Below are 144179 nucleotides of genomic sequence, written 5' to 3'. Positions count from 1 at the left end.
TACGTCACCAACCTAAACACGGATTTCTACACCTTTTCCCCTCCGCCAGTGTGCCCCAAGGCTCCGTCCTCTCCCCCCTTCTGTACCTTTTGTACACGGCGGACATGCCGCCGTCACCCCCCATCCACCTCCTCCAGTTTGCCGATGACACCGCCTTCCTTGCTCTTGCCCCCAGCCTGCAGTGCTCCCACCACCTTCTCCAATCCCATCTTGACCAGTTCACCACTTGGTGCAACCAGTGGTTGCTCAAGGTCAATCCTTCCAAAACCCAGGCGATCATTGTAGGCAAAACCACCCCTTCCTTTCACCTCCTTGATTTCTATGTCACCATCTATGGCTGTCCTATCGCGCCGGATGGGCGTAACAAAGGATAGGGTGGATGAGGGATTTATAGGTGTGGAGGATGGTGGAGGGGTCCAGACCCCACGTACGGCCGGAAAGGAGCTTGAGGAGATGGAGTTGGGAGCATGCCTTGGCTTGGATTGTCCGGAGATGGGGAGTCCAGGAGAGGCGACGGTCGAGGGTGACGCCAAGGTACTTGAGGTCGAAGAATTGAACCACTGCCGCCTATGATATAGGTGGATGATTCAGTCCCATCCATGCAGTTTCTACCCCTCTCCAGGTGTGCCCCAGGGCTCTGCCCTCTCCTCTACATCCTGTACACAGCATATTCCCCAACCCCCCCTCCAGTATACCTCCTGTAGTATGCCAATGATCCCTCATCTCCACTCCATCCAATCCAAAGCCCACAACCACCTCCGACTCCTCAAACTCCTCTCTGGCTGGACATGGGAGTTGAACTCCTCTTCCATCCTCCTGTCCCAACCTCTGCTCTCCAACCCCCGCCCTCTGCCGCACCTTCACTGCTGTGTCCCCCTTACCCTCCATCTCTACACCCTTCATCTCCTTTCCCAAGGTGGCTTCCATCAACTTCCCCTCCTGGAAGATGCCCTCTCTCTCTTCATTTATCCCTCCTATCAACTCTGATCCTTACCTCATGCTCCTTTCATCTGTCCTTTCCCCAGGCTCCCTCTTGCCCCCCCTTCCATCCTGTTTATTTCCCTACCTAACCTCTCTCTCCCTCCCTTCTCCCCCCGCCTGAGTCCTTTTGCATTCCGCTCTTCTGCCTTTCCCCACTCCCTATCGCGTCTGCCCAGCCCCACCCCCCTTATGAGTCCTAGTCCTCTGTCGGCTCCTTGCCCCCTGCCCCCACTTCGTTTTTCCTCTGCTTCCTCCCTTTTTCTTTCCCATCATCTGTCCAGGTCCCCCCGTCCCCCATCTGCCATCGGCTGTGGAATGTCATATTTGTGTCAACTTTTTAGTGCAGTGTTCAAGTGAGTGTTCCGTGTTGTGCATCTTTCAAAGTGTTGCGAAAAGAATCATGCTGTCGCTGGGTGTGAATTTTTTATCTCTTGTGAACAGAAACCAGACTGTCGCCGTGTTTTTTAATTGTCTATTATTTTACCTGTCTGCTTCCTGTGTATTTCATTAGCATCATCAACCCTTTGTTTTATGTTTTAAGTTCCACAATTTCCTGCTGTTGTACCATTTGAGTCACCGATTTTATCCCCTGCTTTTATTATTTATTTTCTTCATATTTTTAAAACAAATTCTGTAGGCTGAAGAGCGGCGTAATAAGCTGCTGCCAGCCCGCTCCCCTCGGAGGGAATCGAAACTCAATAAAGTAAAAAAAAAAAGATCCCATCCGTTTGTCCTACATCACTGGGATTATCCCCGTCTAGTTGAAAATTCCCAGAGTGGGGACAGGATTTCCAGTATTTCTTGATTTTCTTCCATTTCGTCTCTGGTCATTCAAGGGTTTACTACTTGTTTCTGCCAAGATGAAGCGATCACAGAGGAGTGAATTGTGGAATCATTTCACTATTATTGATCAAGAGTATGCGAAATGTGGTTTATGCGGCAAAAAGCTGTCATACACAACCAGCATGACGAACTTGAAGAAACATATCGAAAGGTCGCATATGATGGTGAACTTTGCGACAAATTCTTCAAGATCTGTCGACCCTGTGCTGCCAGAGCCAGGTATGTTGCAACAACTGATTGTTTTATGGGATGCTTAGTTATTTTTTGTCTGCAGACTTGTTTTAAAACAGCGCTGTTAATACTAAGAAAACAACATGTTAGGCTGTGTGATATTTTAAGTAGATCATTTAGAAAATGTACTGTTGGGGCCAGGATCGTACTTTAAATTTTCTCCCTATGGTATCTGAGTTTGTAAGTGTAATAATCCCCATCGAGCTTAACTGAAATTTGAACAAGGGATTCTCGCTGTAAATGGCACTTGAAATGTGCGCTATTGTGCTGCGGTGTTGGAAATGCCACGTGGTAGCCATAGCCAATAAGAATTCGACATAAACGCTTGACGCAGCCGTTGCCAACATGCGTGTACAACATTTACTCAGGGAAACACTTATGATTTCTTCCAACACAATAATTTCCTGTGGAAATTGCGCAGTTGTTGCTAGAATACTTACATGACATTAACTGTCCGAATTATGGTGAAGATCTCAGCTTTTGATTTCATCGAGTTAAAAATATATAGCATTGTGTAACAGGCTGCAGAGCAACCCACAAGCCTGTTCTATTTGAACTAGAATGTGGATGTTCGCTTCCCTGAAATTTATGTTCTACGTCAGACACTAATTAGAAATCAGTTTACATTTTCTAGTTACACTTTTGTTGCTGTGTAGTGTAACTCAAGGCTGCGATTTGATTTTGATTGTACCAAATTAACATCGAGTGAAGTGCGATGTTATTCAAAATCTGAATGGTGAATTGTTGTATTGTATTGTATTGTATTTCACGTACCTTGTAATTACTGCTTTATAAGATTTCAAACTTGAAGTGGTGTGAGGAAAGATTTACATTGCATGTATAATTAATAGAACAGAGCAGAATCTTTATTTGCCTTTCGGTGTGTTATCCATACAGTTGGCGTCGTCAGTGTGTTGAATACATGAAAGCAAAATATAATTATGCAAGTATTCATGTGCAGGACAAATAGATAAATATGCTAAGATAATGGTAATAATAGAATAATAGTAACTACGTGGTCTACACAGTGTTAACATAACATCAGTAGTAGTAGTTAATTACATTTATCACATATCATACAAAAGTATCTATATAATTATGTGTTATCTTAAGTATCCTATAGGAAAAAGTGTGAATGCTTATGCATTACTGTCACACACCTATAGACATACTTCATTATGTAGTTACCAGCTGCTTACTGCTACTGCATATTTCATGTGTGTCACTGTATAGAAACTCATCAGTTGAGTAGCATAGCATACATTTGAACCACACTATGGGATGCTTCAGACTATTCATCGGTAGAATGCTTTCTGTTCTTATGGGTTAATGTCAGTCTTGAGTCTGAAGATCTAGATTACTATTATTTTGAATGTTATGGGCATGGACTTGGGATCTTAAATTAAAATTCTTAATGTTTCCTTTAGCATGTATTAAACAGTTGTAGGTACACATACTAGCCAGAGTCATTATCTTGACTTCTTTAAAGTGTTTTTCGCAGCTTTGTCTTAGTGCTAGACGCAATATACATCTGCTTTCTTCTACCACTTCAAGATGGTACTTGAACTCACTGAGTTACCCCAAAACAGTATTCCATACAGCAATTGTGAATGAAAGAAAGAAAAATATGCAGAAATTAATAAACGTTTACTAATAATGCATCTCATGTTGTGGAGTAGGAAGAGACTACTAGCAAGTTTGCCACTCAGATGATTTATATGCTTATCCCATGTGAGTTTTTTATGTAAATGCAATTCTAGTCATTTAACACATTTTGTGTCTTGTTTAAATGTCTTCAGGGTGAAGCAAACTACATCCGTTTTTATTTTATTTGTTGATAATTGATTGGCACTGCACCAGTCACTGTTCATTTCAGTTACAATTTTGTTGTATTCTAAGACATCTTTCTGATTTTCTCCATCAGTGATGAGTGTCATGTCATCAGCATATAGTACCTGGAAACTAAATTGTACTCTAAATGTATATCCTGCCTCTGTTGCTGACACAATCTGTATGTTGATGTTAAACTTATCGTTTTATGGGTGAAGCCTCTCTTGCAGTGGAGTTGCCAGAAGAAGGCACCACTGTGGGCAACCAGTTCCCTCCACATCACAGCATCACATAGCCATCATGGAATAAGTCCACAAAAAGATGGAACTGATTCAAAGGAAGAAGGTGGATAGCAAATTAATGGGTCTGTTCACAAAAGACTATCAACCTTTCTCTATTGTAAATGACTCAGGATTTCCTAGTTTTGTACATGCACTGCATCCCGCTTATGAAATCCCAAGTAGAAGGACTAACGAATATAATGTTGCCAGCAGCATATGCAGAAGCAAATGAGAAAGTTCAACAAAAGCTGCAAGGTATAAAGACAATCTGTTTAACAACAGATTTCTGGAGATCAGCTTCTAATTAAAGTTATATGGCTGTGACTGGACACTTCATAAATGAACACTTCAAATTAAAGTCTGTACTGCTGGAATGCAGTCATTTCAGTGGTGCCCATACCAGCTCAAATTTGTCCACAGCTTTGATTAAAATTACAGAAAAATTTAGTCTTGGTGACAAAATTTTAATGGTGGTCATGGACAATGCACCAAATATGAATAATGCAGTTTTCACCATACTCAAGTGGAAACATTTTGGTTGTTATGCCCATACACTTAATTTAGTTGTGCATAATGCACTTTAAAACGTTCAGGAAGTCCACCAGAAAGTCAAGACAATTGTAGATTTTTTTAAAGGAGCAGCAGTGTGGCAGAACGGCTCTTAACATACCAACAGAACAGTGGCAAAGTAAACATCAAGAAAGTGATACAGGACTTGCCCACAAGGTGGAATTCCACCCCGTTTATGTTGGAATCTATTGTTGAATTATCAGAGGCGGTAAAAATTACAGTTGCCCTTTGTAACAGGTCCACAGAACTTCCATCACTGTCAAATGATGAGTGGGAAATCTGCTCCAAACTCTGTTCTATTTTGAAACCATTTGAGCAGGTTTCAAGGCAGCTCAGTGCAGAAGAGTACCCAACTGGCAGCTTGGTAAGTTAATAATTTACTTTATTTGTCTCATGTAAGTTCAATGTCATTTTATTATATACTTTTCTTATATGTTGTGTAGTTTTTCGCATATTTGTCTCAATTTTCAAGTTATAGTACTGACACGTCACCTTCTGGCAGTGTCTGATGGAATAGCCAAAATGCGGTTACAAGAAGTTTCAATGAAAGTTGTTGATGCATCGAAAGAGGGGCTTACTAACTAGTTTTTGAATCTTCAGCAGAGAAAATCCATTGGCCTTGCTACTCTGCTGGATCAGTGATTCAAATCACTGGCATTTCAGAAGCAGACACCAGCAGACAACACGAAAAAACAGTTAATGAATATTGTTGCCCAGAAACTGGAAAGAAGTAGGCCTGAAGGTAATCAGCCTTCACAACAACCTGTTGAGCCAAATAAATTGGCAACTGAGTCATTCTCTGTGTGGGGCATATTTGATAAGTCAGTAAAACACGCACAGCCACAGGGGACAGTACAGTCATGTGCTATCGTAGAGGTCCAAAGGTATGTTGACTGCTTACAGTCATCAGCAGAAATGAGGATCCCTGGCATGGTGGAGACAAAATCAGTTCATTTACCCAACCATTGCTAAAGTAGTGCAAGAGAGATTCAATGTTGTAGCAACTTCTGTGCCTTGTGAGAGGGTGTTCTCGAAAACTGGACATTTAATAAATGACAGAAGAACCCGCCTCAAGCCATCGAATATAGAAAAACTAATATTTCCGAATGCCAATGGTACTTGTGATTAGACACTGTTGCTGGTAAGTAATACATCAATAAGGCACACTACATTGTTAAACTGCTCATAATCAGAATAGTTGTTTATGAAGAAGAATAATTTTCATTTTCAATAAGTTTCTTACAAGCATACACTCTGTTGCAGAAAATTGTGGACCCATGTGAGGTTTGGAAAATGTAGCGTCATTGATATAGGCAAATTGGACAGATGCCAGCATACCAAACACGGAATGCATCTAAATTATGGAGGAAAAAACTTTGTATGTAAAATGATAAATGAAATCATTGCGAACAGAGAGAGAGCGAACAGAAAAATTCCATGTACCGGTATGGGACCAGTCTCAGCAAAAGAAAAAGAAGCATCCTCAAAAGCAGCAGAATCGTCAGTGGCGGAACCAACAGCTAAAACAACATATTCAGCGGTAACTATTGCCCGTCCTACATGCATCAGAAAACAAACTCAGCGATTTTTATGGTGAGTAACACGAGAGATGAGGATTCAAAGTTGTATGAAGCATCTCTCTCGTGTGTTCAATATGAGTTTTCCACACTCCAAGCAATACTATCAACTAATGTACTGAAAAAAAGCCACTCCTAGCAAACATCACGCAAATGCAGAGGTGAGAAAAAATCAAACTTTGTCTTTATTCCACCAAAATATATGTAGCCTCAAGAATAAAATAGACCAGTTGCTAATAAATTTAGAAGACGAGTGTGAAAGTGAGCCTGATATACTGTGTTTCTCAGAACATCACGTTATGAGTGGGATCCACATGATACAGACTGAGAACTTTAGTTTAGCTACTCATTACTGTAGATCTGTTATGGAAAAAGGTGGCGTTGCAATATTTATAAAAAATAATATAGTGTAGATTTAAGCAAATACTGTGATGAACAACATTTTGAGATGTGTAGCAGTAAGTACTGGGAGATGAAGAATCTTGCACAGGATAGGGTAGTATGGAGAGCTGCATCAAACCAGTCTCAGGATTGAAGACCAAAACAACAATGTACTTTTACAATTTAGTATCATTGGTGGACACTCCAACTACACTAACTGCCAGCTCTAGCACTTTAATAGATAATGTATTTGTAGATAAGGATATTTGCAATAATTTAACCATGAAAAATATTGTAAATAGTCTCTCTGATCATGAAGGGTAATTTCTCACTCTAAACCAAATGAATGCACAAAGAAAAGAAAATTTCATTTGGAAAACATTTATGATTATGAACAGACAATCCACTAAAACCTTTAATCAGCAATTACGGCTTGTGGACTGGTCTCCTGTATATGCTACAGTTGATGTTAACTCAAAATTTAATATATTTATCAATGAAGTTACAACCCTTTTTGAAGAAGTATTTCCTAAAAAGTCAGTGAGGGAAAACCTGTTCAAATCTGGAAACAAGCCTTGGATTACTAAAGGCATCAAAATCTCTAGTAAAACAAGAAAACTATATGCTGCAGCCAGGAGTTCAAATGATAAGAGTAGGATTACACACTATAAAATCTACAATAAAGTTCTGAATAAGACAATTCAGGCAGCAAAGCACATGTGCTTGAAGGCAGAAATTGACAACTCGAGCAATAAAGTAAAAACGAGCTGGAAATTTGTAAAGAAGGAAATGGGGAAAAATGCAGTTTGTAGTGAAAATATCCAAATCAAAAGTGAGGGTGATCTTGTTAGCGATCCAAAAACAGTTGCACACATATTCAACAACAATTTTTTAACAGTAACAGAAAAAATAGGTTTACAAGGGTCCATGAAGCAAGTCATCAATCTTTTGAAAGCTAGAGTACCTGGTTCAGTACAACACATGAAGGTAAAAACAGTAACTGTTCAAGAAATTGAAAGAGTTATTAAATCCCTGAAAAGTAAAAACTTTGCTGGAATTGACAACATTCCTAACAAATTATTAAAATACTGCTCCAGCCATGTGAGTAAAGTCCTTAACCACATTTTTGATGTGTTATTTAAGCAAGGAATAGTTCCTGAGAAGCTTAAGTATGCAGTTGTAAAACCGCTGTATAAGAAGGGGGATAAGATGGATACTGCTAACTACAGGCCAATATCACTACTGACAAGCTTTTCAAAGGTTTTAGAGAAACTAATGCATGCCAGGACAGTTAAGCAACTCAGTGAACACAATAGCTTCAGCAAAAGTCAGTTTGGATTTCAGAAAGGTTTGTCAACAGAAGATGCAATATTTGCATTTACTGGCAAACTCTTGGAATCTATCAACAAAAAACTGAAAGTGATTGGCATATTTTGTGACCTAACAAAAGCAATTGAATGTGTAAATCACGAAATTCTTTTACAAAAAGCTGTACATCTCGGTATAAGTGGTGCAGCAGGGAAATGGCTTGACTCATGTCTGCCAAATAGGAAACAAAAAGTAGTAGTAGATAGTCAAGATGGTGTCCCAGTATCTTCAGAATGGGGTACCATCACATGTGGAGTGCCGCAGGGCTCAGTTCTGGGCCCCCTGCTTTTTATTATATTTATAAATGATCTTCCTCTCTCTATGGAATATTGTAGATTCACCATTTTCGCGGATGACACTACACTACGTATTGATAATTCAGTAGATAAGCTTGAGGTAACGGAAAATAAGGTTTTAAATGAAATGGTGAACTGGTTCAACATTAATGGTTTTATTTTAAATTACTGTAAAACAAACTACATTCAGTTCAACAAAACATCCAGAGATGAGGAAATATTTGTAAAGGTAGGAGGAGACAATAACCAGGGTAGATTCCTCAAAATACCTAGGCTTGCATATTAATAGCAAACTGAATTGGTCAAACCACATCGCTGATCTGTGCAAAAGACTTAAGTTCAGCAACATACGCATTGTGCACTGTTTCTTCTTATAGAAATATAGAAACCATGAAGTCAGCGTATTATGATTACTTTCATGCAGTTATGGCATTTGGAATTATATTTTGGGGAAATCAGCCACTAGCTAAAAAAGTAATGTGTGTACAAAAAAGAGCCATAAGGATCATGTGTGGAGTCCATCCTAGAGCCACATGCAGGAATCTTTTTAAGAAACTTGAAATACTTACATCCACTGCGCAATATATATTCTCGTTGATGTGCTTCATAAGGAAAGAAAAATCCATCTTTAAGCTGAATAGTGCATATCACAGTCACAATACTAGAAGGAAACATGATATCCACTATGAACAGCCAAATCTAAGTATGGTGGAGAAAGGAGTTCATTTCAGTGGCTGTAAGATTTTTAATGCCCTCTCTTCAAGAATTAAGTGTTTGGTAGATGAGGATCTCTTGTTTAAAAAAACCTTAAGGCAGTTCCTATTGCAAGGATCATTTTATACATTAGAAGAGTTCCTGAACTACAGTGTTTAACATCTCTTGTATTATAAATTGCAAATGTATGCCCAAATTTGTATTTGTAATACCGAATATTTTTATTTAAAACATATATTTTGCAATATTTATTTCTCTGTAACACTTATTATTTTGTAACCTTTATCTCTCTCTAAATTTTTTTTGTAGTGGGACCTAAGTTACTGTTTACTGTTTTTTGTCTTGTAATCTCTATCTATATCTAAAATGTATTTTTTTGTAGTGGGACCTAAGTTACTGTTTACTGTTTTTGTTTTGTTTTATATACTACCATAAATTCTGGCCAAAAGCTTGTAAAATTGACACGTTCCATATCCTGTGATACTGTCACAACATGGATCACCGGAACAAGAGATAAATAAATAAATATAATAAAATAAATAGAAATTTAACCGACAGGAAGAAGATGCTGTGATATGCAAATGATTAGCTTTTCAGAGCATTCACACAAGGTTGGCGCCAGTGGCGACACCTAAAACGTGCTGACATGAGGAAACTTTCCAACCGATTTCTCATACACAAACAGCAGTTGACCGGCGTTGCCTGGTGAAACGTTGTTGTGATGCCTAGTGTAAGGAGGAGAAATGCGTGCCAGCAGGTTTCCGACTTTGATAAAGGTCGGATTGTAGCCTATCGCGATTGCGGTTTATCGTATCGCGACATTGCTGCTCGCGTTGGTCGAGATCCAATGACCGTTAGCAGAATATGGAATAGGTGGGTTCAGGAGGGTAATACGGAACGCCGTGCTGGATCCCAACGGCCTCGTATCACTAGCAGTCGAGATGAAAGGCATATTCTCTGCATGGCTGTATCGGATCGTGCAGCCACGTCTCGATCCCTAAGTCAACATATGGGGACGTTTGCAAGACAAAAGCCATCTGCACGAACAGTTCGACGACGTTTGCCGCAGCACGGACTATCAGCTCGGAGACCGTGGCTGCGATTACCCTTGACGCTGCATCACAGACAGGAGCGCCTGTAATGGTGTACTCGACGACGAACCTGGGTGCACGAATGGCAAAACGTCATTTTTTCGGACGAATCCAGGTTCTGTTTACAGCATCATGATGGTCGCATCTGTGTTTGGCGACATCGCGGCGAATGCACACTGGAAGCGTGTATTCGTCATCGCCATACTGGCGTATCACCCGGAGTGACGGTGTGGGGTGTCATCGGTTACACGTCTTGGTCACCTCTTGTTCGCATTGACGGCACTTTGAACAGTGGACGTTACATTTCACATGTGTTACGACCCATGGCTCTACCCTTCATTCGATTCCTGTGAAACCCTACATTTCAGCAGGATAGCGCAGGACCGCATGTTGCAGGCCCTGTACGGGCCTTTCTGGATACAGGAAATGTTCCACTGCTGCCCCGGCCAGCATATCCTCCAGACCTGTCACTAATTGAAAGCGTCTGGTGAATGGTGTCCGAGCAACTGGCTCGTCACAATATGCCAGTCACTACTCTTGATGAACTGTGGTATTGTGTTGAAGCTGTACGGGCAGCTGTACCTGTACACGCCATCCAAGCTGTGTTTGACTCAATGCCCAGGCCCATCAAGGCCGTTATTACGGCCAGAGGTGGTTGTTCTAGCTACTGATTTCTCAGGATCTAGGCACCCAAATTGCGTGAAAATGTAATCATATGTCAGTTCTAGAATAATATATTTGTCCAATGAATAGCCGTTCATCATCAGCATTTCTTCTTGGTGTAGCAACTTTAATGGCCAGTAGTGTATTATTATTACTATTGTGAATAAATAATTGTATTATCAATATTACTTTAGTATGCGTATCTGTGTGCCCTGCACAGGCACAATTATGTACAATAATAATTATTGTAATTTTAAAAAAATGTATTGAACACACTGATGATGTCAATTGTATGGAAAACATACTGAAGGGCAAGTAAAGATTGTATTGTATCGTATTGTATTCTATTCTATTCAAGAAAAGCGTCCAAAAGTGACCTTCAAATGCAGCCCCACCCTCACACTGACCCCACACAGGTCTGGATTTCGTGTGTGTTGTTCATAGCGCTCCCCTATACCACTGTACAAAAATTTGCTACCGCACGAATTATTTTCTGAATTCGATATTTCTCGCCTTATTACACCATCGGCTTAATCGAGCACTTAAAAATTTGAAAACTGACTTTTATGTAAATTTTGGCTAACAATTTTATGAATTTTCACAGCACAAAATAAACGATTACACCGTCGCACTCGTCTGTTCTTCCGATTACAGAACTACTGTAAGGATTATGTTTGGATCGAACTGTCAACGTATCGATTTTGGCGTAACGTTTACAAGTCATTTTTCGTTCATCACCTTTAGTGGCACATTCAAATTAATAATGAAAATGAAATGACGTGTGGTGAGGGCCCCGCGGTGGGTACACCCGATTGCCTGGTGTGAGTCTTTTGAGATGACACTACTTCGGCGACTGGCGTGTCGATGAGGATGAAATGATGATGATGAAGACGACACAAACACACAGTCTCTGAGCGGAGAAAATCTCCAACCCAGCCGGGAATCGATCCGAGGTTCCCCGGCATGACAAGCCGGAGCGCCATCCACTCAGCTACGGTGGCGGACGAATTAATAACGTTAACGAAACAGCCGACGATGCTGGTGGTGTAATAGCCCAGTCAAGAAAGAGCAAAAACGATCGAATAATGGGAAAAGTTCGCGTCGGTCGGAAATTTTTATACAGTGATAGGAGGGAGTGTCGTGAGCAGCACACGAGAAATACCGACCGATGGGGGCTGAGTGTGGGGTGGAGTTGCGTTTGAAGCTCACTTTTGTATACTGTCGTAGAATAATTCTAAAGCTACGGCCCCTAGCGAAAACGTATCCCAGCACAAAATTTAACTCCGTTAAATCTGCTACAAAAAAGTGTCCTGTGGATGTACCCTTTACCCTGTGGCTCCTGCAAGATGAAATTTCCACCCCCACACCACTACAGAAGTCAGACAGACGCTCCTAACGTTCTAAAGAGAAATGCCTGAAAAACTTTCAGCAATAAATATCTTCTGGAGTCGTCCGCTGTAAGGAAATGACACAAAAATTCACAATATTTCTTATGTAACTAGTGGGATACTTGGGTACTGGAGTAGTGCTAGTTAGTGTAAGAAAAACATGAAACTAACGAAAATTATTATTTATTTTGCAAAAATTCTGAGAAATCACAATGGCACTTTTAGTTATGAACTGAACAAGTTATTTCCAGGTTCTTTCCAGAATGTGAAGTTACCTGTTAAGGATAGGATTCACTAATGAAATTTCTTATTGACTTGGCAGAATAGCTGAGAGCCGCACCTACTCAACTTGAATAATTATCCGTTAGAATGTTGCTAGGTGTAGTTGAGGCTGTCGCATGTGAAATGCAGTGAAGTATACTGTTGTGGAGGAAATATGGGGCTCGCAAGAGCTGTAGCGCACAATACCATAAGCTGCGATGACTGCAGTATGCGCTGCTTGTTGCTGACAAATAAGATAACTCTCATTCTATCTGGATTGACCTGCACCGATCAAACTCTCCCTACGCCTTGATGAAGTCGAGGACTCCTATTCGCCCCTAGTCTAACTATTGGCGTGGTACACCGTTCAGGTAACCAGTCCACCGTGATGCCACTCAAAAATTCGCTCGCAGGCGTTTAACTATAACTCTGTCCGTTCACACCGCACAATAAGTGTGTCGGCCAACACAGTGAGCAACGTTTAATCGCAAGCACTCAATATAGAGTCACACTCCGATTCGCTTTCGACAGAGGTGCTCTCCCGGTGAAGTACTGAGGAGAGACTTGTTCCTCGCTCTTTGAGTACACGTATGAGCGCGCACACTCTTGTTACATGTTCTCATTCCAAGAGCAACAACGGAACGGCCCCTCTCCACACCAGACGTGAAGGGGTATATCTTTCAGTCTCTTCCATTACTCCTTCAGCTCAAGGCGTCAGGAATACCGACTGCCAATCAGCATTGCTCTTCTAAAATGGGAGAATGACGTTTCGTTTAAGGCGACCAATGCGGAAATCTGTAGCATCGGCATTTGGCGTTTGCTGTCTCCTGTGAAAACCACTGAAACTGCCTGCTATGTTTGTAAAGAACGTGTAGCCTAGGTGCTCCCACACAATGTAGCGGAATTTGCTTTTAAGCCGAACACGGGGTCGTTCTCCCTTTCCCTCGGGAAAACGCTGTCTGCTCTATGGGTGGTCACCGGCCGACGTAGATAGGCTGAGTCGTCCTCTGAAGGGACCGGCCCACCGGCGTGTGGTTTGCCTCTCCCGAACTAAAAGCCCCTGCGACCGTCGAGTCTGGAATGTATGTGTGTACGCCAGCCTCGAGTATTTCAGCCACAGTGCGCACTTGCGATTTATTAGTTATTTGCATATGGTTTACATGAATTCATACAACATTGACTTTATCTTATCGAGTTTGAGTTCGAATGAAGCGTCTTGATGTGTGGAATATGATTGTGAGGGCGGAATATGTAAACAATGAAGGTCAGGAGACAACATCGTCTTACACAGGAAATGGGCTGTGATGTTATCCATGTGGCTGGGTAAGATTATTCATGGTCCATCAGGAGTTAGAAAGTGGACGAAAGCGATCGAAGGGTAGCAGTTGTAAGGACAGAGGAAACAAAAGTGCCAAAGCAAGCACCAAGGGAAAATAAACTCTGCGACAGGACGGGTAGTAAAGGCAGTAGCGACTTGCTAGCTGCGACAGTGAATGCAAGATGTGGTTATGTTAGTGTGAGGTATCGTGCATCGTTACCTTTGTCATTGAGGATGCTCGTTGTAGGGCTTGCTGCTGCTGCTGCATCCCTGTAACAGTTCAAGGTCGTCATACATAAGTGGGCGATCGGTCAAAGATCGGCTCACAGTGTAGGGAGGGGGGGTGGGGGGGGGGGTGGCTGGTTTGCGTGCTGTGTACGGCTTCCCTGCGATTGCCTGTTTTCCGGCGGGTCGAGCATCTGGGCTCACCAGTAGTGTAGCTGTGTTGCAAGGGCTCGCCAGTACTATCGTGTTAGCGTGCTATGGACCATAGATATTTAGTTCCTTGCCAGTAGTGTTTTTGGGTTGTATGAGTGTCTCGTGTTATTGTACAGTCGTGTGGAGTTTTTGGAATACCTGCAAGAGGGTTGTTATTGTTGTTGTGGTCTTTAGTCCTGAGAAAGGTTTGATGCAGCTCTTCATGCTACTCTATCCTGTGCAAGCTTCTTCATCTCCCAGTACCTACTGCAACCTACTCTGAACTTTTCTTTTGTTTCCTTTACTGCTTGCTCAATATACAGATTGAATAACATAGGGAAGAGGCTACAACCCTGTCTCACTCCCGTCCCAACCACTGCTTCCCTTTCATGCCCCTCAACTCTTATAACTGCCATCTGGTTTCTGTACAAATTGTAAATAGCCTGTCGCTCCCTGTATTTTACCCCTGCCACCTTTAGAATTTGAAAGAGAGTATCCAGTCAACATTGTCAAAAGCTTTCTCTAACTCTACAAATGCTAGAAACATAGGTTTGCCTTTTCTTAATCTTTCTTCTAAGATAAGTCGTAGGGTGAGTATTGCCTCACGTGTTCCAACATTTCTATGGAATCCAAACTGATTTTCCCCAAGGTCGGCTTCAACCAGTTTTTCCATTCGCCTGAAAAGAGGGTATGTAGGCGATATTCCCGGTGGAGATCCAAGTTGCGTGTGTAGCACGGAGCGTTGCTTATGATTCTGAGTACGATGTTCTGTATGAACTGCAGACGGTGCAGGCGTTGGGCGCAGCGTATCCCCAGATGGGCTGCAAACGTCATCAGGGGTCGAATAACTCTCATGTACATGGACCTGGACATCCTCCTATTTAGTGTGCTACGCCTGTTAAGCACAGGGTAGAGTTGTTTGAGCCTCGTGTTTGCTTTGTTGGTCACGTGAGGAATGTGGTCCCCCCAGAGTAATTTCCGGTCCACCAGACACCGAAGTATTTGACCTTCTTGCGGAAACGTATTGGGCGTGCATGTAGTGTTACTGGGTTGCAGTGCTGATGTTTGCGCAGTAGTTTCGGTCTTCTAGTGAACAGAACGGCTTCGAACTTGTCGACGTTTGCTCTAAGACGCCATTTCACCAGCCAAGGCTCTGCCGTTCTGAGTGCAGTCTGTAGTCGTGAGTTAATGTTAGACGGCTTCCACTCTTGCGCAAGGATGGCAGTGTCGTCCACGCAGATTGCCACCGTCGTGTTGTGTGTAGCTGGGAGGTCGTTAATGTAGAGGTTAAACAGTAAGGGCCCTAGGATGCTTCCTTGGGACACTCCTGCCTGGATACCGTGTCGTGTCGTTTGTTTGCCCTGCACGTCGGTGTTGAAACTCCTGTCCGTGAGACATGAGTGTATGAGACGTGCGAGCACATCGGGGAACCCTGTGTCGCTGAGTTTGCGTATGAGGCCGTTGTGTCACAGACGATCGAATGCCTTTCCGATGTTCAGGTAGACCGCCCCAGTTGCTTCGTTTGTGTTGTATCCGTGTCTTATGTAATCAACGACGCGGAGGAGTTGTTGTGTTGTCGAGTGGTGATTCCTGAAACCGAATTGCTCCGGTCTCAGGGTATCGTTTGTGATGCAGTGCCTGGTGAGTCGTTTTAATATTACCTTCTCAACGATCTTGCTGAGTGCGCTCAGCAGAGTGATGGCTCGGTAATTTGTGGGAGGGAGTGGTCTTTCCCCGGCTTCCTGAACATCAGGACCTTGGCCATCTTCCAAAAGGTGGCGAAGTGTTGATGTTTGAGGATGGCATTTGTGATGTGTGTCAGGTAGTCTACTGCTTTATCCGTGAACTCCTGGAGGACACGGTTTTGCATGCCATCGTGACCAGAGGCCTTCCAAGCGGTGGTATGCCTGATGGCCCACTTGACATCAGCTGTACTAGATAGTCGGATGATGTTGCGCGGCTGGCTGGTGTGGCCGTGCGGTTCTAGGCGCTTCTGTCTGGAATCGCGTGACCGCTACGGTCGCAGGTTCGAATCCTGCCTCGGGCATGGATGTGTGTGATGTCCTTAGGTTAGTTAGGTTTAAGTAGTTATACGTTCCAGGGGACTGATGACCTCAGACGTTGAGTCCCATAGTGCTCAGAGCCATCTGAACCATTTTGATGTTGCCCGCTGGTTGGGCCAGGATGCGTGTCACCTCCTGGTCCGTAGCAAGTGTGGACGCCGGGTCTGAGGGATCCAGGTTCGGTGAGAATGACGCTGCGAGTGTGAGGGCCATCAGTTCCGCTTTTTCTTCCGCAGAATATGCAGGTCCGTCGGGCGCTTGTAGCGTGGGTGTGTACAGTTTCTCCCTGGTGAAGTGTCGGGCCATCTGCCACACTCCAGGTCGAGTGGTGTCCAGCCCTTCGAGTTTCTAGTTCCAGTGTTGTGTTTTAAACGTCTGTCATTCGAAAGTAATGTTCTATGTACTGACTTGGCAGAAAATCCTAAGAAATTTTGAGAGTAGGCATTAGGAGTGATTTAAAATGGAATTATCATATAAAGTTGATCGTCGGTAAAGCAGATGCCAGACTGAGATTCATTGGAAGAATCGTAAGGAAATGCTATCCGAAAACAAAGGAAGTAGGTTACAGTACGCTTGTTCGCCCACTGCTCGAATACTGCTCACCAGTGTGGGATCCGTACCAGATAGGGTTGATAGAAGAGATAGAGAAGATTCAACGGAGAGTAGCGCGCTTCGTTACAGGATCATTTAGTAATCGCGAAAGCGTTACGGAGATGATAGATAAACTCCAGTGGAAGACTCTGCAGGAGAGACGCTCAGTAGCTCGGTACGGGCTTTTGTTGAAGTTTGGAGAACATACCTTCACCGAGGAGTCGAGCAGTATATTGCTCCCTCCTACGTATATCTGGCGAAGAGACCGTGAGGATAAAATCAGAGAGATTAGATAGAGCCCACACAGAGGCATACCGACAATCCTTCTTTCCACGAACAATACGAGACTGGAATAGAAGGGAGAACCAATAGAGGTACTCAAGGTACCCTCCGCCAGACACCGTCAGGTGGCTTGTGGAGTATGGATGTAGATGTAGATGTATTTTGTCCCGGATTGTTCCCTAAAGGCTGTTCATGTGCTGTTTGGAGTGCTGGCGCCTGGTACGTTGCCAATGTCTCCTGAGACGGTTCCTCATTGAGATTAGGCCCAGGATCTCCTGGGGCAGAGCAGCACTGTGTTGTTGTGGTGTGCGCATTGGTGTGGTGTCGACCGCCTGACAGCGAGTATGGGAGTCCAGCAGCGGCGGCAGTGCGCTCTGCCGGAACACTGCTGCCCCCCTTCTATAGTTCAATTCTTTTATCTTGGCGGCTCGCGCATGCCCGCCCAGACGCTGGAGATTGCTGCGTTGCCAGTTGCACACGACGCACGCGCCAATAGAAGCAGCGCCATAGTATAGCATAGTTCGCAAGCTTACGTGTAGGGGGGGGAGGGGGGGGGGGAGCGCGCAGTTCATGAAGTAAAGCCACCACGGCCGCATTAACCCTTTCGCAGCTACAAAGACGTGCTCCCTGCATTCCGCGCTGTGGGCGATTTTGTCACTGCACTGCTCGCCTGTGCAGACACATTGTGTTCCGACTGCTTTGACACTCTTTATCATTCGATTCCACAAAAACTATTTGGCTCAAAAATTAGATTTTTACCTATCTTCTTGAGTGATACCTTCCCCCCCCCCCCCCCCATAAATGACTTAATTTTGTTTCCATGTTCAACGCAGTTATTATGCAGCATTAAATATAGTAAACCTTTGCACGAAATTTTGAAGAGTTTGCAGAGGTAAAAGTCCATAGAGTATACTTTCCGTATGGTCGATTTTAGTTGCCACAATGTTGAGAATGAAATGTGGACAAGATACCTATATATTTCATTTAATTTAAGTACCACATAAGTGTCGTATGTAATGTTGAGAAATATTCCACCTTTCGCGACTGTAACAAAAGTTTTACTTACACTGGGCACGTTTGGCTTTATTTTAAAGCACTTCAATCAATCAAAAGGAAGTAGACAAAATACATTAAACAAAACTGTGGACTTACAAAAACATTAGGACTTGAATATACCGTCTGTCAGTGAAGTGCTCAGAGCTATGTCAATATAATTTTGTGTGTGGCACACACAAACAGCATTTATTTGCTAAAACACTGATGAGCCAACACAAACGTTGAATATTGTGCTACCGCAGCACAAAACTACGAAAGGTGACTTGGCAATGGAGGACACAAAATACAGTCCTCTTATGATGCTTCAAAAGAGAGAAACGCGTCTGGTCTAAATAAGTCGCTTATTACAGTTGCAGAAGAGGGATATATTTCAATACCATTGGTAAAACTGCGACTGTGGAACAAAAACAAGAAATAGAACATGAATACCATTGTGTATGTGCCATACCTTTCACCGATGGAAGTGCTTTAAAATAAAGCCAAACGCGCCGTGTGTATATAAAACTTTTATTACAGTCGCGAAAGACGGAATATTTCTCAATATTACATACGACACCTATGTGGTACTTAAATTAAATGAGATATTGTTATACAGTAAATATTATATGAAATTTAGGTATCTTGTTCACATTTCATTCTCAACATTGTGGCAACTAAAATCGACCATACGGAAAGAATACGCTATGGACTTTTACCTCTGCAAACTCTTCAAAATTTCGTGCAATGGTTTACTACATTTAATGCTGCACATCAAAACAAAATTAAGTCATTTATGGAGGGAAGGTATCAGGCAAGAAGACGTGTAAAAATCAAATTTTTTGGCCAAATAGCTTTTGTGAAATCGAATGATAAGTGTGTCAAAGCAGTGGGAACACCATGTGTCTGCACAGGCGAGAAGTGCAGTGATGACAAAATTGCGCACAGCGCGGAATGCGGGGAGCACGTGTCTGCAGCAGCGAAAAAGTTAATGAAGAGGCAAAGCACTGGAAATTTCATTCAAACGAATAAAATTCGTGAAGTAAGGCACGCCAATATTGTTTTTAAATAAAGAAAATATTAAGCACCACACAGGGTTTGAACTCATAACCTTTCATTTGGCAGCCCAACACCTTAACCGTTCCGCTACCTCAGCTCATCAAACAGTGTGACCCCATAACGACTCTAACATCTCACGCAACTACGTATAAACACTGTTGGTATGACTATGAATTACTCACGCTTCGTCGAAGTACAATAGGAAATAAACAATCACCGCTGTTCTTTATTGCGAAAAAGCAGTTCGTGAGATTGAAACAAACACCTTTCCTTGCTATCGCCTGAATTAGGAGTCTTATGTTTGTTTGGTTTAATTAATTAATAGAATATGAAGCAATTGGTATAAAGAATGCTTTTTCCAAACTTTCTGTAAAAGAAAGTCTGCTATCAAGACATTGCTTTTGTTCTATTACTTTATTTATGACTGAACGTTTCTAAAACTGAAGACACTCGTCCGTGCTCTGCACTGCTGTCGAGATCTGGCAACGTCGTTCTCTGTTCATTGGCTGACTGTGTTTTGTGACGTCAGATGCGCAGAACGAACCTAAACTCGGCCGCCAAGATATATGACGCGCACTTTAACAGCCGTGTACCGCAAGTCTCTAGAGGAACGGAAGGTTCCAAATGATTGGAAAAGAGCACAGGTAGTCCCAGTCTTCAAGAAGGGTCGTCGAGCAGATGCGCAAAACTATACGCCTATATCTCTGACATCGACCTGTTGTAGAATTTTAGAAAATGTTTTTTGCTCGTGTATCATGTCGTTTCTGGAAACCCAGTATCTACTCTGTAGGAATTAACACGGATTCTGGAAACAGCGATCGTGTGAGACCCAACTCGCTTTATTTGTTCATGAGGCCAGAAAACATTAGATACCGGCTCCCAGGTAGATGCTATTTTCGTTGACTTCCAGAAGGCGTTCGATACAGTTGCACACTGTCGCCTGATAAACAAAGTAAGAGCCTACGGAATATCAGACCAGCTGTGTGGCTGGATTGAAGAGTTTTTAGCATACAGAACACAGCATGTTGTTCTCAATGGAGAGACGTCTACAGACGTTAAAGTAACAGCTGGCGTGTCACAGGGCAGTGTTATGGGACCATTGCTTTTCACAATATATATAAATGGCCTAGTAGATAGTGTCGGAAGTTCCGTGCGGGTTTTCACGGATGATGCTGTAGTATACAGAGAAGTTGCAGCATTAGAAAATTGCAGCGAAATGCCGGAAGATCTGCAGCGGATAGGCACTTGGTGCAGGGAGTGGCAACTGACCCTTAACATAGATAAATGTAATGTATTGAGAATACATAGAAAGAAGGATCCTTTATTGTACGATTATATGATAGCGGAACAAACACTGGTAGCAGTTACTTCTGTAAAATATCTGGGAGTATGAGTGCGGAGCGATTTGAAGTAGAATGATCATATAAGATTAAATGTTGGTAAGGCGGGTACAAGGTTGAGATTCATTGGCAGAGTACTTAGAAAATGTAGTCCTTCAACGAAGGAGGTGGCTTACAAAACACCCGTTCGACCTATACTCGAGTATTGATCATCAGTGTGGGATCCGTACCAGGTCGGGTTGACGGAGGAGATAGAGAAGATCCAAAGAAGAGCGGCGCGTTTCGTCACAGGGTTATTTGGTAAGCGTGATAGCGTTACGGAGATGTTTAGCAAACTCGAGTGGCTGACTCTGCAAGAGAGGCGCTCTGCATCGCGGTGTAGCTTGGTCGCTAGGTTTCGAGGGAAAGCGTTTCTAGATCAGGTATCGATTATATTGCTTCCCCCTACTTATACCTCCAGAGGAGATCACGAATGTAAAATTAGAGAGAATAGAGCGCGCACGGAGGCTTTCCGGCAGTCGTTCTTCCCGCGAACCGTACGCGACTGGAATAGGAAACGGAGATAATGACGGTGGCACGTAAAGTGCCCTCCGCCACACACCGTTGGGTGGCTTGCGGAGTATAAATGTAGATGTAGATGTAGAACATAGCTGCCACTCACACAGCTGCCGCTATCTTAGCACTGCTGCAAACAGTCTCATTGGATCACGTCAGGCAATACTGATCTTACGACTTATCTTAGAAGAAATATTAAGGAAAGGCAAACTTACGATTCTAGCATTTGTAGACTTAGAGAATGCTTTTGACAATGTTGACTGGAATACTCTCTTTCAAATTCTAAAGGTGGCAGGGGTAAAATACAGGGAGCGAAAGGCTATTTACAATTTGCACAGAAACCAAATGGCAGTTATAAGAGTCGAGGGGCATGAAAGGGAAGCAGTGCTTGAGAAGGGAGTGAGGCAGGGTTGTAGCCTCTCCCCGATGTTATTCAATCTGTATATTGAGCAAGCAGTAAAGGAAACGAAAGAAAAATTCGGAGTAGGAATTAAAATCCACGGAGAAGAAATAAAAACTTTGAGGTTCGCCGATGACATTGTAATTCTGTCAGAGACAGCAAAGGACTTGGAAGAGCAGTTGAACGGAATGGACAGTGTCTTGAAAGGAGGCTATAAGATGAACATCAACAAAGGCAAAACGAGGATAATGGAATGTATTCGAATTAAGTCAGGTGATGCTGACGGAATTAGATTAGGAAATGAGACACTTAAAGTAGTAAACGAGTTTTCCTATTTGGGGAGCAAAATGACTGATGATGGTCGAAGTAGGAAGGATGTAAAATGTCGACTGGCAATGGCAAGGAAAGCGTTTCTGAAGAAGAGAAATTTGTTAACATCGAGTATAGATTTAAGTGTCAGGAAGTCGTTTCTGGAAGTATTTGTCTGGAGTGTAGCCGTGTATGGAAGTGCAACATGGACGATAAATAGTTTGGACAAAAAGAGAATAGAAGCTTTCGAAATGTGGTGCTACAGAAGAATGCTGAAGATTAGATGGGTAGATCACATAACTAATGATGAAGTATTGAATAGAATTGGGAAGAGGAGGAGTTTGTGGCACAACTTGACAAAAAGAAGGGATCGGTTGGTAGGGCATGTTCTGAGTCATCAAGGGATCACAAATTTAGCATTGGAGGGCAGCGTGGAGGGCAAAAATCGTAGAGGGAGACCAAGAGATGAATACACTAAGCAAATTCAGAAGGATGTAGGCTGTAGTAGGTACTGGGAGATGAAGAAGCTTGCACAGGATAGAGTAGCATGGAGAACTGCATGAAACCAGTCTCAGGACTGAAGACCACAACAACAACGACAACAACAACAAACAGTCTCAGGTCAACGCAAGTCTCCCTACCTTTTGACTTCCGGTCAGTCAATAAAGACGAGAAAACGCTCTCTAATTCTGTATTTCCGCTACCGAGCGCAAGGTAGGGCAGTGCAAAAACATTTTGCTATGCTTGGGCTCCATCGGAAGTCGCATCCACTAGAGCAGAAAAGCAATCATTACTATTTATCTCTGTTTGAAAGAGTTTGGCGGTCAGTTTCCAGCTATGTCAGTGACTTTTCTTTCTGACCACCGTGTGACAGATAATGAACCATGAGTTTTCCTTCGTAGTTATAACGAATCAACTTTTCTTACAGGCTCTGTCATAGCTCGATGAAACTTGGCCAAAACTGTAAGAGGTCCTGGAAACTTCTATTTTGATGATCGCGAATAAGTCAGTATGACCTCTCAAAGTGGGCCAGTGTGGCCGAGCGGTTCTAGGCGCTTCAGTCTGGAACCGTGCGACCGCTACGGTCGCAGGTTGGAATCCTGCCTCGGGCATGGATGTGTGTGAAGTCCTTCGGTTAGTTAGGTGTAAGTAGTTCTAAGTTCTAGGCGACTGATGACCTCAGATGTTAAGTCCCATAGTGCTCAGAGCCATTTTTGACTTCTCAAAGAGGTTTTCCGCGAGAAAAAGAGTATCGCTTCGGTCACGTGACGCAACAGTTCGTTCCAGTACTGCTCTTCTCTTACTCTGTTTCAGTCTAAAAGGTTTCGTACTATCGAACTTCTATGTAGCGCATTTTCTAATCTGCGCCGTTTTAAGTACGACATTTCGTGATCAGTGCTGCTTCCGTGACCACCCGCTTCTCGTTTTAGCTTTTTCCGGCCTCTGGATAATCCACACTCGGAGCCTGGAGCCAAATCAGACTTCGAGAGATCCGTGCATAGCGAAAGCACTCGGCAAGCAAAACAGTTGCGCGCTTGTTTTTTGTTTGTTCCAAACAGGCAAGCCCCTTTTCGAGGTATCCCCCATCTTTAAGTTGCGCTTGGACACATCTGGATGCAGAGTCTGTTCACGTTTTCGCTCCCACGGCTGTCTTTTTGATATTTGCTCAGGTTGTGGCCTGAGGGCTTCTTCTACCTCTAAACTGCCGAATGGCTTTTTTTCCCATACCGAAATCTAAAAGCTCTTCATTCCCTATCGATATAGCCATTAAACCATGTTCAGTTTCTGGAATGAGTTCGTCGCGGTCACTCGTTTGCTCATTTCTGTGTAAAAAAAATTCGTTTTTCAAAAATATGTTCATTTCTTTCTGAACAGTTTGATATACAAAACATAATGTTCGAGGATTTGTAAGACATGTTAATCGATCTTAAGTTTACCAAAGTGCAGTGGCACGCCTCTTTACACAGCATTCTTCTGTCGCACGTCACTGTATTTCCCTCTGTGGCATTCAAAGGTGTGTATTTGTAATGGAAGCCATCAAAATATTCCGGACGGCGGAAATTAAAGTGTCCTGTGCTGCCTCTCCTACTCTCAGTCGGCCGGTTTGACATTCTACACCACCCATTTAAAAAAAAAAAAAAAAAAAAAAAAAAACCTCTCAACTAGGTGGGATTATTTGTGAGTGGGAGAGTAAGAACTTTACAGAAAATTTTTGCAGTCTTCCTTGCCGATTAGCTGATAGCTTTCTCTTTTGTTGACATAAAATTAAATACAGGGAACATAAAACCAGTGAAGACAAGAGGCAAGCAAGTCAGTACACATTTCTTCAATCCTTAGGTCCCAATAATTTTCTCTCTCTAATCTTGCTACAGCTTTACACAGCGTGCTTTTCCTTCTGCGGAAGAATCTGTTACCTCATCAAAGTTCGTCAAACGTTGTTCTACATGAAAAATCAAAATATCGTTGTCTAATGCTGAAGAAGCTCTTAATACGAATTGTACCCAAGAGAGGTGTGGTTTCTCGATTTGATTATGACCACTTTGTCACTGTCTGCTAGACAAAACGAAGTAGGCCTTTCTAATATTTCAGCAGTTGTAGCACACTCCGCACAAGAGAGACTGTTTTAGCGCAAATGGTCGGTTCTGTCTACCTCATTTACATAAATAACACGACAGAATATACACTACTGGCTATTAAAATTGCTACACCAAGAAGAAATGCAGATAATAGACGGGTATTCATTGGACAAATATATTATACTAGAACTGACATGTGATTACATTTTCACGCAATTTCGGTGCACAGATCCTGAGAAATCAGCACCCAGAACAACCACCTCTGGCCGTAATAACGCCGGCCGCGGTGGCTGTGCGGTTCTAGGCGCTCCAGTCCGGAGCCGCGCTGCTGCTACGGTCGCAGGTTCGACTCCTGCTTCGGGCATGGGTGTATGCGATGTCCTTAGGTTAGTTAGGTTTTAATAGTTCTAAGTTCTAGGGGACTGATGACCACAGCAGTTGAGTCCCATAGTGCTCAGAGCCATTTGAACCATTTTGAACCGTAATAACGGCCTTGATACGCCTCGGCATTGAGTCAAACAGAGCTTGGATGGCGTGTACAGGTACAGCTGCCCATGCAGCTTCAACACGATACCACACTTCACCAAGAGTAGTTGTTTGGTTGGTTGTTTCGGGGAAGGAGACCAGACAGCGAGGTCATCGGTGTCATCGGATTGGGAAGGACGGGGAAGGAAATCGGCCGTGCCCTTGGAAAGGAACCATCCCGGCATTTGCCTGGAGCGATTTAGGGAAATCACGGAAAACCTAAATCAGGATGGCCGGACGCGGGATTGAACCGTCGTCCTCCCGAATGCGAGTCCAGTGTCTAACCACTGCGCCACCTCGTTCGGTCATCAAGAGTAGTGACTGGCGTATTGTGACGAGCCAGCTGCTCGGCCACCATTGACCAGACGTTTTCCATTGGCGAGAGGTCTGGAGAATGCGCTGGCCAGGCCAGCAGTCGAACATTTACTGTATCCAGAAAGGTTCGTACAGGACCTGCAACATGCGGTCGTGCATTATCCTGCTGAAATGTAGGATTTCCCAGGGATCGAATGAAGGATAGAGCCACGGGTCGTAACACATCTGAAATGTAACGTCCACTGTCCAAAGAGCCGTCAATGCGAACAAGAGGTGACCGAGACGTGTAACCGATGGTACCCCATACCATCACGCCGGGTGACACGCCAGTATAGCGATGACGAATACACCCTTGCAACGTGCGTTCACCGCGATGTCGCCGAACACGGATGCGACCGTCGTGATGCTGTAAACAGAACCCGGATTCATCCGAAAAAATGACGTTTTCCCATTCGTGCGCCCAGGTTCGTCGTCGAGTACATCATCGCAGGCGCTCCTGTCTGTGATGCAGCGTCAAAGGTAACCGCAGCCACGGTCTCCTAGCTGATAGTCCGTGCTGCTGCAAACGTCGTCGAACTGTTCGTGCAGATGGTTGTTGTCTTGCAAACGTCCCCATCTGTTGACTTAAGGATCGAGACGTGGCTGCACGATCCGTTACAGCCGTGCGGATAAGATGCCTGTCATCTCGACTGCTAGTGATACGAGGCCGTTGGGATCCAGCACGGCGTTCCGTATTACCCTCCTGAACCCACCGATTCCATATTCTGCTAACAGTCATTGGATCTCGACCAAAGCGACCAGCAATGTCGTGATACGATAACCCGCAATCACAATAGGCTGCAATCCGACCTTTATCAAATTTGGAAACGTGGTGGTACGCATTTCTCCTCCTTACACGAGGCATCACAACAACGTTTCACCAGGCAAAGCCGGTCAACTGCTGTTTGCTTATGAGAAATCGGTTGGAAACTTTCCTCATGTCAGCACGTTGTAGGTGTCGCCACCGGCGCCGACCTTGTGTGAATGCTCTGAAAAACTAATCATTTGCATATCACAGCATCTTCTTCCTGTCGGTTAAGTTTCGCGTCTGTAGCACGTCATCTTCGTGGTGTAGCAATTTTAATGGCCAGTAGTGTAATTCATGAAGTACCAATATCAAATGCGTATTAGGCCTATTACATGCGAAAAGTTTTATGTTGGGAAATAGTTTCACATTTCATTCATATGCTTCGTATTCTCAAGCATGATATCCAAAAGTACTCTTAGTACGAAATTTTTATATAAATTATAAATCATTGCGTTCTTCCACGTATTTTGTGTGATGTCCTCGTTTCTTCTTCTACCTTGTTCTAAGAAACTGTCATCAATAAGTCCGTAACTATCCCTGGCACTATCAAAACTTATGCTCCAGTTAACTTCACTAACCCTGGCACCATCACCGGTTCTGTTAACCAACGTTTAATCTCCGGTTAGGCGCTATTGCTTGCTCATACAGCTCGTTTTTCGCACTGTTCCGAGAATAGAACTTAAGCGGCTACTAACCGGGACCGTACGTCTGGTGTTTAGTAGTGTAACGATCTGGCAAAAATTTTCTTTCAAAATATCACTTTCAAGATAATACGTAATCTTGCTTACCTGTTTTTACTGTTAGTCGTATATCTCCACTCTGGCAGCCTGAATCTAGGGATTTCGCTAGTAATTATGACAAAGCTTGTCACTCCTATGCCCAATCAACCACATAAACAATTAGCGATTAGTATTCAACCGTTCGACTTTATTGGGTTCAGCTCTTATAGCGTCGTCCCCTTTTGTCTGCGGCAAAGTTTTTTTATTTCTTGATGCGACGGGGATTCCCCAGGCAGAGACCTCACGTGCGCTATGCACGAATTCAAAAAGCAACTTTCGATTCGTTCAGAAATCAACTTATAATGTGTTCAAAAATGTTCAGAAACCAACAGGGATGCGTTTGAAAATCACATGAATAATAAGGATGTAGAGGCTTATCTCACTAGTGGTAAGATAGACACTGCCTACAGGAAAATTAAAAAGACCTTTGGAGAAAAGAGAACCACTTGTATGAATATCAAGGGCTCAGATGGAAACCCAGTTCTAAGCAAAGAAAGGAAAGCAAAAAGGTGGAAGGAGTATATAGAGGGCTATACCAGGGCGATGTACTTGAGGACAATATTATGGAAATGGAAGAGGATGTAGATGAAGATGAAATGGGAGATACGATACTGCGTGAAAAGTTTGACAGAGCACTGAAAGACCTGAGTCGAAACAAGGCCCCGGGAGTAGACAACATTCCATTAGAACAACTGACAGCCTTGGGAGCGCCAGTCCTGACAAAACTCTACCACCTGGCGAGCAAGATGTATGAGACAGGCGAAATACCCTCAGACTTCAAGAAGAATATAATAATTCCAATCCCAAGGAAAGCAGATGTTGACAGATGTGAAAATTACCGAACTATGTTTAATAAGTCATGGCTGCAAAATACTAACACGAATTTTTTACAGACAAATGGAAAAACTGGTAGAAGCTGACCTAGGGGAAAATCTGGTTGGATTCCGTAGAAATATTGGAACACGTGAGGCAATACTGACCCTACGACTTATCTTAGAAGAAAGATTAAGAAAAAGCAAACCTACGTTTCTAGCATTTGTAGACTTAGAGAAAGCTTTTGACAATGTTAACTAGAATACTCTCTTTCAAATTCTGAAGGCGGCAGGGGTAAAATGCAGGGAGCCAAAGGCTATTTACAATTTGTACAGAAACCAGATGGCAATTATTAGAGTCGAGGGGGATGAAAGGGCAGAAGTGGTTGGGAAGGGAGTGAGACAGGGTTGTAGCCTCTCCCCGATGTTATTCAATCTGTATATTGAGCAAGTAGTAAATGAGTTTTGATATTTGGGGAGCAAAATAACTGATTATGTTCGAAGTAGCGAGGATAGAAAATGTTGACTGGCAATGACAAGGAAAGCGTTTCTGAAGAAGATAAATTTGTTAACATCGAGTATTGATTTAAGCGCCAGGAAGTCGTTTCTGAAAGTATTTGTATGGAGTGTAGCCATGTATGGAAGTGAAACGTGCACGATAAATAGTTTGAACAAAAAGAGAATAGAAGCTTTCGAAATGTGGTGCTACAGAAGAATGCTGAAGATTAGATGGATAGATCACATAACTAATGAGGAGGTATTGAATAGAATTTGGGTGGAATTTGTGACACAACTTGAGTAGAAGAAGGGATCGGTTGGTAGGACATCTAAAGCATCAAGGGATCACCAATTTAGTATTGGAGGGCAGCGTGGAGGGTAAAAATCGTAGAGGGAGACCAAGAGATGAATACACTAAGCAGATTCAGAAGGATGTAGGTTGCAGTAGATACTGAGATATGAAGAAGCTTGCACAGGATAGAGTAGCATAGAGAACTGCATCAAACCAGTCTCAGGACTGAAAACAACAAAAACAACAACAACAACCATGAATAATCGATCGACCAACGTGCACTGGATACTAGGCGCCTTGTGAAAGAAGTTTTTTTTTTTCCTTCAAAAATATGAATTTGGCGCCCCCTGAAATGGCAGCTCGAGGCAAATACCCCGACTTGGCATCCCCGCCCCCCTCTATCCCCCGCCCCCTCCCTCGGCACAAATACGGGCCTGAACCCACGAGGATGACATATCGGGGTGATGCAAAGCTTATGTTGATGAGTGTATTAGTGAAAATCGCATCGAAAACGCTTCAACAGTTTGTGAGACGAGCGTCGACATACCGACAGACAAACGCGGCCGGGGACATCTTAATACGAGTGTATAGCGATAAGGACCCAGCTGACGTCACGCGGCCTACGTCACGCCTCGATCACGTGGGACGTCGTCGGCGGCGTGGCTGACTGGCCGTATCAATAGCCAGAGGGCGCCAGCAGAGGTCGGACGTTGCGCGTGAGAAAGGGGACCTCCGTCAGCTTGCGTCTCTCAAAGCCGGCACGCATTCGACTGCGGTGAGTACAGTCCGTACAGTTGAGCCAGACCTCGTAACACACACACCAACCGCAAGACAAATTCGACGTGTGTAGGGGCTTGTGCCGGCCGGTGTGGCCGAGCGGTTCTAGGCGCTTCAGTCCGGAACCGCGTGACTGCTACGGTCGCGGGTTCGAATCCTGCCTCGGGCATGGATGTGTGTGATGTCCTTAGGTTAGGTTTGAGTAGTTCTAAGTTCTAGGGGACTGATGACCTCAGAAGTAAAGTCCCGTAGTGCTCAGAGTCATTTGAACCATTTTTGTAGGGGCTTTTGCCAACCGACCGACCAACTTTTCTTGTCGGTATGTCGGACGGAGAGAACCACGCGACAGCGGACCCTCTCCTCCCCCTCCCCTCTCCACCACCAAAACACCACCCGACAAACTGTGCCGTTTGAATCGCTGTGGTGCCAAACGCCTGATACGAGCTGTTCTTTTGTCACTATGTACGGAATTAAAGGTTCAAATTGTTCAAATGGCTCTGAGCACTATGGGACTTAACATCTATGGTCACGAGTCCCCTAGAACTTAGAACTACTTAAACCTAACTAACCTAAGGACATCACACAACACCCAGTCATCACGAGGCAGAGAAAATCCCTGACCCTCCAGGAATCGAACCCGGGCGCGGGAAGCGAGAACGCTACCGCACGACCACGAGGTGCGGACTCGGAATTAAAGGCTGTTCTACACTGAAGAGCCAAAGAAACTGGCACACGTGCATAATATATCATGTAGAGCCTCCTCCCCCCCCCCCCCCCACCCCCCGCGGCGCAGAACTGCCACAAAACAAGACGTAATATGGACTCTAATAATGTCTGAAGTAGTGTTGGAGGGAACTGAAACCATAAGTCCTGTAGGTCTGTCCATAAATCCGTGAAACTACAAGGGGGTGGAAATCTCTTCTGACAGCATGTTGCAAGGCTTCCCAGATATGCTCAATAATGTTCATGTCTGGGAAGGTTGAAACTTCCTGGCAGATTAAAAGTGTGTGCCGAACCGAGACTCGAACTCGGGACCTTTGCCTTTCGCGGGCAAGTGCTCTACCTACTGAGCTATCCAAGCACGAATCACGCCCCATCCTCACAGCTTCACTTCTGCCAGTATCTCGTCTCCTACCTTCCAAACTATAGAAGCTCTCCTGCGAACCCTGTAGAACTAGCACTCCTGAAAGAAAGGATATTCCGGAGACATGCCTTAGCCACAGCCTGGGGGATGTTTGCAGAATGAGATTTTCACTCTGCAGCGGAGTGTGCGCTGATATGAAACTTCCTGGCAGATTAATACTGTGTGCAGGACCGAGACTCCAACTCGGGACCTTTGCCTTTCACGGGCAAGTGCCCTACCTTTCTTTCAGGAGTGCTAGTTCTGCAGGGTTCCCAGGAGAGCTTCTGTAAAGTTTGGAAGGTAGGAGACGAGATACTGGCAGCTGTGAGAACGGGGCGTGAGTCGTGCTTGGGTAGCTCAGTTGGTAGAGCACTTGCCCGCGAAAGGCAAAGGTCCCGAGTTCAAGTCTCGGTCCAGCACACAGTTTTAATCTGCCAGGAAGTTTCATATCAGCGCACACTCTGCTGCAGAGTGAAAATCTCATTCTGAGAAGGTTGGTTGCCAGCGGAAGTGTTTAAACTCAGGAGAGTGTTCCTGGTGTCACTCTCTAGCAATTCTGGACGTGTGGGGTGTCGCATTGTCCTGTTGGAATTTCCCAAGTGCGCTGCAATGCACAATGGACACGAATGGATGCAGGTGATCAGACAGGATGCTTCCGTACGTGTCACCTGTCAGAGTCGTATCTAGACGCATCAGGGGTCCCACATCACTCCAACTGCACCCGCCCCACACCATTACAGAGCCTCCACCAGCTTGAACAGTCCCCTGCTGACATACAGGGTTCATGGATTCGTGAGGTTCTACCCATACCAGTACACGTCCATCCATCCGTTCGACAGAATTTGAAATGAGACTCGTCCGACTAGGCAACATGTTTCCAGTCGCCGGCCGGAGTGGCCGAGCGGTTCTAGGCGCTACAGTCTCGAACCGCGCCACCGCTACGGTCGCAGGTTCGAATCCTGCCTTGGGCATGTATGTGTGTGATGTCGTTAGGTTTAAGTAGTTCTACGTCCTAGGGGACTGACGACCTCAGAAGTTAAGTCCCATAGTGCTCAGAGCCATTTGAACCATTTTGTTTCCAGTCATCAACACTCCAATGTTGGTGTTGAGGGGCCCAGGCGAGGCGTAAAGCTCTGTATCGTGCATTCATCAAAGGTACACGAGTGGGCCTTCGTCTCCGAGAGCCTATATTGATGATTGTTCGTTGAATGATTCGCATGCATGACACTTATTGGTGGCCCAGCATTGAAATCTGCAGCATTTTGCGTAAGGTTTGCGCTTCTGTCACGTTGAACGATTCTCTTTCAGTCGTCGTTGGTCACATTCTTGCACGATCTTTCTCCGGACGCAGCGATGTGGGAGATTCGATGTTTTACCAGATTCCTGATATTCACGGTACACTCGTGAAATGATCGTACGGGAAAATCCCCACTTCATCGCTATCTCGGAGATGCTGTGTCGTATCCCTAATGCGCCGACTGTAGCATCACTTAAATCTTGATAACCTGGCATTGTAGCAGCAGTAACCGATGCAGCAACTGCGGCAGACACTTATTGTCTCATATAGGCAGTGTCGACCGCAGCGCCGTATTCTGCCTGTTTACATATCTCTGTATTTGAATACGCATGCCTACATCAGTTTCTTTGGCGCTTCAGTGTAATATGCACGACAGAGTGCCAGGCGGACGAAACTTTAATGACAGATTTTCGGGGAAATTTGAAGATATTTAAAGATTGAATTTCTTTGTGGGACTTGTCGTGCAAGGAGTACAGCAACAGAGATGCAAGAAATGAGGCACAAGCTCCATTTCTTAACGATTCCATAATGGTTTCATGTCGCACACAGAGACAGCAGATGATACATGTTTTCTGAATAAATCCCCGTCGAGCATCTACATTTCGGATTTTAGATTTCTTTTCCGCTGCTTGTCAGAAATTGAATCTAAAAACCGTAATACAGACAAATTAGATCTTAAATTACGTTTGCAGTACATATTGGAAGCAAAACCTAAAAACCGAAAAACAGAATGCCAGTGGACACTTACGTATAAAATACACTTGCTTGCTGCTTTTTTTAAAAGAAAAAAATTATATCTTCTCCTATAAAGAGCAAAGTGAGCAAATTGTTGACTTTTTTTTTACAGTTCTCATAGTTGCCAAATACTTTATTTCCTATGTTGCTGTTGCCGTATTTATTAGACGATGTTCACCACTGTCATTTTCTGTCTTTCTTCTTCTAACCTGAAATGTATACCTTAAAATTACAGAGGCATCTTTGATGCTTCATACACAAATAAATCAATGAAGTTTACTTGAACGTCCTTTGTTCTATTTATTTTGCTTCATCATGATATGTTTCCTCGGGCAACTGCAAATCACGTTGCAGGTTTCATTGATCATTTTAGATAGTAATTATGTGGATAGAACAGCACTGAATTGGTGGCCCTCTTAATTTCTGCCAGTGGCTATAAACTGTAATGTAGCTAACAGTCTCTTCTCGCAGCTTACAGCGTCTCTCAGGATTGTATTCTTTTTAGTTAAGAATGGTCTGATGATGTTCAACAGCTTCGAAACGCACGATTCATCCAGTATAAGACAATTACGAAAATCATCGGCTCCTAGATCCCTATGTAACAGGCATTTCTTTGGCCACAGCTCTCTCTCGGCTTTTTTTTATCTTTGCATCCTCTAAAACAAACAAGGCAAGCCCCTGTTCTTTCTGTGTAAAATCAAGCGGGTTCTCCTAGGAGACAATCTCATCGTACATACGATACGCCGTGCGGGATTAGCCGAGCGGTCTCAGGCGCTGCAGTCGTGGACTGTGCGGCTGATCCCGGCGGAGGTTCGAGTCCTCCCTCGGGCATGGGTGTGTGTGTGTTTGTCCTTAGGATAATTTAGGTTAAGTAGTGTGTAACCTTAGGGACTGATGACCTTAGCAGTTAAGTCCCATAACAGTCACACACATTTGAACTTACGATACAACAGCGCAGCTCTGTAGTCGCTGAATGCAATCAAATCTAGGCTGACACGAAATTTGTCGGTCGGTCGGTCTGTCGGTCGGTCGGTTGGTCGGTCGGTCTGTCGGTTGCTCGGTTGGTCAGACTGTCTGTCGATCGGTCGGTTGGTCGGTCTGTCTGTCGGTTGGTTGGTCGGTCTGTCTGTCGGTTGCTCGGTCGGTCGGTCGGTCTGTCTGTCTGTCTGTTGGTCTGTCAGTCAGTCGGTCGGTCGGTCAGCAGCTGAACTGATGTGTGTGTAGCCGCAGAAGACATCAAAGAGGTGCAGAGACAGCCAACTTGGTTTAAATGTGTAGAAATATTAAACTGTCCGCTTCACAAAGCAAAGTATCCTACGACCACAATACGAGTGAAGCAGTTGGAATCAGACTTCGGATTATTAGTATTGTACTAGGGAAACGTGATTAGTCTAAAAAACTAGACTGTTACAAATCACTCGCATGACTCATCTCAGCGTATTGCTCAAGTGTGTGATATCCATACCACATAGCACTGAAGGAGGATGTTGAACGTATACAGAGAAGGGCAGCACTAATGGTCGCAGGTTTGTTTAACTCATGGGAGAGAGTCACGGAGATGCTGAAAGAACTCTTGAAAATACACGCAAAGAATCCAGCGTAAAGCTACTCAGGAAGTTTGAAGAACAGACTAAGGTGATGAATGTCAAGGTATACTACAACCCCTTACGTATCTCTCCCATAGCGATCCCGAGGACAATAGTGCAGTAATTACGCTTTGCACAGAAGCGCTTAAGGAGAGGTTTACCATATCCGGCACGAAAAAAGCATGTACCTTTGATAATTTTTTTTCTCCGGATGTGTTACAGATATAAATGTCAAATTTGGTCAAAATGTTTATTGATGTTTCCTCTACAAACTAGCATTTTATCGACCGGAAATGCCGAAGAGCAGAGGCGGAAGTGCCGTCGGAACGAAACAAAATTTCGCTGTAGACCTTCACGCGCGGTATGGCACAGGTCAGCCGACACGTCTGAAATCAAAATTGAGTCGACGTTAGCGAAGTATATAAGATTCTTTAGGAGTTGTACCTCGCTTAAGTTATTTGGGCCATAGGAAACGAAATGGCGGCCATTTGAAGAAAAGGGTTTTTTTCATCGATATTTCGACTTCGTCGGCCAAGTAAAAATATTTATAGTTGGTGGACCGGAATAAAAGAGGTACAACTCCTAGACAATTTAGTTAGCTTCGTCGGAAACAAAGAATCATGCCAAAAGGTTCAGTAGATTTGAAGTTACCATACCGCGCGATAAAAAGAAAGTCATTTCGAGAAAAATGCGTTTGAAGTTTTGACTACATATTAATGCAATATTATGCAACTTACGTTCAATAGGCTATTCCGGGTCCAGAAATTACCCCTTCCTCTTCCTCACAGAGGGCGTTCTGCTCGACCTGGGCCATCCTGCGCTGCTCCAGAGCCGCTCGTACGGCCGGTGACAGGCGGTTCTCGGCCGCTCGAATCCGGTGGTCGTCGAATGCTTGGTTAATGGAGTCCCAGTGTGACGTCCACCGTTGTCACGGTCTTCAGAATTGCTGAATACTCTTCGTTGAAGCTGCTCACTGCCAGGAAAGTCGCAATCTCCACAGTCTTCGCACCAGAATGCAAATCCTTGGGGGCTAAATTCCAAACGCACGCGTTCAAACTTTCATTTGAATATTGCATGTTTCCTCCGAAGGAAAAAAACTGGTGCGTGAAATAGGCTGATTTCAGGTAGGTGCATTTTTTGTTCAACCGCGAATAACAAACATTTCCGTTCCGTTTTCGGAAAAACCGTTTCAGGGGTGGATTCTAAACACTTTTATGGGTCCAAAATGCAATTTAAAAAAATCGATTTTGTGAACCAAAAGATAGTAAACTTCCCCTTAAGCACTCTTTTGGCTTTCCATGAATGTAGAGGGAATAAGTGGTAGAATAGTAAGCACCACTCTCCCTGCCATGCACTTCACAAAGGTTTGGTGACTATAGATGTAGATTGGTTGGTGGATTAGGGGGAGGGGACCAAACTGCCTGATCATCGGCCCAATCAGATTAGGGAAGGATGGGGAAAAATGTTCGCTGTGCCCCTTCAAAGGACCATCCCGGCATTTGTCTGAAGCGATTTAGCGAAATCAAGGAAAACCTAAATCAAGATCGCCGGACGCGGGATAGAACCGTCGTCCTTCCGAATGCGAGTCCAGTGTGCTAACAACTGCGCCACCTCGCTCGGTAGGTGTAGATGTGAATGTTATTTCATAAAAGTTCAGAGGAACAAATTATATTCTTTAAGATGTGACGCACGAGAAAGGCGTCGGATTGTATCGCTGTCTAAGGAGCTATATGAGACCCCCAGAGTTCCGGGGCCTATCTCTTTGACACCATATCTGAAATTAAAAAAAAGTGTTAATAAACACTGGAACAGCTATCCAACCCGTTCTCTTCCCAGCTCAGAATAATGAAGCAAGTTTTTCGAAATCAGTGGGGAAGATAAAAGCAACGACGAAAATATTGACCTGATCGTTCCCACAATATTCCGAAGCGGAAACTTGGTGGGCAGTTGCATCGGTAAATAAGAAATGTCGTTCGTATTATCTATAGAATCAAAAGGTAGCTTTTTCTCAGTTTCTTCTCACACTACGTACAGCCCTAGTCAGATCAGACATAACAGCCCTTTTAGACTACTGGCCATTAAAACTGCTACACCAGGAAGAAATGCAGATGATAAACGGGTATTCATTGGACAAATATATTATACTAGAACTGACATGTGATTACATTTTCACGCAATTTCGGTGCATATATCCTGAGAAATCAGTACCCACAACAACCACCTCAGGCCGCAATAACGGCCTCGATACGCCTGGGCACTGAGTCAAACAGAGCTTGGATGGCGTGAACAGGTACAGCTGCCCATGCAGCTTCAACACGATACCACAGTTCATCAAGAGTAGTGGCTGGCGTATTGTGATGAGCCAGTTGTTCGGCCACCATTGACCAGATGGTTGTCTCTCAAACTTTGTTTCAACTTTCTCAACCTGGTTCCCATCCTCTTCTGAACATGACCTTTATAGCACAGCAATCCGCAGCCTTCTATATAAAAAATTACCGATATATTAGATTTGTAGATTATGTTTAAAAAAGTAAAATAAAATACTTCCCATGTGTGTTTATAAGTGATATATACATCATTTTACTCGGAAAATTGCAAATTTGATAATGAGATAAAAATCTGAAAATACGCTCCTGGAAATGGAAAAAAGAACACATTGACACCGGTGTGTCAGACCCACCATACTTGCTCCGGACACTGCGAGAGGGCTGTACAAGCAATGATCACACGCACGGCACAGCGGACACACCAGGAACCGCGGTGTTGGCCGTCGAATGGCGCCAGCTGCGCAGCATTTGTGCACCGCCGCCGTCAGTGTCAGCCAGTTTGCCGTGGCATACGGAGCTCCATCGCAGTCTTTAACACTGGTAGCATGCCGCGACAGCGTGGACGTGAACCGTATGTGCAGTTGACGGACTTTGAGCGAGGGCGTATAGTGGGCATGCGGGAGGCCGGGTGGACGTACCGCCGAATTGCTCAACACGTGGAGCGTGAGGTCTCCACAGTAGATCGATGTTGTCGCCAGTGGTCGGCGGAAGATGCACGTGCCCGTCGACCTGGGACCGGACCGCAGCGACGCACGGATGCACGCCAAGACCGTAGGATCCTACGCAGTGCCGTAGGGGACCGCACCGCCACTTCCCAGCAAATTAGGGACACTGTTGCTCCTGGGGTATCGGCGAGGACCATTCGCAACCGTCTCCATGAAGCTGGGCTACGGTCCTGCACACCGTTAGGCCGTCTTCCGCTCACGCCCCAACATCGTGCAGCCCGCCTCCAGTGGTGTCGCGACAGGCGTGAATGGAGGGACGAATGGAGACGTGTCGTCTTCAGCGATGAGAGTCGCTTCTGCCTTGGTGCCAATGATGGTCGTATGCGTGTTTGGCGCCGTGCAGGTGAGCGCCACAATCAGGACTGCATACGACCGAGGCACACAGGGCCAACACCCGGCATCATGGTGTGGGGAGCGATCTCCTACACTGGCCGTACACCAATGGTGATCGTCGAGGGGACACTGAATAGTGCACGGTACATCCAAACCGTCATCGAATCCATCGTTCTACCATTCCTAGACCGGCTAGGGAACTTGCTGTTTCAACAGGACAATGCACGTCCGCATGTATCCCGTGCCACCCAACGTGCTCTAGAAGGTGTAAGTCAACTACCCTGGCCAGCAAGATCTCCGGATCTGTCCCCCATTGAGCATGTTTGGGACTGGATGAAGCGTCGTCTCACGCGGTCTGCACGTCCAGCACGAACGCTGGTCCAACTGAGGCGCCAGGTGGAAATGGCATGGCAAGCCGTTCCACAGGACTACATCCAGCATCTCTACGATCGTCTCCATGGGAGAATAGCAGCCTGCATTGCTGCGAACGGTGTATATACACTGTACTAGTGCCGACATTGTGCATGCTCTGTTGCCTGTGTCTATGTGCCTGTGGTTCTGTCAGTGTGATCATGTGATGTATCTGACCCCAGGAAAAGTTTCCCCTTCCTGGGACAATGAATTCACGGTGTTCTTATTTCAATTTCCAGGAGTGTATGAAAAAAAATTTTCCTTTCTAACTCCCCTTAAGGTGGTAGGACGTCAAACGGGCCGACTTGGAGCAGGAGAGGCACCACAGGACATTTTAATTTCCACTGCCTGTACTTTCACAAATAAATTCATAAAAAATTGTCAGCATGACCAGGAAAGATTCAGGATTCACACTCAAAGCAGTGAAAGTTCAAAAACATAACAAAATAATTTTTTTAGATGTGAAATTTAATCATTTTCTTCTCTTACTATTGGATGCATTTGTTGCTATAGGTACACTTTTCTTCATAAGTAAGAGAGATTCTTCGACGAATGTGACACAGCATACAAACCATACTTACAGGTGTATGAAATTCTAGAATTTTCCATATCTATTAGAAAATGTGGTAAAAATTAAGATAATTAACATGAAGTTTAAAATGTTACAGCTCATTCATTTTTTTCATCAATTAAATAATTTCTAGAGTTTCATACACCTGCAAGTATGGTTTATGTGCTGTGCAAAATTCATCGAAGAATCTCTCTTGCTTATGAAGAAAAGTGTACCTACAGCAATAAATGCAGCCAATAGTAAGTAAAAAAATACTGAAATTTCACGTCTAAAAAAAATATTTTGTTATGTTTTTGAACTTCCACTGCGATGAGTGTGAATCTTTCCAGGTCATGTTGACAAAGTGCTATGACCAGCATCAACACGTCACTTCCAGTCTCAAAGGCAACTAACGCTCACGACTGCTATAGCGTGTATTTATAGTAAACGTGATACACAACTCCTAGTGGCGCCACTAGCAACCACTCTTATGTGACTGGCGCAAAATTTGAATACACGCCATCTTTCGGACGTACAAACACGCCTACCAGTTTTCGTTTACCTCGCACAACTTTTTGTTGATGTGGGGATTTGTTTCCCGTCAGTGTATTTGACTGTGAGCATGTAAGCGAAAAAAATTGTAGGACAGGTCTCAAATTATGCCTAAAATTTCTTGAAAGTCACAAAATCCTCTCATCACTCAACATTGGATGAATGTAGCCTAGGAAAGTCGCGCTTCAGCGAAAGCCAATTTATGACGCTTCTAACTGTCCGTGGCGTCATATCTCTTGAACGCCGGCGTAGTTTTCCAGGTGCGTTCAGTGCTGTAGTTGGATGCTGTCTGGAAGCTGTTCTGAGAATAGTGGCGCCACTAGCAACGAAAAAAGTAACAAAATAAAAAGTCGTGCCAGGTGCCGCCGTTTTGCTGCAGGAACAGGGAAAAAGTGGGAACCGATTGACTTTTTTTGTTTTCCTCATTTACTTGGAAATGCCGACGAGAAAATGTTTCGCAAAGGTTTGAAATTACATGTAGTGATTGGGGCGAAGTCGCTAAGTGGCGTCATTCCCAGAAATGTTAGGCATAATTTGAAACCTGTCCTACAATTTTTCTCACTTACATACTGACAGTCAAATACCAAGGGTTTGTGTGCCGTCAGTTAAGCTGCCCGAAGAAATACACACAGTTTCCAGCTGTAATAGTTAACTTATTGTAATAAGTGTCGAACAGTCTTCCCACAAACACCTCAAAAACTTCACGGCCTGATGTTTCCTGCACAACCATAACTGCAGCACTAAAGTGGACTACATCTGTCAGTACAGACTGACCGTCTTATCTTTATATCAATGCATCCACAACTCAACAACTGAGCTGCTCTCCATGGTAAAATAAGCATTCATGGCTTGCTCTGCCACATGCCCTTGGATGTACTAATGGACCCGAAAATGTATGACTTGTAATAGCTACAATTATTAGTCTTCACATGATGTAAATATTGATGAAATTTTGTTCAGTACACTGCCCTCATTCAGCAACAGAAATATCTGCACTTATACCTGTCGGACCGTTTATATTAAAATACACTAATGTTTAGAAAAAACAGAACACCTTGAATGACTAGATATAGGACGTTCATACTCACAGAACAGATACAGTGGTATGTTCTGCAGAAATGATTACTATTTCAGTCACCTCAGTTCAGCACATGTCCTGCTGCCTAGTAGGCACAGGGTCTGCCATCGGTCCTGATAACTTGTTCCATGCACGATGGCATCGACGCGTATAAGGCGCAAATGGACTCGATGCTGCACTCACCTGACTGCAAAGTTCGTCTGCAGTGGTTGGCACTAAATCACAACACAGCACCCGTCGTTTCACCATATGTCACAGATTTTCGATTGGCCACAAGGCTGGTGATCTGACGGGCCGGGTCAAAAGACCGACGTCCTGTGGTACCAGGAAGGCACGTGTCTGTGCAGCAAGATGTGGCCATGCATTGTCTTGCTGAAAAATGGCGTCTGGGCTGTTGTGCAGAAAGGGTGTGGCTGCAGGTCATAGGATGTCATTCACGTAGGTCACAATGGTGATACTCCCCTGGACACACACCGACTGTGATTTGTGGTTGTACCCAGTAGCACCTCACACCATAAGGGCTCGAATTGGAGATGATTGTTTTGTGTGAATGCAGTCACTGTGATGCCACTCCCCCTGTTTGCGGCGAACCAAAATGCGGCCACCATTTTCAAACAAACAGAATAGGGATTCATCCGAAAACACTGTCTGATGGCAATCCTGTCCACAGTGACGTCGTTCCAAACACCATTACCGTCTACCATGTTAGCCGGCCAGTGTGGCTGTGCTGTTCTAGGCGCTTCAGTCTTGAACTGCGTGACCGCTACGGTCGCACGTTCGAATCCTGCCTCGGACATGGATGTGTGTGATGTCCTTAGGTTAGTTAGGTTTAAGTAGTTCTAAATTCTAGGGGACTAATGACCACAGATGTTAAGTCTCATAGTGCTCAGAGCCATTTGCACAATTTTTTTCGTCTACCATGTTACTGCACATTTGTCAAAGGTAGGTGGAGAAGTGGGCGACGCATACGTAACCCTTGCTGTAATGACCGGCGACGGACTGTCACTCCTGGTAGTGTAAAATGCGTTCCACTGTTCCACTGCTGCGCCAGAGCTGAGGAGGACGCTGGTCCATCCTGCAATGCCATTCGGATGAGGTGTCGATTTTATTGGCGGTGATCCGTTTGGTGCAACCTGACCCATCCTGTTCTGTTCTTCAGCCTTCCATGAAACATTATACACACTCCCCTTGAGCAACCAAAACACTTTGTCTCACATGATCAGCGATTCCCCAGATGGATGCATCAAATTCTCTCATGCCAATAATACGTCCTCTTGCAAACTCAATGATCTGATGATACAGTTCGTGCATACATCTGTCAGGCATCCTCCACTTCCGCGGTAGTCACACTGATCCATTACCTGCGGTTTATAGCGTCAACGAGATCCGTAGGCACATTTTACAGGTACGTAGTGTTGTGCAGTGATATTGGTCTTGACTTTGCACTCACAAGGGGGCTATGTTCAAATGGTAATCATTTCTGCAGAATATACTAATGTATATGTCCTGTCAATATGAACGTTCTATGTCTAGTCATTAAAGATGTTTTTTTTTCTGAATATGACTGTATTATATATATATATATATATATATATATATATATATATATATATATATATATCACTAAAAATATGACCTATGTCTGTCTAAGCTGTTTTATTGGACTGCTGTGTAAGACTTGGAGTATATCTGTGAACAAGTTTTCAAGATTTTTGGTAACAGTATATATCACATTTATATTCATATTAGAAAATCTATAGCCTATCTCCAATCGGATGTTCACTAGAGTATTGTGTAAAAATTGGAAGTAAATAGGTCAAATACTTTTCGAGATTTTCGTTACAACATTAAACAATAACTTGTTATTTACACTATGCGATCAAAAGCATCCGGACACACGGCTGAAAATGACTTCGTGGTGCCCTCCATCGGTAATGCTGGAATTCAATATGGTGTTGGCCCACTCTTAGCCTTGACGACAGCTTCTACTCTCAATCAGGTGCTAGAAGACTTCTTTGGCACTGGCAGCCCATTCTTCATGGAGTGCCGTACTGAGGAGAGGTATCGATGTCAGTCAGTGAGTCCTGGCACGATCGGCATTACAAAATATGCCATACGTCTTCTGTAGGTCAGCACTCTGTGCAGGCCAGTCCATTACAGGGATGTTACTGTCGTGTAACCATTCCGCCACAGGCCGTGCATTATGAACAGGTGCTCGATCGTGTTGAAAGATGCAATCGCCATCCTCGAATTGCTCTTCAACAGTGGGAAGCAAGAATGTGCTTAAAACATCAATGTAGGCCGCTGTTGTGATAGTACCACGCAAAACAACATGGGGTGCAAGCCCCTTCCATGATAAACACGATCACACCATAACACCAACGAATCCTAATGTTACTGTTGGCACTACAGACGCTGGCAGATGACGTTCACCAGGCATTCGCCATACCCACACCCTGCCATCCCGATTCGTCACTCCACACAACATTTTTCCACCGTTCAATCGTCCAATGTTTACACTCCTTACACCAAGCGACGCATGATGTGTGTCTTATGAGCCGCCGCTCGACTGTGAAATCCAAGTATTTCCACCTCCAGCCTAGCTGCCATAGTACTTGCAGTGGATCCTGATGCAGTTTGGAATTCCTGTGTGATGGTCTGGGCAGATGTCTGTCTACACTCCTGGAAATGGAAAAAAGAACACATTGACACTGGTGTGTCAGACCCACCATACTTGCTCCGGACACTGTGAGAGGGCTGTACAAGCAATGATCACACGCACGGCACAGCGGACACACCAGGAACCGCGGTGTTGGCCGTCGAATGGCGCTAGCTGCGCAGCATTTGTGCACCGCCGCCGTCAGTGTCAGCCAGTTTGCCGTGGCATACGGAGCTCCATCGCAGTCTTTAACACTGGTAGCATGCCGCGACAGCGTGGACGTGAACCGTATGTGCAGTTGACGGACTTTGAGCGAGGGCGTATAGTGGGCATGCGGGAGGCCGGGTGGACGTACCGCCGAATTACTCAACACGTGGGGCGTGAGGTCTCCACAGTACATCGATGTTGTCGCCAGTGGTCGGCGGAAGGTGCACGTGCCCGTCGACCTGGGACCGGACTGCAGCGACGCACGGATGCACGCCAAGACCGTAGGATCCTACGCAGTGCCGTAGGGGACCGCACCGCCACTTCCCAGCAAATTAGGGACACTGTTGCTCCTGGGGTATCGGCGAGGACCATTCGCAACCGTCTCCATGAAGCTGGGCTACGGTCCCGCACACCGTTAGGCCGTCTTCCGCTCACGCTCCAACATCGTGCAGCCCGCCTCCAGTGGTGTCGCGACAGGCGTGAATGGAGGGACGAATGGAGACGTGTCGTCTTCAGCGATGAGAGTCGCTTCTGCCTTGGTGCCAATGATGGTCGTATGCGTGTTTGGCGCCGTGCAGGTGAGCGCCACAATCAGGACTGCATACAACCAGGGCCAACACCCGGCATCATGGTGTGGGGAGCGATCTCCTACACCGGCCGTACACCACTGGTGATCGTCGAGGGGACACTGAATAGTGCACGGTACATCCAAACCGTCATCGAACCCATCGTTCTACCATTCCTAGACCGGCAAGGGAACTTGCTGTTCCAACAGGACAATGCACGTCCGCATGTATCCTGTGCCACCCAACGTGCTCTAGAGGGTGTAAGTCAACTACCCTGGCCAGCAAGATCTCCGGATCTGTCCCCCATTGAGCATGTTTGGGACTGGCTGAAGCGTCGTCTCACGCGGTCTGCACGTCCAGCACGAACGCTGGTCCAACTGAGGCGCCAGGTGGAAATGGCATGGCAAGCCGTTCCACAGGACTACATCCAGCATCTCTACGATCGTCTCCATGGGAGAATAGCAGCCTGCATTGCTGCGAAAGGTGGATATACACTGTACTAGTGCCGACATTGTGCATGCTCTGTTGCCTGTGTCTATGTGCCTGTGGTTCTGCCAGTGTGATCATGTGATGTATCTGACCCCAGGAATGTGTCAATAAAGTTTCCCCTTCCTGGGACAATGAATTCACGGTGTTCTTATTTCAATTTCCAGGAGTGTATTACACATCTTGACCCCCTTCAACTGTCGGCAGTCACTTCACTATCACATCGGAAACAGTGGAACTAGGGATGTTTAGGAGTGTGGAAATGTCACGTACAAACGCATGACACAAGTGACACCCAATCACCTGATGAAGTTCGAAATCTGTGAGTTCCACGGAGTTGCTCTCTCATGATATCTAATGATTACTGAGGTCACAGATGTGGAGCACCTGGCAGTAGGTGGCAACACAATTCACCTAATATGAAAAACATATGAATTTATGGGTGTCTGGATACTTTTGATGATATAGTGTAGTAGTATAGCTATGCCTTGTGCGGAGTGAGAAGGAATATACATACTTTAGGAGCAAAACTGTAACAACTGTCTGGATACTTTTGATCATATAGTGTAGTAGTCTAGCTATACTGTGTGTGAAGAGAGAAAAAATATATGTACTTTAGGAGCAGAACTGTAACAAGAGGAGGTATCCTATGTTGTAGCAACTGCATTCGTGCCAATGTTTCCAGGATGGCGCGTAGCTCTCTGCTGCAGACTGACTGCGACGCACGACCCCCCTTACCCCCTGCACGCCTCGCTGCCCTCCAGCTCAGCAGCAACTCAGCAGCTGACAGGCAGGCATGTCGCCCCCTAGTTCACCCCCCACCGGCCTACCCCCCACCTTCATGCCCGGCTTCCACGACGAGGCGGCGGTGCGCGCCATGTGCTACAACCCACTGGGCGAGACCAGCCTCTACACGTGTCTCACCTCGGCTGTGGCGGCGGCGCCCTCAGCAGCCTATATGGGTATGTCCTACCTGACACTCTGACCGCCATTTTTCATTATAAGAATAAATCAGATGTAAACAAACAGAAACGTGACGATTAGGCAGCAGCAGTATAAGAATAAATCAGATGTAAACAAACACATATTCGACGACTGGGCAGCAGCAGTAGCACATGTATGCTGGTGTTGTTTCTCTCTTTGAAGTACGTCTTATTTACGTATTGTACACCTTATTACTATGTTATGCTAAATGACGCCTTAAGATACTGTGGAGGTAAAATAGTCCCCCATTTGGATATCCGGGTGGGAACTACTCAGGAGGATGTCGTTACCAGGAGAAACAAAATTAGCATTCTGCAGAGCAGAGCGTGTAATGTCAGATCCCTTAATCGGGCAGGTAGTTTAGAAAATTTAAAATGGGAAATGGATAGGTTAAAGTTAGATATAGTGGGAATTAGTGATGTTCAGTGATAGGAGGAGTGGGACCTGTCATCAGGTGAATACAAGGCTGTAAATAAAATATCAAATAGGGGTAATGCAGGAGTATGCTTAGTAATGAATAACAAAATAGGAACATGATTTATTGATCCATTTTCATCTACAGCTGCACAATGCACAAGATATATTCTGATTTTTATGTTAATATTAACAGTTTCACATATAATATACCTTTGTACATAATAACACACATTAATATATCGATTAATGATGAATACTTAAATAAATGTTGTTTTGCTATATACGGAGAGATAAAATACAAATGTTCTTCTGAATGAGACTACATTGGGTTAACACAGAAAAATTTAGTTTTGTAGGTATTCATTTACTGTGTAAAAGCAGTGACCAACCAAGTACAACTTCAGCTTATATTTTAAGTGATCAATGTTTTGTATGTGTTTAATGGTATCTGGTAAGGTATTGTAGAGTTTGATACTAGGATGGATAAGGCCGTTTTGAAATAACTATGTGTTGGCGCTTTGAACATGTACATCCATTTTTTGTGCTTTATCATAGTTCAAAAATGGTTCAAATGGCTCTGAGCACTATGGGACTCAACATCTGTGGTCAGAAGTCCCCTAGAACTTAGAACTAATTAAACCTAACTAACCTAAGGACATCACACACATCCACGCCCGAGGCAGGATTCGAACCTGCGACCGTAGCAGTCGAGCGGTTCCTGACTGAGCGCCTAGAACTGCTAGACCACCGTGGCCGGCCATAGTTGTGTATTGTGTGATTTTGAGTGATGAGTGATCTTTTTGTATGTAAGTTTTGCCTTAAATAATTATATTTTCAAGTATATATATATGCAAGGAAGTGGCAGAATCATCCTTTTTTGAAACAATGGTCTACATGATTTGCGATTATCTACCCTTCCATTATTCTTATAATTTTTTTTTAATTTAGGATGTTTTGATGGCATCTCCAGAATTTTCCCAGAACATAATACCATACCAGAGGTGAGAGTGTACAACTGCATAATATACACACTGAGGGTGTTATAGCTGGTATAATTTTTTAATGTATTTTTTGTTCATTTGCTCAATATGTGCTTTCCATTTCAAGTTGCCTTATAGATGGAGTCAAAGAAATTTGGTACAGGCTGTTTTGGCAATTGTCTGTCCATATAGCTCTAGACTGGGTGACATCAGATTTTTTTGTTTGTGCTGTGTGTATTTCTGCTTCTGAATGTAAACTAGCTTCCCATTGGGCGAATAGTCCGCATTTATAACGCTACGTGTCGAAGGTTCTCTTTACAAGAAAACAGTAGAATATTCGCTACTTTTTTCGAACAATTGCCAGACAGAATAACGTATCGAGATCACTAGAATGGCAGCGACTTTTCTCGTAGGTATGTGTTAGCTATCTACGAGGGTATTTCGGAAAGTAAAGATAGACCATATGCCAGAGGAACGGAAGAGTTTTGGCGAGCAAGTTGGCAACACTGGTGTTAACTTTGAACCGTTAGCTTTCCCTTCACGGTCGTTTGGCAGTTGAACGTTGCTTCTGGTTGGCGTATGTCGTGTTTAAAATGGCTGCGCCGATTCAGAATCCCGCCAAATGCGAAGTGCGCTCCGACATACGTTTTCTTCACGCAAAAGGTCAGCGACCAGCGGATATTCACAAAGAAATTGTTTCTGTTTATGGGAACGTTATGAATCGACAAAATGTAACGAAATGGTGTTGTCATTTCTCTGAAGGTAGGACCAATGTTCATGACGAACAAAGAACAGGTTGGCCATCTGTGATCTCTGGTGCCTTTCTTCGGAGAATGGAGGAAACAATTCGTGCAAATAGACGTCTCACATTGAACGAATTGCATCGGATAATACCGGATGTGTCAGTGACAACTCTTTATGACGTTGTGACTGTCAAGTTAGGGTACAGGAAATTGTGTGCATGCTGGGTTCCAAACCTGTTAACGGAAGAACACAAAAAGAAAAGGATGGTCTTTGCACTTGACTGCCTCATACGCTATGCTGAAGCAGGTGATGAGTTCCTTGATCGCATTGTGACAGGTGCCGAGACGTGGGTTTATCACCATACACTCGAATCCGAGCAACAATCGATGCAATGGCGCCATTCGAATTCACCAAAAGCCAAGAAATGCAAAACGTCGAGTTCAGCGAAGAAAATCGTGGCTTCTGTTGGAATGTATGCCTCCTGAAACGACAATTAATGCTGCTGCACATTGCCAGACTTTGAAATGTCTTTGAAGGACAATTCAAAACAAATGCAGGGGAATGCTGACAAGTGGAGTCCGCTTGCTTCGTGACAACGCTCGGCCTCACACAGCGCTCGTCACCAAAGCACCACTCAGACAATTCAAATGGGACATATTGGATCATCCGCCATACAGCCCGGCCCTTGCGCCCACCGACTTCCATGTCTTCTGTTACCTGAAGTCACATCTCGGTGGAAAATCATTCCACGACGATGAAGAGATCAAAGGTGAAGTTGATATGTGGTTCCAACAACAGGCAGCAACCTTCTATGACTGTGGGATACAAAACTTGTGCAGCGACTTAACAAATGTTTGGATAACGGGGTTGATTATGTCGAAAAATAACAAATAATTCAGCTAATAAGATGTAACTGACGTTTTCTAAATAAATGTTCTATTTAAGGACTGTGAGTCATTGTATCTTTACTTTTCGAAATGCTCCCGTATGTGCCAGACAGATGACGCGGACCTGCGTGCTACGAGGGCAGTTCAATAAGTAATGCAACACATTTTTTTTTTCTGAAACAGTGGTTGTTTTATTCAGCATTGAAATACACCAGGTTATTCCCCAATCTTTTAGCTACACAACACTATTTTTCAACGTAATCTCCATTCAATGCTACGGCCTGACGCCACCTCGAAATGAGGGCCTGTATGCCTGCACGGTACCATTCCACTGGTCGATGTCGGAGCCAACGTCGTACTGCATCAATAACTTCTTCATCATCCGCGTAGTCCCTCCCACGGATTGCGCCCTTCATTGGGCCAAACATATGGAAATCCGATGGTGCGAGATCGGGGCTGTAGGATGCATGAGGAAGAACAGTCCACTGAAGTTTTGTGAGCTCCTCTCGGGTGCGAAGACTTGTGTGAGGTCTTGCATTGTCATGAAGAAGGAGAAGTTCATTCAGATTTTTGTGCCTACGAACACGCTGAAGTCGTTTCTTCAATTTCTAAAGAGTAGCGCAATACACTTCAGAGTTGATCGTTTGACCACGGGGAAGGACATTGAACAGAATAACCCCTTCAGCGTCCCAGAAGACTGTAACCATGACTTTACTGGCTGAGGGTATGGCTTTAAACTTTTTCTTGGTAGGGGAATGGGTGTGGCGCCACTCCATTGATTGCCGTTTTGTTTCAGGTTCGAAGTGATGAACCCATGTTTCATCGCCTGTAACAATCTTTGACAAGAAATTGTCACCCTCAGCCACAGGACGAGCAAGCAATTCCGCACAGATGGTTCTCCTTTGCTCTTTATGGTGTTCGGTTAGACAACGAGGGACCCAGCGGGAACAAACCTTTGAATATCCCAACTGGTGAACAATTGTGACAGCACTACCAACAGAGATGTCAAGTTGAGCACTGAGTTGTTTGATCATGATCCGTCGATCATCTCGAACGAGTGTTTTCGCACGCTCCGCCATTGCAGGAGTCACAGCTGTGCACGGCCGGCCCGCACGCGGGAGATCAGACAGTCTTGCTTGACCTTGCGGCGATGATGACACACGCTTTGGCCAACGACTCACCGTGCTTTTGTCCACTGCGAGATCACCGTCGACATTCTGCAAGCGCCTATGAATATCTGAGATGCCCTGATTTTCCGCCAAAAGAAACTCGATCACTGCCTGTTGTTTGCAACACACATCCGTTACAGACGCCATTTTAACAGCTCCGTACAGCGCTGCCACCTGTCGGAAGTCAATGAAACTATACGAGACGAAGTGGGAATGTTTGAAAATATTCCACAAGAAATTTCCGGTTTTTTCAGCCAAAATTGGCCGAGAAAAAAATGTGTTGCATTACTTATTGAACTGCCCTCGTGCACAGTAAAGTACAGCTACTCCATAACTCGATTCAGTCGAGTCGACTGACGAAAGAAACGAACGAATAGCGTGTGGGCTGACTGGAGGGGGCTGCCCGGCTGACAATGGCCCCGCAAGGGGGGGGGGGGGGGGTTCAAGGGGGGGGCGCCCCGCGCTCACCACCCATTATGTAACCGCCACCGGTTCAGCGTGCAGCTTGATAGCTCAACATGCGCCCGATGTCCGTCTGGTGTGTGCTGCGTTGACGTTTACATGTGAAACCGTACAATGTTCAGCCACTGCTATTCGTAAAGGTGACAAACAACGACGTGTGGAGTTGTGTAATTTCGTTCTTGGCAAGTTGGAGGATGACAGTTTTCTTCTATACTTAGTGTTTAGCGACGAGGCAACATTCCATTTAAATGGAAAGGTGAACCGTCTTAATGTGAGAATATGGGGTACGCAACAACCACATGAAGTTGTGCAACATGAGAGGGACTCTCCAAAATTTAATATGTTTTGTGCAGTTTCACGGGAAAAAGTGTACGGCCCATTTCTCTCTGCGGAGAACATTGTTACAGGAAGCAAATATCTCGATATGCTTGAGAACCTGCGTTTACCACAATTGGAGACTGATTCGAACGTCAGCATTTACCAATAGGATGGGGCACCGTCACATTGGCATCTGGAAAAGCAGGAATTTTTAAATGAAAGGATTACTGAAGATTCAGCCTTACATTACTGGCCCCCAAGGTCACCGGACTTGGCCTTATATGATTATTTGTTATGGGTCAAATGGCTCTGAGCATTATGGGACTTAACATCTGAATTCATCAGACTTAGATCTACTTAAACCTAACTAACCTTAGGACATCACACACATCCACGCCCGAGGCAGGATTCGAACCTGCGACCCTAGCGGTAATGCGGTTCCAGACTGAAGTGCCTAGAACCCCACAGCCACACCGGCCGGCGATTATTTGTTTTGGAGGTTTATAAAAGGCTCTGTTTATATTCATCCGTTACCAACAGCAATGAATGAACTGAAACATCGCATAACAGCAGCTGTGGAAGCTGTAGCTCAAGACATGCCCGCTGCAGTGAGGGAACAATCTGAATATCGCATTACACACGCCGTGCATCTCAAGGGGTGCAAATTGAACACCTATGAAAAGGTATGAAAAAGAAAGCTTTATGAGTTTCCCATTCATCAAAAATAAAATTTCTTGTCTATGTTTATTAGTTTCAGAAATGTAGATGTGCCAATCGGATGATGTTTTTTGATAGACCCTGTATTACCAAAATGAAAAATGGTCCTATCGTATCACAAAGGAGGCGAATGTGTCCTGGGTAGCGTTATTGATGTAGAAAAAGGGAACTAGTTTTTCGACTTGTCGTTTAACATTACACACATCTTCGAATGTGGCATCTGTTAGGTCGTGCATTATGACACAGATGCATGCATCCCACGCTGGGACACTTCCTGAGCAACAGGTAGAACACAAAACTCTCTCTGTTGTACCGACACTACTTCTACTAGAACTCAAGTGGGCGCACACTGCTGCTACCTAGCGGGAACCGTGAAAAAGTATATGTTCACGCACATGCCTCAAATAACCAAATAGTTATGATTTTTTACATCAGGTAATTCTTTTCGATACACTATATGTTGATTGAATCTGGTCGAAAGGAGAGTGCTGAGCTACAAACATGGAAAAGTGAAAAACACTAGAAAAATGTCAAACGGATATGAAACAGAATTTTGTGCTGGTGTACATAAAATGATTCACTTTCGTTAGAGGATTAAGAAACTGCAATTGGACTTTGTCTAGGCAAAGTATTTCAAGAGTTATCGACGTATCTCTATTGCTGTTTTTAATTAATTAGCAGTAATTAAGTGAAATTGAGATATTTTTGGACTCCTGCTCCGAATGAAATATAATTGCTTCAAATACTTTTCTAAAAACTGGTCAAAAGTATGGTGAGCAGTGTTCCCTTATCAGGCTTTGCAGGACTGGTTGATGTAGGCCATAACCCACATTACCAGCTGTGACGTTGCGAGTAGCAGGTGGCTCTGACTTCCAATACATGTTGCTCTGTGCATCATTTCTAAAGGACAAACCAAATACCAAAACTTCAAACACATGAAGAAAGCTGCTGAAGTGAAAAGATGGTTATTTACAGAGATAGATAACTTCAAGCAATTTATGTACTGCCCAAAAGTCTCGCCTAAGTTACATTAAAACCAACATCTATTATTTATTTATTTATTTATTTACACGTCAAGTTCGGTAGGACCAAATTGAGGAGCAAATATCCAAGGTCATGGAACATGTCAGTACATGAAATTACAACATAAAAGTAATAACAGCTCAAAATAAAATGTTTATGAATCCGAAAAAAGTCAATCCATAAGTTTAATTAAACACAATAAACAATACAACAATAATCAGCTTAATTTTTCAAGAAACTCCTCGCCAGAATAGAAAGAGTGACCCATGAGGAAAATCTTGAGTTTGGATTGAAAGCTCATGGATTACTGCTAAGATTTTTGAATTCTTGTGGTAGCTTAGTGAAAATGGATGCAGCAGTATACTGTACACCTTTCTGCACAAGAGTTCAGGAACTCCGATCCAAGTGAAGGTTTGATTTCTACCAAGTATTAACTGAGTGAAAGCTGCTTATTCTTGGGAATAAGCTAATCTTGTTAACAAGAAATGACAGTAAGGAATATACAGGGTGATTCAAAAATGCATGTAAATATTTCAAGGGTGTATTTGTGAGGTAAATATAAGACAAAAATGTTCTATACAATTTTTTCCATACTTGGCTTATTACAGAGTTATGAACAAAACAGGATAATACATTCAATACAACGTAAGGTATTTAATTCCCAGAGTTCACAGTTTAATTACAGTGCATTTGGACTAACAACGCAAACTGATAAATAAACGTGACGTAACAAACTGAAACAATTCCTCGCGAACACTGTATTAATTTAGGTCCTGTTGATTGAACTACAGCAATGCACAATAACTAAGGAAAATTGAAGCATTTTACAGACTGTACTGTACTGTACTGTACTGTATTTGCACAAATCTTAATGCAATGCATGTTCAAAATGCTGTCCCTGAACTTGCAGACAGACCCGTGCTCGTCGCATCAATGATCTCTGCACATTACACAGTCCGTTCAACTCTCCACGAATAATTTCACAACCACCTTCAATTCTTTGTTGTAGCACTTCTCTGTTCGGTACTGCAGAAGAATACACCAATGTCTTTAGTCGGCCCCATAAATAAAAGGCTAAAGGGTTCAGGTCAGGTGATCTGGCTGGCCAAGCAATTGGTCCTCCGCGACCTATCCATCGATGTGGATACGCAGAATTGAGGTACGCCCTTACGTTGCGGCTGTAATGGGCGGGAGCACCATCGTGCATAAACCACATGGTGGCTCGTGTTGCAAGAGGGACATCCTGTAACAATCCAGGCAATTCTCCCTCCAAAAATTCGCAGTACGCGTGCCCATTCAGCCTTGGAGGCAGAACATGAGGTCCGAGTAAGTAATTCCCCACAATACCACACCAAATGTTTATGGAGAATTGATGTTGATATCCACGCACAATTCTCGCGCCAGGATTCTCGACAGCCCACTGGTGCATATTATGCGAATTGATTACACCCGCACGAGTAAACATGGCCTCATCTGTGAATAATATCCGCCGAATGAACATTGGATCATTCAAATGACGCTCTTGTAACCACTGGCAGAATAGCTGACGGCGAGGATAGTCTTCAGGTGTCAATTCGTGCACTTTTTGCAGGTGAAATGGATGCAACTGTTGTCTCCGAAGCAGCCGCCATACAGTAGATTGTGGAAGTCGTACAGCTGCACTAATTTGTCTCGTACTGATAGATGGATCTTGGTCTACCAGGTCCAAAACATGTTCCTCGACGTTCACTGCATGCTCAAGTGGTCGACCTGAATGTGGCCCAGGACGAATGCCATACTCCCGCATACGTCTGTCCACAGATACAAACGTCTGATGACTTGGTAACCGTCTTCCTGGAAACAGCTCACTGTACCTTCGTCTTGCTGCAAGTGCATTTCCATCTGCTGCACCATACACAAAGTGCATATCAGCATACTCACTGTTTGAGTACATCATGTGCACGAAACCTTTAGCCTTCCGACGATGAATGAACGACAGGACGTACTTTTCCGTTACCAACAACATCAGCGCCATCTTCCGTACAGTAGGAGTAAACATCACGTGCAAACAAAAACAAACACTATTCATGCAGTTTCGAATCAACTGTTGGGAGATACGTATGTGAATTACGTACCAGAATATGGCATCCTGCTGCTTGCACTGCCGTCGTTTTGATACGGACATGACTTTCGTATTTAACGATAACTCTGGAATTAAACGTTTATGGAAAAACATTTATAGAACATTTTTGTCTTATATTTACCTCACAAATACACCCTTAAAATATTTACATGCATTTTTGAATCACCCTGTATATATTGAGAGGCCAATGTCGAAATACCCGGACTAGTGAACATGGGTCGACAAGAGGTTCGCGAACTTACACCAGTTTGCCCCAGCTGCCTGTTTCTGAGCCAAAAATATCCTTTTAGAATGGGAATAGTTACCTCAAAATACAATACCACATTACATAAGCGATTGAAAATAAGCAAAGTAGACTAATTTTCGTGTCGAACGATCATTCACTTCAGATGCCATTCGAATTGTAAAAGTGACAGCATCAAGTCTTTGAACAAAATCCTGAACATAGCCTTTCCACGACAGTTTACTATCTATCTGAACATCTAGAAATTTGAACTGTTCAGTTTCACTAATCATATGCCCAATCTGTGAAATCAAAACGTCAGGTTTTGTTGAATTGTGTGTTAGAAACTGTAAAAACTGAGTCTTACCATCATTTAGCATTAGTTTTCTTTTTTTTTTTTTTCTTTTTTTGCAAGCTATGAACTTAGGTCATAAACTGCACTGTTTGAAACCAAGCCAATGTTGCACACAGCATCCCTTACTACCAAGCTAGTGTCATCAGCAAACAAAAATATTTTAGAGTTACCCATAATACTAGAGGGCATATCATTTATATAAATAAGGAACAAGAGTGACCCCAACACTGATCCCTGGGGCACCTCCCACTTGACAGTACCCCACTCACACCCCACATCACAGTCATTCTCAACATTGTGAATAATGACCTTCTGCTGTCTGTTGCTAAAGTAAGAGGTGAACCAATTGTGAGCTACACCCCATATTTTGTAATGGTCCATCTTCTGGAGGAATATTTTGTGATCAACACAGTCTATCGCCTTAATTAAATCAAAAAATATGCCTAACGTTCGAAACCTTTTGTTTAACCCATGCAGTAGCTCTCAGAGAAAAGAGAATATAGCATATTCACTTGTTAAACGACTTCTAAAGCTGAAATGTACATTTGATAGCAAAACGTGTGAAATAAAATGATCAATTATCCTTACATACACAGCCTTTTCAATAACTCTAGCAAACACTGATGGCATATAAATGTGTCTAAAACTGTATACTTTATCCCTTTCTCCCTTTTTATAAAGCGGCCTTACTACTGAGTACTTTATTCGTTCAGGAAACTGGCCATTCCTAAAGAAAAAATTACAAATATGGGTAAATACACGGCAAACGCGCAGCACAGTACTTTAATATTCTGCTAGGCACTGCATCATATCCATGAGAGTCCTTATTCTTCAGTGATTTAATTATTGACTCAATCTCCCCCTTGTCTGTAGAATTTTTAGTCATGCCTAACAAAGGAGTTTTCATCTGAAGCAATCGTTTGGAGAAGATCGAGTTGTTGCAATCTGTCTCGGATTTATTGATGGAGCGGCGAGTTCAGTAGAATTTCAACACAATATGAGGAGTAAAATGTGGACTTTCACGGCCGGAAATGTCACAGTTATTAAAGCATTGCTGTCTGTTATACCGTGACAGAACAATAGTTCATGTACATGTACATCTATATTCCACAAGTCACGTTCTGGTGTGTGGCAGGGAGTACTTTGTGCACCAGTGTCCCTTCCCCCCTTTCCTGTTCCAGTTGCAGACGGTCCACAGGAAGAACGGTTGCTGGCGATCCTCTGTGTGAACTCGAATCTCTCTGATTTTGCCTTCACTGTCTTTTCGGGAGATGTACGTCGGACGAAGCAATGATTCACTCCTTTAAGGACATGTGGTCACAGAATTGTCCAGCAACCCTTTGCGGGCGCATTATGCTTGACTGAGTGTAGAATTTGCTGTACCTGCGATGAGTTTTACATGGTCGTTCTACACCGGTGTCCAAAATTAAAGCCACAATCTGCTATTTCCCCGTCATGTGTCTAATTCACGATATAGTCATACAAACTGTCAACAGGTGTCGTTACGATCGTGTGCTGCACAGAAGATGGCATAGATGGCATTTCAATCAACGGACAACCCCGCCAGCAATGACGTCAGGGCACCTACCAAGCTGGTAGTGTTTGCAGGGTAGTCCCACATCCACAGACACTGTGTGTACTATCGCAGACAGTGCAATATGGCACAGAGAAGACGCCTACCAGACTTTCTGCCATTGAGGGCCATATGAAGAAAGGAAAGAAGACAGTCGCAAACTGATAATATGGCCCCATGGCTTAACGTGAATCCTTCTTGGATGAGGCGACAGTTTATAGAGACTGAAACCGTATCCCGAAGACCAGGGCAGGGCCGCCTACGTGTGATATCGAAAACAGAGCTCCGTTTTTTGGCCCTAAGAGCACGACGATACCGCCTTAGTACTGCACGACAACTGGCACCTGACCTCACAGCACCCCCTGGACGTGTTGTAAAGGCAGATGGGGTACAGAAGGCTTTGGTCGAGTGCCCTTTATTGTTGGAGACCTTCTGTACATGTACTTCTGTACACAGAACTTAATGTCTAGAGTGGAGCTGTCAATGTGCCACGTGGCTGGTCGAACAGGGGGCCAATGATCTTTTCACAGATGAATCCCGATTTGATCTGCAGAATGATTCTCGACGGATTCGCGTCTGGAGGGCACGTGGAACACAATTCCGGGACCTGAACATTGTGGAAAGAGACAGATATCCAGGAGGATCCCTAATGGGCAGGGATTATGTTGACCATTCAAACAGCTCTTCATGAAATTGTAAGGGTGAATCACCAAGATTTAACTGCTGTTAGGAGCGAGAGACACTTACAAAACCACTGTAATTGATGGAGCATACACAAAGAATGAAAACCGCTGGTAGGGACCTGCCAAGGGACAGGAGGTCTGAGATGAGGGAAAAAGAGGGGAGTGGGAGGGGCAGTGGTGGTGGGGGGGCTGGAAGGGGGTGTGAGAAAAGAAAAAAAGGGGGCAGAGGCGCAGCAAGAGCGAGGAGACAGGAGGGGTGGGACATGAAGATTGACGCCAAGGCAGGAGGCAGTGTAGATACATAGAAGAGGGTCACAGGAAAGGGGGGGCATAGGAGGGAGGAAAACCACTCAGGGAAGGGAAGAGGAGAGGAGAGGGAGCCCTGAGAAGGAGGAAGGGGAAGGTGGGGTTAGAGTTGGTAGGAGGGGTAGATTGTCAGGGCAAAGCTCATCATCTGGGAGGGGTAGGTGCTCGAAGTTTTGTTGGGAAAGGAGGTGGAGGGTGTGGAGATGGAGAGAGGTCGGTAGACAATGGTAAAGGCACGGCAACTGGCTGTGGGGTGGGAGAAAGGGGGATACCAGGGTGTGGGGGGATGCAGTCAGCAGACAATGTACTGGGTGGGGATGTGTAGGAGGAAAAGGAGAAGGTGGGGGAAGGGGATGAGGTCAAACGATGCATGTGGTGGATGGAAGGCGGCAATGGAAGGTGAGGTAGAATGCATGGCGTTCTAGGATTTGAACGGCTTTATAAAATCTGGGAAGGTGGAAATCCAAGTGACACTGGCATAACAAAGGGTGGAGTGTATCAAGAATTTGTGGGTGTGAAGGATGGTGGAAGGACGCAGTCCCCATGTGTCTTCATTGCTGCTGTGGTGGCCTTATATAGCCCGTGGACAGCTTCTGATTGGTCAGCTTGTGATCGGTCAGCGATTACGTACTGCTGTTGCAGAAGGTGTCAATATCTGCGCTGGTGGTGCGACCACTTCCGTGGTAACGTTAACACTGCAAGGAATGTCTCTGCTGCTTCTCTGCATCGAGCGCTCGTATCCGTCCATCGCTCACATACTATCTGCTATGACGGTTAAAACTCTTCTCACTCATTCGCATTTCAACAGCCTCCTTAACAACAGAATCCCAGTGTGTGGAGGTATGGGACAAAATTTTTGTTTTATCAGACAGTATTTTATGTTTGTCAGCGAGGCTGTGCTCTGCAATTGCCAGTTTCTCTACTTCTCTATTTTTAATATGTCATTGGAGTTCTGCACAGTGGTCGCAAATGCTACGAATGGTCTGATCTATATAATTGCTTCTACACCCACACGGGGTACTATAAATTCCAGGGACTCTGAGGCTGAGACTGTCCTTAACAGGGCGCATCATCTCCTTTTATCCCGAATTGACGCGGCAAGAAAACCCAGAATGTTTTACATATGAGTGTTGTCAAGAAAGACTTCGTTCTCAACGTAAATCTGAATGGATGGGCGCGCGTTTGTACTGTCATCTTCCCAAATGCGAGTCCAGTGTGTTAATCACTGCACAACCTCGCACGGTGCTGTCGTCGGCTAATCCTGTAAAGCCTGATGTGATGGTTCTCCTCATCTCACTCTCCCAGACTAGCCATCACTACATTTATTAACTTACATACTTACGCCTGTGGTTATCCTACATCTTTTGCCCTTCGTAGTCAGACTGCCTCTCTCTTGATTTTCCACTCCTGTAGGAGCTGTGCGTGGCTCGTGATCCCGCCAGCATGTGTTTTACAGCCTGTTTTTAATGTACTTCCACCTCACTACGCTAATTTAAATAACTACTGTCACTAAGTTGCTGCTTTCCCAGACCATGACCGGCGCTACCAGCGCTATCGATATGTCCCCTCTCATAGTATCTTTGCTCGACTGCTATTACACTACTGCCCAGTAAAATTGCTACACCAAGAAGAAATGCAGATGAGAAACGGGTATTCATCGGACAATGTGATTACATTTTCACGCAATTTGGGTGCATAGATCCTGAGAAATCAGTACCCAGAACAACCACCTCTGGCCGTAATAATGGCCTCGATACACCTGGGCATTCAGTCAAACGGAGCTTGGATGGTGTGTACAGGTACAGCTGCCCATACAGCTTCAACACGATACCACAGTTCATCAGGAGTAGTGACTGGCGTATTGTGACAAGCCACTTGCTCGGCCACCATTGACCAGACGTGTTCAGTTGGTGAGAGATCTGGAGAAAGTGCTGGTCAGGGCAGCAGTCGAACATCTTCTGTATCCAGAAAGGCCCGTGCAAGACCTGCACCCTGCGGTCGTGCATTATCCTGCTGAAATGTAGGGTTTCGCAGGGATCGAATGAAGGGTAGAGCCACGGGTCATAACACATCTATAATGTAACGTCCACTGTTCAAAGTGCCGTCAGTGCGAACAACAGGTGACCGAGACATGTAACCAATGGCACCCCATACCATCACGCCGGGTGATATGCCAGTATGGCGATGACGAATGCATGCTTCCAATGTGGGTTGACTGTGATGTCACCAAACATGGATGCGACCATCATGATGCTGTAAACAGAACCTGGATTCATCCGAAAAAATGACATTTTGCCATTCGTGCACCCACGTTCGTCGCTGAGGACACCATCGCAGGCGCTCCTGTCTGTGATGCAGCATCAAAGGTAACCACAGCCACGGTCTCCGAGCTGATAGTCCGTGCTGCTGCAAATGTCGTCGAACTGTTCGTGCAGATGGTTGTCGTCTTGCAAACGCCCCCATCTGTTGCCTTGTTGCCTAAGGGATCGAGACGTGGCTGCACGATCCGTTACAGCCATGCGGATAAGATGCCTGTCATCTCGACTGCTAGTGATATGAGGCCGCTGGGATCCAGCACGGCGTTCCCTATTACCCTCCTGAACCCACCGACTCTGTATTCTGCTAACAGTCATTGGATCGCGACCAACACGAGCAGCAATGTCGCGGTACGATAAACCTCAATCGCGATACGCTACAATCCGACCTTTATCAAAGTCGGAAACGTGATGGTTCGCATTTCTCCTCCTTGCAGGAGGCATCACAACAAAGTTTCACCAGGCAACGCCGGTCAACTTCTGTTTGCTGCTGAGAAATCGGTTTGAAAATTTCGCTCATGTCAGCACGTTGTAGGTGTCGCCACCGGCTCCAACCTTGTGTGAATGCTCTGAAAAGCTAATCATTTGCATATCACAGCATCTTCCTCCTGTCGGTTAAATTTCGCCTATGTAGCATGTCATCTTTGTGCTGTAGCAATTTTAATGGCCAGTAGTGTACTTCCCAGTCGTCGTCTGCCGTAAGCGACTTCGAGTGGCGATTTTGTGTCGCGAGTTCGGCCTGCCAGTCAGTTGGAACGTGTCTGGAGCGCAGTCTGGACTTGCAATGCGGTACTGGTGCAGTCGGGTTGGAGCAGTGGGGTCTGCATCGACATGGCTCACCCAACCATTGCAGCCACGCATCTCTTGAGCCGGGCCACAGTCCTGGTGGATCCTCGGTCGGTCTTCCTACCGGATGGTGCGTTTTGGCTCGCCAATCGTTCATGAGTCGGCTGTGTGTGTGTGTGTGTGTGTGTGTGTGTGTGTGTGTGTGTGTGTGTGTGTGTGTGTGCGCATTGACTCCCGAATTGTCTTCGTGCATGCTTAGTTACTACGTTGTCGGCAATCTGAGAGGAGTCAGTCGGTTGCCGCAGACCAGGGATTTATCTCTGCATGGTGCAGTCGGGTGGGTCCGTTGGCCAGTTTGGTTTAAAGGTGTTATTAAATTACAATAAATTACAATTTTGAGTGCACCTGACCGACACCTTATTTGACCCTTTGCACAATCCTAATCACCTGTTCTGTGCAGTGGAATTAGCGGGCGTGTGACTGTAGTTACTTCTCCTCCAGTACATTCGGAAGAAATATTGTAACGAAGTACTCCGCTGTTTGCAGGAGCATCACAGAGGAGGAGTGCATCGCCACCATCAGAGAGGCCATCCGCCAGGGAGTCAACTACATCGACACGGCCCCCTGGTACAGACAGGGCCACTCCGAAGACATCCTGGGTAAGGTAAGCCACCGGCCAACAGTCCAGGCTGGCCCAGCCTAGCCTAGCTAAAAAAGAACAAAACATGCTAACCGAACAAGTTGTTGTTTGCAGAAGGTTGTCTGTGGAAGGCAACATTACATACACTGCCACGGTAAATTCTATATCTAAATCTAACACATAGCCCACAAACCATCTTACAGTGCACGGTGGAGGGTACCACTCAGCACCACTAGTCTTTTGCTGTTCCACTCGCAAATGATGTGGGGGAAAGACGCCTGTCTGTAAGCCTCTGTCTTTTTTGTTTTTTTTTTTTGAGGTCATCAGTCTTCTGACTGGTTTGATCTGGCCCACCACGACTTCCTCTCCCGTGCCAACCTCTTCATCTCAGAGTAGCACTTGCAACCTACATTCTTAATTATTTGCTGGATGTATCCCAATCTCTATCTTCCTGTACATACCAACTGAAATCGGGGCTCACCTGACGAGGCTACAGTTTTCCAGTAATCTAGGGTGCAACGCTGTGGTCACGAGACCAGCAGAGGCGCTGCAGGAGACGTCGTGCTGTTAGCAAAGGCACTCTTGTCGGTCGCCTGCTGCCACAGCCACATTTCGCCGCTCTGTGCTAACAGATACGTTCGTTGTTCGTCTCACATACATTTCTGCTATTATTTCATGCTGTGTTACTTGTCTGCTAGCACTGACAACTCTAAGTAAACGCCATTACTCTCAGCCGTTAAGCCTCTGTGTTGTCTGTGATGAGAGGTAATGCCTGCAATTTGTACTTACTGCTATGTACACTGTTATTAAGTAGACTACAAACAATACGTATGTCAAGTCACACAACTACACTACTGGCCATTAAAACTGCTACACGACGAAGATGACGTGCTACAGAGGCGAAATTTAACCGACAGGAAGAAGATGCTGTGATATGCAAATGATTAGCTTTTCAGAGCATTCACACAAGGATGGCGTCGGTGGCGACGCCTACAACGAGCTGAAATGAGGAAAGATTCCAACCGATTTCTCATACACAAACAGCAGTTGACCGGCGTTGCCTGGTGAAACGTTGTTGTGATGCCTCGTGTAAGGAGGAGAAATGCGTACCATCACGTTTCAGACTTTGATAGAGATCAGATTGTAGCCTATCGCGATTACGTACCGCGACATTGCTGCTCGTGTTGGTCGCGATCCAATGACTGTTAGCACAATATGGAATCGGTGGGTTCAGGAGGGTAATACGTAACGCCGTCCTGGATACCGACGGCCTCGTATCAGTAGCAGTCGAGATGACAGGCATCTTACCGCATGGCTGTAAGGGATCGTGCAGCCACGTCTCGATCCCTGAGTCAACAGATGGGGACGTTTGCAATACAACAACCATCTGCACGAACAGTTCCACGACGTTTGCAGAGCATGGACTATCAGCTCGGAGACCATGGCTGTGGTTACCCTTGACGCTGCATTACAGACAGGAGCGCCTGCGATGGTGTACTCGACGACGAACCTGGGTGCACGAGTGGCAAAACGTCATTTTTTTCGGATGAATCCAGGTTCTGTTTACAGCATCACGATGGTCGCATCCGTGTTTGGTGACATCACGGTGAACGCACATTGGAAGCGTGTATTTGTCATCGCCATACTGGTGTATCAGCTGGCGTGACGGTATGGGGTGCATTTGGTTACACGTCTCGGTCACCCCTTGTTCACATTGACGGCACTTTGAACAGTGGACGTTACATTTCAGATGTGTTGCTACCCGTGGCTCTACCCTTCATTCGATGCCTGCGAAACCCTACATTTCAGCAGGATAATGCACGACCGCATGTTGCAGGTCCTGTACGGGCCTTTCTGGATACAGAAAATATTCGACTGCTGCCCTGGACAGCACATTCTCCAGATCTCTCACCAATTGAAAACGTCTGGTCAATGGTGGCCGAGCAACTGGCTCGTTACAATACGCCAGTTACTACTCTCGATGAACTGTGGTATCATGTTGAAGTTGCATGGGCAGCTGTACCTGTACACGTCATCCGAGTTCTGTTTGAGTCAATGCCCAGACGTATCAAGACCGTTATTACGGCCATAGGTGGTTGTTCTGGGTACTGATTTCTCAGGATCTATGCACCCAAATTGCGTGAAAATGTAATCACATGTCAGTTCTAGTATGATATATTTGTCCAATAACTACCCGTTTCTCATCTGCATTTCTTCTTGATGTAGCAATTATAATGGCCAGTAGTGTACATACTACTACCATCTACCACTCTGTTAGGTCCTTGGTCAGCCATTAATTATGTTTACTCTGGCCCATGATATTCGTTTGTTTATTACTGTCATGTCCATGCTAGTACTTTAGTAAAGATCAAAAAACACGAACGAGGAAACCCTTTTCTTATTTTTTAGTGTATGTGGCTGGCCATCCCTATTATTTTCAGTCTACTTAATAATATAATAAATAACAATAAGTACTGCGTTTGTTGCATCGTAGTACGCCGTCACATCGCTATTAGAGCAACGTCGGCTTGACGCTTGCATCTCGGGATCTGTAGTAGCGCCGTGTTTCGTTTATTTCAAGCGTCAGCTTCGCATTTCAATCTCCAGAAATGTCATTAACGTATGCGAAGGAACGAATGTCATTATTTTTGTGATTTTTCATGTTATTGAAGGCACGACAAATAATACAGGTACCCCTTTTCAGAAGAAAACACAAGTTTGCGTTGAAAATAATGCTTGCTCGCGTTTTAGAATATCATATAGTATTTACTTCCATGAACCCCTGCCTTACATTCACACCTGTAGAAGTGTTTGTCTATATCTGTAGTTGTTCCAGTTGCATTTGCGCCGAAATGTTTAAGTGGTCCATCCTGTATACCGCGAGAAGAGATTCACAGAGCACTAAAGGACCTAACTCCAAACAAGGCCCATGGAGCACTACCGATATCCATGGGAGAGGCAGCCTTGACGAAAGTATGCCACCTAGTGTTCAAGACGTATGAGACAGGCACAATACCTTCAGACGTCAAGAAGAGTATAATAACTCCAGTTACAAAGGAAGCAGGTGCTCGCCGGAGTCAATATTACCTTGCTACCTGTTTAATAACAAATGGTTGCAAAATAAGAGGTGAATCAAATGAAAACCTTAAATTTGTAATAACAAATCGAAATTTCGCGCCGTTATCCTGTAAGTTGGTAAGCGTGCTACAAGCAGCGTGCAGAATGGCCTGTAGGTGGCAGCATAGTGCAGATGCACACATACCGTCGCAGTATCAGTATAAAGATGGCCGCCCCACTTGCGACTTGCACCAGGGAAGAACAGCATTCTGTTATTCGGTTTCTGCGTAGTGAAGGTGTGAAACCAATTGAAATTCATGGACGAATGAAGGTTCAGTACGGTGTCGCATGTTTGTCACAGCAGCAAGTCTACGAATGGAGTAGGAAGTTTGAAAATGGTGTGACTTCAGTGGAAGATGCTCCTCGTCCAGGTCAGGCACAAAGAGTTGTGGCTCCACAGGACATTGCAGCAGTTGAAGCCGTAGTGAAGGAAAACCGCCGAGTGACACTGAATGACATTGCAGCATGTTTACAGATTAGTCACGGGTCAGCACACCACACTGTGCACGATGTGCTCCAGTTTCACAAAGCGTCTGCAAGATGGGTGCCACGGCAGCTGACTCCTGAAATGAGAGAACGACGTGTTGATGCTTGTGAAGAACTTCTTCGAAGCTTTGAACGAGAAAGTGATGGATTCCTCGCAAGAATCGTTACTGGGGACGAAAGCTGGGTTGACTTCCACCAACCGGAAACGAAGAGAGCGAGCAAGGAATGGCGCCATTCTTCATCATCAAAACCAAAGAAGTTTCAAACAGAACCATCAGCAGGGAAAGTTATGCTGACTCTCTTTTGGGACGAAAAAGGCGTCATTTTGGATCATTACGTGCCTAGAGGGACCACTGTCACCAGTGCATCATACACAGATCTCCTAAAAAATCATCTGCGGCCTGCAATCAAATCAAAGCGACGTGGACTGCTGTCAGCAGGCGTCCTTTTGCAACATGACAATGCAAGGCCCCACACTGCCCGTACAACAGTTGCAACAATCACAGACCTGCATTTTGAGTGTCATCCTCATCCACCATACTCACCAGACCTTGCCCCAAGTGATTTCCATATGTCTGGACCACTCAAAGACGCAATGGGAGGAGAGAAGTTCCGTTCTGATGAAGAGGTACGCCACGCGGTGCTTGAGTGGTTGCGCGGACTACCAAAAGAATATTTTTCTAAGGGAATTTATGCACTTTGTAAGCGCTGGAGGACTTGCATTGAGCGTGGGGGAGATTATGTTGAAAAGTGATACAGCTTTGTATCACTTCTGCACAATAAATAATATTTAAAAAATATTTAAGTTTTTCATTTGACTCACCCTCGTACTAACACCGATTTTTGCAGAACAATGGAAAAAGTCGTAGAAGTCGATCTCAGGGAAGATCAGTTTAGATTCTGGGAAATTGTGTAGGAATACCTGAGGCAGTACTAATCCTACAACTTAAATCAGAAGCTAGGTTAAGGAAAGCAAAACCTGCACCTATAGATTTTGTAGATTTGGAGAAATTTTGGCAATGTTGACTGGAAAAGTCTGGAATTCTGAAGACAGCAGGAGCAAAATACATCGAGAGGAAGATTATGTGCGATTGTGCAGTATCCAGACTACAGTTATAAGAGTCGGGGACAATGAAAAGGGAGCAGTGGTTGGGAAGGGAGTGAGGCAGGGTTGTACACTATCCCCCATGTTATTCAATCTGTATCTTGAGCAAGCAGTAAAGGGAACAAAAGAAATATTTGGTGAAGGAGTTAGAGTTCAGGGAGAAAGTTTGCCAGTGCCGTTAAATTTCCGTCAGAGTCTGAAAAGAACTTGAAAAACAGTTTTGAATGGACTAGGTAGTGTCTTGAAAAGAGAAAACAAGATGAGTACCGACAAACGTAAAACGAGGGTAATGGAAAGTATTCAGCCGATACTGAGGGAAATAGACTAGGAAATGATACATTAAAAGTGGTAGATTAGTTCTGCTCCCTGGGCAGTAAAGTAACTGATGGTGGACGAAGCAGGAAGGATGTAAAATATAGACTGACAATAGCACTAAAAGCGTTTCTGAAGAAGACAAATTTGTTAACACCGAATATAAATTTAAGCGTTATGATGTCCTTTCTGAACATGTTCCTCTGCAGTGTAGCCTAGAATGGAAGAGATACCTGAACAATAAAGGTTCACACAAGAAGGGAGTACAAGCTTTAGGATGTGGTGCTACAGAAGAATGCTGAAGATGAGATAGGTAGATAGAGTAACTATTGAGGAGACACTGAACAAAATTGAGGGAAAGGAAAGTTGTAGCATAAATTGGCTAAAACAATGGATCAATCGATACGACACATTCTTAGATGTCAAGGGATTATAAATTTATAGTAGTCTTGGAGGGAAGTTTGGGAAATAAAAGTTGTAGAGGGGGACCAAGAGACAAATACCATAAGCAGATTCAAAAGGATGAGGTTGCAGTAGTTATTTAGAGATGAAGGCACTTGCACAGGATAAAGTAGCGCGTAGAGCAGCAGCAAAGCAATCTTCGGACTGAAAACCACAACAACAACAACAAATTTCTCTTATCATGAAACGTTTCTTTTTTGCTATTGCCAATCTGCCCTCTTTACTTCGCACATCGTGAACTATTCTGCTCCCCAAAAAGCGAAAGTCGTCTACTTGTTTTAGTGACTCATTTTCTAATGTAACGCTCTCAGCATCACTTAATTTTACTTTACTCCGTTGTCTTTATATTTATTTTGTTGATGTTCATCTTATAACCCCTTTTCAACACACAAATCATTCTGACTAACTCCCCTTCCAAATCATTTACCGTCGTTTTCAGAACTTAAATGTCGTCTGTAACCTCAAGGCTTTTTTTCTTCCCCCTGAATTTTTAATTCCTTCTCCAAATTTTTCTTTGGGCTCCTTCACAGCCTTCTCAACATAGAGACTGAATAACACCAGGGATAGGCTACAATCTTGTCTCGCTCCCTTCTTAACTACTATTTCCCTAACATGTGCTTTTACACCTATAACTGCCATTGATTATTGTAGAAGTTGTATTTTATTTGTATCTCTTACCTTCAGAATCTCGAACATTGTGCTCATCTTAAATTTTTAAAAACGTTCTCTAATAGTACAAATTTTGTAAAGATAGGTTTGCCTTTTTTTAACCCTTCTTCTAAGATGAGTCGTAGGGTCAGTACTGCGTTGCATGTTCCTACATTTCTCTGTAACCCAAATCAATCTTCCCTGAGGTCGATTTCTGCATTTTACCTGTGAATTATTCGTATCAGTAGTTTGCAGAAGTGAGTTCCCAAACTGATGGCTCGGTAATACATACACCTATCAGAAGGTGGCTGCTTTGGATTCCGGTTTCTGAAATTCATGTTTAAGTCTGAAGGTATTTCTCTTGTCTGATATGTTTTGCATACAGACATAGATATAGATGTCATTACATGTATATAAATGTAGATGTAAATGTAAATAGAGATGTAGATGTTGGTGAAGGGTCAGGTGCAGGTGTAGATGTGGATGTAGACACAGACATGGGTATAGATATAGATCCAGAAGTCTCATGTTATGCCATTAAGTTTTGCATCATTTCCATGTGGTACATTCCATGTGGTATGTTTTTGTATCCTTCGTTGCTGACTCCCTGACTGAGTGGTGCCTTTTCAGGCCCTGAAGGAAGTCCCTCGCCAGGCATACTACATAGGGACCAAGGTGGGCCGCTATGAACTGGATCCTCGCCATATGTTCGACTTTTCAGCGAGTAAGACCCGGCAGAGCATCGAGAAGAGCCTCAAGCTGTTGCAGCTGGACTATGTCGACATTTTGCAGGTGAGCGACCTTTCTGTACAATTCCTACATGTTATCAGATGAATGGATGAATGAATAGATTAGGGTGGGTGGACGGGCAGGGGATGGGTTGGCAGATGGATGTATGTATGCCTGGGATGGATGGATGGACTGATCAATGAATGGATCAGTGTGTGGTTGGGTGGGTGTGTGGATTAGTGGATATTTTTGGAAAATTGTGGTAAGTTCCCATGGGACCAAACTGCTGAGCTCATCAGTCCCTAACTTACACTAAGGACAACACACACACACCCATGCCTGAGGGAGGATTCGAACGACCGACATGGGGAGCCACGCGAACTGTGGCAAGGCGCCTCAGACAGTGAGGCTACCCCACACTGCGATTGGTGGCTGTATGGATGCATATATGGGTGGTGCATGGATGGATGGATGGATAGGTGGGATGTATGGGCAGATGGCTGGGTGCATGATATCTGTGTCATTTATGCCCTTACTGTTCTTCCATCAAGCGAGTAGCATTGAATATGAAAGGACTACTTGTTCAAACAACTTATGGGAATGTGGCCTGGAAGCGATTACCAAGGCAGCCGATATTCCGACATGTGGAAACCCAGTCATTTTCAAGGAAGAAAAAGCGAGAGAGAGAGAGCTGTGCAAAGCAATTTAAAACCTCAGTGGGAGGGCCAACAGCCAGGAAACAAGAGACAACACACGGAGAAAATACACACAATAACATGACCAAAGACAGCCAACGGCAGCCGTTATAGATAATAACACATCAACAGGGCAGTAAGTAGCACTAACCTGATCCTCTTTTGTCTGACCAAGTATAGAACAAGATTCCACACAGAATTAAAACAAAAAAACCTCTGTCTTCATTTATAAAGTCATTGGGTAATTTAATCTCAGCTGTGTCCTTTATCACATTATACCAATAAATGAAAGGCCACCCTAGTAGCTGATATGAACTTTGTTAATTCCACGACCTGTTTTGGCATGTTAAGTTACAGGAAATGAAAAACGAAGCTTACATATGTACAGTAGAAGTACAGCTAGAATATACAACTTAAATAGAGATACTGAGAAGCAACGCCCAATGACAAAAAAAAGTAAGAAAGTTGGGTAGACTTAAAAAGTAATGTATCATTGATAATGAAAGAAAAATGGGTGCATCATGATCATAAAAACTGTGGACAATAGAGAGAAGTGAGTCTGATAACCCATATGGGTACGTCATTCCCCACACCTTCGTCTCAGTGACAGAGTCCACCAGTCGTAGTGGCTGCCGAGTGGTGGCGGGCCAGTCTCTCAGCAACCTGTGACTGGATATCATCTCTGGGTGAGCAATCCGGCGTGTTGGCCAGGGCAACCGTCGAACGCTCACTGTGTTTTAATCTACCACGAAGTTTCATACCAGTGCACACTCTGCTGCAGAGGAAAACCTCATACTGGAAACATCCCCCAGGCTGTGGCTAAGCCATGTCTCCGCAACAGCCCTTCTTCCATGAGCGCTATTTCTGCAAGATTCGCAAAGAGCTTCTGTGAAGTTTGGAACGTAGGAGACGAGGTACTGGGAGAACTGAAGCTGTGAGGACGGGTCGTGAGTCGTCCTTGGATAGGTAAGTTCGTAGAGCACTTGGCCGCGAAAGATCCTGAGATCGATTATCTGGCTGGCACACAGTTTTAGTCTGCCAGGAAGTTTCATGTCAGCGCACACTCCGCTGCAGAGTGAAAATCGAATTCTGGCCATCAAAAATGTTGCAAATTGGCCAAAAACACTCTCAACAGGTCAGTATGTGCTTGAAGATGTTTCTCCTTTTTTGATGAGACATAAGAGTATCTTCTCGCAAACAAACGAAGATTTACCAATGAGAAATCCCGCTGTTAATCTCTCGTTATATACAAAACTAGTGACCCACCCTGGCTTCACAAGAGGACAGCTATAGTAAGTACCTACAACTAGATAACTTGTCTGTGATAGCGGTGATTTATTCAGCTACAAAGAAAATTCTGTGAACATTGTTGTGTAACTGAATATCTTCACTTTAACATAAGTAAGCACTACATGGCACGAACATTCTCAGGAGGTAAAAATGTTTTCTGTTCAATGTTTGATTGGTGTTTTGCATGATATCTCATGAGAGTTCTGGCTGACTGCAGTGGCAGTCTGGTGCGAGCTACTACACTTTCTATTTAAACTTTCTCCACATTTCCCTTCACACCACGTAAACATTCGCTCTACACTATGCAATTTCTTCTTGTCAGTTTAATATCCAATACGTCCTGAATCCAAGGTCATTTAGGAAGTTGGCGGTAGCCTTGTTACAGAGGTAGCTCGCGCCAGTGTGGTGCTACTGTGAGGCAGCCATACACCTATCACCACTAGATGGCAACAGAGTCATTTTCATGGCGGCTGGGTACTTGAATGAACCACACTGCAGCCAGCACGAAATGTTTATAAATCATACACATAAACCTTCCTCATGAATCAGTCTATTTGGTAGAGAAAACCACATCAAAAACCCTACAGCAGTTCCTGAGATTAACTTGAATGTACAGCCAGAAACTAAGGTGTCAAACTTTAATTTATACACTATGTTATCAAAAGTATCCAGTCATCTCCGGCGGTACTCCGCAAGGATACCACCCTTCGATTGTGCCATTCCAGCGCTAATCGAAGTGCTAGGTGTTTCAGGAGCCAGCCAGCCAGCCAGCCGAGCAACAGCGGTCCAGCCGAGCAGCAGCAGTCCAGCCGAGCAGCAGCAGCAGCAGCAGCAACGGTCCCGGCCAGCAGCAGCGATCCAGCAGCAGCAGCGGTCCAGCCAGCCAGCCCTCCAGCAGCAGCGGCGGCGGCGGCCCCGGCCGCGGCCCCGTCCGCGGCAGCAGCAGCAGCAGCAGCGCCGTTCCTGCCACCCGTCGTCGAGTCAGCGCCAGCGCCAGCAGTGTGGGACTCTGGTCTTCGTCCGTCTTCGTCTTCACCCGTCTTCGTCTTCATCTGTCCCCAGTTTTTGTCCTTTCTTTTTCGTTCTGTGCGTTTTTGTTTCTCCCTGTCGTCATGTCCACCCCCACCACCACTACCACCACTACTACCACAGCCATCGTTTATACTTCCCCCCCCGCCGCCACCACAACATGGTGTGCCCAGTCTCACCCCCCTCTTTCCCTCCCGCCTCTTCTCTCTCTCCCTTCCCCCTCGCTCTTTGTCGCCCCCTCTCCAGTTTCTTCCTCCCGCTCCTCTCCCTCTGATCCTTTCCGCCCACTCCCCCAGCCTGTTTCTGCATGTTTCGCTCCTCAGCGATTCTGCAAAGAACCTCTCACTTCTTACCGTATCAGTCTACTTAATTTTCAACATCCTTCTGTAGTACCTCATGCCGAACGCTTCGATTCAATTCTGTTCCGTTATTACCACAGTCCATGATCTGCTTCCACACAATGCTGTGTTCAGATGCACATTCCCCGAAATTTTTTCCCCAAGATAAGGTCGATGTTTGATACCAGTAAGCTTCTTTCGATCAGGAATGCCTTTATCAGCTGTGCTAGTCTGTTATTTATGCCCTCCCTGTCTCGTCCATTTTGTCTTATTTTCCGTCCAAACTAGCAGAACTCCTTTACTTCATCTGCTTCATGGCACAAAATTTTCATATTAAGTATCCCTAAGCTCATTCCTGGTACTCCTTATCACTTTTGTCGGTCTAATTCCATTACTTGGTACTCATGAGACTGTTGATTCCTTTCAAAAAGTGTTGTCATTCTTCCTCACTTCCAGTAAGGATATTATTATCATTAGCGAAAATTATCGTTGGTATCCTTTCACCCTAAATTTTAATCCCACTCCTCAAACTTCTGTATGTTTTCGTCATTGTTTGCTTCATGTATAGATGAATGGTAGTCCAAATACTACTTACCTGTATAAAACTCTTTCTAATCCAAATAGTTCTTTCTTGATCTTCCATTCTTATACCATCCCATCGAGCGAGGTGGTGCAGTGGTTAGCACACTGGACTCGCATTCAGGAGGACATCAGTTCAAACCCCCATCTGGCCATCCTGATTTACGCTTCCCACTATTTCCGTACATCACTTCAGGCAAATGCCGAGGTGGTTCCTTTGAAAGGCCACAGCCGACTTCCTTCCTCGCCCTTCCCTGATGGGACCATAGACCTCACTCTTTGAGACATGAGCCACAAGGGCATGAAGGTCCTCCTGTATTCACTCTGGGCTGGAAGTCTACAACCACTCAATGTCATCTTGAGAAATTTCTAGCCATGGCTGAAGCAGATACTGTTTCAGTTGATGAAGGATGCTGGATGGAATATGGAGTGTAAGCATATGTCTTTCTGCTGCATCCCAGACATTTTCTAAGGGACACAAAATAGGGGACCGGACAGACCAGTCTAGGTCCACTACAACCATAAAGGTGTCAATGGGCTGAGCTGCAGCGCAATGGCGTGCATTATCCTGCTGGAATATGTTGTTTGGTATGCTGTGTAAGATAGGTGTGGCAGCTGGGTTTCCCATTCATGCCAGATTCTGGCAAGTATTCAACTTCCTTACTTGCTTTCAGTGATTACCAAATCTGTCCTGTTGTATTATCCAGTAGTTCCCCATGTGAGGAGACAGTTAATTCAAGACATAAATATTCATTTAAGACACTGACTTGCTAAATATAATGCTGTAGTAACATTTTTCCTTCTTTCATTTGTCATTTTGATTTAATAAGTCAATGAGTTGGATCATTATATGATTCCTCTAGGTCAAGTTTGATTTGTGTGACCTGTGGTGTTGTTGGCTTATCTCCTTGTATGTATGTCAGAATTCTGTTGGTGATTACTGATGATGTGTCCATAGCATTTTGATCTTGTTTGTCTGAAATCTGCTGATAGGTTTGACATCTCCTTTACGATTTTCCTAGAGACTTATCTGTACATCTCCTCTGTCGGCTTTGGGTTGGGGATTTTTCTCACTATTTTGCTTTATTCCTTCAGCATTTCTGTATCACTTTTTCATATGAACTGTTAATGTCTCGTTTGCATACAGTATTTAAGGCCTAGTTACTGTGTTGTAGTGTCTAACGATTGAGTTAATGGGCATGAATTTCTTATTATATGTGTCCTGTATCTAGGCAATGACCTTGCAGCAGTGGATAGACCGGTTCCCGTTAGATCACGGAAGTTAAGCGCTGTCGGGCGTAGCCTGCACTTGGATGGGTGACCATCCAGCCGCTATGCGCTGTTGCTATTTTTCGGGGTGCACTCAGCTTCGTGATGCCAATTGAGGAGCTACTCGACCAAATAGTAGCGGCTCTGCTCAAAAAAAACCATCATAACGATCGGGAGACCAGTGTGCTGACCACACTCCCCTCCTATCCGCATCCTCAGTTGAGGATGATACGGCGGTCGGATGGTCCCGATGGGCCACTTGTGGCCTGAAGACGGAGTGCTGTCATACGTCCTGTGTCTCGCTGTACGATTTTTTCATTTTGTGTTGTCTTCTGTATCTTCTCACCTGCTGTGGTTTCGAGGATTTGACCTAGATATTTGACATGTGTAACTCGGTTCATCTCGTATTTTGAGTCTAATTTTCGTATCTTTAGTTGTGAGTAAAAGAACAGAGACTTCTGGAAAGAGGTTTCCAGGCCAACTTCTTCTGTGCATTCTTTTAGTACTTCTGTTTCAAGATGCAAAGTAATTGATGATATTTAGGCGCTAGTGGGCATTGAATTACATCAAGGGGGAAGTTAAAAATTTGTGCCGGGTCGTGATTCGAACCTAGGTATCCTGCTCACTAGATAGATGTTCTGACCACTTTTGTTATTTTTTATCTCATTTTGTTCGTTATTGTTCGTTTAGAGTGGACATCACATATGCTAGTTCAAGTTCATCGTTGACCCATTAACTCAGTTTTATTATTTTTTTTACAGAGGGCACCTAACCCTCTGACAGAACACGCTCTACACTAAGCGATCCAGACACAGTGGCCATGGTAACTGCATGGATTACCCTAGCACGCCTCCTGTCAGACCTGGACTGTCAACTTACCGACACACTACTGATGTAGTACCCCTTGCCCATTATCCCCATTACTCACTGCGTTTCGCCGTTTCCCGTAAGTGTTCGAGTGTGGTGTGCATCTGCACTGAAGGGATCATTGACTACTCTGTTCTTAATTATACAGGGTGGTCCATCTAAAGTTTAGGATGAGATTATCTCGAAAGCTACACATCGGGTAAAAATAGTGGATGAGACAAGTTCGTAAGCTCAAAGGGAGATACTACACGAGACCTCCAGCCCCCGCCCACTTGGGTGAGGCGGGGGGCAACTTTTAAATCTTAAATGGAAACACCTATTTTTTATTGCAGTTTCGGATTCTCCATAAAAAAGTAATCAAGTATTGTCTGAAACATGTTTTTAAACCATTGACAGATGGCGCTGAAATCGTGAAAAAAGTAAGATAGGGGAAAAACTCTGATTTATTAAGAATTATCCGAGAAAGACGCGCCAAATCGATAGAAAAAGTGCACCAGTTCTTTCGTTACACCAGATTAAGCCATTTTTGTACAAAATGTACTGTATCCTTCTTTTACCGTTACCCAGGAACAACGACGTGGAGGTAGTAGAATGATGTTCCCATGGGGTGCTTCATTAGCGTGAGTCCCCTTGCCTCTCACATGTTGGGGCGCTTAATCAATGAAATTAGCCACGAAGAAATTGTTCAAAATTATCCCCATTTGCTTCAATGCATAAAGTCAATCGTCTGCGAAAGTTGGCCACAGTTTTGAGCAGCACATCCCATGGTATGGCTGCACACACTCTTCGAATGCGTTGCTCCATATCGTTTCAGATTGTGGGCTGTCTTTCATAAACAGTATTTTTTAAATAACCCCACAAGAAAAATCAGGAGATGTTAGGTCTGGTGAACATGGAGGCCACTGAATTGGTCCGCTGTGTCCTATCCACCGACCAGGGTACCGTATATTTAAAACGTTCCGCGCATTTTTAGCATAATGGGGAGCTGCTCCGTCCTATTGAAACCACATTCGTTGCCTAGTTTCTAAATCAACATCTTCCATCAAATCATCGCGGAGAAGTTGTAAATAAGATTCCCCAGTTACATTTCGCACAAAAAAATACTGTCCTATCAGGTAACCGTTTAAAATTCCACACCAGACCATTAACGACCATTTGCGTTGATTGTCAACGGGTCTGTGCCAGTGTGGATTGTCAGGGGACCAACAATGACAATCATGACGATTTAGTTCGCCATCGTTTTTGGACGTGGCTTCATTAGTGAACATAACGTATCTAAAAACATCATTGTCACCTCTCACCATTTCCCAGGTCCATTGGCAGAAATGCACGCGTATTTGCATAGCTTTTGGCGTTAATGCCTGAGTCAATCTGATATGATACGCATGATATTTATGTGCCTTCAGAATCCTCAAAACAGTTGATTTCGGTCTTCCAGTTTGTCTCTGAATTGCACGACTACCAATTTATGGGTCCAGTTGAACTAATGCGAGAAAGGTAAAGGTACAAGTGACATTTTCCTTGTATTCGCGATGTTGTATCCATTTTTAGCTCGTTGAGTGCAATTTCGAATATGTTTTGACTTGGATGTCTGTTCGGGAAACGATCCGCATACAATTGCGCAGCTGCAGCGTAATTGTTGTGGCATTCAACTAAAATTAACATCATATCAACAATCTCTGTAGGAGGATAGTGAGCCATGTTTCACTAAAGAATAATTTACCTTCGTCAGTTGATGTTTACGGTCCACAATCTGAAAGTGAAGTGACGTCTGATCGCATTGCATCGAGCTTTATACTGAGCCATAGTTCGCAATTTTACCACGGTAGTAACGCAATTGTGAAGAGTTCCCTAAGGCGATTTTGATAAATGGTTCAAATGGCTCTGAGCACTATGGGACTTAACATCTGTGGTCATCAGTCCTCTAGAACTTAGAACTACTTAAACCTAACTAACGTAAGGACATCACACACATCCATGCACGAGGCAGGATTCGAACCTGCGACCGTAACGGTCACGCGGTTCCAGACTGAAGCGCCTAGAACCGCACGGCCTACGGCCGGCGACGATTTTGATACCATTCTGCCTCCTTCCATCCAAAACTGTGGCGGGTAGGATACATTTTGTACAAAAATAGCTTAATTTGGCATAATGAAGGAATTGGTGCACATTTTGTATAGATTTGATGCTTCCTTATCGGATCATTCTAAATAAATCGGAGCTCTTCCCCGATTTTAATGTTTCTCGATTTCAGCGCCATCTGTCAATGGTTTAAAAAAAATGTTTCAGACAAAACTTGATTGCTTTTTTATGGAGAATCCGAATCTGCAATAAGATTTAAATGTTGCCCCTCGCCCTACCCATGGGAGCGGGCGCTGGGGGTTACGTGTAGTATCATTTGGTGTCCCCCTTTGGGCTTACAAACTTGTCGTACCCACTATTTTTGCCCGATGTATAGGTTTCGAGATAATCTCATCCAAAATTTCAGATGGACCACATTGTACATACGGTCTCTGTTTTTTTGAACATGTCCAGAAGGACAGACACCACATACACATTTCTAATTGTTTGGTTTGAGAGTATGGCCCAGCTTTCTGCAAAATGGAGGTTTGAGATTTCTGTGTTCACTCGGGCTCTTCCTCGTTGCGTTGCTTCCCATTATCTGTAGATTTTTAGTTCTTTTTCCCTGTCCCTCATTATTTTGTCTTGGGCTGGACTGAACAATAGTCGGAATACTTCCAGAACGAAATTTTCACCCTACAGTGGAGTGTGGGCTGATATGACACTTGGAGGAAGATTAAAACTGTCTCTAGTTCTTTTTTTTATGTAGGTTTGTTTATTATTTTATCATGTCTTATATATATGTTTTTGCATGGCTGTGTTTAATTGTTTTCATTTGATTATTGTAGGCTTATTTCTTCTATTATGAGTTCTTATTTCAATTGCTCTCTTTAGTTATTTTTATTTTTTTCTGTTTGGTTGATTTATTGTAGTAGGAGTTGTTATTGTATTCGATTTTTTATTAATTTTGATTAAAAAGCGAGGATACATGCATCCACCCTCCGTCGCATGGAATCCCTGATGCGCTGATGCAGCCCTGGAGAATGGCGTATTGTATCACAGCCGTCCACAATACGAGCACGAAGAGTCTCTACATTTGAGGGTTGAGGTCAGGAGAGCGTGGAGGACACGGAATTGGTCCGCCTCTACCAATCCATCGGTCACCGAATCTGTTGTTGAAAAGCGCACGAACAATTCGACTGAAATGTGCAGGAGCTCCATCGTGCATGAACCACATGTTGTGTCGTACTTGTAAAGGCACATGTTCTAGCAGCACAGGTAGAGTATCCCGCATGAAATCATGATGACGTGCTCCATTGAGCATAGGTGGAAGAACATGGGGCCCAATCAAGACATCACCAACAATGCCTGCCCAAACGTTCACAGAAACTCTGTGTTGATAACGTGATTGCACAATTGCTTGCGGATTCTCGTCAGCCCACACATGTGGCGGTGAATCGAGGAAGTACGGTACATACTGAAGAAACTAAAATGAGCTCTAACAAGGAAATTAAGCGTTTCCGGACACATGTCCACATAACATCTTTTCTTTATTTGTGTGTGAGGAATGTTTCCTGAAAGTTTGGCCGTACCTTTTCGTAACACCCTGTATTTGCATATCTTTGTGAATCACGGCAACGGCCTCGCCGCAGTGGGTACACCGGTTCCCGTCAGATCACCGAAGCTAAGCGCTGTTGGGCGTGGCCGGGGTGACCATCCGGGCCGCCATGCGTTGTTGCCATTTTTCGTGATGCCAACTGGGGAGCTACTCGACTTAATAGTAGTGGCTCCAGTCAAAGAAAACCATCATAACGAACGGGAGAACGGTGTGCTGACCACACGCCCCTCCTATCCGCATCCTCAGCTGAGAATGACATGGCGGTCGGATGGTCCCGATGGTCCACTTGTGGCCTGAAGTCGGAGTGCTTTGTCGATCACCCTGTATAAGGGGGACGAACAGTGTCACCTGGCCAGCGGTCACTATGACGGACACGGAGATGCTGGGTGCTCGTGCAAGACAGCATTATCAGCAACCGACAGAGCTTTTTTCTGCGGGTCTCCATTTGGCCAGCTGGTCGAGTTGTACAGTATCCAGATGTGGCAGCTGTTAGGAGCTGACAGTGGCACCATCTCGGACCATAGGGGCATGTGTACACATTGTCCAGGTGCTGGTCGACAACTGTCCACCGTAAGAGGGGTCGCTGTATTGTGCACCAGATACGTTCTGACCCCTTGTCATTTGCTGCTGCCATTGGAGGACAAGCAATGAACTCCCTGCAATACTGTGTGTCATAACACGCCATTGGTTGGAGACCAGCAGCAGCTGGACTGGGGTATTACCATCTCGTGTTTAGGCTGCCAATAACACTGTAACACAAACGGTTCTGTTTGTAGCACCATGGTTGGGAAGCATGGACTGCTGTCACACTGTGCTCAGTGATGAATCACGGTCATGTACCCCCCCTTGATGACCACCTTCAGCCACTGTGTGGGGTTCCTGTGGAGAGGCACCGGTCAAGTTCTTTCTAAAGTGTCCTCGACATTGTAATTACTGATATAACTTCTCATAGTCTCTCCTTCCCTGAAGTCTCAGTTACTTTCCTCCTCCCCACCATGGTGCTCCACATGTCTTGTCAGGCAGTGTACGCAGTGTGATCAAAAGTCTTCAGACACTCCCAAAAACATACGTTTCCCATATTAGATGCATTGTGCTGCCACCTACTGCCAGGTACTCCATATCAACGCCCTCAGTACTCATTAGACGTCGTGAGAGAGCAGAATGGGGCGCTCCTCGAAACTCGTGGACCTCGTATGAGGTCAGGTGACTGAGTGTCACTTGTGTCATACGTCTGTACGCAAGATTTCCGCACTCCTAAACATCCCTAGGTCCACTGTTTCCGATCTGATAGTGAAGTGGAAACGTGAAGGGTCACGTACAGCACATAAGCGTACAGGCCGACCTCTTTTGACTGACAGAGACTACCAACATTTGAACAGGGTCGTAATGTGTAGTACGCAGACATCTATCCACACCATCACACAGGAATTCCAAACTGCATCAGGATCCACTGCAAGTACTATGACAGTTAGGCGGGAGGTGAGGAAACTTGGATTTCACGGTCGAGTGGCTCCTCATAAGCCACACATCACGCCGGTAAATTCAAAACGATGCCTCTCTTGGTGTAAGGAGCGTAAACATTGAACAGTGGGAAAACGTTGTGTGGCGATCCAGTGGCATGGTGTGGGTATGGCGAATGCCCAGTGAACATCATCTGCCAGCGTGTGTAGTGCCAAAAGTAAAATTCGGAGGCGGTGGTGTTATGGTGTGGTAGAGTTTTTCATGGAGAGGTCTTGCACCCCTTGTTGTTTTGCGTGGCACTATCACAGCACAGGCCTACATTGATGTTTTAAGTACCTTCCTGCTCCCCACTGTAGAAGAGCAATTCGGGAATGGCGATTGCATCTTTCAACACGATCGAGCAGCTGTTCATAATGCACGGCATGTGGCGGAGTGGTTATGTGACAATAACATCCCTGTAATGGACTGGCCTGCACAGAGTCCTGACATGAATCGTATAGAACACCTTTGGGATGTTTTGGAACGCCGACTTCGTGCCAGGCCTCACCGACAGACATCGATACCTATCCTCAGTGCTGCACTCCGTCAAGTATAGGCTGCCATTCCCCAACAAACCTTTGAGCACCTGACTGAACGCATGCCTGCGAGAGTAGCGTCTGCCATCAAGGCGAAGGGTGGGCCAACGCCATACTGAATTCCAGCATTACCAGCGGAGAGTCTTTTTCAGCTAGGTGTCCGGATACTTTTAATCACATAGTGTATATTTATTAATACCTTTGCCGTTACCAAAATTTCTCTTTGCTTATAAAACTGTGAATAGATGAATACGACACTAGGACCAAATACAACCTCTACAAAACGTTTGTGCAATAGTACAGAATGGAGTCAGAGACAACCTTTCAGAGTGCATTATATGTCACTTAGATATCGTGTTGAAGCTTAACATTAAATTGAAGAACTTTCCACTGATCAACTGATTATACTCCACCGTATAGCGTCTTTAGGAAAACTCTTAAATTCAGTGTCTTAAGTTATTCCATGGTTAGAATTGTCTCCATACTACAGTAGCATGAAATCATCCTTGACTAGACCCATCTCTGTGGACTGCATAGATTTTTTCGATTTTTTCAGTCATGTGACTGGTTTTGATGTGTCCTGCCATGAATTTCTCTTCTCTGCCAACCTGTTCATCTCATAGTGGCACTTACACCCAACAACCTCAAACATTTATTTGGCATATACCAATCTCTGTCTTCTCATACAAATTTTACTCGCTACAGCTCTGTCAATTACCATGGACGTTGTTCCTTGAAGTCTTAACACACGTCCGGTCATTCCTCTTCTTCTCTGTGTCAATGTTTTCCACATGTTCCCCTTCTCAGAACATCCTCATTTCTTATCTTTTCTTCTTCTTCTTCACTTCATGGAGTAGACTTGCAACCAGCTGTGTCCTCACTGAACCCAACTGTTCCTTGGTGCTCCTTCGTTTCCCATTCCTGTTGGTTTATAATTGGTTGCTTGCTTAACTAATCTGTCGTCCCCATCCTGTTGATGCGTTGTTTCCGTTTCACGGATCTGCGCCCTGATTTTTATTCACGCAGTATACATTCGAATGGTTCAAATGGCTCTAAGCACTATGGGACTGAACAACTGAGATCATCAGTCCCCTAGAACTAACTAACCTAAGGACATCACACTCATCCATGCCCGAGGCAGGATTCGAACCTGCGACCGTAGCAGCAGCGTGGCTCCGGACTGAAGCGCCTAGAACCGCTCGGCCACAGCGGCCGGCAATATACATTCGGTGTTTCTATTATAATACTGTTGTGTATTTGATCTCTTAACTTTCCATAAAAATTTCGTTGCAGGTGAGAGTGTTCATCTCTTGTCTTTCTCAGTCTATGTCTAAGATCTGCTTTCATATACGAGATATCTCAATAATTTTATTTTTACATGAAAGCCTGTACCTTAATCTACGCACTGACGCCATTACGGTCTGATGCTTCCTCGTTTACGTTGTGTACTGAGTGTTTAAGATGCCTCCGATAATCAAGACTGTTGGGCTGTTATAAGATTTCTTAATGCTAAAGGCCTAAAAGGCATCGATATGCATCGTGAGATCTGTGCAGTTTACGGAGAAAACATTATGAGTGATGGAATGGTAAGAAAGTGTGTGAGAGCATTTAAAGATGGCCGCACAAATGTGCACGATGAACAACGGAGTGGACGTCCTTCGATCGTTAATGAAAGTTTGGTGCAGGAGGTGGACAATAAGGTGAGAGAAAACAGACGCTTTACGATTTGCTCCTTGCGGGATGACTTTCCTAATGTTTCTCGTAGTGTTTTGTACGGCATTGTGACCGAGCACTCGAATTACCGATAATTGTGCGCACGTTGGGTACCGAAAAAGGTTGACGGATGTGCACAAAACCAAACGTTTAGACAGTGCATTCATTGTCTTTTCTTGAGCGGTACCACAACGACGGTGATGATTCCTCAAGCCAAACTGTTACGGGCGATGAAACATGGGTCGCCTACGTCACACCAGAATCAAAGCAACAGTCCGTGGAAGTTGAACAAGGGCATCGTTTTGCTGCAAATCAATGCCCGTCCGCACGTGGCGAATCGGACCAAAGGTCTCACCACATCTTTTCGACGGGAAACTCTGGATCATCCTCCGTACACCCCCGATCTTCCGCCCAGTGACTACCGTCTGCTCCTGCACTTGAAGAAACACCTGGGCGGTCAGCGTCTTCGAGACGATGACGAAGTCAAAACGGTGGTGATGCAGTGGTTAACAAGTCAGGAGGCAGACTTCTATGAGGAGGGTATTCAAAAACTGGTACAACGTTATGACAAGTGCTTCAGTATTGACGGAAATTATGTAGAAAAGTAGATTAAGGTACAGGCTTTCGTGTAAAAATAAAATTATTGAGATATCTTAGCACGTCTTTTTTAAATTTCAAAACGGTACTCATTTAAGAAACACGCCTTGTATAATAGGCGTAGCCATTACTTTTTAAGATATTAGCTTTGTATCCCTCCTTTTGTTGTCACCGAGTTCTTTCTGTATCGCATCACATACCATTTGATACTGATACCATTTATTATTGACATCGTTGCCATACTTGTACCTATTACCGCAGTCAGACAGTTGGTAATGTGGCACCTGTTCTTTTGTTTGTCTACTCCAGTGGTTCCCTATGCTAGAGGGGTCCGCAAGATACTATTAAGAATAAAAAATATATTAAATATATTTCGTAAGATGACAGATATTTTGTTTTGGCGGCATCCTGCATGAGCAGAGCTTTAGCGAACGCTAACTTCTGCGTCTAGCGTGTTCCTAGAGCCAGCTGACACTAGCACATTCTAGCGCAAAACTAGAATTAGATAGACGCAAATAGTTCTGCTGTATGCCGTTAGACTGCGCGCGCTGCCTATTTGCAGCTGACAACTGACAGTCACTTTACGCAAAAACTCGCATTTCCGACGACAATCGGCCATCGTTAATTTATTGACAGTGCTTTCACAGACCGTGAAAGTTTCAAGTTTGGAACCTAATATTTCAGAAATAATGCATTGAAAGGTTAGACTGATGTCATCTCATTAAAAACTGGAAATTAAAACTAACTGTATACTGATGGAGTACTCTGTTGTAACTGTATTTTACCAAGTAAATAATACCTCGTATGAAATTAGTGTTTTCTTATTTTTCACACATGTCTACTCAATGCAATCTCAAGTGTAGTACACTTGAAAGACCAATATACTCACTTTTAATTTTTTCCTGTCATTTTCAAAAAAATGGCTCTGAGCACTATGGTACTTAACATCTGAGGTCATCAGTCCCCTAGAACTTAGAACTACTTAAACCTAACTAACCTAAGGACAACACACACATCCATGCCTGAGGCAGGATTCGAACCTGCAACCGTAGCGGTAGCGCGGTTCCAGACTGAAGCGCCTAGAACCGCTCGGTCATAGCGGCCGGCCCCCTCATTTTCAGTTCATACTCAATTTTTTTAAGGAGTTTGTTATACTAAACACCCAGATTTGAAGACAAAGATTTTGAGCAATAATCAAGAATTTAACAATAACAATGATGGCAAGAAGAGAATAGAATCTTCGAAATGTGGTGCTACAGAAGAATGCTGAAGATTAGATGTGTAGATCACATAACGAATGAGGAGGTATTGAATAGATTTGGGGAGAAGTCTGTGGCACAACTTGACTAGAAGAAGGGATCGGTTGGTAGGACATGTTCTGAGGCATCAATGGATCACCAATTTAGTACTGGAGGGCAGCGTGGAGGGTAAAAATCATAGAGGGAGACCAAGAGATGAATACACTAAGCAGATTCAGAAGGATGTAGGGTGCAGTAGCTACTGGGAGATGAAGAAGCTTGCACAGGATAGAGTAGAATGGAGAGATGCACCAAACCAGTCTCACGACTAAAGACCACAACAACAACAACAAGAATGATGGCTAAATTGAAAAAGTTTTAAGCTCAATATTTTTTCAACAATGAACATGTCAATGTTTTTTCTAAGTAACAAAAATATAAAACGTGTAAAAAGACTCTTAATTTGCCTTTCATAGGTAGTTGATACTCTGATATGAGAAGGTACCAGTCATGCTGTATGAGAGGGTCTCCGAGAAAATTTTGTTCGGAACCCCTGGTCTAGTCAGTCCACCTAACTTTCACGATCCTCCTATAGCACCACGTCTCAGCACTTCGATTCTCTCCTTTTCCTGGTTTCTCTACATCCCACGGAACGTTACTGACGTAATGTAATGGCGCCTCTGAACACAGCCCAGTCCACCTCTGGCGCCTTTTGTTCCCAGAGCCAGGGTGTGGAGCTGGGTAAGCTCGCTGTCTACCACGCGCTGACGCGCGAGGGCCAGGCGACGCACATCGTAGGGGCCAACTGCAGGGAGGTGCTGCACTTGAACCTGAGGACACTGCGAGAGGGGCAGGTGCTGGAGCACGTCAGGGCAGGTGAGGTGGGGGTTCGGCCCGAGACCGAGCTTCTGGTACTTGGTAAATTACACTGCTGGCTAGTAAAATTCTAACACCATACACACTAAAGAGCCAAAGAAACTGCCACAGTATAACGTGGCATGGACTCGAGTAATGTCTGAAGTACACTACGGGCCAATAAGATCGCTACACCAAGAAGAAATGCAGATGATAAACAGGTATTCATTGGACAAATATATTATACTAGAACTGACGTGTGATTACATTTACACACAATTTGGCTGCATAGATTCTAAGAAATCAGTACCCAGAAGAACCACCTCTGGCCGTAATAACGGCGTTGAGTCAAACAGAGCTCGGATGGCGTGTACAGGTACAGCTCCCATGCAGCTTCAACACGATACCACACTTCACCAAGAGCAGAGACTGGCATATTGTGATGAGGCAGTTGCTCGGCCACCACCGACCAAACGTTTTCAATTGGTGAAAGATCTGGAGAATGTGCTGGCCAGGGCAGCAGTCGAACATTTTCTGTATCCAGAAAGGCCCGTACAGGACATGCAACGTGCTGTCGTGCATTATCCTGCTGAAATGTAGGGTTTCGCAGGGATCGAATGAAGGGTAGAGCCACAGGTCGTAACACATCTGAAATGTAACGTCCACTGTTCAAAGTGCCATCAATGCGAACAAGAGTGACCGAGACGTGTAACCAGTGGCATCCCATACCATCACGCCGGGTGATATGCCAGTATGGCGATGACGAATACACGTTTCCAATGTGCATTCACCGCGATGTCGCCAGACACGGATGCGACTACATTGATGCTGTAAACAGAGCCTGGATTCATCCGAAAAAATGACGTTTTGCCATTCGTACACCCAGGTTCGTCGTCGAGTACACGAAATGAGACGCTACTGTCTGTGATGCAGCGTCAAGGGTAACCGCAGCCACGGTCTCCGAGCTGATAGTCCGTGCTGCTGCAAACGTCGTCGAACTGTTCGTGCAGATGGTTGTTGTCTTGCAAATGTTCCCATCTGTTGACTCAGGGATCGAGACGTGGCTGCACGATCCGTTACAGCCCTGCGGATAAGATGCCTGTCATCTCCACTGCTCTAGTGATACGAGGCCATTGGGATCCAGCACGGCGTTCCGTATTACTCTCCTGAACCCACTGATTTCATATTCTGCTAACAGTCATTGGATCTCGACCAACGGGAGTAGCAATGTCACAATACAATAAACCGCAATCGCGATAGACTACAATCCGACCTTTATCAAAGAAACGTGATGGTACGCATTTCTCCTCCTTACACGAGGCAACGCCAGTCAACTGCTGTTTGTGGCCGGCCAGAGTGACCGAGCGGTTCTAGGCGCTACAGTCTGGAACCGCGTGACTGCTACGGTCGCAGGTTCGAATCCTGCCTCGGACATGGGTGTGTGATGTCGTTAGGTTTAAGTAGTTCCAAGTTCTAGGGGACTGGTGACCGCAGAAGATAAGTCCCATAGTGCTCAGAGCCATTTGAACCATTTTGCTGTTTGTGCATCAGAAATCGGCTGGAAACTTTCCTCATGTCAGCACATTGTAGGCGTCGCCACCGGCGCCAACCTTGAATGAATGCTCTGAAAAGCTAATCATTTTCATATCACAGCATCTTCTTCCTGTCGGTTAAATTTCCCGTCTGTAGCACATAATCCGCATGTTGTAGCAATTTTAATGGCCAGTAGTGTAGTTCTGGAGGGAATTGACACCAGGGATGTCCATAAGCCCGTGAGATTATGAGGACGCGGAGGTCTCTTCTGAACAGCACGTTGCAAGCCATCCCAGATATGCTCAGTAATGCTCATGTCTGGCGTGTTTGGTGGACAGCGGACGTGTTTAAACTCAGAAGAGTGTTCCTGGAACCATTCTGTAGCAGTTCTGGACGTATAGGGAGTCGCATTGTCGTTTTGAAACTGCCCAAGTCCGTCGGAATGCACAGTGGACATGAGTAGATGCAGGTAATCAGACAGGATGCTCACGTACGTATCACCTGTTCAAATGGCTCTGAACACTGTGGGACTTAACATGTGAGGTCATCAGTCCCCTAGAACTTTGAACTACTTAAACCTAACTAACCTAAGGACATCATACACATCCATGCCCGAGGCAGGATTCGAACCTGCGACTGTAGCGGTCGCGCGGTTCCAGACTGAAGCGCCTAGAACTGCACCGGCCGGCGTGTTACCCGTCATAGCCATATCTAGACGTATCAGAGGTCCCATATCACTCCAACTGCACACACCCCACACCATTACAGAGCCTCCATCAGCTTGAACAGTCCCCTGCTGACACGCAGGATCCGTGGATTCATGAGGTTGTCTCCATACCCGTACGTGTCCATCCGTTAGATACAATGTGAAAGGAGACTCGTGCGATAACACAACTTGTTTCCAGTCACCAACAGTCCAATGTCGGTTTTCACGGGCCAGGCGAGGCATAAAGCTTTGTGTCGTGGAGTCATCAATGGTACATGAGTGCCCCTTCGGCTCCGGAAGCCCATATCGATGATGTTTCGTTGAATGGTTTGCGTGCTGAAACTTGTTGATGGCGCAGCACTGAAATCTGTAGCAGTTTGCCGAAACGTTGCTCTCCTGCCACATTGAACGATTCTCTTGAGTCATCGTTGGTCCCGTTCTTGCATGATCTTTTTCCGGTCGCAGCAATGTCAGAGATTTGATGTTTTACCGGATTCCTGATATTCACGGTACATTCGTGATGTGGTTGTACGGCAAAATCCCCATTTCATCCTTATCTCGGAGACGCTGCGTCCCTTCGCTTGTGCGCCGACTATAAGAGCTCGTTCAAATTCACTTAAATCTCGATAACCTGCCATTGTATCAGCAATAACCGATCTAACAACGGCGTCAGACACTTTTTGTCTTATATAGGCGGTACTGGCATCAACGCCGTATTATGCCTGTTTAAATATTTCTGTATTTGAATACGCATGCCTATAGCAGTTTCTTTGGCTCTTCAGCGTATTTGGGACATTACTGTATCCAAACACTATTGAATACCTCAAAAAAAAAAAAACAAAAAAAAACCGATTTATTAACACACAGCGTACATTCACAACACGAGTGGCTCTTTATGCACTCAAAGTAATGAGTGCTACAGACTGTGGATGTCAAGGTGACTCCATATTTCTGTATTTACACAAGGCTTTTAACACGGTTCCTCACAAGCAGCTTCTATTCAAATTGCTTTCAGTGTTTAAGTTGCGGAGCCCGATTCGTGATTTCTTGTCAGAAACTAGTCTGTAGTAACCGACGGAAAACCATCGAGTGAAACAGAAGTGATACCTGGCGTTCCAAAAAAAAGTGTTATAGGCCTTCTGCTGCTCCTAATGTACATAAGCGATATAGGCGACAATCTGTGCAGCTCTCTTACATTGTTTGTACATCATGCTGTTCATGAAACGGTGCATGTTGCAAAGTCCTACTGCAGTTCCATGTTAGTGGTGTGTGTCTGCAATTCAGCGGATTTTTCCTATTTCCATCGTTGACTACTGATGCAACATTAGTAACTTATTAGTATTTAGGTACAGATATTTCGAAGAGCGAGCAGTTGTATATGTTTACTAAGTATAGAGCTACTGTATCAGCATACCCTGAAAGGAACCCGACTGGTATACTATCTGGACAGGTGAACCTGACTTTGTTAATTGATTTAAACTGCTTTTTTACACCGAGGATATATACTTCCATCTTACTGAACTTGGCAGCTATTTTTGATTCGATTTCTGGAGTATTTACTTCGTGTTCTTCGGTGAAGAAATTTCGAAAAGCCGTGTCTAGTATCTCCGTTTAAGTATCACTATCATCGGTAGTAGTACCACCGCTGTCGCAAAGTGTATGTGTTGGCTGTGTGCTGCTTCTGGTGAACTTTACATATCTCTTTGGGTTTACTGCCAGATTTCGAGACAGTTTCGTTTGCGGAAACTATTAAAAGCATCTGGCGTTGAAGTGGGCTTCGGTAAAACATCGCCAGTCGTGGAGATTTTGCGTCCTTTTCAATCTGGCATGCTTTTTTAGTTGCTAGCACAAGTGTTCTGACCTTTTTTTGTGTATTGTACCTTCTCTTATTAATTCATTTGGTACTGCTCCATTAAGTTTCGGGAATGCAGCCGCATAAATTCTGCTTCTTCTTCTAATATTTCGGCTGCATACCTTTCAGCCATCTTCAGAGAGAGCCGTACGACTGACGCTCCAGCGGATCTTTATTGTATTTCAATTCCCCAACGGGGCGAGCTGGCAGGAGCATATGCGCTGCTCTTCAGCCGAAAGACATAGAACAAAACAATAGAAGACATTTAAAAACAGCAAAGGAGAGAAGAAGGCGAACATAGATATAAAAAGGGAGAACATCATGGAAGGCAATAGACAAAGAAAAAAACGGGGTGACTGTAAAATGGAGATAAAAAACTGTTTAAAAGTAGCACACACAAAAAGCCACACACTGCGACGATTAAAAGAAAACAAGGCACAGGATGACTGGAGCATAAAGGTGTTGACGGATGGCATAGCACACAATGTAACACTGACGGCGAATCTCAAGGCCGTACACAATTAAAATCACACCTCTTGACGCACACGAGAAACAGCACTAGACACAACACTGATGAGGCACACTGATGATGATCAATACAGAGGATCTGCCAGGTTCAAGGAGATGAGGGAGACCTGAAGAAGGGAGGGAGGGGAAGAGATGGGGGAGGGGAGTGGGGGGCGCGCGGAAGAGGGCCAGGTAGGGAGGGATGTGGGAAGGAGAGAGGCAAGTATGGGGAGCAGGGTCTCAGGGGAGGGGGGGATTGAGGAAAATTCGCTCTGGGAGAAGGAGGGAAGAGGAGAAGGGGGCCCTGGGGAGGGGGGGGGGAACAAGGCCGGGTTATAGTTGGAAGGAAGGGTATATGTCACGGCAAAGTTCATCATCCGGGAGGGGGAGGCGTTGGAAATTGCCCTGATGAAGGAGATGGAGGGTGTGGAGGTGGAGAGAGGGAGGGATACAGTGATAGTGGCGCGGCAACGGGCGGGGGGTGGAGAGGAAGGAGGAAACCAGAGGGTGGGGGGGATCAACCCTGCGAACAATGTAAAGGATGCGGAGATGTTGGAGGAACAAGAGGAGGTGGGGGAAGGGGATCAGTTCATACAGGAGCCGTGTGGGGGAAGGAAGGCGCTCCAGCGCTCGCTCCATCCTTTTAAACTCGTGGACCGCGCCACTGCGCATGCGGCCACACATAAACAAGGCGCCAGTGATGTTGACCGGCGGCAAAGACGTAACATATGCATGAGTTATGTCTGTGGCTGCGCATTTGATCCAGGCTGGGAGGTCGATGTATTACTGGGAACTGAACTGTATCGACGTCTTTGTAAGTTCAATATTGAAAGTGTCGATTTCCATGATTTATCTAACGTGAAACCGCTGTCTCTATTAATTAAATTCTTCGCCAAGCGGATTTCAATGGCCTCTTTTACTACGGAGTCCCAGAAAGATGAAACAGAAGTAAATCGGCTGTGGCAGAGCATTGTATTGATTCTGGTCACTCTATGGTATATGAAAATGTCGAAATTCTGACTTCTGTTTCATCTTTCAATTGCTTCAATTGTTTCTGGGACTCCGTAGTAAAAGAGGCCATTGAAATTCGCTTGGCGAAGAATTTAATTAATAGAGACAGCGGTTTCACATTAGATAAATCATGGAATCCGGCACTTTCAATATTGAATTTACAAAGACGTCGCTACAGTTCAGTTCCCAGTAACACATCGACCTCCCAGCCTGGATCGAATGCGCAGCCACAGACGTAACTCATGCATATGTTACGTCTTTGCCGCCAGTCAACATCACTGGCGCCTTGTTTATCTGTGGCCGCATGCGCAGTGGCGCGGTCCGCGAGTTTAAAAGGATGGAGCGAGCGCTGGAGCGTCAGTCGTACGGCTCTCTCTGAAGATGGCTGAAAGGTATGCAGCCGAAATATTAGAAGAAGAAGCAGAATTTATGCGGCTGCATTCCCGAAACTTAACGGAGCAGTCTTTGCGCCGCGAAAACCTGAAGATTCACATCATTTGGTACTATCTCTCAGTTGACACCTGCTTAACTACATTATGCAAAGAATGTGTACAAATAAAAAGTGCGAGTTTGAACAAAAATATAAACCTCTTAGCTTTCTTTATTTTATACAACGATCTACTTTCTTTGTGAACTGTTATAGTCTTCTCCTGCGACCCTTTCTCTAAATGATCCGCTGGACATTAGTTTTGCAAAAATTAACTTCCTTTGTATGCCTTTTCACATTAATTTACTTTATCTATCAGTGCTGCAAATGTTGTGCTTAATGCATTGGTGACTATTCTCCAGTTCTCACATCAATTACTTCCATTTGATAGGAACTCTCACTATGAACTGCTACTTCACAACTTCACGTCTGCCAAAGTTGACCACACGGCAAAGTAAAGGGTGTATCAAAAAGAATCATCCAACTTGGTACGGTATGTCTGTATTTCTGGCACTAACAAACATACACTATGAATTTTGTTTTTTGCTGAACAGGAAACTCAAAAAGTTGTTTTCATAGCTTTTCAAAGGTGTTTACTGTGACCTCCTTGAGATGCACAGCATGTGTCAATATGGTACTGAAATTGTTCCCACACTGCAGCGAGCCTGTCTTGAGTAATAGCTTCCACAGCTGTTGTTATGCCATATCTCAGTTCATTCATTGTTGTTGGTAACAGTGGCAGATAAACAGAACCTTTTATAAACTTCCACAAGAAATAAGGATATACAGTCATATCTGGCGACATTGGAGGCCAGTAATGTAAGGCTAAATCATTTCCTCCAGTGCGACCGATCCATCGTTCAGTAATCTTTTGATTTAAAAATTCCCGCACTTCCAGATCCCAGTGTGGCGGTGCCCCATCCTGCTGGTAAATGAAGTCGTTCGAATCAGTCTCCACAACTACCCAACTGTGTGAAAAGAAATTTCTCACGCATTTCGAAATATGTGCTTCCTGTAACAGCGTTCTCAGCAAAGAAAAATGGACCACACACCTTTCCCCATGAAAATGCCCAAAACACATTAAATTTTGGAGAGTCCTTCTCATGTTGTTCAAATTCATGTGGTTGTTCCATACCCCATATTCTCACATTATGACAGTTTACCTTTCCATTTAAATGAAATATTGTCTCTTCATTAAACACTAAGCATGGAAGGAAACTGTCATCCTCCATCTTCCCAAGAACTAAATTACAGAACTCCACATGTTGTCGTTTGTCACCTTCACGAAGAGAAAGCAGCAGCTGAATTTTCTACGGTTTCACGTGTAAACGTCGACGCAACACACGCCAGACGGACATCGGGGTCATGGGGAGCTCCCGAGCTGCACAGCGAACGGATTGCTGCGGACTTCTGGTGAAACTACAGTGGATACATTCGACGCCTGTGTCAGACACTCGAGGACGGCCCAGCCATTTGCCTTTACACAAACAGCCTTGTTTTCCCGGAATTATTCATTTCATTGTCTAATGCTCTGTGCTGTAGAAGGATCCACGCCATAGCTAGTACGAAAATCGTGCTGAACAGTTGTTACTGGCCTGCACTGTGCAAAACGTAGAACACATAACGCTTTCTGTTGTCGGGACACCATTTTTATTAAAACTAAACGGGGCGCACAGTGCTGCTACCTAGCGGGAACCGTGTAAAACTCGAGAGTTTGCCCGTTCCAAATGTATGATGTTCACCTGTATATCTCAAATAACATAACAGTTATGATTCTTTTTTTAAAAAAATCGAATGGTTCTTTTTGATAGACGCTGTAATTGAGTGATTTAGCAACTGATTAACTGTTGCATTTACAGACTTTTTGATTTTCCGAAAATGTGATACATCATATTTTATTTATTGTACCCACTTTGTGAGTGTCTTTCAGTAATTAAACAGACAAATTCTTGTACAACAAAAATGCAGGCGATCATCATAGGCCGCACCACCCTCTCCTTCTGTCTCCATGATTTCTACCTCACTATTTATGGTCATCCCATCCAGCTCACTCCTACCCTCAAATACCTTGGCCTCACCCTCGACCGCCACCTCACCTGGACTCCCCATCTCCTTACCATCCAAAACAAAGCTCGCAACAGACTCCGCCTCCTGAAACTCCTGTCCGGCAGGACGTGGGGTCTGCATCCTTCCACCATCCTTAACACCTACAAATCCTTGATCCGCCCCATCCTCTGTTATGCCAGTGTAGCTTGGATTTCCGCCCCTCCCCGGTTCTATGAAGCCCTCCAAATCCTCGAACGCCATACGCCTCGCCTCGCCTTCCACGGCCACCTTCCGTCCCCCACACACATCCTCTATGACCTCATCCCCTTCACCCACCTTCTCCTTTTCCTTGAACACATCCGCACACTCTATATTGTTCGCCACCTTGATCCCCCTCACCCACTGGTGTCTCCCTTCCTCTCCACCACCGACCCACTGCCGTGCCTTTACCGCTGTGTCCCACCCTCTCTCCATCTCCACACCCTCTCTCCATCTCCACACCCTCCGCCTCCTTTCCCAACTCAACTTCCACCATCTACCCCCTCCCAGATGATGAACTTCGCCCTGATGTCTACCCTTCCTATCAACTCTAACCCCACTTTCCTCCTGCCTCCTCCTCAGTGCTCCCTCTCCCTGCTCCTGGGTGGCTTTCCCCTCCTCCTCCCCCTCCCTCTCCTGTGCTCCCCTTCAGTGTCTCTGCAATCCCCCCTGCCTTGTCTTCCCTCTTCGTCTGCCCCACCAGTTTCCTGCCTCTTGGTGTACCTGCTGATGCCCCGCCTCCTTCCTTCCTGCCGCCTCCCCTGCTGCACCTTGCTCTCCCCTCCTTTTCCATCCTATCCGGCCTCTCCCTCGGCAGGTCCCACCTGGCACTTTTATGCTTCACTGTGTTTGCTCCAAGTGGGTTTAAAGTGTGTTGTTCTGGAGTGTTTTCAATACTTCTAACCTGTGCATGTGCCTTCAGTGTCTTCTTTGTGTTTTAAGAATCCCCAACTATGTTTTTTTTAAACTTTATTTCGACTTTTTTAATTGTCCCCCATGAATGTCTCTATTTCAGTGTATTTTTACCTCCATTATCTCCGCTTACTCTGTTTTATACATCCATTTTTATCGTCTTATGTATAACATTTTATTCTTGTATTAGTTGTCATGTCACTTGGCTGAAGAGTGGCGGATTGTGCCGCTGACAGCCCTCCCTGAACATATGGGGCAGGGGAATGAACTCAAAATAAAGAAAAAAAACAAACAATTTTTTCTTTACCTCTTCATAGCCATTGGGCACGGGTTCTTTCATCGAGCCAAACACAAAAATCCGAAGGAACAACTTCAGGGATGTAAGTAGGATGATGTAGGAGCTACAACCTGATCTGCTACAGCCTTCCAGCCACAGTTGGCCCGTACGACTTTGAGTGTTGTCCTGTAGAAGAAGCAGGACACCTTTCCTTTGCAGGCCTGAACATTTCCCCTCTTCATCACGGGCTTGACTTTTTTCTCAGTTGCAGCTCAGTCTGAAAGGCTGTTGATGATGTGTTCATAAAAGAATCCCAGATAACTGGAATGGGTTCACTCCAAAAGATGATCAATATGAAACATGATGTTATCAGCCGATGGCTGCATTTGTAATTCAGGGTGTTTAGATTGCATGCTTTGACGGTTACCTGGTGGCTTAAAATGATGTATCCAGTTTTTGTAGCAGGTGAAACTTCTGTTCAATGGTGCCATCACCTTCGCTACTGCTAAGGATTTCTGAACTCGTCTCAGAGGCAAAGTGTGTGTCCCTTGCGATCAACGGTAAGCTCTCTGGGAACCCACCATGCAAAATATATAAATAATGTCGTGTGACTAGGGCCTCCCGTGGGGTAGATCATTCGCCGGGTGCAAGTCTTTCTATTTGACGCCACTTTGGCGACTTGCGTGTCGATGGGAATGAAATGATGATGATTAAGACAACACAACACGCAGTCCCTGAGCGGAGAAAATCTCTGAGCCAACCAGGAATCGAACCCGGGCCCTTAGGACTGACATTGTGTCGCGCTGAGCACTCAGCTACCAGGGGTGGACTGTGGTGCAGTGAGCTGTGCCGACGCTAACTCGCGTTTTTCAGCTGATTGTTTAACTGTGAGTTGTCGGTCGTCTTGGATAAGTGGATCAGTCAGTAAGAGCTGGCAGTGCTGAGTCAGACGCTGGTATCACACGCCCTGAGCTGTGGACATGGTTGCACGTTCGAGACCTCTTTTGAATTTTCCCACCCACGCGCAAATACTCGGAGGGTTCAAACAACTACTGCCGTACTGTTTGTTCATCCGAGAGCATATTTCCGTTGGCTGTACACTTTTCCAAATCTTTCGCATCAAACATTTTTGCATGAATGTACGCAGCAGGAGGTAAAATTATTGCTTTCAGGGTTCCATGCCTCAGTCTCTAGAAATGGAACCGCGACGGAATCACTTTGCTGTCCGCCTGTCTATCTATCTCTGTCTATCTGTATGTCCCCACAATAGAAACGGTCGAATATTGGGCATAGTTCGTGTAGACGGAAATTTTTGTACAGTGCGTTTCTCCTCAATAGTCCTGAAACTACTGCCTCTAGCGAAAACATAACCCAGTACAAAATTTAACTATATAAAATTTCCTACAAAAATATCTTGTTCATTTCTTTCTGTAGCAGTAATAGTTCACACATAGCGGACAATATAATATGAAAAATCGCACCTGGTTTTTGAAGGGTAGGTAGAACATTGCAGGTAGGAGCAGCTGAATCAATCTATTCGGAGAACGTGGAATGCATCACTCTTACCTGCCCTGTGTTGCTGCACGAAACTGCTAATCAATTGCAGCTCCAAGCGTGTAGTGCACTTCATGCCAGCCTGGTGTTTGTTGTACGACGACGCCATGGTTCTGCAGTACTAATAGCCAGCAGTGTACTTACAGCCAGTTGGGGCTTTCTTTTGAGATGTGGCACGTATACACATGTACCAATATTATCATACATGTCACGTTCAAGTAATGGGTGGAGTCATAGTCAGTGATGTCAGTTTCAGGTTCTTTGCTGACTTGAAGATGAGGCACTGGGAAGGCAAGGAATTACGAGAGAGGGAAGCAATACTGAAAGAGTTGGCGGAAAAGGTAAAACTAGAAGGCAAGTCCTGATGAAAACGCCAGCGCACCACGAAGATGCGGACAATGGGTCATTTGGGTCGGTAATCGTACTGATGGTACAGTGCACATCCAATGTAGGTAGGCATTGTGCCACGCTTTTCGTCTACTTAGTAATTACTTGTAATGGCTAAAAAGGGTTCTGTATCTGTGAGAGAAGATTCTGAAGCAAAGTGAATCAGACAACTGTGTGTTCAATGATAAATTGCTTCAAACACCATTACTGGTAAACAGCGTTTTGTAATTGTAAACAATATCCACTCTACAATAAATGTTAACGTTAAAAGCAATATTATTACTTGGAAAATACTTCCTGGAGTTTCTTACAGTGGTGGTGGTGGTTAGTGTTTAACGTACCATCGACAACGGGGTCATTAGAGATGGAGCACAAGCTCGGGTTAGGGAAGGATTGGGAAGGAAATCGGCCGTGCCCTTTCAAAGGAACCATCCTGGCATTCGCCTTAAACGATTTAGGGAAATCATGGAAAACCTAAATCAGGATGGCTGGAGACAGGATTGAACCGTCGTCCTCCCGAATGCGAGTCCAGTGTGCTAACCACTGCGCCACCTCGCTTGGTAGTTTCTTACAGTTGATGTCAGACACATACTGTCACTCATGATAGTTTCATTTTCCTGGTCTACTGAAACCTGATCATGGCAGTAGGCCCTTGCTGTGGTTTGATTTATTATGATTCTACATTTAACAGTTAACCAAGGAACTGTATATGGCCAATACACCAACAACTCCATGGTTGTTAAGCCTATACATTTTACGAATCTACTGATGGCTATTCACAGACTTAAACACAAGAAATGAGCTGCTTATTAAGTTGCTAGGCAACTGCGCTAACTTTTGTGCTCAACTAGAACCATACTGATATTATTTTCAAACTGACAGTATCATTCTTGCAGTACATATGCTCAGGAACTGTTCTTTCTTTCCTTTTCTATAAGTATTTATGGGGGAACATTAATTCTTGAAGAAAGGCAAATAGCTCTCTACAATTTAATTACTTTATACATTTTTTGGAAATAGAGAGACCAGTGAGATACCACAAATTTTTGAGATGTAGAGCTTTTTGTAACAGTTTGTTTCACTGGTATAGATTATATTTACAATTTACAAGAAACGTTCAGATTACTTCTTGTTTAGTATCAGAAATTCACCATCTGTTTGTAGTGAATCAATCTCAAAAATTTCATTTCAAATGTACTGAAATCTGTTGTTCATATTTGAATCACTATACAAACACTTTCATGTAAACTACATACATAATTATTATTGGTAAAAATAGTGCTTCAAAATATCTGTAACTCTAATGTGGAAAACTCTTCTGAACAGGTACAGAATTTATGACAATTATTTTGAATAGCAAGATGAAGAAAATGTGTTACTGAGTTTATAGTAATAAAGAGACTCGTAACAGTGTTGATAGATTTGTGGTGATATCGCTAGCCTTTACCACTACTGTGCTTTACTAATAAATGTTTGTGTGAATAGTCAATTTAGTGTTTAGCCAACTCAGTTCATTTTAAACTTAAAACAATGTTTACACATCTCTATGACAACAAATTTGACTGCCAGTTCTTCTCTCTTAGATTTTGCTTAGCTTTTTTTATGTCAGATTTAATCCTTATGTCTTCCTGATAAATGCCTATGAACTGTTGGAAATGAGGAAATAGTAAACTGTAACAAATATTAAAGTCATGCTTTTTATGTGCCAATATTATATATATTGCTTAACTATAGTTTGGATTACTTTTTTCTGAAATGAATGAAAATAAATTATTTCTAGAAAGGTGAATCTACTCCAAGTCTTTTATTTAAAATAAAGTTGATCTTTGGTTGTGTATAACTTTCCTATCTAGCTGCAACGATTAAGTTCAGTATAAAAAAGAATTACCCTCACAACATGACCAACAAGAATCTCTTAAGTATATTAATGATCAGTGAAATATCAAATATTTTATTTCCATTGACTTTAACTGATTTAAGAATGACCGCCAAGCAACGTAGTATTGAAACTAATTTTTAAAATCTTTCGTTTTTATTTTACACACAGCGCTTTTCTCATACAGAATTACAGTGCAAAAAATATCTTCTCGTGCATTAATGTATTCTTTATAGTTCTAATAATGTAAAACAAAAATGCTGTGGCATTTGTTTTTTAAATGATGAAAGATATAGGTACAAAAAATACAGTCATTAAGGTTATCAAGACAAAAATATTGACTACAGCCTTGAAAGAAATATTGCCACAACCATAGGCTGTTAAACTTTATGCATTTCTCCACAGAACTAATACATCCTGCTGCAACGACTACAGCAATATTTATGGTGATGCAATGCTAAAAACAAACGAATATTGATCATATCGGAGTCTACAAGTGTGTAATACATTAGACATTAATAAAAAGGAATGATAGTTAATTCTCACTGTATTTAGACGTAGACAGATGAATAGTATTCTTAGGGACACATTTAATAAAAGCAAATGAGGAATGACCTCTTTCCTGATACACCATTTTCATCAGTTTGAGGTGGCATTTTTTCATCTTGTTTATGAGCTGCGATGAAGAAATGTTGATATGTTGTGTATTAACTGAAATTCTTTACTCAAACTTTGCAATTTAAGGCACACAGGTAACAATTGTATGTTCCAACCCTAAAATGTATAGTTCCCTGATATAACCACAGTTTTTGCCCAATGCATCCTGCAACCACCACACAGAAAGAATTCAGAGCTATGATTAATAGAGATTTGATTAAACACAAGGAATGCAGCCTGTGAAATAACTGGTAAGTTCTCTTTTGTTGGACTTTGCTTCTTTGGCGTTAGCAGTTCATATTTTCCGATTTTATAACTTTTTCTGTACTAAATTATTATTTTTTATTTTATAATGAAATTAGATCCACAAAATGTCTTCGATCAAACAGTCTTCTCTTTCACAATTCATGAATATCACAGCCATTGATTATAATGCACAGAAAAAGTGATTGTATTAGTCAGACACCTTCTCTTAAACAAAAACTAATAGATCAACATATTAAAAGTGCATTATAATAATACATGCTACGAGACCACAGAAAAACTGAAGTAGAAGCAAAAAACTTACAGTTTTCATAGAGCTAATTTCATAGATTTGGTTTGACTGGAAGTTAAATTCAAGCATGGCAGGAAAGCCTTATTTCCAATATTGTGAGACAATTATATTTGAAATTTGTTGCAATGGTTCAGTATTTATATAATATTTTTCTTTCTTTTTACCATCCATTATCAATGCAATCTCCAATCAGTGAAATAAATTAACATATAGTCCACTTTTTCTTGTTAATAGTTGTCTGAAACATAAGGCTTTAGTGGATAAGAACAAAAGGTTTCAGGCAATTAGCTAGGAGCAAGTTACACTACCAAATCTGCCGAAAAATAGCATGTAACAAATTTTCATTGAAACTTGCTCATTGTATTACAATGATGAGAGGTAAACATTGGTACCAAGTCTCAAAGAATGCTTCTGAAATGTAATTATTTATATAAAGTGTGTGTTCCAGCATGTTTCTGGAATGCCTGGAGAAATTTCAGCATGTGAGAGACATGACTAAGGAGAGAACTGGTCTGGTAGTAAGATACTCCTAGCAATTGTGGTGGCACAAATCTGAAACACATAAAAATAATAAAAAACGAATATATTAGTCTCAGTCCAAAGTATTCTGTAATTAGGCCGATTATTGACAGTCATGATGACATTTGACTAATAGGAGTTATGGTGAGAGTTGAGGGAGGGAAGGGGATGACATGTGTAATGTGGGCTGTTCGGGTGTGTGGAGCAATTTCAACACATCACACATCCTATCTGGAGATACACTGGGAGAACCAACCTCCTTGCATCTCTACATGAGGTGTGAAAGTGATGACATGGAAGATTATTGGAAATATTTGTACCACCTACCATGGATTCTGGGGTCGTTGGCTAATGCATGACAGTCCTGATGACATTTCAGCCCTACTGGTTGGGTGTGGAGAAGGAACAGGGTCACTTAAAAATATGTAACTGGGCAACAATGAATAATCAGCTATAAGCTGGTTGTTGGAAGATCGTTCGGAATTTCATTTCTCACTTGTTACCATAGTTTCAAAGCGCCAGAAGGTAGTGTCCCATTTTTTTTACGAAATGAACACAAGTCGAGTTCTGCTGGGCGCAGTAGCTTCACAAACTGGGGGAAGCAGCAGAAGTGAAGCTTCAGGCATTGACGATCACAAAATTCTTCTAGATAAATTTAAGTATTGTGGTATGAATGGGACAGCGCACAAATGGTTTAATTCGTATGTAACTGGAATGGAGGAGGTTAAAATTAACAGTACAGATAGTCTTCAAAAATCAGCAGAGTGCACTAGCTGGGGACGTATCAAGAATGGTGTCCCACAGGGTTCGGTCTTGGGTCCCTTATTGTTCTTAATATACATTAATGACTTGCAACTCTATTTTCATGAAGATGAAAAGCTAGTTCTTTTGTTGATGATACAAATATAGTAATCACACCCAACAAACAAGAATCAGCTGAGGAAATTGTAAATAATGTCTTTCAGATAATTGTTAAATGTTTCTTTGCAAATGGACTCTCACTAAATTCTGAGGAAACACAGTTTATACAATTCTGTACGCTAAATGACATAACATCATTGATAAATACAGACTGTGAACAGAAAAGTGTTGCTAAGACAGAATATTCAAAATTTCTGGGTGTGTGCATTGATGAGATATTGAACTGGAAGAAACACATCGAAGATCTATTGAAACAGTTAGGTTCAGCTACTTATGCTATTAGGGTTATTGCAAATTTTGGTGATAAACATATCAGTAAATTAGCTATGCCTATTTTCATTCACTGCTTTCATATGGCAGCATATTTTGTGGCAATTCCTCACTAAGAGAAAAAGTATTCATTGCACAAAAGCATGTAATCAGAATAATAGCTGGAGTCCACCCAAGATCACCTTGCAGACTTTTATTTAAGGAACTCGGGATATTCACAGTACCTTTGCAATACATATATTCATTTATGAAATTTGTCATTAAAAACACATCTCAGTTAAAAAATAACAGCAAAGTGCATAGCTACAACACTAGAAAAAAGGATTATCTTCACTATTCTGGATTAAATATCAGTTTGGCACAGAAAGGGATGAATTATGCTGCCATAAAAATCTTTGGTCATTTGCCAAATAGCATTGAAAGTCTCACAGGTAGCCAAACAACATTTAAAAGCAAATTAAAAGAATTTCTGAATGTAAAGTCCTTCTACTAAATAGATGAAGTTTTAGGTATGAAGTAGTAACTGTAAAAAAATTAATTAATTATTTTGTGTAAAGAAAATTTATGTTAAAGTGACACTTTCCACATCATTACTAACTGTCGTGTTCATGATCTATGGAACAAGGATTAACGTATGTATGTACAACATGTGAGCAAAAGTATCCATACACTCCCAAAAATGTACGTTTTGTACGTTTTTCATATTAAGTGCAATGCGCTGCTACCTACTGCCAGGTACTCTATATCAGCGACTTCTGTAGTCATTAGACATCGTGAGAGAGCAGAATAGGGCGTTCCAAAGAACTCACGGACTTCGAACGTCGCCAGGTGATTGGGTGTGATTTATGTTGTATGTCTGTATGCGAGATTTCCACACTCCTAAACATCCCTAGGTCCACAGTTTCTGATGTGATAGTGAAGTGGAAACGTGAAGGGACACGTACAGCACAAAAGAGTACAGGCAGACATCGTCTGTTGACTGACAGAGACCACCGACAGTTGCATAATACGCAGACATCTATCGAGACCATCACTCAGAAATTCCAAAGTGCATCAGGATCCACTACAAGTACTACGGCAGTTAGGTGGGTAGTGAGAAAACTTGGATTTCATGGTCGAGCGGCTGCCCATAAGCCACACATCACGCCAGTAAATGCCAAACGACGCCTCGCTTGGTTGAAGGAGATTAAACACTGCGCGATTTAACCGTGGAATAACGTTGTGGTGGAGTGACGAATCACGGTACACAATGTGGCGATCCGATGGCAGGGTGTGAGTATGGCAAATGCCCGGTGAACGTCATTTGGCAGTGTGTGTAGTGCCAACAGTAAAATTCGGAGGCGGTGGTGTTATGGTGTTTTCACGGAGGGGGCTTGCACCCCTTGTTGTTTCACGTGGCACTATCACAGCACAGGCCTACATTGATGTTTTAAGCACCTTCTTGCTTCCCACTGCTGAAGAGCAATTCTGGGATAGCTATCGCATCTTTCAGCACGATCGAGTACCTGTTCGTTACGCACGGTCTGTGGCGGAGTGGTTACCTGACAACAACATTCCTGTAATGGACTGGCCTGCACAGAGTCCTGACCTGAATCCTACAGAACACCTTTGGGATGTTTTGGACGGGCAACTTTGTGCCATGCCTCAACTGATCGACATCCGATACCTCTCCACAGTGCAGCACTGCGTGAAGAATGGGCTACCATTCCCCAATAAATCTTCTAGCACCTGACTGAACGTATGCCTGCGAGAGTGGCGTCTGTCATCAAGGCTTAAGGGTGGGCCAACATCATATTGAATTCCAGCATTACCGATCGAGCGCGCCACAAACTTGTAAGATATTTTCCGTCTGGTGTCTGGATATTTTTAATCACATAGTGTATGCATGACGACAACCGTAATGTGGACACGGGTCTCGATGAGCTGTGTGATGCGCACATCGATCCGGACTCACGAGTCGGCGCATTGGCCTCTGGCTGGCTCCATAGCAGGGGCGGCCGCACCAGTTATGTGTGCAGAGGCACTAAACACCATCCGAACAGGCCTTGGAAGGCCCAACGATACCCATCGGTCTCCGTGTCATTCTCAGCCCACAGGCGTCACTGGATGCGGATATGGAAGGGCATGTGGTCAGCACACCGTTCTCCCGGCCGTATGTCAGTTCACGAGACCGGAGACGCTACTTCTGAGTGAAGTAGGTCCTAAGTTTGCCTCACAACGGCTGAGTGCACCCCACTTGCCCACAGCACTGAGCAGACCGTATGGTCACCCATCTCAGTGTTAGCTGTGAAGGCATTGCTAATTACACATATAATTTTTTTCGTGATTTTCTTTAGATTTTTATTCTTTTTATTTTGTTCATATGGGCATTTCTAATTGTGATTGTGTAACATTCTACTGTGGTTTTTAAAAGTAAAGATGTAATTGTGATTATTTCGTTTGCCAATGGATAAATATGTTTCTTGCTTTGTACCTGTGGTAAAGTTTGTAAAGTTCTCTTCTGGAATATTATTAATTGTGAAAAATGCAGTCAATAACATTTATAATGATTTATGTAATTTACGATAACGATATAACATCTATAGACGGGGGACATCGATAGTGATATCGATAGTCGAAAGGTTGTTGTGTGGTAGAGGGGATGGTGGATGGTTTGTCTGTGAAGCGTGCGCGGAAAAATAGTACTGTATTTTATGAAAAGCATACGTAATTGTATGGACGGTGACACCGAACTATCAGATTGTTAATCCTCTTTACCACTGCGGGATGTAACGCCATCGCCAGCGAACTTTAATAGGAAATAAACCGGACTGTGAATGTGCCGCTAACAATAATTTGTTGAGGCCGACACGAACAATGCTTTTATGCGAATGAACTTTGCTGGTATTGGTCTTGGGTGGTGGAACTGTTGTCTATCACATTCTATCAAGCCGCGAAACAGAAGACTTTAATTAACTGTGCAATATAAATGACTTTCAGTGACGTTGTCGAAGTTTGAAATGCGAGAACAGAGTGGACATTGTTTACGGTGTGCTTCACACTCGAGAACAATTCAATGAACTGTGTATTTGTGGCTAAGACTATATGAATGTAACGAACTGTGTAATTACGGACGATAGCGTCACGGACAGTGCATAAAGTGTAAAAACGAGCGATGTCTACGTCATGTACTTTGAAAGAGAGGACTCGTATACTGGCGTCTTGTGGTTTGTTAAACACCACGGGGTTAATGATACAGCTGTGCCGGAACTTTATTTGCGTTTCGCCGGAGAAGCTTAACCAGCGGAACTGCCTGTATCCTGCTCTCATCATCGAAACCCGCCGACATCGTGCTGCCCAACGCAACGCTTCGTATGCAACAAAAGAGATTTCGCCGAACGCTATCCCCTGATCTAGAAACTTTCTTTCTCTATTAAAAGTATAAGAATTACAGACTCTATTCAAATAAATTCTTTATTTAGTTTATGTTTCCTCTCTAATGAAAATAAAATTACAATCAGTGAATTAAAAGTTGCCTGGTAGTCATTGTTGAAACACCAGGAAATATAAACTTCTTCCTCTCATTAGAACTTATTCTCCTTGCATGTCAACATTATTGTAGTTAATTAATGTAGTTTTCTGTATTGTTATGAGACTCGATATATATGACAGTGACAATTGCTTGCGTTCTGACCAATAACGTAAAAGCTGCTATTCCCGTATTGGTGCATTTCCTGACGTGAGTGTGAATTATAAATGTCAGCTGTCAAATCACGTAGGGACAGTTTAGCGAGTAATAAAAGTTTTTGATATTGTGTTGCTACAAGTCGTAGTATTAAGAGACACTGGTTACACTCAAAAGTGGGTAGATGTATAGTTCCCCCCCCCCCCCCCCAGTGTTCATGCGATTATTAACAGTATTGTGTGTGATTCACGAAATTTTGTCACTTTTTCTAATTCCTTGCAGATATTGTCATAGATGTCTTTGAAGTTTCAGAGAATATATACACAATTTTGTCGGTTCAGGTTAATTTCAGAGCAGTTTCTCGTGAATATTAGAGTTTTCAGTTCATAAACAAATTGGGATCGTGACCAATTGAGAAGTATAACAAAGAGTGTGGTTTCCCAACTACAATTTTCGACCACCATTGACCAGACGTTTTCAATTGGTGAGAGATCTGGAGAATTTGCTGGCCAGGCCAGCAGTTGAACATTTTCTGTATCCAGAAAGGCCCGTACAGGACCTGCAACATGCGGTCGTGCATTATCCTGCTGAAATGTAGTGTTTCGATGGGATCGAATGAAGGGTAGAGCCACGGGTCGTAACACATCTGAAATGTAACGTCCACTGTTCAAAGGACCATCAATGCGAACAAAAGGTGACTGAGACATATAATCAATCCCACCCCATACCATCACGCCGGGTGACATGCCAGTATGGCGATGACGAGTACATGCTTCCAATGTGCGTTCACCGCGATGTCCCAAACACGGATGTGATCATCATGATGCTGTAAACGGAACCTGGATTCATCCGAAAAAATGACGTTTTGCCATTCGTGCACGCAGGTTCGTCGTCAAGTACACCATCGCAGGCTCTCCTGTCTGTGATGCAGCGTCAAGGGTAACACAGCCGTAGTCTCCGAGTTGACAGTCCGTGCTGCTGCAAACGTCGTCAAACTGTTCCTGCAGATGGCTGTTGTCTTGCAAACGTCCCCATCTGTTGACTCAGGGAGCGAGACGTGGCTGTACGATCCGTTGCAGCCATGCGGCTAAGACGCCTGTCATCTCGGCTGCTAGTGATACGAGGCCGTTGGGATCCAGCACGGCGTCACGGCGTTCCGTATTACCCTCCCGAACCCACCGATTCCATACTCTGCTAACAGTCATTGGATCTCGACGAACGCGAGCAGCAATGTGGCGATATGATAAACCGCAATCGCGATGGGCTACAATCCGACCTTTATCAAAGTAGGAAACGTGACGGTACGCATTTCTCCTCCTTACACGAGGCATCACAACAACGTTGCACGAGGCAACGCTGGTCAAATCATGAGAAATCGGTTGGAAACTTTCCTCATGTAAGCACTTTGTAGGTGTCGCCACCGTCGTCAAACTTGTGTGAATGCTCTGAAAAGCTAATCATTTGCATATCACTGCATCTTCTTGCTGTCGGTTATATTTCGCGTCTGTAGCACGTCATCTTCGTGGTGTAGGAATTTTAATGGCCAATAGTGTAATATGAAGTGGTTTGCAAATGTGGTGCACGGTATGTATTTCCATTTTTTAAGTGCTTTAGGTTCTCGAATATGAAACAGAATGGGGTTCGGTGCTGTCTGCTGGCTGTCATTTCGTCGCCATCCGTCCACCATCGTCCATCAGCACCCGGGACCACTGCAGAGGCTGGGCATTTTCTTATTTTATTTTTACAGATATAAATACAACAGAGTACTTACGTGCTCCTACGAGACTCCGAGGTCTGCTTTGACAGGACCATCAATAGAAAATGAAAAAGCGCAATAGATTGATTTTTCTAATATATGTAGGCCATTTTGCAGATGTAAAAAATCGGGGGAAGATCATTTAAGTAGGACTATAACTGAGGTCATTAAACACAAATACATGATAATCAGTTTTCACTTTTAAGTCATATTTAGTCTCGTCTACTTCTTTTCTATTGCTTTTTTTCATTTTTGGTTTGTCGTATAAGATATAATTTCTAATTCTTTTAACATTACTCTGATTTCTAATTCAACAGTTTTTCATGATTTCAGTTATAATGCAAGAAGGTTGATTTACCAGTTGATACATATTTTTGTAAACAGCGTTGGTTTTCTATTTTGTTATAATGGCACAATCGGAGAAGAAAACGAAAGCAAAAGCGATAGCGTTAGAGCAATAGACTGACCACGAGGAAATCGTTCCAGAAAACGAACGCGGTTAACGGGTACGTCGACAGAAATAAGTAGCTTTCAGATTGCGGTATTGGTCTGTGGAGGGGAAAAAAGCGCTTGAGCAGTTTAGAGGTAGAAGCAGCCCTTAGGCGACGACCTGAGCAAACACCAGAAAGACGGCCGTGGGAGCCAAAAAATGATCAATCTCTCCCTCCAGATGTGTCCGAGCGCACCTTAAAGATTGGGGACACTTCGAAAAGGCCCTCGCCTGCTTGGAGCAAACAAGAGTGATGTTGTACTACCCCCTCACCGCTCCACCCTTGATTCGCCCTGTTACCTCCGTTGTGGGGACAGTCTGATCAGTAGCATAGTTCGAGGTCTAGGTTAGGTGAAAAGTGATGATCCGGTTGAGAGTCGATGAATGCCAACTAAAGGTTGTGGTAGCAGATGGACCCATAGTTAACCTCCATAGTTAAATACGCACAACGTACTCCTCATCATAAAAAGTAGAACTGCAGGGTAAATTCGGAAAATGTACATTAGATAAGGACAAGTTTCCGACGATATACATTATAGGCATATACAGTATATAAACCAAGGCAAATGGAAAGGGGTGGACGTTCACTACTTAACTTACAGAACTTCTTTCAACACTACAATGTACGAGTAAACTTTTGCGTGTGTCTCGAAATATCGCAGTTCGGCTTTTAACTGGCATATCTGTACTTCTCTGTCTTTCCATTTGCATTGATTAATGTATAACTGAATCTTTATCAATAATTACTTGGCAGAAATTTTAGGGCTACGGAACATTAACAAGGACAGAGCGGAAATTTCATAATGCTGGCAGAGTTTATATTCACTTATCATCCGTTTGAAAAACGCATAGCGAGTCGAAAGACACGGCGAAGAAATAATCAGTTTGCACACTTTACAGGCGACAAAATGCGACTTCCGTTGCACGGAGACGGGTCACCTGGCCAGAAATAGCAGTTAGCACTAGGAACATCGGTTATGACTGAAGCAATCGCTTGTCGGGTATACCGGTACCTTTCATCTCCAGTTTAACCTGACAGATAAAACCGCTCAAAATAACCGATATCTGAAATACATGATTTTCGGTTAGTTAGTGCTGCCATTAAGAGCAATAAACGTAGACATTGAAGGAAGATGGTAAAATTCTAAGACTCTCTTTTGCGTTATTCGTTCCAAGGTACATATAACCAATTTATCAAATAAAATAGGTAAATACAAGAATACCTAGTCCATCCATCGTTCGCTACTTTTCTCCAAAAGCAAGGAGGGGTTGACTACTGCTAAAAACTCATGTTTTCTCCTACTGATTATAATTTTTACAAATCTCTGCCCAGAAATGGTGTTGCAATTGAAGATCATACATTCAATATTTTGGAGTCAGTGCTAAAGACTGAAAACTGAACCTGGAGAACTCTCTTTTTCGTTTTAAGTTTTAAGTTATGGCTCCACGAGCTTCTAGCAGATAAAAGCATATTATATTGACACAGAGGGCGGATAAAGACTCTTTATTTCTTCTGTAAACTTTTCATGATTTACAAAGTTTTAAAATTATTGCTGTTGCCGCAACTTCCTTTGTCTTTCATTATTTCGTAGAAATGACCCCTTTTGTAAAATTTTCCTTTAATTCTTTTGAATGAAAAAGGAATTTTTTCTTAAATATATGGTTTTAATTTTTAAACGGAATTTGAATGCAACAGATTTTTTATTGACAAAACGAAAAAAGCTCTTACAAAAAAATTCAAATGAACAATTCAGATAGTAGACAAAATTCAGCAATTTGTAGTAACACTTAAATGACACTAGTTAACATTTCAATAATTAATTAATCCACTGGACAACATTTATTGTCTGTTCATAAATACCCGTTCTCCAATGTGTTGATCTGTAAGACGAGTTCATCAGTATAATTCGAAGATGATACCAAAATGCAGAAGTCAAACTCGCTTTTTTTTTAGAAAAAAAAAGTTTGTTTAAAAATATAAAATTTAACCACCACTGCAATGGCAAACAGATATATCGGTTTCACAATCGGTTATCAGTAATAAATACCTGTTATAATCGAAATCAAAGAAATACTGAAAAATATAGAACTAAAATACTGGTATCCATCTTAACCAGACGGTTTTTTGCATCTTTAGTTAGCACACTTGTTAGCGCCCGTCAGATGCTACTTGTAACTAAACACAACGTTAAGATCTGCGATGAATGGCCGTGTTATCCTTGGCAGAATACTGGAGGTTCTGTATACTGTATTCATAACCTACGCAACTACTAGAGTTGTGGCGATTCGTGAATGAGTCGTTCATTTGAACGACTCTAAATAAAGAATCGTAAGAATCGAATCGTGATACGGACGAATCGTCGTTCAAAAGAATCGTAAGAACGATTGCGTGTTTCCGAGTTGTGACGATTCCAAGTTCCAACGATTCATCGATTCTTAGTACGCTATGCTTCGAAGGCAACTTCCGAATCATGCCGAGTCGTGCCGAATGATTACGACCGCCAGATGGCAGTCAAGTGGAGGATGCGTGTGAACAAAGGAAGCTCGGAACGAACAAACGAAGTTCGTGGGCCGTAATATTACTCGTGAAAACCAAGTTGACACTTGGCGCTAGCTGACGGGAACGAGCGTAAAGGCATTTCCCCATTTACTATCGTTACCATCAGCCACCGCGCAGACGTCAGCTCAGTTTGCGCGAGTAACACACGAACTAGTGATGACAGAAACGATATACAGCGAGTACACAGCTCCCAATACACACGATTAAAATCAAGAAATGCAAGTATGATGAATAAATACGCACTTCTTATTTGTTGCAGATGCAATGCAAAACACACACACCATCTTTACACACGAGCGGTAGCACTTGGATTATGTATTATATTTCGCGTATCTCGAAAACGGTCCTAACGATTTGGATGAAATTTTATATTTAGCATGGTTTTTGTTTTTTTAGTTCACCTACATAGTTCCATTCTTTCGTAAGAAGTCAATTTTACAATATATATATCCTACATAGTTCCATTCGTAAAAATGCAATTTTATATACCTTTCTTGGCGGATCGGCGTGTAATACCGTCTTTAAACAAAAGCTTTTTAATTAATATTTTCGAGTTCGAGTTTTCGACTGTCGCGGTATACGATTGAATCCTACTGTTTAGAAGTATGTCGTCTTCTCACGTAAATAGTAGTGACAGCGGCAAGTTCTCAGACAAATTAAAAGCAAAATACCTATTCTTTGTATTTAGAAGAAATGAAAGCTAAGCTAAATTTGCTGCGTGGGAGGGCTGTCAGCTGCGTTATGAATTACAAGGGTGATGTGGACTTGGAAAGACATCTTAGCATAGAAAAACATAGGATGATGTGAGCCAAACCACGTCTGCCTCACTGCTAGATTTTGTTACTGTAAAACAGACGTCTGTAGTTTGATACGTTCAAGCCACACAACCAAACTGGCATACCACGTAATTTGGCATACCACGTAATTTTGCATCACCTTTCACACAAATCGAATCCTCTTTCCTGGCATACTGAAATAAAACAATAGATGCAATCAAATCAAACGTGACCTTTCATCAATTAAGGCATTACTCGTATAAATCGAGAATCACACTTGTAACGCCATATGCATGTTTACTCATAAATAAACTATTTCTGGCATATCTTATCATGACACAGTTTGATTCTAACCCCATTGACAATTTCAAGACATGTCCTGCGATCTGTGAGTAAGATGTAGAACTTTTTGCATTCCGTAAGAATCGTGCCATCGCAGACTAGAATGAATCGTGAAAGAATCGTGAACGAATCGTAGGAATCGATTCGCAATGTGAGATTGAATCGTAGGAATCGAATCGGGAAAAAGAATCGTGTTGCCCAACTCTAGCAACTACTATCCACATATTCATAAATTGGGTGACACCAACCACACGTTCGTGAAGATTAATGAGTCGAACGGAGATATCGAATATAATATTACATACTTATCATGAAGCTTGATTAATCTACTTCGAAACCAAGCTTTCCAAAAATTTGTTGATTAAGGTAACAAAGCAGCATTGCGCACATCAGATGATAAATAGAGTTGCACAGTATATATAGCATTCATCAGAGAATGCATCAACGAGTGTGAAATATTTTTGTCGTAAATCGCTCAAGCGCAAGATGATTCATAGGAAGGTAATCAAACAATTAAAAATATATACCTATTGGTCTCAGCTTTAGTTCAATTATTCTCCCCTGAAACGTTGAACTGCGGAAAAAACTCGACTGCCACAATAGGCTATTATCGAACGATGCAACGGCCACGACGCTTGTGCTTGGCGCTACCAACAGATGGCAGCGCGGTAGCTGCTCTTGCAGTTACTGCAGTGTCCGATTGTGAGAGTGCAGTTTTTAACGTTAGTTTAGAAGAAAAAAAAAAAAAAAAAGAAGCGAGCTGAATGTGTGAATTAGGGTCTTCAACGTGTCCGATAGGTAAAGATGACAGACTAGCGTCGTATGTATTAAGGCTGGTTCCCAGCAACGACAGTGGTAAGCGTTTTTTGCGGTGACGCGTCTTCTGGAGGAATTGCGTTCCCACCTGGAAGTGGTAGACGCTAGCGGCAGCCAATGGCTACTTTGTTTGCGACATATCCTTCCATGTGTTTCATGATTCATGTACACTATTTTCACCGTAAAGAGACTGGATGAAATACAGCTCATGATTGATCCCTGTTTCATTATGTAGTCGATAACATTTAGAAAACTAATGGCCACAAACAGAAACTTGCTGTGACCCCTATAACAACTTTTAGTATCGACAGTTGCAGTACCTAAATACAATTTACTAGAATTATAATACTTTACGCAGCAGACATTTACCATCACATCAGGTCGAGTTCGCGATGCCGACGAGCGAGGACGATGCGCGCGCGGCCGGGGCAGCCGCCTCGGACGCGCTGGAGTCGGCCGCTGGTCGGTCGGTTGGGCCTGGCCCGCCGGACGCTCCAGCGGCCGCTCCACACAGGACGGATCCCAGGTTGACGACCCAGGCTACGGCACCGATTCATGACAGGATAGAACGACGATCGACAGGCGCTATTCGACAGCAGAAGACTACACACCACACGACGAAACCGTATTCGGACGTCGGCCATACATCACATCACGACGGACGCAGCAATGAAGACGACCGCCAGGACTACGCCAGAAGGCTCGATATAAGTCGGGAGGAGGACAAAGAAACGCTGAAGGACATACAACGCCTTATCCGCTATTCACGGGAAACGCAAGAGCAGGATACCGACACCTGTCTGGCATCTCCATCTGTTGACTCAGATGTCGAATCACAGCACTCCCGCCAAACGGTCGACGACGCGGAGATGGCAGCGGCCTTTCCGGCAGACAACGACAACGACTCCCTACACGCAGAGGGGGACTTTACGCTCGTACACAACAAACGGCGCAGAAGCAACGCATTAGCCAAGGACTTAGCCAACCCGGCTAAGAGACGAACGGAGACCATCCCGACAACGAACCGATTCGCCCCACTGACACCTCAAGCTGCGCCTCCATCAACCACCAACAAGCCGCAGGCACAAACTTCTAATGCCGCAGAAGCCGTGGACAGAGACAAGAATGTGCTTCGCAAAGTGCCCCCAGTCACAATTTATTACACAAAGGATTACGTTCACCTCAATGAAACGCTCAACGGACTTCTAGAGGGCAACCTTAAAGCTATATACCAAAAGGACCGCATCAAATACCACTTTGAGTCCTTCGAAGACCAAAGGCGTGCAATAAAATTCTTCACGAACCACAACTTCTCCTATTTTACACATCAAGCACCAGACGACAGGGAACTGAAAGTAGTTGTCAAACGCCTTCCGGCGGAAGTTACCGAAGAACAACTTTACTATGCCCTCAAGGAAAAAGGCTTCTGTTATGTCCTAGCCAGTAATGCCACCCGAGCCCGCTGCCAAAAGGTTGGCAGCATCAAAGTCCGGACGCCGTCCGCGTAAGCAGCGCCAGCGAGACAGCAAATCGCCGCAAGTCTGCGCGCGCCACCGCTGGCTTCTGGCTTCTTAAGCGCTGGAGTCGCGAGCGCTAGGACAGTTCTGTATTCGCCGCTCAGTTGTATACTCGCCACCGAAGTGTGTACTTGCTAGTCAGTTGTGTGTTCATCGCAGCAGAGTTGTTGTTTGTCGTCAGCCGACGCTGACCTAGCCGCTCCGACTCGAACTAGACAGATCTCTGTAGACACGGAGTTCACTATTGTGTTTCTGTATCTTCATCAATAAAAGATAAGTACCGACTTTTATTTAATCAGAGTGTTTGGGCTTTCATCTTTCTGTTCACTGTTCCAGCGGACCGGTCGGCCCGCTATTAAAAGTGTGGCGGTGACTTCGTAAGCCATTTCTACAGCCAAGTGTTTGTCGCTACGAACACCGCCACAAAACTGGCGACGAGGTCTTCCGAACTCGTGTGCAGGGCTGGTTCAACTTGTTCTTGTTATACTAATTATAGCGATAAACTTTTGGGGGCTGGTTTAATTTGTGTTCACTATGTCTGCCGAATTACAACAGTTGATCTTGTTACAGAGTCAGCAAATACAAAGTCTGGTGGAAGCAATCGCCAAACAAGCGGCTAATCCTCCAACACAAAAGGAACAAGCACAGGCAGCACCACCGTTCCGGGCTTTTGATGAATCCAGAGAAGAATGGCAAGAATATTTCGCGCAGTTGCAGGCGCACATGACAGTCTACAATATCACAGGTACTGAGCGGCAGCTTTATTTAATTTCCACTGCAGGCGTGGAAATCTATCGACTCCTTTGTAAGTTGTTCCCGGAATCCCAGCCAGAAGCTTTAGACTATGACGTTGTTGTTAACAAGCTTGCTGAGTATTTCGAGTCGCGAGTTCATGTGGCAGCAGCCAGATTCAAGTTCTTCAGATTAAAGAAACTGCCACATCAATCTAATAAACAGTGGTTAACAGATTTACGGGGCCTCACCCGTCAGTGCCGATTTAATTGTGTGTGTGGAGCTTCCTACAGTGATGTCATGTTACGAGACGCTATTACTCAAAACATTGCAGATTCTCGTATTCGTGCTGCTATCTTAAAGTTGCCGGACCCATCATTAGAGACTGTGATGAACATCATTGAAGCCCAAGATACTTTTGACTATGCTGAGTGTGAGTTAGATCAGCCATGTATTTCTCAAATTGCCTGTGCTAAGCAAGTTCTGTCACGCCCGCGGCCCCACCGGCAGTCAGACTGTAAACACTAGCCGGCCGCGTCATGTTAAACACATTCGTCAGCCGCGTGTGCAAAATGATAGAGTTAAGTCTTGCCCTAAGTGTGTTCTTGCTCATCCTCGTGAACGTTGCCCGTTAAGAAACGCGGTTTGTCACTTTTGTCAAAGGAAAGGACACATCCAGACTGTTTGTTTGCGTAAGCGCAAGAACAATTCTAGTGCTGCCCAGCCCATGGATATTCATGTTCTTCAAAGCCAGCCCGCCCAGAAGGTCGTGTTTAAAGACTCTTCCACGGTTCGTGTGGGTAATAAACTTGTTCGCACTAAGCCACCCACCCAGCCCTCTGCTATGCGACCCAAGCGTAATATAAACGCTGTAAAAAGTAATGTACAGTCTGCAAGTGAAGCGGGAGTTGTTGTTCCACCCGCCCAACCCACGAGATGTCGTAAGCAGCGAACACGCGCTAAACGCGCTGATTTGGTGTCTTCCGTCTCCACTGCACCGATCCAGAGACAGTGTAATAAACTATTTGTGAAGCTACGCATCCAGGATAAGACCTTCAATTTTCAATTAGACACTGGTGCGTCTGTGACTCTCATAAATAGTGCTACGTATGCGGCTATCGGCCGCCCTAAACTTTCAGCGGCAAAACATTCTTTGGCTACTTATAGTGGAGAACAAATTCCTGTGTTAGGTGTATGTAGCGTGCCAGCCACATTCCGTGGCAATACAAAAACAGTTTCATTCACAGTGCTCCGCGCTACAGACAGTGTAAACATTTTCGGATTAGACTGTTTTGACTTGTTTGGCCTGTCTATCCAAGACAATGTGTTGCAAATTAATTCTGTTGTTGTTTCCTCAAGACAGCATAACCGATTTGTGTAAACGATACAGTGACATATTTAAAGACGAACTAGGTTGTGCTGCGAACTTTGCCGCTCATATTACGTTAAAAGATAATGCTCAGCCTCGATTTTGTCGTGCTCGTCCAGTGCCTCACGCCCTCCGGGCACCTGTAGAAGATGAACTTCGTCGTTGGCAAAACAACGGTGTTATTCAACCCGTTTCAGCGAGCCAGTGGGCTTCTCCCTTAGTTATTCTAAAGAAACCGTCTGGCAAGTTACGTTTGTGCGCTGATTTTAAGTCGACAGTTAATCCTCAGACTGTCATTGATTCTTTTCCTTTGCCTAGACCGGACGAGCTGATGGATAAGTTAGGGGAAGCTCGTTTCCTTTCCAAAATTGATCTCCGTGAAGCATATTTGCAATTGCCCCTCGACGAGCAATCACAACAGTATTTTGTCATAAACACGACGTTGGGGTTGTTCCGTTTTCTGCGTTTGCCTTTTGGTTGTGCGTCAGCTCCAGCTGCTTTTCAGCGTTTTTTGTCACAACTTCTGGCTAATGTGCCATCGTGTTGCAACTATTTAGACGATATTGTTGTGTCCGGTCGGACGCCTGCTGAACATTTCCGTAATTTGGAGTGTTTGTTTAAAGTGTTGTCTCAGGCAGGCCTACGTTGCAACATCGATAAATGTTCATTTTTCCTTACGGAGATGGAGTATCTGGGACATGTTATTAATGCTCAAGGCATTCATCCCTCCCAGTCACATTTAGCAGCTATTCGTGATTTGCCCGCCCCTCGCAATCTGCGTGAATTGCAAGCAGTTCTTGGCAAATTGACATATTATATTAGGTTTATACCTAATGCATCACAGATTGCTGCACCGTTGCATCGTCTCCGCCGTAAGAATGTTCCGTTTGTGTGGTCAGCTGATTGCCAATCAGCCTTTCAGCAGCTTAAAGAGGCTTTATTGAATGATCGTTGTCTGGTCCATTACGACCCTAACAAGCCTCTGGTATTAGCTTGTGATGCCTCTTCTTTCGGCCTCGGTGCTGTGTTGTCTCACCGAGTCGGTAACACCGAACGTCCTATTGCGTTCGCATCTAAATTGCTAAACAAAGCTCAGTGTAATTATAGCCAATTGGACAAGGAAGCGTTGGCTATTGTGTTCGGTGTCACAAAATTCCATCACTACCTCTATGGTAGACCATTCTATTTAGTCACAGATCACACGCCCCTGACGTCACTGTTTCATCCGTCTAAACCAGTTCCTCAGCGGACAGCTCAGAGACTACAACGTTGGGCTCTTTTGTTATCACAATACCAGTATGAGATACTGTATCGCCCTACAGCTCAGCATGCAAACGCTGACGCGCTTTCTCGATTGCCGATTGCTGCGGATGATGTCTTCGATTCCTCTGAAGACTCTTGCCATCAGATTGACGCCGATGAGCATCAATCCCTCCGGGATTTTCCGATTGATTATCGCCAGGTGGCACGTGAGACAGCTACGGATCCTCATCTGAGTTTACTATTACGTTTTGTTCAACGTGGTTGGCCGTCCAAGGCAAAGGACATATTGGATCCTGTGGTTCGTCGCTATTATCCGCAACGTCATCTGTTGTCTGTTTCGCACGGAGTTTTGCTGTTACGCACCGAGAATGACCAGCTTCGTGTAGTGGTTCCCCAAGTGCTCCAATCAAAGGTCCTCGACTTGTTGCATCAAGGTCATTGGGGAGTGGTCCGCACCAAGCAGCTTGCCCGCCGTCATTGTACATGGATCGGCATTGATAAGCAGATTACGCAGATGTCTACAGATTGTTCGACGTGTGCTGAACACCAAGCTGCTCCGCCTCAACGCTATTTTGAGTGGGCTCGTCCTGCCGGTCCCTGGCAGCGAGTACATATTGATTTCGCTGCTCCATATTGGAATTCTCGTTGGCTCATCGTGATAGATGCATTTAGTAATTTTCCGTTTGTTGTGCCCATGCAGTCTACAACGTCTGCACAAACTATACGGGCGTTGACTTCCATTTTTTGTATTGAGGGTCTTCCAGAAGTTTTAGTGTCTGACAATGGTCCACAATTTACCTCTGCTGAATTTGAAAGTTTTTGTTCTGCCAATGGCATTCGCCATGTTCTTACTCCGCCGTTCCACCCTCAATCGAATGGTGCAGCGGAACGTTTTGTACGCACATTCCAGGATCATATGGACCGCCTTCGTGCTACGCACTCTCGTCAGCAGGCCCTCATCACGTTCCTGTCGTCGTACCGGACCACGCCACGCGACGGCCCTTCGCCTGCGGAGCTTCTCTACGGCCGTCGTCATCGCACCCTACTACAGTTGTTGCACCACCCGGATCGACCCGCCGCTTCTGAGCATCGCACGCGTTTTCAGCGCAACGACGCCGTTTTTTTCAGAGTTTATCACGGTCGCCGTCGTTGGGAACGTGGTACCGTGATAAGTGTCCAGGGTCGAGGTTTTTATACTGTTCAAGGTGCTACTGGGGTGCACAGGAGGCATCAGAACCAGTTGCGCCGCGCTGGCCGCCCGGATTCTGCCGCTCGTTCTTTGTCCACAGATTTGGTCCGCAGCGGGTTCCAGCCGCGCCTTCCGACTTCGCTGCCGCCCCCGGGGCAGCAGCAGCAGCCGTCGCCGCTACCACGCCGACAGCCCGTCCCGTTGATGCCTCCCGCGCAGCTTCCTCCGGGAGCGCCTGCGGTCCCTCTTCAGTCGCCACCGCCTTCGGAGCTGATGGACGTCGACCCCTCAGCCGGGCCGCCTTCCCAAGCGGTGGCTGTGCAGCCTGTCCTGCAGCCGCTTTCCTTGGGCTCCCCCAAGGAGTCTGACACCGCAGCGCCTTGTCCGGCGCCCACTCAGCAGCCGTCGACGCAGCGTCAGGAGACGCTGCCTCTCTTCGTGGGTCCCGACGCCCCGTCGCGTCCAGTACCAGAAGCTGCGCCCGTGGTCACAGGCGTGCGCCCTGACCTCGGTTTTCAGTCGGTGTTTCCCGAGGCCCCTCGCAGCCAATGCTGGGGTGCGGACCGGGGACTGCCACCGACAACAGTCCCCGCCCCGGTCTCTTCTGCTACGCCTGCGGCCAGCCCCCTCCCCCGCCGTCGACGCTCGCCACGTCATTATTCACCGACGGTGCGGCGATTTGGGGGGGAGGAGTGTTATGTCCTAGCCAGTAATGCCACCCGAGCCCGCTGCCAAAAGGTTGGCAGCATCAAAGTCCGGACGCCGTCCGCATAAGCAGCGCCAGCGAGACAGCAAATCGCCGCAAGTCTGCGCGCGCCACCGCTGGCTTCTGGCTTCTTAAGCGCTGGAGTCGCGAGCGCTAGGACAGTTCTGTATTCGCCGCTCAGTTGTATACTCGCCACCGAAGTGTGTACTTGCTAGTCAGTTGTGTGTTCATCGCAGCAGAGTTGTTGTTTGTCGTCAGCCGACGCTGACCTAGCCGCTCCGACTCGAACTAGACAGACCTCTGTAGACACGGAGTTCACTATTGTGTTTCTGTATCTTCATCAATAAAAGATAAGTACCGACTTTTATTTAATCAGAGTGTTTGGGCTTTCATCTTTCTGTTCACTGTTCCAGCGGACCGGTCGGCCCGCTATTAAAAGTGTGGCGGTGACTTCGTAAGCCATTTCTACAGCCAAGTGTTTGTCGCTACGAACACCGCCACAAAAGCTTCAAAGTGCTACAAGTCTACCAATTTAAGGAACGCGACGAGAAGACGAAACAATTGATACCGCAACCTGTGTACCGAGTCACCCTCCCATCCGGAAAAGACAGTGACAAGATATATGATGTCAAATACCTGCTCTACACACGAGTGATAATCGAAACCTATAATAGTAAAGAAGGACCAGTCCAGTGCCGACATTGCCAACGTTTCGAGCATACAGCGAACTACTGCAGCATGCCAACACGCTGCGTCCGCTGCGGTGGATCCCATAAATCATCGAATTGTACCCATCCTAGGACGGCGCCCCCAAAGTGCGCCAATTGTGAACAAGAACATCCAGCGACCTTCCGTGGCTGCCCCAAATTTCAAGAACTCCTACGGAAATATACTAGAAGGACACCAAAGAAGTCGACCCCACAACGGCCTATAATTTTTACGAACTCGGGCATGGCAGCGATTCCGGCCACCCAACAACAAGCGGCACCTCTCCCTGTGGAAACAATCGCCTCTCGACCACAACCGGCACCCAGAGTGACTCTACGACAGACGAGACAACAGCGCTCGTACTCCGAAGCAATACATGCCCATCCACCGACGCCAACACCAGCGGAGACGTCATCTGCCTGGTCGACCACCCTTACACCAGCGTTAACAGATATTCTTCAACTACTCACCGCCCTCCAGCAGAAGCTGACGTCTATCCTCTCGCTTGTAGAAAGCGTACTGACAGCTTTTCAAACACCCTAAATGGATAGACGGCATCACGCGAGGAATCTTAACTTCTGCATTTGGAATGCCAACGGCCTGAAACTGAAGAAAATAGAATTCACGGACTTCTTACATCGCCACAAGATAGACGTAGCATTTGTCTCCGAAACACATCTCCGTGATTCAACCGACCTCCGCTTGAGGAACATGCACATCTACCGGACGGACAGACGGGACCAACGGGGTGGAGGGACCGCAGTTCTGATCAAAAAATGTATTCGTCACCACCAAGAACGTTTACCCCAACTCCAGACTTTAGAGGCCACGGCAGTAACAATCCACACGACGCTCGGAAACATTATCTGTATTGCGGCTTACCTTAGCCCAAAGAAGCCTCTCCATCCAGAAGATCTTTACTCCGTTACAGAGGGTTACGACAAGATCCTCCTTGGAGGGGATCTTAATAGTAAACATGTTGCCTGGAATTCCTGTAAGACTAACCCAAAAGGACATATGTTGTTTGCACTGGCTGAGAATTTACATGTTTCCGTCCATGGACCACGGGAACCGACGAGGATACCTTACGTCCAGACACAAGACGCTGATGTTCTAGACATCGCCATAATCAAGAACATCAACCCGAATCTCCATATGCGGACGCTGGATGATCTTTTGTCGGACCACAGACCGGTGTTAGAAACTCATAGAGAGGGCTACTTTGCAACTCCCACTGCCGACGACAAGAACTTACGACTGGCAGCAGTTCCAAGCTTACCTCAACAACAATGTGCGACCAACCCAGGTTGTTACTACCAGAGAAGCGATTGATGTGGCAGTCGCAGTACTCACGAAGAAGATTACCAGTGCGAAACAACGAGCACTCACGGAGCACCTGCAACCAGAAGTCAATTATGATGAGTTTCCACCACCACTGCAGGAGCTTAAGACAAGGCGCAATCGCTGTCGGAAACGATGGGTCCGTACCGCCATCCGGACGATAGACGGGAAACTCACAGACTAACCCGAGAACTCTGGCGGAAGGTTCAGGACTGGAAGCAACACACGTGGGAACTCAAAATGGACAACTTTCTATTACGCACCAAAGATGAATGGCGAATAGTTAAAAGTCTCAGACAGCAACGGCCCCCCAAAAGGGCAATTCGAGGACCCCATGGCCTCTTGTACGACTCACTGGCGCAGGCGGAGCTGTATGCAGATACATACCAACAACAGATGACTACACCCCCCACGGAGGATGGAGATGATGCACTCCACCGTGCAGAGGAGGCCACAGCGGCGGGATGGGAAGCTATTCGGGACGCCCCGACTAACACTATGCCCCGGCTGACAACGCCGGAGGAAATTCGGAGGATTATCAAGTATAGCAAACACACCTCACCTGGAGCAGATAGAATCAGCAATACGGAATTGAAACACCTACCAAGAAAGCCTGTTGTGCTTCTCACCCGGATAGTGAACAGCTGCCTCAGGACTGGATACTTCCCAGAGGCATGGAAGATTGCCAGAATAGTGCCAATACCAAAACCGGGCAAGGATCTCTCACACCCTGGCAGCTACAGACCCATAAGTTTACTGCCGACGCTGGGAAAGGTCCTGGAACGTGTCCTACTGAAACGCATGCTGGACATCCTTGTGGCACACAACATCATCCGACCGGAGCAGTTTGGCTTCCAGGCGAAGCTATCGGCTGAGTTACAACTACTGCGCATCACGGAATCTATCCAAGACAATTTCAACAAGAAACGACATACTATTGGAGTCTTTCTCGATATAGAGAAGGCTTACGATAAAGTATGGCGGCGCAACTTGATCGTCAAGCTCCGACGTACCACTCCCCTACCAGACTGCTATTTAAAACTTCTCGACAATTTTCTTCAGGATCGCAGATTATATGTTCGCATTGATGACAAGAATTCAACAACACGGCCTGTCCCTGAAGGACTTCCACAAGGATCGGTCATCTCTCCACTGCTGTTTAATTTATATATTAACGACTTCCCAACGGTGCCACATGTTACTGCCAGTTTCTATGCCGACGACACAGTGCTCCTGACTGCAGGCACCAGAATGGACCACCTTGTCACACGGATGCAGCGCCAACTAGATTTAGTGGACCACTGGACCCACATGAACAAAATAACGGTCAATGCGGAAAAAACCAAAGTTATTGTCTTCACACGTCGGAGACCCATCGTCAATGACCGCCTGCGGATATCAGACCAGCCACTCCCCTGGGCAACAACTGTAAAATACCTGGGAGTGCATCTAGACGCCAAACTGTTGTATAGTCATTACATTATGCAGAAGATGGCGTCTGGCCTCAAAATGCTGGGAGCTCTCCTCCCCTTTTTGAAGAGCTCATACCTCAGCCAACGCACGAAACTCCAGTTGTACCATGCCACAGTCGAACCATCTAATTTGTATGGATCGACCTCTTGGGGTACTACGTGTGCCACTAACTACAAGAAGTTACAGGTTGTACAAAGCAGATGCCTACGATGGATCACAGGAGCCCAATGGTGGATCCGAAATCATGACATTCATCGAGCCTTAAGCGAATCTTACCTCTCAGACAAGGTCAAGGAGAAGGCACGAACTTTATTTCGGAAGGTGGACATGATACGTGACAGTACACCACAGCTCACCACAGTAGGTACGGTAGAACCCTTACGCAACCACAAATATAAAGTACCGAAGGCGATAGTATTTGAGCCTCCGTAAATGATATCCCTACGAAATTCTCCATAATTTAAGGACATATCGTCCTTTAGCACTTCTACACACATGTTTTCAAACACATACCAAAAGCAGCGAGTTAAAGGACCCTTCTGTGTGCCCAAACTAAAGCTGAAAGAAGAATAAATAAACAAAGAGAAAATTTTTACCCCTTCCATTCCCTACAGAAGTAAAAATCAACGAAGTTGATCAGACTTCAGCACCACCACACACACACACACACACACAAAAAAAAAAAGGGCCGTACACGTTGTTCGTTTAAAAGGGAAGGTCTAGTGTATTTTCGTTATGTTGGGTAAACAAACAGTGCTTCCCCCAGACTAGGAATGTGGGAAACATATGGCGTTCCTTCTGAAGAGACAGATGCAGCAAGAAGTCCTCCTGACGAAAATGTGCAAAGCAACCTGGTAGCAGACAAGAAAACTCTGTTGTGTGCAGTAAGTACAACTTTCACCTTTAAACGAAAACAACAAAATTTAAGGTACACCGAGGAGTACAGCACATAGTAAAGACACGAAGCATGTTAACTTCAACTAATATGAGACAAAAGATGCAATAAATGAGACGTATGACTGAGCCAACAAAACAGACTGTCATGTCCCTTTATAGTACGATGTCTAATTCCTGAAACACGCTTTTATCATTTGTTTACTTGCGTTTGGTGTATTATTAAAGGAAACAAGGAACGGCAACAAGATATGAAAACCATAACAGGAATTCAAATGTAATGCTTTTATATTACAGCAAACGATGTCAATTGCATATAGTAGGTACATCACCTGTGCAAAATGTTGTTATACATGACAGTTAACTAAAATTGCACACCGAGGAATGAACCTTTGATACGAGGTACTTAATGAAAGGTTAAATTATTTTCAAGATCAGCAAGTAGTATGTCACCGATGAGAAAGTGTCATTGTGTTTTACTCAGACATTGAGTGTAGCCACTAACAGTAATATTAATAAAGTTCTGTTGTTTTACATTTGCTATCTCACCATCTATGGCCGTTCTATCGCATCCGTCTCCCCTCCCCCACGCGGATCCTGTACAATCTCATCCCCTTCCCCCACCTCCTCCTTTTCCTTGAAAGGATACGGATCCTGTACACCTCCCGCAAATTCGATCCTCCTCACCCACTCGTCTCCCCGATCCTCTCCCACCCCCGCCCACTGCCGCGCCTGTATTTGCACGTCCAACCCGGTCTCCATCTCTCCACCCTCCCTACCCTCTCCCAAGGTGGCTTCCGCCAGCTCCCCCTCCCTGATGATGCCCTCTTCCCCTCCATCTACCCCTCCTACCAACTTTGATCCTCCCACCCTCCTCCTGTGCTTGCTCCTCTGGACACCCTCCCTCCCTTCTCTCCCTTTTCCCTCCCTCCTCCATTTCTCCCCCCTCCTGCCCCGGGCTTCCCCTCCCCTGTCCCTCTCCTACTGCCCCCATCTCCTCAGCCATTGGCATCCTTTTTCTCCCCTCTCCCCCACCTCACCCCTGTTCCCCTCTTGGCAGGTCCCCGGACTCGCACACGCTAAGTGGACATTCGCGCGCCGGAGATCACCGCCATCAGTGTTTCGTGTGTGCCGTCATGTTTAGTGTTCAGTGTTCACCGTCACACTCCATCGTTCACCAGTGCCGTCGTCTTCTTCAGTGTTTGTGCGTCGTGTCAACAGTTCGTTGAGTGGATTGTCATCGAGTGTGAATGGCTTCATGTTTTTTTATGTTCATGTGTCTACTGTTTTCTCCCGCCGTATTTCCAAGTGATGTATCTTCTCTGTTTATATCATTGTACTCTCTTCAGCTGAAGAGCGGCGTATTGTGCCGCTGCCAACCTACCTGTTCCACGGGTTTTAAAATCACAATAAAGAAAAAACAAAAAAAAGTTTTACATTTGCATCTTCAGCGGTAATCCGGAAGGATACCGACCTTTGATTGACCTTTTGGTTCTAATCGAAGCGTTAGGAGTATTGCAGGTGCCAGCCAGCCTGCCGTCCAGCTGTCCAGCAGTAGCAGCAGCGGTCCCGGTCCCGGTGTGCAGCAGCGGTCCAGCCAGCAGCAGCCAGTCAGTCCTCCTGCAGCAGCAGCAGCAGTGGTCCAGCCAGCCAGCCAGGCAGCAGCAGCAGCAGCAGCAGCAGCAGCAGCAGCCCCGGCCCCATCCGCGGCAGCAGCAGCAGCAGCTGCGGCGTTCCTGCCACCTGCCGTCGCAGTCGCCGTCGCCGTCGCCGCCGCCGTCGCCGTCCCTGGTCTTCGTCCGTCTTCGTCTGTCCCCAGTTTATGTCCTTTCTTTTTCGTCCTTTGCGCTTTTGTTTCTCCCTGTCGTCATGTCCACCCCCACCCCCACCACCACCACCACCGCCACCACTACCACCACAGCTATAGTTTATACTTCCCCTTCCGCCGCCACCACCACTATAACATGGTGTGCTCAGTCACACCCCCCTCCTTCCATCCCACCTCTTCTTACTCTCCCTTCGCCCTCGCTCTTTGTCGCCCCCTCTCCAGCTTCTTCCTCCCGCTCCTCTCGATCTGATCCTTTCCACCCACTCCCCCAGCCTGTCACTGCCGCTCCATCTAGGGTGGTGGCCCGTCGGGCCACTGTCCATGCCCAGCTCTCCCCATCGCCTTTGCCATCACCGCCGCCACCATCGCCGTCGCCGTCGCCTTCACCTTCACCGTAACCATCTCCAGCGCCGACTGTTGCGTCCACGCTGGGGCCTGTCCCTTCCCACCACCTCCCTCTAGCTCCCGTCCCTCATATCACCACCTGCCCTTCTGCCGCCATAAAACGCCCTAGTGGCACCCCCACCTCTTCCGCTCCAAAAAAGGCCCCGCCCCGACCTCCATCGCCCCCCCCCCCAGGGTGCCATGGATGTCTCCCCGCCTGGCCCTGCTCCCTCCTCCTCCTCCTCCTCCTCCTCCTCCTCCTCCTCCTCCTCCCCTGTTTATAAAAATATCTCCTGTCCCATCCCGATCCTTCCTTTCTCGAGGCCCGGAATCTCTCCCTCCTCCTCCGCCAACATTTCCCTGGTGCCCCCATCTCTCTCCTTACTCCCAGACGGGATTCTGTTCTCATCTCCTCCCCCAGCCCAACCCTCCATACTGACATCCTCTCCCGCCTCCACATCACCCGTTTTGGTCCCAACGCCTCCCTCACCCCTGCTCCTTCTCCATCTCCTACCCGCCAACCCCAACCCCCGCGTCGCCCGCCGACCCTCACCGCCGTGATCACTCGGCTCAGTCCGTCGATCATGGAGGAGGAGGTGTTGGCGGAGCTCAAGGCGCATCCCACGCTGGAGGTGCGGGCGGTCCTGCACATTTTCAACTCGGCCGGACCCACTCGCCTTATGCGGGTTTTCTCCGAGGACGCCCCCTCCATTGACCGTCTCCTCTTCAACCAGCGCTACAGGGTCGACCCCTCCAGTTCCCCTCTTCAATCCCTGTGCTGCCACAGGTGTCTGCGCTATAATGCACACCCAACAGCTGAGTGCCGCGAGGCCCCCACCTGCCCGCATTGTAGGAAAGTGCACTTCCTCTGGCAGTGCCCTAACCTTCAATCCCCTCCCTCCTGCAATACCTGCAATCTCCCCCATCCCACCTACTCCCAAAAGTGTAAAGCCCGACCCCCTCCGACCACTCCTGAACTCACTGTCCCTGTCCGTCCTCTGGACGCCCCCACCCCTCCTGGCAATCCCCTTCGTCCCCCCCCCACCCGCCGCTGAGGACATCATCAGGTTCCTCACAATCGTCCTTCAGAATGTTCATCCCTTTCAGCGCCCCCACACCCTCCAACAGATCTCCCTTGCCACCCGTTCCATTTTCCAACTCAAGATGTACGCCACCTACTCCAGCAACCAGACCCATTTCACCTTCTCCCGTCTTGACACCCTCGTCTAAATCCCTGTCATGGCGCGACAGCAACGTATCCTTTTCAACAATATCCACTCCCTTCCCGCCAACAAGAACCTCTTCCTGCACACCCTTGCCACCCACCGCGTGGATGCCTTCCTCCTCAATGAAACCTTCCTCCAACCCCACCACTCCATCCACACCTCACCCTATCTCCTCCACTGCTCCGATAATCCCCTCCCAATTGCGCATGGCGGAGTTGCCATTGGTCACCACCGCCAGATCCCCGTTCAGCTCCAACCTCTCCTTCCCGACCCCACCGAACACCTGATCCTTAGTCTCTTCTTCCCCAGCCTTACCATTACCTGCGCCACCATCTACGTCCGCCCCAACGCCCCTATTCCTTTCGACTTCCTCTCCCGCATCAACCGTACCTTCTCCTCCTACGTGATCGCCGCCGACCTCAACATCCATATTCATTCCGCTGCCCAGTTATGACGGTGGCATCGGTTCCTCTCCTCCCTTCAAGGCGACTTCATCCCCATCCCCCAGCACTCCCGTCCCGAATCCAACTCCACTCCTGATGTTATCCTCTCCTCCCCCAACCTCCCAGGCCGCATAACGGTGGATGTCCTGGAGCCTATTGGTAGCGACCATCTCCCTGTCCTCCTCACCATTTCAGACGGTCGTCGTCCCCGCCCCGACTCTCGTCATTACCCTCCCCCCAAGTACGTCCATGACTATTCCCGTGCCAACTGGAATGTCTACCGGGATACCCTTTCCACCCAGGTTGATTGCCACCCCTTCACCTACCACCACCCTGACGATGTCACCCATGTCGCCTCCTTTCTCCAGCAGACCTTGTCTGAGGCCGTGGAGGCCCACGTTCCTACTGTCGCCGTCCACCCCCACTGTCCTACCTTACCCCCACAGGCCGTCCAACTCCTGCGTGAATCCCATCATCTCTACCGTGCCTTCCTCCGCACGCGTGACCCGGACACACTACGACGCCACCGGCAACTCCAGCAACACATTCGTAATTTTCTCGCGGCTAAGAAACGCCAGGACTGGCGACAGATATGCACCCGTTTAAATGCTGCCCTACCAATCAACTCGTCCAACTTCTGGTCGGCCTTCATTCGCCTTACCGGAACTAAACCTTCCCCATATTACCCTCTTCTCCATGATGATCACCCTTTCCCTGACGCCCTTAGTAAGGCCAATCACTTTGCCTCCTACCTCTCCAATGTATTTTCCATCCCCGATGATCCCCAGTTCGATTACTCCCTCTTCCCGGATATCCGCGATCGCACTGACACCTCCGTCCCTCCCCTCGCTCCTGGTTTCCAGTACTTGGACAACATTGCACACACGGAACTCAATGCCCCTATCACTACACAGGATCTTATTGTTACACTCCGCACAAAACGCAACACCGCTCCTGGTCACGATCGTGTCACCTACCGTCACCTTCGTGAAGCTCCTGTCTCTTTCCTCTCCACCCTGGCCAGGCTCTACAATGTAGTCCTGTCCACCGGTTACTACCCCGACCTGTGGAAAACCTCCCGTATCCTCATGTTCCTTAAACCTGGCAAACCGCCATCTGCCGTCTCCTACCGTCCCATCAGCCTTACCTCGGTCTTCAGCAAGGTCCTGGAATCTATCCTCACCCGTCACATCCACCAGCATCTCCGCCAGCACCGCCTCCTTCCCGTTATCCAGTGTGGCTTTCGGCCATCCTTCTCTTCCGACGGCCTTCTCCTTCACCTCACTCATCTCCTTTCCGAACAGCTTAATTCCCGTCGCTCCGCAATCTTCCTCTCCCTGGACCTTGAACGTGCTTATGACCACGTATGGCATTCCGGTCTCCTCTTCAAGCTCCAAACCTTCGCCCTTCCCATTAACTACGTCCGTCTGATCGGCTCCTTTCTCTCCCGCCGTCCTGTCTATGTCACCACCCATAACACAGATTCCTACACCTTTTTCCCCTCTGCCGGTGTGCCCCAAGGCTCCGTCCTCTCCCCCCTTTTGTACCTTTTGTACACAGCGGACATGCTGCCGCCGTCAGCCCCCGTCCACCTTATCCAGTTTGCCGATGACACCGCCTTCCTTGCCCTTGCCCCCACCCTACAGCGCTCCCAACACCTTCTCCAATCCCATCTTGACCGATTCACCGCTTGGTGCAACCAGTGGTTGCTTAAAGTCAATCCCTCCAAAACCCAGGCGATCATTGTAGGCAAAACCACCCCTTCTTTCTGCCTCCTCGATTTCTATCTCACCATCTATGGCCATCCTATCGCCCTCACTCCCACCCTTAAGTACCTTGGCGTCACCCTCGACCACCGCCTCTCCAGGACTCCCCACCTCCGGACAATCCAAGCCGCGGCACGCTCCTGACTCACTCTCCTCAAGCTCCTCTCCGGCCATACGTGGGGTCGGGACCCCTCCACCATCCTCCACACCTATAAATCCCTCATCCACCCTATCCTTTGTTATGCCCATCTGGCTTGGATCTCCGCCCCACCTCCCTTTTATAAATCCCTCCAAATCCTTGAACGTCATGCTCTCCGCCTCGCCTTCCGCATCTGTCTCCCCTCCCCCACGCGGATCCTGTACAATCTCATCCCCTTCCCCCACCTCCTCCTTTTCCTTGAAAGAATACGGATCCTGTACACCTCCCGCAAACTCGATCCTCCTCAGCCACTCATCTCCCCGATCCTCTCCCACCCCCGCCCGCTGCCGCACCTGTATTCGCACGTCCCACCCGGTCTCCATCTCTCCACCCTCCTTACCCTCTCCCAAGGTGGCTTCCGCCAGCTCCCTCTCCCTGATGATGCCCTCCTCCCCTCCATCTACCCCTCCTACGAACTTTGATCCTCCCGCCCTCCTCCTGTACTTACTCCTCTGGGCACCCTCCCTCCCTTCTCTCCCTTTTCCCTTCCTTCTCCTTTTCTCCCCCCTCCTCCCCTGGGCCTCCCATCCCCTGTCCCTCTCCTCCTGCCCCCGTCTCCTAAGCCATTGGCATCCTTTTTTTTTTCCGCCCCTCTCCCCCGCCTCACCCCTGTTCCCCTCTTGGCAGGTCCCCAGACTCGCACACACTCAGTGGACATACGCGCGCCGGAGATCACCGCCATCACTGTATCGTGTGGCCGTCATGTTTATTGTTCAGTTTCGCCGTCACACTCCATTGTTCACCAGTGCCATCGTCTTCTTCAGTGTTTGTGCGTCGTGTCAACAGTTCGTTGAGTGGATTGTCATCGAGTGTGAACGGCTTCTTGTGTTTTTATGTTCATGTGTCTACTGTTTTTTCCCGCCGTTTTTCTAAGTGATGTCTCTTCTCTGTTTATTTCCTTGTACTCTCTTCGGCTGAAGAGCGGCGTATTGTGCTGCTGCCAGCCTACCTGCTTGTTCAGGTGTCAAAATAACAATAAAGTAAAAAAAAAAAAAAAAAAAAAAACAAACGATGCTAGGTTCGAAGTATTGTCCTCATTAATTGGTGAGAGAATTTCGTGATTGTAGTATCAGGCTGAAAACAAGTAATTTTTAGAGTGAACAGACTGTTTCTCACTTCTAACGTGTCCCAGAAAAACTTCCAATAGCAGAGTGAAATCAAATTGCTTGCAGCAAAACACTGGTCGAGACTGTTGCTTGGCGTCGCCGACAGATGGCAGCTGGACACACGTGCTGGAAAGTATGGCCGTTCACTCGACCACGCCTCCCCCTACAGTCGGCAGTGCCCGAATATTTGTAGCCACACAGGTCGTACACGTTGTTCGTTTAAAAGGGAAGGTCTACTGTATTTTGGCGTCGCCGACAGATGGCAGCTGGACACGCGTGCTGGAAAGTATGGCCATTCACTCGACCACGTCTCCCCCTACAGTCGGCAGTGCCCGAATATTTGTAGCCACACAGGTCGTACACGTTGTTCGTTTAAAATGGAAGGTCTAGTGTATTTTCGTTATGTTGGGTAAACAAACAGTGCTTCCCCCAGACTAGGAATGTGGGAAACATATGGCGTTCCTTCTGAAGAGACAGATGCAGCAAGAAGTCCTCCTGACGAAAATGTGCAAAGCAACCTGGTAGCAGACAAGAAAACTCTGTTGTGTGCAGTAAGTACAACTTTCACCTTTAAACGAAAACAACAAAATTTAAGGTACACCGAGGAGTACAGCACATAGTAAAGACACGAAGCATGTTAACTTCAACTAATATGAGACAAAAGATGCAATAAATGAGACGTATGACTAAGCCAACAAAACAGACTGTCATGTCCCTTTATAGTACGATGTCTAATTCCTGAAACACGCTTCTATCATTTGTTTACTTGCGTTTGGTGTATTATTAAAGGAAACAAGGAACGGCAACAAGATATGAAAACCATAACAGGAATTCAAATGTAATGCTTTTATATTACAGCAAACGATGTCAATTGCATATAGTAGGTACATCACCTGTGCAAAATGTTGTTATACATGACAGTTAACTAAAATTGCACACCAAGGAATGAACCTTTGATACGAGGTACTTAATAAAAGGTTAAATTATTTTCAAGATCAGCAAGTCGTATGTCACCGATGAGAAAGTGTCATTGTGTTTTACTCAGACATTGAGTGTAGCCACTAACAGTAATATTAATAAAGTTCTGTTGTTTTACATTTGCTATCTCACCATCTATGGCCATTCTATCGCATTCGTCTCCCCTTCCCCACGCGGATCCTGTACAATCTCGTCCCCTTCCCCCACCTCCTCCTTTTCCTTGAAAGGATACGGATCCTGTACACCTCCCGCAAATTCGATCCTCCTCACCCACTCGTCTCCCCGATCCTCTCCCACCCCCGCCCGCTGCCGCGCCTGTATTTGCACGTCCAACCCGGTCTCCACCTCTCCACCCTCCCTACCCTCTCCCAAGGTGGCTTCCGCCAGCTCCCCCTCCCTGATGATGCCCTCTTCCCCTCCATCTACCCCTCCTACCAACTTTGATCCTCCCGCCCTCCTCCTGTGCTTGCTCCTCTGGGCACCCTCCCTCCCTTCTCTCCCTTTTCCCTCCCTCCTCCATTTCTCCCCCCTCCTGCCCCGGGCTTCCCCTCCCCTGTCCCTCTCCTACTGCCCCCATCTCCTCAGCCATTGGCATCCTTTTTCTCCCCTCTCCCCCACCTCACCCCTGTTCCCCTCTTGGCAGGTCCCCGGACTCGCACACGCTACGTGGACATTCGCGCGCCGGAGATCACCGCCATCAGTGTTTCGTGTGTGCCGTCATGTTTAGTGTTCAGTGTTCACCGTCACACTCCATCGTTCACCAGTGCCGTCGTCTTCTTCAGTGTTTGTGCGTCGTGTCAACAGTTTGTTGAGTGGATTGTCATCGAGTGAGAACGGCTTCATGTTTTTCTATGTTCATGTGTCTACTGGTTTTTCCCGCCATTTTTCCAAGTGATGTATCTTCTCTGTTTATATCATTGTACTCTCTTCGCCTGAAGAGCGGCGTATTGTGCTGCTGCCAGCCTACCTGTTCCACAGGTTTTAAAATCACAATAAAGAAAAAAAAAGAATTTTACATTTGAACATGTCATTTTGCTTCTAAAGGTAATGGTCATGAACACTTAGGAAATTTGAGGACGTTCAGTGACATCAGACATAAGGAGATCTGGTAACACTGATTATAAAAGGACACAACATATTCACTTCGGCACATGTAGCAGTACTGCATCATTGATTAGTGTAACACACAGTCAGGAAATTTAAATAGGATTGGAAACCTAAAATTCATACGTGTCTGTAGTGATGAAAATTTAAATTGGAATGAGGACATTTTGGAAAACAGCTTAGCTCAGTCACATTTGCAGTTAGAATCAATGCAAATCTTGCGCACAGACTAATCCATACGTTGAGACATTTTTAAACACGGTTTTAAAAAATCATTGTATGTCTTAACTCACCGATGAAACTGACATTTACGCCGTTTGGTTTGCAGACGAGAAGCTGTCAGTACAGGACACAATACGGTAGGTCCTGCAGAATCATATAATGTAAAATCACGGTAAGAAGGAAAACGAACAAAAACTTTCTCTAGGTCGCACTTCTTTAAATCGTTTATAACCTAAATACTTCATTTTTAAAACTTTGCTGATCATCTCCTTCTAGAGGAAATTGATTTTAAAATTAGCACAGATTGTGTTGCCTCATGGTTTACTTTCTGTTACTTTTTCTAATACTGATGTGAAATGATTATAAAAGAAATACAGACGCACCAAGGGAGAACTATAAAACGATATTACGTTGCCACTGATATCTTTGATTTCAAATGAGTGAGAGTCGTAAAGTCCGGAAGTGGAGCTACAACACTGTCTCTTACAAATGTGCAGCTCCCTCCACCTATGAAGACTTTTGTTGACGAGTGATGCACTAGTCTGAATTGTCATAACGCATATCTGATCTTTTTTTGGTTTTGTAGCAAAAATCCTCCTCCTTTGTTGCAGGAGCCCTTGGCTTTGTGTTAGCACTTCCTGCGGCTGATGTTCTGGGTGCCTGTGCTGTGGCTGATAACGTCTGCTGTTGATAGAGCTGTTGGAGTTGGTGATGCAGATGCGCATGGGGGCTTAATTAAATATTAATTAATGCAAATACCTTTTAATTTTCAGTCGCTGTATGTCCGATTACGAAGTCTCGTAAACGGTTGGCCCTGACTAGTTTTTGTACGCAATCTGACTGCATAGAACAACAACAAAGAATGAAATGAAAATTCTCGTTAACACAATTAATTAGTTAAGTCCCCAGCAACTATAAAACCTATGAAACCAAAGCACAAGTATAACTGTTCTGTGTGTGGAAGTATGACTCAACGTACACATCTGGCACGGTTCTTCTTCAATAAGACAAGAAATTTTAAATACCATTTATACTGAAGTAATTAAAAGAAAATAGAAATACTATAATTGCGCAAGAAAACCAGAATTACACTCTAATACAAGAACACAAGCCAGATGCTTTGTTGACTGAACCTGTAATGACGCATTATTCAGGACATTGAAATAATGAGAAAAAAAGCGAGTTTTGTTACCTCCATATATATTTATGAAAAGTACTCTGATCATTACAATATCTCCATTAGAACAACATCTGCTGTCTATCGCATCAAACAACTGCAACTCTCGACAAGAACTTTTCACCACGACATCTCAGCAAGCACTGCCTACAACGAGTTCTCGACAAGCACTTTTCACTAGCACATCTCAACAAACACTGACTACTACGAGTTCTCAACAAGCACTGCCAGTGGAGGCGGCTGAATAATACTCTTTGGCGCAATCTCTGGCGCTGTGGCTCAGTGTAGCCACCTTTCATATGCCCTTCCTCCACGGGCAAGAATTTGATGGTATTTTTGCCAGCATTGGTGGTGAAAATACCACCAAATTCGTCCACAAAAATACAGACAAAAATAAAAGATAATATTAATACGTAAGTATCACATAATTAGATAAAATTTTGGCTTTGCACTGACCTTTCAATAACCTAATATATGAATTACAGTAAGCAATACAAATTCTTTCATACATGTGACTTTACATAATAGATAACACAATACACAAAAAATCAGTTTATACAAATGTTCACATAAAATGCTTTCAATGATTAAAAAAAAACAAGTAGTTGATAGTTCCAGCAGTAGCACCCAGCAATGGTCAACAGGTGCAGACACCAACAAGTGACATCATTCAGCAGAAACAGTCCCATTAGTGGCACCCAGCAATGTTGAATAGATACACACAGCAACAAGTCACATTATTTCAGTAGAAACAGTCCACCAGTGGCACCCAGTAATGTTGAGCAGGTGCAGACACCAACAAGTGACATCATTTCAGTAGAAGCAGTCCGTCAGTGGCACCCGGCAATGTTGAACAGGTGCAGACACCAACAAGTGACATTATCTCAGTAGAAGCAGTCCATCAGTGGCACCCAGCAATGTTGAGCAGGTGCAGACAGCAACAAGTGTCATCATTTCAGTAGAAGCAGTTCCATCAGTGGCACCCAGTAATGTTGAGCAGGTGCAGACACCTACAAGTGACATCATTTCAGTAGAAGCAGTCCATCAGTTGCACCCAGCAATGTTGAGCAGGTGCAGACAGCAACAATTGACATCATTTCATTACAAGCAGTTCCATCAGTGGCACCCAGTAATGTTGAGCAGGTGCAGACACCAACAAGTGACATCATTTCAGTAGAAGCAGTCCATCAGTGGCACCCAGCAATGTTGAGCAGGTGCACACACCAACAAGTGACATCATTTCAGTAGAAGCAGGCCATCAGTGGCACCCAGTAATGTTGAACAGGTGCAGACACCATCAAGTGACATTATGTCAGTAGAAGCAGTTCATCAGTGGCACCTAGCAATGATGAGCAGGTCCAGATAGCAGTCCATAATATTCACTATCACTAATCACACTGTTCATCAGAGTTTATAAGCAGAAATTAAACATGTCCTAGTGGCACCAATCATGTAGAAAAAGTGCAAGTAACAGTCCATAATATTCACTATCACTAATCACACAGTTCAGGCATGAACATTAGTTAGAATGCACACACAATTGCTTTTACAAAATTATTATCAATGCTCTTACACTAAACATACAATTTATAACAAACACACAAATGATATCAGATAATTGTCATATTAACTATTACAAATACACAAATATCAGTAAACCTATAATATTTATGGGTGTCAGTGCAAGCCACAACAAACAAGTAAAATAATATTTAGGAGATAAGTCGGCACCAATTTGGGATTGGGAAAGGAAAACACACAAAACACACTCACTCATCTTTCATCCACATTAAGTACTACTGTGTAATTGAATAGTGTTAACTGTGTAAATGCAATTCTGTCAAAATTTGATGTTCATCATGTGTATCAAGTAGTAGTGGCAGCAATGTATAACAGTCAATAATAGTTAGTCAACATCATAGTCATCCTGTCAAGACCAATGTTTGCCAAGCCAGATCAAAATGTACGGTTGCTGAACAACTGTCAGTGAGCCAGGATATGCAATTACTTCCTCTCTCCAAAAAAAAAAAAAAAAAAAAAAAAAAAAAAAAAAAAAAAAAAAAAAAAAAAAAAATATGTACTGCTTATTGACTTAACAAAGTGCGTGTAGACAATCTTCCTTCCACTTTAGTGTTCTAGTCTGCTATCTTCATCCTCCTTGTTCCATATAAACCAACAAAAAAAATATGCTCCTCACTTACTTTACCTCTTATCCATCAAAACTCCAATAATCATCAGCATCACATAATCTCAATACTTCAATAATACCTCTTACGTCGATACATATAAACCTTATCATCAATATCATTTACCTTTTCTCTTGTCCACCAAAACTCCAATAATCATCAACTTCACGTAATCTCAATACCTCATTAAATAAAAGAAATGCATACATGACCTCTAACAGACTTTAGTTCGAATAACTCTCAGTAATTAAGTACAATTACGGAGTGTGAATGATCATAATATTTCACAGTGTGTACACCACTTCAAGAATCATGGCAGAAGCAAACATGTGGAGTATTTTTGTGTCAAATGTCACTTCCTATTTCAATTGCTCACGAAGAATGCAGTGTAATAACCGTCAATGGTCTAAACCTAATGTTGGTATATCATGTCGTTAGCTTCCTTCCTATTAGCATTAATTTATACAGTTTTCATAAAACCTCCAGCTCATGTGACTTCTATGAAGTTTCTTGTACTAATGTCGTTCGTCGAATTATAGCAGTTCATTTTCTTATCTTAAAAATATAAGGCACTGAGCGTAAGCAAAACATGCAATAGCGTGTAAATATACCAGTAGAGAACGGAATGTCAACAAGTGGATGCAGCACAATTCCTACAACGAGGCTCTGCCAAGCGAACAATCTATAATTAATACCACAGTGTAACCTAAACTCTATGTTCGTACACTGTACATCAGCATTGCTATATTCTAAATTGTAGAGTAGTTATGACAACAAAAGAGAAATGTGTAAATATGCAATCCATACGCAAAGCAGCAAATATGTATCTTACATAATAAACAGGTCATTCGCATCATATCAGCATAAGCAAATAAATGTTCATATGTAATCTTAATAAGTAAACATGAAGGCGCAAGCAGGTAAATCACAAAGTATAACTTACATACATAACCACAGTCAGCACAATTAATCAGGTGACAATTATAATTTAAATAAATAAGCATAGCAGGCACATAATAAAAAGATATGACATCAGTGAAAAAGCATAGCAGCCAAGCGATGCATAATATACGCAAGTAATGACACTGTTCATTAATAAAACATTGTCAAAATCAGTTAATGTACGCAAGCACGTCGCTTCACAAGTAAATTCATAGAACATGAAATTTAGCACAAAGTATGAATCACGTAATCGCGAGCAGCAAATTACGTCTAAAGTACGTACCTAAGTGGAAATATGTTACCTGAAAAATAAATTCAATTAATAGTTACCTTTTTAGTTTATTAGTTTCTTCTTCGAAATTACATTCTTCCTGAAATTTTCTCGATAGCAAGTCGTCTTAACGTCGAACACACACAGAATTTACCTGAAGTTCTTAAATATTTTATAGAACCGTATCCTGAAAAATACTGAACGTTAATAACATAATTCATCAAGTCACTATAGCTTTATACTGAATTTAATCGGAGAAATTAGACTGTGTATTTGTTTACGGCTGTCAGTGCATTCGCACCGAGCGCTCGATCAGCTGTAGGCGCGTGACGTGGGAAGTGATTGTTTGCGGTCAACGACTGCCTAGTGCGGCGCGCAGACTTGACTGTTGCTTTGAGTATCTTCCGCCGCCAAAACACAGCGCGGTATCCTTGTACTCTCCGCATGTTTACATGTAGCTGTTAGTTTCTCACAAGTATGTCATTCCACAAGAATTTTTCAAAAGTATATCATTTCACAAAAATTTTAACGTTAGATATATGATGTATTCCCTTAGAGCGTCGAGATTTAAGAGTTTCTACTTCGACAGTGTTATCATGAATAATTTTGCGAACTCTATATGGACCGTTATAAAGCAGAAAAAATTTGCGACACAAGCCTTTTCCTTTATGAGACAAACGATGAGACTTAATTAACACCTTCTGACCAACTGACAAGATTTTTAAACGACCAGGACATTTAGCTGATTTCTCTCTTCTAGCAGCCGCAGATGCAATATTTTGCAGAGCCAGGTTGACAACTTCAGAATGCCGCAGTTTCCATGGAGGCGGAAAAGGAACGATTTCAGAAATGCGATTTGTCGGTGCTTTGTTTTTTAATATCAGTATAGGCGGTAAAGAAGTTGAATCATTAGGGAGTTCACTCAGAATGTTTTGAAAAATATGAAGATACTGATCCCACATTCTGTGATTTTGATGACAATAAAGTCGACACAATTTATTGATTTCCTTCATCCATCTCTTTGAAGCGTTAGATTGAGGGTGAAAAAGTGAAATGAAAATTGGTTTAATCTTCCGACGCCGTAGAGTATGAAGCCAAATTTTAGAGCGAAACTGTGATCCATTATCTGATATAACCTTATCAACATGTCCCACTTCTTTAAGAAAATGTTTGATGAAAGCATTAGATACTGAACGAGCTGTTGCTTTGCGTAAAGGTGTAAAACACACATATTTTGATGTCAATTCCACTGTTACCAAAATGTACGCAAAACCATTAGTAGAACGAACCACTGGACCGAACAAATCGGCTGCAGCCATGTCCTTCAATTTCGCTGGAATGATAGGAAACAACGGTGCTCTGTGAGAAATAGTTGGCGGCTTAGCCTTTTGACATAATTTGCATTTGGCAAGAACAGATCGGCTACGTTTTTCCATATTACTGAAGTAACAATTTTCTCGTAATTTATGAAAGCATTTTCTGGGACCAAAATGTGCATAACTGAAATTTGTGTACCAAATCAATTTATTGACCCACTCATCAGGAATACAAACTAACCAAACAGAGTTGTCGACCGATTTTCGTTTTAAAAAGAACTTTCCAGATAGTTTGCAAAAACGAGGTGTGGCCAAATTGTCCAATTTAACAAAGCGTCTAAGAAAATTACAGACACCAAGGAAACTACGAACATCACGTTTGGTGGTAGGAACAGTATAATTACGAATAGCGTCTAATTTCTCTGGATCAGGAAGAATACCTTCAGTAGAAATAATGTGACAAAGAAATTTCACCTGAGAACGACCAATTTCAGATTTTTCCAAGTTCACAGTAATGCCAACTCTTGCAAAGATACGTAATAATGAATCCAAAATTTTGTTGTGCTCACTCCAAGAATGTTTAGCAATAAGAATGTCTTCAACATATGAAGTAATATTGTCACGAAGATAAACAGGTAAAATTCCGTTTAAACTACGAATGAATGCTGCAGAAGATACAGTAAGTCCAAAGGGTAATTTCCGAAATCACTTTTGGGTAAAATAGTCATATCCAGTTATTGTTTACTTACTCTCTAGATAGATTGATAGTCGAAGAGTTGTTTTGACAGATGCAAAGAATAGTAAAAGAGTAGGCAGCGGTGCAGAAAACTAAAAGGGAAATAGCACCACTACAGCTCGGGGTCCTATGCACGCTATGGCACATATTCATTTAGTGTAGTGAATCCCCTGAGGACATTAATAGCCGCACATAATTTCCAGTTTGTGACTTAGTGGCCAGTTTGGTGAAAGTGCGTACATAAATTGATCTAGCCATAAACATGGATGTATGTCATTCTTAGAATTACGAAAGATCTTAAATTTCCGAACAGTCAAAAAGTGTTTATAGTCAAAGTTTTCGCCTCATGGCGACAAAGACCTACCGCGACTGTTTCAGTCCGACTGTCGATTATTGTCAAGTTCACGCGCCTGGCGCTCTCTTGTTGCATCCCGTAAATGAAACAAATTATTTTCTTCAAACCCCTCTTCTATTTGTGTTTCTAAATTTCTTTTGCTGTCTTTTCCTACAATTTCGCTTTCAATTTGTTTGACTTGCTTTTGTAATGCTTCAGATTCCCTTTTAACGCATTCATTGAATTTTCCCTGATTTTCAACATGCTTATTTATGTTCTGGTACTCTTCGGTTTCTGCAAATGGTAATAGAGCTGTATCATCTGAATCTCTGTCCCCATGTAAACTAAGATTTGTCAATTTATCTGAAATCTCCTCCACTCTTTCCGATAAATCACCTATTTGTTCTTTCTGTTTATTTACGTCTTCTGTAAGTGTCGCGACTCGGGTTTCAGTATTGACACATTTATTAGTTAACTGTTCATATTGTTGTGTTAGGTTATTTATTCTATCATTTGGTACGGATTCCTCGATTCTTTCATATATTTCCTCCTTATCGTGTGCACGTTGTAAATTTAACTCTGAAAACTTTTGTAATATCACGCGATCTTTTTTTTCCTGTTCTCTGTCCTGTTCCTCTTGTCTAATTTCTGTTGAAATTAAACTATTATTGTGAGCATTCAAAATCGTTTGTACTTCTTCTCTAATTTCTTTCTTTGATTCATCTTTCATGTTTTTGAAACATGTCCCTATTCGTGAGTCTAACCGTGTTGTCATTGCTTTCATCTTGGTTTTTAATTCAGATCCCAAAGTTCCCATCTCGGTTTTAATTGTTCCTATTTGTGATCCCAGTGAGTCTAACCGTGATCCCAAATTTAATATTGAACCCATCAACTGCTCCGTATCAACTAGTTCAAAATTCCTTTCGCCCCTAAGATTTCCCACAAAACCAGCTTCCTTCGTCAGAGCTGTAAGGCTATCTGTGTTCGATACTATTACAGAATCTTCTGTCGTTAATCTCGTATTCTGTAAATTTTCTGATTGAGAAAAATTTTGAAATGGTTCCGGACTATTTTCCCGACTTATGAAATTGTTTTCCACTTCATTATTCATCACACTGTTCTCCTGTGTTGGCGAGTTCGCCATGTTAACAATTTCGTCATTCTCACTATTCATCATTTTTGCCTTTTTCATTGATCGCGTAATCATTTACAAAATATACAAAACTCGTCACTATATGAAAATTACACACAATGGCACTTTATCATCAACAATATCATTCACACGAAATGTTTCCCTCAAACACGATTAACGAACAATTGAAATAATTGCACTAAATTGTCAAACCCGTAGACAAGACAACAAAAATTAAATTTTGCAAAATACCATTAGAAGAATCCCAATTACCAAATCTACCCATGCAATATAGACTATAATTACTAGACTACAAATTACTACAACAATACTACTGTCTACTAAATTTACGATCAGAAGAATTTCAAGGGACGATCTGAAGCAGCGGTCGCCACGTGCATGGGGGCTTAATTAAATATTAATGAATGCAAATACTTTTTAATTTTCAGTCGCTGTATGTCCGATTACGAAGTCTCGTAAACGGTTGGCCCTGACTAGTTTTTGTACGCAATCTGACTGCATAGAACAACAACAAAGAATGAAATGAAAATTCTCGTTAACACAATTAATTAATTAAGTCCCCAGCAACTATAAAACCTAGGAAACCAAAGCACAAGTATAACTGTTCTGTGTGTGGAAGTATGACTCAACGTACACATCTGGCACGGTTCTTCTTCAATAAGACAAGAAATTTCAAAAACCATTTATACTGAAGTAATTAAAAGAAAATAGAAATACTATAATTGCGCAAGAAAACCAGAATTACACTCTAATACAAGAACACAAGCCAGATGCTTTGTTGACTGAACCTGTAATGACGCATTATTCAGGACATTAAAATAATGAGAAAAAAAGCGAGTTTTGTTACCTTCATATATATTGATAAAAAGCACTCTGATCATTACAATATCTCCATTAGAACAACATCTGCTGTCTATCCCATCAAACAACTGCATAAAACATGGAACAAGCACCCCCTACTACGACCTCTCGACAAGAACTTTTCACTACGACATCTCAGAAAGCACTGCCTACTACGAGTTCTCGACAAGCACTTTTCACTAGCACATCTCAACAAACACTGACTACTACGAGTTCTCAACAAGCACAGCCAGTGGAGGCGGCTGAATAATACTCTTTGGCGCAATCTCTGGCGCTGTGGCTCAGTGTAGCCACCTTTCAGATGGTCTTGCTGCTGCTAATTACGGAAAATTCTGCCTTAGCTGTCCTTCATGGAATTTTTTTGTGGTACTGTTAATGTTGCTCTTCTTGATGGTTTCATTCGATATCAGTTTCTTGTACAGAATCCACTTCTGCATATAAGGGTGTCTGTGAGAAACTGTCCTGTAGTTTTTATTTGTTTCTGTCGCTGTTTCCTGTGCTATCCTTGTCAGCGATATATGTGATGATAATACTGTTTACTTCTGGTTCTGTTGCTGTTAGCAACTCGTCAGATGTTTTTCTTTATATGCGTGGTGCGTCTTCTATTGGATATCTTCGAAACTACAGGCATCACACACGTAAATACATATACAGTGTCACAGCCATTAAAGATTATTTCCGTGCGTATGCACTCTCTCTCTCTCTCTCTCTCTCCAAAGCTTTTGGGGTAATCGGGGTTTGGCTGAATATGCTGGGCAGGGGCGCTACACAAGTAGTGTGCAACAGAATTGGATGAAACCCATGCTTCGATAGCTGCAGCAGTTAAGACAACTGCTCATTTAAAGTGAGAAATAAGAGTCTGACCGCCAGTCTAGCACAGGTCTTCACTTCTTGCCATTTAATTATTTTTAGTCTGTCTGCAGCTGATGTCATGATTTCCGTTTCGTCATGTGAATGTTTTATGTGCAGAAAGTAGTTTAGGCTGTATTGTTGTTATTACTGTGAATAATCGCGAAATTTTTCTTGTAGTTAAACACTAAGTGCAGCCCATATTTTTTGTAGCCACTTCATGTGAGGAAGACATAGACGTCCGCTATATTAGCATGGTTATATGATAACACTGCTCCTGCTAAATAGCTGTTCATTGGAGAAATTGTGCCTCTCCATTCTGGTATGTCATGTCTGTAAGGAATAATGCATACAATCATTTTGGTGTGCATCGCCATTTTAAGGATGTCTGTCGTCACCATTTTTAAGTCTGTGCCTGCATTCATCATACCATACAGGCTGCCTAAAAGGATCAGACTGGCGGTCTTTTTAGACTTTTGTGTTCCTCTCGATGTTACGTGCAACGTTCTTCAATTGCGCAACGACAATTAGAAGCTGATTTGATTTTGATTTTTGTGAAGTTTTGGGCCTTAGGAGAATTAAAAACCACATTCATTTAGCTTTTAATGCAGTTTTAGGCCACAGGACGATTAAAAACCAATCCGGTTTTGTCTCAGGACAGTTAAAAACCCATCCGATGCTGTACGACCTTGTGTAGGGGATGGGCTTACCTAACAGCGCCACATTGTACAGAAAGGTTCGGGTAATGTGCAACACAATCCACAGCCATCGTATTAGGATACATCAGTCATTTGTAGTTGACTCCATTTACATTAACACACTTACAGGGCCTTCTGTTGGTAAAAATTTTCGTTACTTCCTTGTCTCAATAACGTGCAGTTCAAATTTGACATCATGCTGAGCAGTCGTTCTCATATGGCAGCGTTTTGAAACTGGAACTTTAATCACGGACACTCTGTATGTAAACAGTCTCGCATGGAGTATATAGCTGACGGAATCAGTTCTTTTTGCAGAAGACACTGGTATTGTTATTAATCCAAGCGTACATACAGAAACAAAAGAATGGTAAACAGTGCTCTTAAAAGTATCATTGACTGGTTTTCTGTGAATTCCAGAATGAGATTTTCACTCTGCAGCGGAGTGTGCCCTGATATGAAACTTCCTGGCAGATTAAAACTGTGTGCCCGACCGAGACTCGAACTCGGGACCTTTGCCTTTCGCGGGCAAGTGCTCTGTGAATTGTCTCACCCTCAACTTTAAAAAGGCGCGATATATTCACTACTACTCATCTCGGGCTACTACACCAATTATGAGTGTAACACATAGTTGGAAAATAATCAATGATGTGGAAGCTTCAAAAGTGTCCTTCTTGATGAAAATATTGACGGGAAAAGAACATTTTGGAGCTCCAAAGCTTCTTAATTCAACCATGTTTGCAGTTAGAATCATTTCAATTCTTGGGAAGAGACACATCAGTAATCTGACATATATTATATGTATTTATTCATTAATGTAATATGGAATAGTGTTCTGAGATAACTCAACTTTAACAAAGAAAGACTTCATAGTCTAAAAAAGTGCTGTAAGAATAATATATGGTGCTCAACCGTTGTTATCACGTAGACAGCTGTTTAAGGCCTGACTGTGGCATCACAGTATTGTTTTTATGCCCTCATGAAGCTTCGTACACATAGGCCACAGGAGGTCAAAAGTAAAAATAACGTATACGCTTAAAACACTAGAAGAAAAAAGGACGCTGATTTATGCACATTAAGGTTGCCTTTAGCAAAAAAGGCGTGCACAAGGGTGCAACAAAAAGTTTTGATAACTTACTCAGTCATACAAAAAGTGTGACTGAGGGCAAAGTAAAATTTGAAGATAAACCTATAAAGATTTTCATGACAACTCGTTCTGTTCAAGAGAAGAATTTCTATTATTGTGGTGGTAGGAACTGCTAACTCTTATCTGCTTGTCTTTACTTTTATTAATACAAATTGTAGTCAGTGGTCAGGATGTCGACGTATTTACAAAATAATTTGCGACGAAACTTTTAAATGATTTGCTCCATATCATTACGTTTTATGATGCAAATTATCCATGGAATATGAATACTAGGGTAAGATGCCCAGAGTAAGTGCAGCTTTCAGTCTATCTGTGTTCTTCACGTGCATTGGATTCCGGTTAATTTTTTTTAAAAAAAGATTGTTTTTTACAAAAGAATAGCGATGATAACAGGCACAATATCTCACACCTCGAGACGTCACGTGATCGCTGAGGAAGTCTGAGGAATCACACTGTGGGACCCTGTGGGGGGGGGGGGGGGGGGGAGAAGAACGGGATTATCAAGCCTGCTGGACAAGCTTCAACAGGGAAAGGGAGGATACTGTGTTCTCTCAGTTGCTACAGAGGTGTCGAGACGGAGGTTTTGTAGCAGTTTTCACCACGATTAAGCACCACACCAACTTCAGAGCGGCGAACAAGATAAAACGTCGACTGAGCGTGGCACTTGCGAGAGGGAGGATTCGACACATGGCGCCTCAGGCTAGGTGTGGTAGCCAGGGAGCTTTTACATCTTCCCCTGTACATGACAGTCTCCTTAGAAGCTGGGACAGGGTAGCCAGTGTCTCTCGGTCTTGGCCTGTAGCGGAGAGTGCCAAGAGGATTGCCTCAGAACACCAGGCTTTCAAGTTTGTCAGCATGTGTAAGAAAACACAGCAGGAGGAGGATTCTCATATAGTGATTAACCACTTTGATGACATCACTTTGAAAGTACTCAGCAGCAGTTCCGACTTTTGCAGCAACTCCTAGAACTGCGCTCATTTCTGGTTTCATCAGTACAGTGGACTAAGAAACCAACACACTTTCACCAAATGTGGGAGAAGAAACTCGATGGGAAGCCAGCAGGATGGTCACCAGAACAAAACCTACAAACTGGAACATATCAAGTGATGAGAAGCGTGCACTCAATAGGCATCGGGAAGAGAATAGCATCATGTTGTTTACAACAAAGGAAGGGATATCTACAGTCTTTTTGCTGCAGACTAATTATGAACAGAAGCTGAGTTAGTTGCTGCAAGGCCCTGGTTACATACTTTCCTAACGTGACTCTACAGACAAAGTGAACAAGAAAACTAGGGCTCTTTTCAAGACCAATGAAGGTTATGAATCAGCTATGAGAGTGCCACTTCTGCCTAGATTATATGGACTGCTGAAAGTACACAAGGAGAGTGTGGTCAGGAGCATTGGTAAATCAGTGTACCCAACAGCCAAGAACTTGAAGAAAAACCTGTTCCTACATACTTCTGGACAAGACTATTCATTACATGTGCATCTTTGGGGCATTCTTGCAACATCTCAAGCAACCACATCTCATAGGTAACTGATACAATTGTCAGCTTTGATGTTCTACCTCTGTTCGCTAAGGTACCAATGAAAGTCTCATTGGAACTTATTCAGAGATATTTGATGATGCTCTGTTCAAATTTTCAGGCATATACTGAACTCTACTCACTTTCTGTATGGGAGCCAATATCATGAGGAGACAGGAGGTGTAGCCATGGGCAGTTCTCTGTCTCTAACGATTACCAATATGTTCATGGAGAAATTTTGAGAAGAGGCATAGCTAGATACAAAACTACTTTAGGTATGTTGATGATAAAATTGGGATCATGCCACATCGGAGGGAGAGGGGTAATGAGTTTTGGAACGTATGAACTTACAGCACCCAAACATAATGTTCAGCATAGAACTGGAAAAGGGTGGCCACCAGCTGTTCCTGTGTTGTCGTTGTTGTTATGGTCTTCAGTC

Source organism: Schistocerca piceifrons, chromosome 11, assembly GCF_021461385.2.
Source record: "Schistocerca piceifrons isolate TAMUIC-IGC-003096 chromosome 11, iqSchPice1.1, whole genome shotgun sequence".
In the NCBI taxonomy this organism is placed as follows: domain Eukaryota; kingdom Metazoa; phylum Arthropoda; class Insecta; order Orthoptera; family Acrididae; genus Schistocerca; species Schistocerca piceifrons.
The sequence above is the reverse complement of the archived record's forward strand: the minus strand, read 5'-3'. Positions refer to the sequence as shown.